We start from the raw sequence: 144,179 nt of genomic DNA, 5'->3' as shown, positions 1-144,179 counted from the left end.
ATGCCACGGCCGTGACACCGCACAGTCTGAAGAAGAGGGAAGGAGGGGAGTGAGAGTCGAGGATATGCACTGTGCATGCCCATGGTTCCAAGGCCCGCAGTGGGATTACGTTAGACGAGACTGCGAGGTGGGATCTGGAGCAGCGTGGACGCACAGGCACTGACAGCCTGACACCAAATTATGTCAGAAGACAGGCAGCGCTAATTGGGCATGGCCAAGGGCTAACAGAACAGCGCAGGCTCCGTGACAGCTTAAAACAACGCTGAGGAAGCAGCGCACGGCACCAAGAGGATAGGAATGACAGCTGTGCTGTTTCCCATTGCGAAGGAAATTCGCACCTCCGGGACGGTTTAACGGTATAAGGGGACACATTTTTAGTGTTTACTTCGGTGTTTGCAAGGAGCATAATTAAAAGAACCACCTTTTCCTTTTGCATCCTTAGTGCTGCACAAGATGGCTCTTTCAGCTACAAACGTCTTGGGGGGGGGTTAAAGATTCCCTTTCAACTTGCTCCAATCAGGCTTCGGCCTACACTCTGTTCCTCTGCTCCTCCTGCTGTCCCTGGGCTCTAACACCGCCAGTTGGTGCCTGGAAGTGCTGTGTGCACAGTCAACAGTCACTCCTCTGTTATTGGGGTTCAGTAACGTCAGCTGATCCCCAGCTGTGTGTGCGGCAATACCTCCAATCTGCTCCTCCTGCTGTCCCTGGGCTCTAACACCGCCAGTTGGTGCCTGGAAGTGCTGTGTGCACAGTCAACAGTCGCTCCTCTGTTATTGGGGTTCAGTAACATCAGCTGATCCCCAGCTGTGTATCCGGCAACGTGTCATGCGACCGCCACGCTGGCACAACTAAAATGTAAGGGGACCTGTCCCCCCCCCCTAGGCGTTTGTTACTGAAAGAGCCACCATGTGCAGCACTAATACTGCACAAGGGAAAGGTCGCTCTTGAAATTATGCTCCTTGCAAACGCTGAACTACGCACTCATGTAATGTGTCCCCTCACACCGTCCAACCGTCCCGGAGGTGGGACTTTCCTTTGTAATGTGACGCAGCACAGCCGTCATTGCTACCCCCTTGGCACCGTGCGCTGCCTCCTTAGCGTTGTTTGATTCCGTCATGGACCCTGCGCTGTTATGTTATCCCTTGGCCATGCACAGTTTGCGCTGCCCGTCCTCTGACATCATTTGTTGTCGTCCTGGCTGCGCCTGTGCGTCCACGCTGCCCGAAATCACACCTCGCAGTGTCGTCTAATGTGATCCCACAGTGGGCTTGGTATCCATGGCCATGCGCAGTGCATATACTAGCCTCTCACTCCCCTTCTTCACGCTTCTTCAGAATAGGCGGCGGCAGCTGATCCCTAATAGCATGCCACGGCCGTGACGCCGCACAGTCTGAAGAAGCAGGAAGGAGGTGAGTGAGAGGCGATGATATGCACTGCGCATGCCCATGGATCCCTGGCCCGCAGTGGGACTACATTAGATGACACTGCAAGGTTGGATCTCGGGCAGCTTGAACGCACAGGCACTGCCAGCCTGACACCTACATGATGTCAGAAGACGGGCACCGCTAACTGTGCATGGCCAAGGGATAACATTACAGCGCGGGCTCTGTGACAGAACCAAACAACGTTGAGGAGGTGGCGCCCGGCACCAAGGGGGTTGGAATGACGGCTGTGCTGTGTCACATTACAAAGGAAAGTCCCACTTCCGGGACGGTTTGACGGTGTGAGGGGACACATTATATGAGTGTGTACTTCAGCGTTTGCAAGGAGCATAATTTTAGGAGCCACCATTTTCCATGTGCAGTATTACTGCTGCACAAGATGGCTCTTTCAGCAACAAATGCCTGGGGGGGGGGGTTAAAGGTTCCCTTTCAACTTGCTCCACTGCAGGCTTCGGCCTACACTCTGCTCCTCTTTGATTCCCTGGGTTTCAACACTGTCAGTTGCCACCTGGAAGTGTTGTCTACACAGAAAAAACACTAGGTGATGTGTCAGTGGGGTTCAGCACCGCCAGCTGTTCCCCTGCTGTGTAGTCGGCAACGTGTCCAGCACAAGCCACGCTGGCACAACAGAACAAAAGCTGCCACCAGTGCAGGCTTCGGCCTAGACTCTGCTCCTCTCCTCCTCCTGCTGACCCTGGGCTCAAACACCGCTAGTTTTTGCCCGGAAGTGCTAGCTGCACAGAGAAAAACACCAGCCAATGTGTTAGTGGGGTTCAGCACCGCCAGCTGTTCCCCTGCTGTGTAGCCGGCAACGTGACCTGCAAACGCCACGCAGGCACATGAACTGAAATTAAAGGGAACCTGGCCCCACCCCCCCAGGTGTTTCTATGTATAACAGCCAACTAGTACAGCAGTACTGCTGCATTTGTACAAGGTGGCTGTTTTTTTATCCTTGCCCACGTAGAATTAAACACGTAAAATATGTGTCTCATTACAGACCATTACAATGTCCCTGAGGTGTGACTTTACTTTTTAATGACACGCACCACCCCCCTTGGTAGCGCTGCCCGTCTTCTGACATCATTGGTTGGCTGCCTGTGCCTGTGCGTCCGCCCTGCCCGACACAACCCCCCTCGTTTCATATATTTTGGCTGCGAGGGTGTGATTGATGGGCATGTGCAGTGCATATGTTCGCCTGTCTTAACTCATCTCCTTCCGCCTTCTTCAGACTGTGCGGCCTCCTGGCCGTGGTAGGCGATAAGGGATCAGCTGAGGCCGCCCAGTCTGAAGCAGGTGTAAGGACATGTGTGAGCGGCAAACATATTTACTGCACAAGGCCACGAATCCCAGCCACGCAGTGTGATTTTTTGAAAACACACTGTGGGCCTGGGATTCATATCCATTGCTAACCGCAACGGCCAACATGAAATGAGGTGAGAAGACAGGCAGCGCTCACAGCGCATGGCCAAGGGATCACAATAGCGCAGACTCCTGTACAGCTAATACAACGCTCAGGAATCTGCGCCCACCATCTAGGTGTAAATTTTGACACCTGTGCTGCGTCTCCTTAAAAAGACAAGTCACGCCTCCACTACTGTTTGACAGTATAATGGGCTAAATAGTGTACGTGTTTTATTCAGCGTGTGCAAGGAGCAAACTAAATAGAGCAACCTTTTACTTGTGCAGCATTAATGCTGCACAAGGTGTGGCTCTTGTACCTTGCAACACCTGAGGGGGGGTTAAAGGTTACCTTTGAAATTGGTTCAACTAGGCTTCGGCCTACACTCTGCTCCTCTCCTCCTCCTGCTGACCCTGGGCTCTAACACCGCCAGTTTTTGCCCGGACATGCGAGCTGCACAGAGAAAAACACCAGTCAATGTGTCAGTGGCGTTTAGCAACGCCAGCTGTTCCCCTGCTGTGTAGCTGGCAACGTGTCCTGCAAACGCCACGCAGGCACATGAACTGAAATTGAAGGAAGCCTGCCCCCCACCCCCAGGTGTTTCTATGTATAACAGCCACCTTGTACAGCAGTACATCTGCATTTGTACAAGGTGGCAGACTTTTTCTCCTTGCCCACGTTTAATTAAACACGTACTAAATGTGTCTCATTGAGACCATTCCACTGTCCCTGAGGTGTGACTTTCCTTTCTAATGATACGCAGCACCACCCTTGTTAGCGCTGCCCGTCTTTTGACATCATTGGTTAGCTGGCTGCGCCTGTGCGTCTGCCCTGCTCGAAACAACGCCCCTCGGTGTCTTATTTTTTTGGACAACGAGGATGTGATTGATGGGCATGTGCAGTGCATATGTTTGCCTGTGTTCACTCATCTCCTTCCGCCTTCTTCAGACTGGGTGGCCTCATGACCGCGGCATGCGATAAGGGATCAGATGAGGCCGCCCAGTCTGAAGCAGGTGTAAGGACATGTGTGAGCGGCAAACATATTTACTGCACAAGGCCACGGATCCCAGCCACGCAGTGTGATTTTTAGAAAACACACTGTGGGTCTGGGATTCATGTCCATCGCTAACCGCAACGGCCGACATGAAATGAGGTCAGAAGACAGGAAGCGCTTACAGCGCATGGCCAAGGGATAACAAGAGCGCAGACTCCTGTACAGCAAATAACAACGCTCAGGAAGCTGCGCCCATGCACCAAGGTGTTATTTTCGACACCTGTGCTGCTTTTCTTTAAAAAGACAAGTCACGCCTCCACTACTGTTCTACAGTAGAATGGGCTAAATAGTGTACGTGTTTTATTCAGCGTGTGCAAGGAGCAAAATTAGGAGAGCAACCTTTTACTTGTGCAGCATTAATGATGCACAAGGTGTGGCTCTTGTACCTTGCAACACCTGAGGGGGGGTTAAAGGTTACCTTTGAAATTGGTTCAACTAGGCTTCGGCCTACACTCTGCTCCTCTCCTCCTCCTGCTGACCCTGGGCTATAACACCGCCAGTTGTAGCCTGGAAGTGCTAGCTGCACAGAGAAAAACACCCGCCAATGTGATAGTGGGGTTCAGCACCGCCAGCTCTTCCCCTGCTGTGTAGCCGGCATCGTGTCCAGCACAAGCCACGCTGGCACAACTGACCAAAAGCTGCCACCAGTGCAGGCTTCGGCCTACACTCTGCTCCTCTCCTCCTCCTGTTGACCCTGGGCTCTAACAACGCTAGTTTTTGCCCGGAATTGCTAGCTGCACAGAGAAAACCACCAGCCAATGTGTTAGTGGGGTTCAGCACCGCCAGCTGTTCCCCTGCTGTGTAGCCGGCAACGTGACCTGCAAACGCCACGCAGGCACATGAACTGAAATTGAAGTGAGCCTGCCCCCCACCCCCAGGTGTTTCTATGTATAACAGCCACCTTGTACAGCAGTACTGCTGCATTTGTACAAGGTGGCTGACTTTTTCTCCTTGCCAAGTGGAACTCAACACGTACAAAATGTGTCTCATTAGAGACCATTACAATGTCCCTGAGGTGTGACTTTCCTTTTTAATGACACACAGCACCCCCATTGTTAGCGCTGCCCGTCTTCAGATATCATTGGTTGGCTGGCTGTGCCTGTGCGTCCGCCCTGCCCGACACAACGCCCCTCGTTGTCTCATATATTTTGACTGCGAGGGTGTGATTGATGGGCACGAGCAGTGCATATGTTCGCCTGTCTTCACTCCCCTCCTTCTGCCTTCTTCAGACTGTGCGGCCTCATGGCCGTGGCAGGCAATAAGGGATCAGCTGAGGCCGCCCAGTCTGAAGCAGATGTAAGGACATGTGTGAGCGGCGAACATATTTACTGCACAAGGCCACGTATCCCAGCACCGCAGTGTGACTTTATGGAAAGGCACTGTGGGTCTGGGATTTATGGCCATCGTTAACCGCACCGGCCAACATGAAATGAGGTCATAAGACGGCCTGCACTAACAGGGTATTGCCAAGGGATAACACAAGAGCGCACTCTCCTGTACTGCAAATAACAACGGTAAGGAGTCTGCGCCCAGCACCTAGGTGTAAATTTTGACACCTGTGCTGCGTCTTCTTCAAAAGAAAAGTGACGCCTCCACTACTGTTTGACAGTATAATGGGCTAAATAGTGTACGTGTTTTATTCAGCGTGTGCAAGGAGCAAAATGAAGAGAGCAACCTTAGACTTGTGCAGCATTAATGCTGTTCAAGGTGTTGCTCTTGTACCTTGAAACACCTGAGGGGGGGGTTAAAGGTTTCCTTTGAAATTGGTTCAACTAGGCTTCGGCCTACACTCTGCTCCTCTCCTCCTCCTGCTGACCCTGGGCTCTAACACCGCTAGTTTTTGCCCGGAAATGCGAGCTTCACAGAGAAAAACAACAGCCAATGTGTTAGTGGGGTTCAGCACCGCCAGCTGTTCCCCTGCTGTGTAGCTGGCAACGTGTCCTGCAAACGCCACGCAGGCACATGAACTGAAATTGAAGGAAGCCTGCCCCCCACCCCCAGGTGTTTCTATGTATAACAGCCACCTTGTACAGCAGTACTGCTGCATTTGTACAAGGTGGCTGACTTTTTCTCCTTGCCCACGTGGAACTCAACACGTACAAAATGTGTCTCATTGAGACCATTCAACTGTCCCTGAGGTGTGACTTTCCTTTCTAATGATACGCAGCACCACCCTTGGTAGCGCTGCCCGTCTTCTGACATCATTGGTTGGCTGCCTGTGCCTGTGCGTCCGCCCTGCCCAACACAACGCCCCTCGTTGTCTCATATATTTTGGCAGCGAGGGTGTTATTGATGGGCATGTGCAGTGCATATGTTCGCCTGTCTTAACTCATCTCCTTCCGCCTTCTTCAGACTGTGCGGCTTCATGGCCGCGGCATGCGATAAGGGATCAGATGAGGCCGCCCAGTCTGAAGTAGGTGTAAGGACATGTGTGAGCGGCAAACATATTAACTGCACAAGGGCACGAATCCCAGCCACGCAGTGTGATTTTTTCCAAACACACTATGGGTCTGGGATTCATGTCCACCGCTAACCGCATCGGCCAACATGAAATGAGGTCAGAAGACAGGAAGCGCTCACAGCGCATGGCCAAGGGATAACAAGAGCGCAGACTCCTGTACAGCAAATAACAACGCTCAGGAAGCTGCGCCCATGCACCAAGGTGTTATTTTCGACACCTGTGCTGCTTTTCTTTAAAAAGACAAGTCACGCCTCCACTACTGTTTTACAGTAGAATGGGCTAAATAGTGTACATGTTTTATTCAGCGTGTGCAAGGAGCAAAATTAATAGAGCAACCTTTTACTTGTGCAGCATTAATGCTGCACGAGGTGTGGCTCTTGTACCTTGCAACACCTGAGGGGGGTTAAAGGTTACCTTTGAAATTGGTTCAACTAGGCTTCGGCCTACACTCTGCTCCTCTCCTCCTCCTGCTGACCCTGGGCTCTAACACCGCCAGTTTTTGCCCGGACGTGCTAGCTGCACAGAGAAAAACACCAGCCAATGTGTTAGTGGGGTTCAGCACCGCCAGCTGTTCCCCAGCTGTGTAGCCGGCATCGTGTCCAGCACAAGCCACGCTGGCACAACTGACCAAAAGCTGCCACGAGTGCAGGCTTCGGCCTACACTCTGCTCCTCTCCTCCTCCTGCTGCCCCTGGGCTCAAACACCGCTAGTTTTTGCCCGGAAATGCGAGCTGCACAGAGAAAAAAAACAGCCAATGTGTTAGTGGGGTTCAGCACCGCCAGCTGTTCCCCTGCTGTGTAGCCGGCATCGTGTCCAGCACAAGCCACGCTGGCACAACCGACCAAAAGCTGCCACCAGTGCAGGCTTCGGCCTACACTTTGCTCCTCTCCTCCTCCTGCTGACCCTGGGCTCTAACACCGCTAGTTTTTGCCCGGAAATGCGAGCTTCACAGAGAAAAACAACAGCCAATGTGTTAGTGGGGTTCAGCACCGCCAGCTGTTCCCCTGCTGTGTAGCTGGCAACGTGTCCTGCAAACGCCTCGCAGGCACATGAACTGAAATTGAAGGAAGCCTGCCCCCCACCCCCAGGTGTTTCTATGTATAACAGCCACCTTGTACAGCAGTACTGCTGCATTTGTACAAGGTGGCTGACTTTGTCTACTTGCCCACGTTTAATTAAACACGGAAAAAATGTGTCTCATTACAGACCATTACAATGTCCCTGAGGTGTGACTTTCCTTTTTAATGACACGCAGCACCCCCCTTGTTAGCGCTGCCCGTCTTCTGACATCTTTGGTTGGCTGGCTGCAGCTGTGCGTCCGCCCTGCCTGAAAACACGCTCCTCGTTGTCTTGCTTATTTTGACTGCGAGGGTGTGATTGATGGGCACGAGCAGTGGATATCTTCGCCTGTCTTTACTCCTCTCCTGTTATGACCCCAATGGCGAGGGTCTCAGAGGAACGTGGAAGTCTGCAAGATACAAAAATCCAGCTCATAGGGCAGTGGTAACTGGGTTGACCATATATCTACTCCTAACGCCAACACTAGAAGTAGCCGGGGGTCATACCTACGTTGATCCTAGATGACTCGCGCCAGCCGGAGAATCTAAATACCCCTAGTAGAGGAAAACAAAGACCTCTCTTGCCTCCAGAGAAAGGGACCCCAAAGCAGGATAGAAGCCCCCCACAAATAATAACGGTGAGGTAAGAGGAAATGACAAACACAGAAATGAACCAGGTTTAGCACAGAGAGGCCCGCTAACTAATAGCAGAATATAGAAAGGTAACTTATATGGTCAACAAAAAACCCTATCAAAAATCCACACTGGAAATTCAAGAACCCCCGAACCGTCTAACGGTCCGGGGGGAGAACACCAGCGCCCTAGAGCTTCCAGCAAAAGTCAGGATACAGATTAGGAACAAGCTGGACAAAAATACAAAACCAAAAACAAATAGCAAAAAGCAAAGTAATTGACTTAGCTGAATAACCGGACCAGGATCAGTAGACAAGAGCACAGCAGATTAGCTCTGATAACTACGTTGCCAGGCATAGAACTGAGTGTCCAGGGAGCTTATAAAGCAACGCCCCTAACTAACGACCCAGGTGCGGATAAAAGGAAAGACAGAAAAACCAGAGTCAAAAAACTAGTAACCACTAGAGGGAGCCAAAAAGCAAATTCACAACAGTACCCCCCCCTTAGTGAGGGGTCACCGAACCCTCACCACGACCACCAGGGCGATCAGGATGAGCGGCATGAAAGGCACGAACTAAATCGGCCGCATGAACATCAGAGGCGACCACCCAGGAATTATCCTCCTGACCATAGCCCTTCCACTTGACCAGGTACTGAAGTCTTCGCCTGGAGAGGCGAGAATCCAAGATCTTCTCCACCACGTACTCCAACTCGCCCTCAACCAACACCGGAGCAGGAGGCTCAGCAGAAGGAACTACAGGCACAACGTACCGCCGCAACAAGGACCTATGAAATACATTGTGAATAGCAAACGACACAGGAAGATCCAGACGAAAAGATACAGGATTAAGGATTTCCAATATCTTGTAAGGACCAATAAAACGAGGTTTAAATTTGGGAGAGGAGACCTTCATAGGAACAAAGCGGGAAGAAAGCCATACCAAATCCCCAACGCGTAGTCGGGGACCCACACCGCGGCGGCGGTTGGCAAAGCGCTGAGCCCTCTCCTGTGACAACTTCAAGTTGTCCACCACATGATTCCAGATCCGCTGCAACCTATCCACCACAGAATCCACCCCAGGACAGTCAGAAGACTCCACATGACCTGAAGAAAAGCGAGGATGGAAACCAGTGTTGCAGAAAAAAGGCGAAACCAAGGTGGCGGAACTAGCCCGATTATTAAGGGCAAACTCAGCCAACGGCAAGAATGTCACCCAATCGTCCTGATCAGCAGAGACAAAACACCTCAAATAAGCCTCCAAAGTCTGATTGGTTCGCTCCGTCTGTCCATTAGTCTGAGGATGGAAAGCAGAGGAAAACGACAAATCAATGCCCATCCTACTACAAAAGGATCGCCAGAACCTGGAAACGAACTGGGATCCTCTATCTGACACAATATTCTCAGGGATGCCGTGCAAACGAACCACGTTCTGGAAAAACACAGGAACCAGATCGGAAGAGGAAGGCAGCTTAGGCAAAGGAACCAAATGGACCATCTTGGAGAAGCGATCACATATCACCCAGATAACAGACATGCCCTGAGATAGCGGAAGATCAGAAATGAAATCCATGGAGATATGTGTCCAAGGTCTCTTCGGGACAGGCAAGGGCAAGAGCAACCCGCTGGCACGAGAACAGCAAGGCTTAGCTCTAGCACAAGTCCCACAGGACTGCACAAATGACCGCACATCCCTTGACAAAGAAGGCCACCAAAAGGACCTGGCCACCAGATCTCTGGTGCCAAAAATTCCCGGGTGACCTGCCAACACCGAGGAATGAACCTCGGAAATGACTCTGCTGGTCCACTTATCCGGAACAAACAGTCTGTCAGGTGGACAAGACTCAGGCCTATCAGCTTGAAATCTCTGCAACACACGTCGCAGATCCGGAGAAATAGCTGATAAGATAACTCCATCCTTAAGAATACCAACAGGATCAGCGACTCCAGGAGCATCAGGCACAAAGCTCCTAGAAAGAGCATCGGCCTTCACATTCTTTGAACCTGGTAAATACGAGACAACAAAATCAAAGCGGGAGAAAAACAATGACCAGCGGGCCTGTCTCGGATTAAGGCGTTTAGCAGACTCGAGATACATCAGATTTTTGTGATCAGTCAAGACCACCACACGATGCTTAGCACCCTCGAGCCAATGACGCCACTCCTCAAATGCCCACTTCATGGCCAACAACTCCCGATTGCCCACATCATAATTTCGCTCGGCAGGCGAAAACTTCCTAGAGAAAAAGGCACAAGGTTTCATAACAGAGCAACCAGGGCCTCTCTGCGACAAAACGGCCCCTGCTCCAATCTCCGAAGCATCCACCTCAACCTGAAAGGGAAGTGAGACATCGGGCTGGCACAAAACAGGCGCCGAAGTAAACCGGCGTTTCAACTCCTGGAAAGCCTCCACGGCAGCAGGAGCCCAGTTAGCTACATCGGAGCCCTTCTTGGTCATATCCGTCAAAGGTTTCACAACGCTAGAAAAATTAGCGATAAAACGACGGTAGAAGTTAGCGAAACCCAAGAACTTCTGAAGACTCTTAACTGACGAGGGCTGAGTCCAATCAAGAATAGCTCGGACCTTGACCGGGTCCATCTCCACAGCAGAAGGGGAAAAAATAAACCCCAAAAAGGGAACCTTCTGTACACCAAAGAGACACTTTGAGCCTTTGACAAACAAAGAATTTTCACGCAAAATTTTAAAGACCAACCTGACCTGCTCCACATGCGAGTCCCAATCATCAGAAAAAACCAAAATATCATCCAGATAAACGATCAAAAATTTATCCAGATACTTCCGGAAAATGTCATGCATAAAGGACTGAAAAACTGAAGGCGCATTGGAGAGCCCAAAAGGCATCACCAAGTACTCAAAATGACCTTCGGGCGTATTGAATGCGGTTTTCCATTCATCACCTTGCTTAATGCGCACAAGGTTGTACGCACCACGAAGGTCTATCTTGGTGAACCACTTGGCACCTTTAATTCGGGCAAACAAGTCAGACAACAGCGGCAGAGGATACTGAAATTTGACAGTGATCTTATTTAAAAGCCGATAATCAATACAAGGCCTCAAAGATCCGTCCTTTTTAGCCACAAAAAAGAATCCTGCACCAAGAGGGGAAGAAGACGGACGAATATGTCCTTTCTCCAAAGACTCCTTGATATACGAACGCATAGCGGTATGTTCAGGTACCGACAGATTAAAGAGTCTTCCCTTAGGAAATTTACTGCCTGGAATCAAATCTATAGCACAGTCACAGTCCCTATGAGGAGGCAATGCACTGGACCTGGACTCGCTAAAGACATCCTGATAATCAGACAAATACTCCGGAACTTCCGAAGGCGTAGAAGAAGCAATAGACACAGGCAGGATATCCCCATGAATACCACGACAGCCCCAACTAGAAACTGACATAGCCTTCCAGTCCAGGACGGGATTATGGGTCTGTAACCATGGCAGCCCTAAAACAACCAAATCATGCATTTTATGTAAAACAAGAAAACGTATCACCTCGCGGTGTTCAGGAGTCATGCACATGGTAACCTGTGTCCAATACTGCGGTTTATTTGCTGCCAATGGCGTAGCATCAATACCCCTAAGAGGAATAGGATTTTCTAATGGTTCAAGAGTAAAACCACAGCGCTTAGCAAATGACAGATCCATAAGACTCAGGGCAGCACCTGAATCTACAAACGCCATGACAGGATAAGACGACAGTGAGCAAATCAAAGTTACAGACAGAATAAATTTAGGTTGCAAATTTCCAGCGGTGACCGGACCAACAACCTTAGCTATACGTTTAGAGCATGCTGAGATAACATGTGTAGAATCACCACAGTAGTAGCACAAGCCATTCCGGCGTCTATGAATTTTCCGCTCATTTCTGGTCAGGATTCTATCACATTGCATTAAATCAGGTGTCTGTTCAGACAACACCATGAGGGAATTTGCGGTTTTTCTATCACATTGCACCGAATTAGGTGTCTGTTCAGACAACACCATGAGGGAATTTGCGGTCTTGCGCTCCCGCAATCGCCGGTCAATTTGAATAGCCAGTGCCATAGCATCATTCAGACCTGTGGGAATGGGAAAACCCACCATAACATCTTTAATGGCATCAGAAAGACCATTTCTAAAATTAGCGGCCAGTGCACAGTCGTTCCAATGTGTCAGCACGGACCATTTCCGAAATTTTTGGCAATACACTTCAGCCTCGTCCTGCCCCTGAGACATAGCCAGCAGGGCCTTTTCTGCCTGAATCTCAAGATTGGGTTCCTCATAAAGTAAACCGAGCGCCAGAAAAAACGCATCAATATCAGCCAATGCCGGATCTCCTGGCGCCAGCGAAAAAGCCCAATCTTGAGGGTCACCCCGTAAGAACGAAATAACAATTTTTACTTGCTGAGCGGAGTCTCCAGATGAACAGGGTCTCAGGGACAAAAACAATTTACAATTATTCTTGAAATTCCTAAACTTAAACCTGTCTCCGGAAAACAGTTCAGGAATCGGTATCTTAGGTTCTGACCCAGGACTTCTGATAACATAATCTTGTATGCCCTGCACACGAGTAGCCAGCTGGTCCACACTTGTAATCAAGGTCTGGACATTCATGTCTGCAGCAAGCATAAGCCACTCTGAGGTAAAGGGGATGAAGAAAAAAAAAAAAAAAATGAGAGAGGAGAAAAAAAAAAAAAAACTCAGAATCTTCTTTCTTATAATCCCTCTTTTGCAATGCATTAAACATTTAATATAGGCCTGGCAAACTGTTATGACCCCAATGGCGAGGGTCTCAGAGGAACGTGGAAGTCTGCAAGATACAAAAATCCAGCTCATAGGGCAGTGGTAACTGGGTTGACCATATATCTACTCCTAACGCCAACACTAGAAGTAGCCGGGGGTCATACCTACGTTGATCCTAGATGACTCGCGCCAGCCGGAGAATCTAAATACCCCTAGTAGAGGAAAACAAAGACCTCTCTTGCCTCCAGAGAAAGGGACCCCAAAGCAGGATAGAAGCCCCCCACAAATAATAACGGTGAGGTAAGAGGAAATGACAAACACAGAAATGAACCAGGTTTAGCACAGAGAGGCCCGCTAACTAATAGCAGAATATAGAAAGGTAACTTATATGGTCAACAAAAAACCCTATCAAAAATCCACACTGGAAATTCAAGAACCCCCGAACCGTCTAACGGTCCGGGGGGAGAACACCAGCGCCCTAGAGCTTCCAGCAAAAGTCAGGATACAGATTAGGAACAAGCTGGACAAAAATACAAAACCAAAAACAAATAGCAAAAAGCAAAGTAATTGACTTAGCTGAATAACCGGACCAGGATCAGTAGACAAGAGCACAGCAGATTAGCTCTGATAACTACGTTGCCAGGCATAGAACTGAGTGTCCAGGGAGCTTATAAAGCAACGCCCCTAACTAACGACCCAGGTGCGGATAAAAGGAAAGACAGAAAAACCAGAGTCAAAAAACTAGTAACCACTAGAGGGAGCCAAAAAGCAAATTCACAACACTCTCCTTCCGCCTTCTTCAGAAAGTGCGGCCTCATGGCCGCGGCATGCGAGAAGGGATCAGATGAGGCCGCCCAGTCTGATGCAGGTGTAAGGACATGAGGGACAGGCGACAAAATTTACTGCGCAAGGTCACGAATCCCAGCTCTGCAGTGTGACTTTATTAAAAGACACTGCGGGTCTGGGTTTCATGGCCATCGCTAACCGCACCGGCCAACATGAAATGAGGTGAGAAGACAGGCATCGCTCACAGCGCATGGCCAAGGGATAACAAGAGCGCAGACTCCTGTACAGCAAATAACTACGCTCAGGAATCTTCGCCCAGCACCTAGTTGTAAATTTGGACACCTGTGCTGCATCTCCTTAAAAAGACAAGTCACGCCTCCACTACTGTTTGACAGTATAATGGGCTAAATAGTGTACGTGTTTTATTCAGCGTGTGCAAGGAGCAAACTAAATAGAGCAACCTTTTACTTGTGCAGCATTAATGCTGCACAAGATGTGGCTCTTGTACCTTGCAACACCTGAGGGGGGGTTAAAGGTTACCTTTGAAATTGGTTCAACTAGGCTTCGGCCTACACTCTGCTCCTCTCCTCCTCCTGCTGACCCTGGGCTCTAACACCGCCAGTTTGTGCCCGGACGTGCTAGCTGCACAGAGAAAAACACCAGCCAATGTGTTAGTGGGGTTCAGCACCGCCAGCTGTTCCCCAGCTGTGTAGCCGGCAACGTGACCTGCAAACGCCACGCAGGCACAACAGAACAAAAGCTGCCACCAGTGCAGGCTTCGGCCTACACTCTGCTCCTCTCCTCCTCCTGCTGACCCTGGGCTCATAACACCGCCAGTTTTAGCCTGGAAGTGCTAGCTGCACAGAGAAAAACACCAGCCAATGTGTCAGTGGGGTTCAGCACCGCCAGCTGTTCCCCAGCTGTGTAGCCGGCAACGTGCCCTGCAAACGCCATGCAGGCACATGAACTGAAATTGAAGGGAGCCTGCCCCCCACCCCCAGGTGTTTCTATGTATAACAGCCACCTTGTTCAGCAGTACTGCTGCATTTGTACAAGGTGGCTGACTTTTTCTCCTTGCCCACGTGGAACTCAACACATACAAAATGTGTCTCATTGAGACCATTCAACTGTCCCTGAGGTGTGACTTTCCTTTGTAATTATACGCAGCAACCCCCTTGGTAGCGCTTCCCATCTTTTGACATCATGGTTAGCTGGCTGCGCCTGTGCATCCGCCCTGCGTGAAACAACGCCCCTCGTTGTCTTATTTATTTTGTCAGCGAGGGTGTGGTTTATGGGCACGAGCAGTGCATATGTTCGCCTGTCGTCACTCATCTCCTTCCGCCTTCTTCAGACTGTGCGGCCTCCTGGCCGCGGCATGCGAAAAGGGATCAGCAGAGGCCGCCCAGTCTGAAGCAGGTGTAAGGACGTGTGTGAGCGTCGAAAATATTTACTGCTCAAGGCCACGAATCCCAGCACCGCAGTGTGACTTTATGAAAAGGCAGTGTGGGTCTGGGATTTATGGCCATCGTTAACCGCAGCGGCCAACATGAAATGAGGTCATAAGACGGGTAGCGCTAACAGGGCATTGCTAAGGGATAACACAGGAGCGCAGACTCCTGTACAGCAAAAAACAACGCTCAGGAAGCAGCACCAAGCACAAAGGCGTTATTTGGGACACCTATGCTGCGTCTCCTTAAAAATACAAGTCACGCCTCAACTACAGTTTGACTGTAGAATGGGCTAAATTGTGTACGTGTTGCATTCAGCGTGTGCAAGTAGACAAATTAATAGAGCAACCTTTTCTTGTGCAGCATTAATGCTGCACAAGGTGTGGCTCTTGTACTTTGTAACACCTGAGGGGGGGATAAAGGTTACCTTTGAAATTGGTTCAACTAGGCTTCGGCCTACACTCTGCTCCTCTCCTCCTCCTGCTGACCCTGGGCTGTAACAACGCTAGTTTTTGCCCGGAAGTGCTAGCTGCACAGAGAAAAACACCAGCCAATGTGTTAGTGGGGTTCAGCACCACCTGCTGTTCCCCCACTGTGTAGCCGGCAAAGTGTCCTGCAAACGCAACGCAGACACAAAGCTGACTCCAGTGCAGGCTTCGGCCTACACTCTGCTCCCCCTGCTTACCCTTTGCTCCAACACCGCTAGTTGGGGCTGTAGGAAGACAATGTTTGATAGGCAAAGCATCCGGGTTCAAGCACCGCCAGCTGGTTCTCGGCAGTGTTTTTGTCACAGGTACTCCCTCGTGCCAAACCTGGTTTCAGCACCGTCAGCTGTTTCCGGGTTGTGTCAAACTCGCTGAGACGCCTATGCTTGCCCCGTCGTGTTGCAGTCGGGTTAGCCAACTCCAGGGTGCCTCCAGTTTAGGAGCTTCCTATGTGGGCTGCATGAATTGGTAGTCAAGGCTGGTTCTGTAGTGCCAGTAGGCCCAGCTCCCCCTATAGGACTGTTGGGGTTCGGTAACTGCGGCTGCCTCGCGGCCTAGCTGTTCTCTCCTCTCCTGTGGGCCTTGGGGTCCACCACCTGGTTCCAGCACAGTCAGCTGGTTCCGGGCCGAGCCTTTGGCTTAGGTGCCTCCTCCTGGGTATCCGAGTTCCGCCAACGCCAGGCGGTCCTTGGTAGTGCTTTTAAGCGCGGGCACCTACAGCTTAGTAACTGGGTTCCAGCACCGCCAGCTGGTCCTCGGTGCCATTGGCTCTTGCACACTGGGGCAACGCATCTGGGTTCCAGCACCGCCAGCTGGTTCTCGGCAGTGTTCTTGTCACAGGTACTCCGTCGTGCCAAGCCTGGTTTCAGCACTGTCAGCTGTTTCCGGGTTGTGTCAAGTTCACTGAGACGCCTATGCTTGCCCCGTCGTGGTGCGGTCGGGTTAGCCAACTCCAGGGTGCCTCCAGTTTAGGAGCTTCCTATGTGGGCTGCGTGAACTGGTAGTCAAGGCTGGTTCTGTAGTGCCAGTAGGCCCAGCTCCCCCTGTAGGACTGTTGGGGTTCGGTAACTGCGGCTGCCTCGCGGCCTAGCTGTTCTCTCCTCTCCTGTGGACCTTCGGGTCCACCACCTGGTTCCAGCACCGTCAGCTGGTTCCGGGCCGAGCCTTTGGCTTAGGTGCCTCCTCCTGGGTATCCGAGTTCCGCCAACGCCAGGCGGTCCTTGGTAGTGCTTTTAAGCGCGGGCACCTACAGCTTAGTAACCGGGTTCCAGCACCGCCAGCTGGTCCTCGGTGCCATTGGCTCTTGCACACTGGGGCAACGCATCCGGGTTCCAGCACCGCCAGCTGGTTCTCGGCAGTGTTCTTGTCACAGGTACTCCCTCGTGCCAAGCCTGGTTTCAGCACCGTCAGCTGTTTCCGGGTTGTGTCAAGCTCACTGAGACGCCTATGCTTGCCCCGTCGTGGTGCTGTCGGGTTAGCCAACTCCAGGGTGCCTCCAGTTTAGGAGCTTCCTATGTGGGCTGCGTGAACTGGTAGTCAAGGCTGGTTCTGTAGTGCCAGTAGGCCCAGCTCCCCCTGTAGGACTGTTGGGGTTCGGTAACTGCGGCTGCCTCGCGGCCTAGCAGTTCTCTCCTCTCCTGTGGGCCTTCAGGTCCACCACCTGGTTCCAGCACCGTCAGCTGGTTCTCGGCAGTGTCTTTTGCTCTTGTACCTTCTGCTCCCCATCCTGGTTCCAGTACCGTCAGCTGGTTCCGGGCAGAGCCTTTGGCTTAGGTGCCTCCTTCTGGGTATCCGAGTTCCGCCAACGTCAGGCGGTCCTTGGTAGTGCTTTTTAGCACGGGTACCTCCTGCTTAGTAACCGGGTTCCAGTAACGTCAGCTGGTCCTCGGTAGTTTCATAGGCTCTTGAACCTTCGGGTAGCCATCCGAGTTCCAGTTCCATCAGCTGGTTCTTGGCATTTTCTCAGCCTTCTTGTACCTTCTGCTACATTTCCAAGTTGAAGACCCTAAAGTCGACGACCCGGAAGACCACCCCGACGACGACAACCCGGAAGACCACCCCGATGACGACGGCGGAGACGACGACATGGAAGACCGAGAAGCAGAAGAACAAGAGGCTGCAGAACAAAGAGCAGAAGAAATTTAAGCATAACACTTAATATCAGAGCAAAAGATATTATCTCAATTATATGCAGAAGAAGACTAAGCAGTGTATGGGGGTGAGTCCGTTCCTCCTCGTGGTGCCCCTGGATAAAGCCTGATGCTGCAGGCCAAACTGAACGCGGACAAATGTAACTTTTGTGACTGGCAGAACGGAAGGTGTAATCTTCCAACTTTTATAGATAACAACTACGGGAATGCCTGTCACAAATGAGAATATGATGAAGAAGTAGAATAGGAGGAATAATACAGTTGAATAAAATGAATATGTAGAATAGGAAGAATAATAATAGTTGAATAAAATGAATATGAAGAATGTAATAAAAAAAAAAAAAAAAAGGTAAAGGATGAAGAAGAAGATGAATAAGGTGAAGAAGAAGTTGATGTCAAAGATGCTGATGATGATAAAGATGAAAGTGTGGGAAAAGTAAAAAAAAAAAAAGAAGGGGAAGGTCGTGGAATAGTGAAACATCAATATCTGACAAAATAAAAAAAATATTTACATAGTCAATATCTTTGTCACTCCGAACGTCTTTAAAAAAAACAAAAAAAAAAAAAACATGCTATTCTATTTGATTGGGATAAACCTCTATGACTTTCATGTCTCCGCCACCTCCCCAAATACATCCGGCATTATTCTTAGTTGTTTTCCTTCATGTAGAATGAACCTACAAGGCAAGAAAGGGTTTATTTTAATTCCGATATTTTGGTCCCATTGACTTGCATTGGGATCGGGTATCGGTATCGGCGATATCCGATATTTTTTGAATATCGGCCGATCCTATCCGATACTTTCCGATATCGGAAAGTATCGCTCAACACTAGCCGCGACCAATCAGCGACGGGCACAGTCCGGAAGAAAATGTCCGCTCCTTACTCCCCGCAGTCAGTGCCTGTCGCCCGCATACTCCCCTCCGGTCACCGCTAACACAGGGTTAATGCTGGTGGTAACGGACCGCGTTATGCCGCGGGTAAGGCACTCCGTTACCGCCGCTATTAACCCTGTGTGTCCCCAACTTTTTACCATTGACGCTGCCTATGCAGCATCAATAGTAAAAAAATGTAATGTTAAAAATAATAAAAAATAAAAAAAAACTGCTATACTCACCCTCCGTAGCAGCTCGCGCTGGCCACCATCTTCCGTTGCAGGTTCCGGTGGCAGAAGGACCTGCCATGACGTCACGGTCATGTGACCGCGACGTCATCACAGGCCCTGCGCGCCTGCATGAGAAGGACCTGCCATGACGTCACGGTCATGTGACCGCGACGTCATCACAGGCCATGCTCTACAAAGACCTGCCATGACGTCCCGGTCATGTGACCGCGACATCATCACAGGTCCTGCGCTCATACCAACCCTGGGATCGGAAGCTGCCGTGGACTACAAGGGCACCCTCGGAAAGGTGAGTATATGTTTTTTTTTTACTTTTTAACCTGTGACAAACCTGGCTGGGCTATATACTACATAGCTGGGCAATATACTACGTGACTGGCCAATATACTAGGTGACTGGCCAATATACTACGTAGCTGGGCAATATACTACGTGGCTCTGTGCTGTATACTACTTCGCTGGGAAATATACTACGTCACTGGGCAATATACTACGTCACTGGGCAATATACTACGTCACTGGGCAATATACTACGTCGCTATACTACGTCACTGGGCAATATACTACGTCACTGGGCAATATACTACGTGGCTGGGCAATATACTACGTGACTGGGCAATATACTACGTGGCTGGGCAATATACTACGTGGCTGGGCAATATACTACGTGGGCTGGGCAATATACTACGTGGGCTGGGCAATATACTACGTGGGCTGGGCAATATACTACGTGGGCTGGGCAATATACTACGTGGGCTGTGCAATATACTACGTGGGCTGTGCAATATACTACGTGGACATGCATATTCTAGAATACCCGATGCGTTAGAATCGGGCCACCATCTAGTATATATATATATATATATATATATATATATATATATATATATATATATATATATATATATATATATATATATATATCTCAATCAGTACTCTGTGGGGCCATCATTACATATGGGGAATACAGTTGTGGGGCCATCATTATATACTTGTGGGGCCATCGTTATATATGGGGATTATATGTGTGGGGCCATCATTTAATAAAGGGGATTATATGTGTGAGACCATTATTATATAAGGGGGATTATATGTGTTGGGCCATCATTATATATTGGGGATTATATGTGTGGGGCCATCATTATATGTGGGGGATTATATGTGTGGGGCCATCATTATATATGGGGAATTTTATGTTTGGGGACATCATGCTATATATGGGGGATTATATGTTTGGGGCTATCATACTATATATGGGGGTTGATAACTATGCACTAACTAAACTACAACTCCGTCCATAACCCTGCCCCATATGACCGAAGCCCTGCCCCACCTCCACCCCGCCCTGCCGGGCCATGGAAGAATGGTCTTGCTTGAAGACGGTCCCTGTTGCAGAAAAGGTTGGGGACCACTGCTTTAGAGTATCAGAAAGGCCACAGTGAAACTGACACCTGAAAGCTGCATCATTCCACAAAACCTCAGAAGACCATTGCCGGAACTCAGAGCTATAGTCCTCTGCGGTACAGCCCCCCTACGTCAGGTTCATGATCTTTGCTTCTGTGACCTGGGCCCCATCAGGTTCATCATAGATCATCCCTAAGGCGTCAAAAAAGGAATCAATAGAAGACCGTTCTGGGGCTAGTGGGGGCAAAGAGAATGCCCAAGTCTGAGGACCCCCTCGCAATAGGGACATGATTATTCTCAACCGCTGTGAGTCATCCCCTGAAGTCCGGAGTCGCAAGGCAAAAAATAGATTGCAGCTCTCCCTAAACACCCTAAACTGATCCTTCTCTCCTGAGAATTTGTCAGGAAAAGCAACTACAGGTTCAAGAGAGACCAACTGCACATCAGAAGATACAGGAGTCATTACTACAGTCGATGGCGGAGAGCTTTGGGAAGCATCCATAGTTCTAGAAAACTGACCCTGCAGCTTGGACTGTGAAGATTCTAGTTTTTGGTGTTCCCTTGCCAGATCCTGAACCACCTGGGTCAGATTCGCCACCTGATCACAGAGTACACAAATAAGATCTATTCGTGAAGAGAGAAAAAAAAAGAGAAAAAAAAGTACTTTAGGGCCAGTAAAATATGACTCTAGTCACAACCCACATCCAAGCCATGAATCTGCGAAGTCAGACGTTCCGTGGTCAGTACCAAAAGAGCATGTAGTAAACCAAGGGAAAAATATGAAGTCGTAAGTGAGGTCACATGCCAGAGTCAGAATACCAGAGAAATAGCGGATAAGCAAAGGAGGAATAACAAACTCGTAGTCTGAACACAGTCCAAAGGTCAGCAGCAAAAGATGAGAACTTACAGCACAGGGTACAGGCGAACACACCAGAGAGCACAAGCTTAGAACAAGCTTTTGACAGGCAGTGATCTGGGCCAGGCAGCTCACCTAAATAGCAGGCCAATTACCAAGAACAGGGAGCACCTGTGGAAATCTCTGCACTTCTCAGTCAGATACACACGTGGTCAAAATTATTGGTACCCCTCGTTTAACCCCTTACCGGCATCGGACGTACTATACCGTCCGATGCCGGCTCCCCTGCTTTGATGCAGGGCTCCGCGGTGAGCCCGCATCAAAGCCGGGACATGTCAGCTGTTTTGAACAGCTGACATGTGCCCGCAATAGGTGCGGGCAGAATCGCGATCTGCCCGCACCTATTAACTAGTTAAATGCCGCTGTCAAACGCAGACAGCGGCATTTAACTACCGCTTCCGGCCAGGCGGCCGGAAATGACGTCATCGCCGACCCCCGTCACATGATCGGGGGTCGGCGATGCTTGTATATTGTAGCCATAGAGGTCCCAGAGACCTCTATGGTTACTGATGAGCGGTGGCTGTGAGCGCCACCCTGTGGTCGGCGCTCACAGCACACCTCCATTTCTGCTACATAGCAGCGATCAGCAGATCGCTGCTATGTAGCAGAGCCGATCGTGCTGTGCCAGCTTCTAGCCTCCCATGGAGGCTATTGAAGCATGGCAAAAGTTAAGAAAAAAAGTTTAAAAAAATGTGAAAAAAATAAAAAAAACATAAAAGTTTAAATCACCCCCCTTTCGCCCCAATCAAAATAAATCAATAAAAAAAATATCAAATCTACGCATATTTGGTATCGCCGCGCTCAGAATCGCCCGATCTATCAATTAAAAAAAAGTATTAACCTGATCGCTAAACAGCATAGCGGGAAAAAAATTCGAAACGCCAGAATTACGTTTTTTTGGTCGCCGCGAAATTGCATTAAAATGCAATAACGGGCGATCAAAAGAACGTATCTGCACCAAAATGCTATCATTAAAAACGTCATCTCGGCACGCAAAAAATAAGCCCTCAACCGACCCCAGATCATGAAAAATGGAGACGCTACGAGTATCGGAAAATGGCGCAATTTTTTTTTTTTTTTTTTTAGCAAAGTTTGGAATTTTTTTTCACCACTTAGATAAAAAATAACCTAGTCATGTTAGGTGTCTATGAACTCGTACTGACCTGGAGAATCATAATGGCAGGTCAGTTTTAGCATTTAGTGAACCTAGCAAAAAAGCCAAACAAAAAACCAATGTGGGATTGCACTTTTTTTGCAATTTCACCGCACTTGGAATTTTTTTCCCGTTTTCTAGTACATGACATGCTAAAACCAATCATGTCGTTCAAAAGTACAACTCGTCCCGCAAAAAATAAGCCCTCACATGGCCAAATTGACGGAAAAATAAAAAAGTTATGGCTCTGGGAAGGAGGGGAGCGAAAAACGAACACAGAAAAACGAAAAATCCCCTGGTCATGAAGGGGTTAATGACAGAAAAACCCACAATGGTCACAGAAATAACTTGAATCTGACAAAAGTAATAATAAATAAAAAATCTATGAAAATGAACAAATGAAAGTCAGACATTACTTTTCAACCATGCTTCCACAGAATTTAAAAAAAAATAAAACTCATGAAATATGACTGGACAGAAATGATGGTACCCTTAACTTAATATTTTGGTACACAACCTTTTCAGGCAATCACTGCAATCAAACAATTCCTGTAACTGTCAATTAGACTTCTGCACCTCTCAACAAGTATTTTGGCCCACTCCTCAAGAGCAAACTGCTCCACTTGTCTTGTGCCTGAAGGTTGCCTTTTCCAGACGGAATGTTTCAGCTCTTTCCAAAGATGCTCGATAGGATTTAGGTCAGGGCTCATAGAAAGCCACATCAGAATAGTCCAATGTTTTCCTCTTAGCCATCCTTGGGTGTTTTTAGCTGTGTGCTTTGGGTCATTATCCTGTTGCAAGACCCATAACATGCAACTGAGACCAAGCTTTCTGACACTGGGCAGCACATTTCTCTCTAGAATCCCTTGATAGTCTTGAGATTTCATTGCACCCTGCACAGATTCTAGACACCCTGTGCCAGATGCAGCAAAGCAGCCCAGAACATAACAGAACTGTTACAGAACCCCCCAGCACCAAGAATGTTATGCAGTAAATGTATGTATAATAGTTTCCATGTGAAATGCATCAGTCAACAGGCTGCGCCCCTGGACAAGATATTCTCTTTCTGACCTCCCCCCACCTTTGTAATTCCCACAGTAAATAGCGGCAGGCTCCGGCCCCCTGCGGCTATTGTAATGTATGTCTGGCCAGCTGTTTTCCTATTGGCCGGTCCTGTGTATCTGTGTTATATATTCTGTGTGCTGAAAATAAAGTGTGTTCTTAGACTGGAAATAAGTGGAGAAGCAGTCAGCTTTTATATGCTCTCACGTAACCAAGGAATTCCAGCCAGCTTCCTTCATTCAGAATCTACATTAAAAGCAGAGTGGACTTCCTGAAACACGGGGTGGTACTGAAAGAGGTACCCCAGCTTGGCAGACCCCGTTACACTGGTGGCAGACAGTGGGATGTGATATCCCTTCTACAGGAGGAAAGGAATGAATGAAAGACAACTACCAGAAGTTAAGGAGGACACTGAATTCCAGAGGGAGGTAAAGAACAGACTGGCGTTCTATGGCCCAAACCCTGCAGTAGAGATCATACGAGAGGTGATGGCTGATGTGCGTACTGATCTGAAGGAAGAGATGGCCGAGCGGACCAGGATAGAGCTAATCGACTAATCCACCTGTCACCCCGCTATTCCCCGGCCTCTCCCCTCTGTCAATCCCTTCACTGGCTCCCCATTACCCAGAGACTCCACTACAAAGCCCTAACCATGACGTACAAAGCCATCCACAACCTGTCTCCTCCATACATCTGTGACCTTGTCTCCCGGTACTTACCTACCCGCAACCTCCGATCCTCACAAGATCTCCTACTCTACTCCCCTCTTATCTCCTCTTCCCACAATCGCATACAAGATTTCTCTCGCGTATCACCCCTACTCTGGAACGCTCTACTACAACACATCAGACTCTCGCCTACCATCGAAACCTTCAAAAAGAACCTGAAGACCCACCTCTTCAGACAAGCCTACAACCTGCAGTAACCACCGATCAACCAAACCGCTGCATGACCATCTCTACCCTCACCTACTGTATTCTCACCCATCCCTTGTAGATTGTGAGCCTTCGCGGGCAGGGTCCTCATTCCTCCTGTACCAGTTATGACTTGTATTGTTTAAGATTATTGTACTTGTTTTTATTATGTATACCCCTCCTCACATGTAAAGCGCCATGGAATAAATGGCGCTATAACAATAAATAATAATAATAATAACCAAGATGGAGATGGCAGAGCGGACCAAAGTGGAGCTGGCCAAGATGGAGATGGCAGAGCGGAGAGAGGAGAGTCAGCGAGCAAAGGGAGCTCTGGCCTCCGCCCAGGTACCTTCAACAGTAAGCCACAAAAAGATCCAGTATAATGCCTTCCGACAGTTGGGGGAGGCAGAGGAAGACATTGATGGCTTTCTGCAGGACTTTGAGCAGCAGTGTGCCCTTCATCAAGTGAAGCCGGAGGAACGGGTTCAGATTCTGGCCAGCAAGCTGACAGGCCGGGCAGCGGACGCCTATCGCACGGTACCCGATGAGGACTGTATGGACTATGAGCAGATCAAAGAAGTGATCTTGGCCCGGTATGCGCTGACACCAGTGGCATACCGCCAAAAGTTCCGCGGACTTATAAAACGAGTAACCGATACCCACGCTGAATGGGCCTGTAAATTACGGCGGTCACTGCTACAGTGGGTACAAGGGAGCCGAGCAACCACTAAGGAGGACGTCCTCCAGCTCTTCTTGTTAGAACAATTCTTTAATGGACTAAACCCCGAGACACAGGAATGGCTTCGGGACAGGCGGCCAAGGACTCTTGAGGAAGCCGCTCGTCTGGCCGATGAACATCATGACGCCAGGAGGCCTCAGTTGTCAGGATGAAAGATGGTCACTAGGGGTCCGCCCATGGACCTGAAGGGCCCCAAACCACCGAAGATTGTAGGGGGACCAGCTAGAAACCAGGCCCACCACAGTTCCCCTGGGGCACGATGCCACACCTGCCATCAGCTGGGCCACCTGCAAAGACAATGTCCCAACCGGACTCAGCATACCCAGTGGCCAAAGGCGGGAACAGCTACCTTCCGCCGGGCCGCTGTACACTGCTACCAAGGCAAAGCTGACCCGGCATTGAGGGTTACAACTAACCAAGGGGTGGAAGACATGGAGGAAGTGCTGCATGAAGTAGACCCCGTGCAGGCAGCCCGGGCAGATAATCGACAACAGCATCGACAGGTCGTGTGGGTTAATGGGAAACGCATGCAGGGACTAAGAGATTCCGGAGCAACTTTGACCCTTGTGAAGCCTCATCTCGTCTGGGACCAAGAGAAGACGGACCGGACAGTGGCAGTCCGTGTAGCAGGGGGAGCCATACATCGACTGCGCACTGCCAGGATTCACCTGAACTGGGGAGTTGGGGATGGCCTTGATGAGGTCGGCTTGATGGAGGATTTGCCTGCAGACGTTTTGCTGGGAAATGACTTGGGGCCCATGTTATCTGCCTTCTCGGTTGCCCCTCTGGCTGAGACATATCCTGTGACCACCCGGAGACAAGCTCTAGCTGCGGAGGCAGAATCACACTCAGAGGAGGCCCAGGTAAGACATCCCAGCCGTACACGTATTCCCATAGCCAGACACATTTCTTGGGCCACCCCAGATGAATTTAAGAGGGAGTTACTTGAGGATCCTTCATTGGAGGGATATCGTGGGAAGGCACAGGAGGGGAGAGGGGTACTGGAAGGGGAACAGTTTATATGGAAGCAGGGACTCCTCTACCGGATCACAGAGCAGCACCACACAGGGACGAGCCCCACTATAAAACGACAGCTGGTAGTTCCCAAGAAGTATAGGCAGGAGTTACTGCGAATCTCTCATGACATACCCTTGGCCGGGCACTTCGGCGTCAGTCGCACCAGGCATCGTCTGACACAAAACTTCTTTTGGCCGGGGGTAACCTATGATGTTCGTCGATACTGCCAGACCTGTGACAGTTGCCAGCGCATTGGCAAGAGGGGAGATCGATGCAAGGCCAATTACGCCCCCTCCCCATTATGGAGGAACCATTTAGCCGAGTAGCGGTCAATCTGATAGGGCCGTTAGCCAAACCCAGTCCGTCAGGGAAAAGGTATATATTGACAGTGGCAGATTATGCCACACGGTATCCAGAGGCGGTTGCGTTACCTAACATACTGGCAGAGACGGTGGCGGCTGCCCTGCTCCAGGTTTTCTCACGGGTTGGATTTCCCCGGGAGATTATCTCCGACCAGGGTACCCAGTTTACAGCAGAGGTGACCAACCAACTGTGGAAGCTGTGCATGTAAAGTCCATTAGAAGCGCCCCGTACCACCCGCAAACCAATGGGTTGTGTGAACGCTTTAACGGGACGTTAAAACAACTCATTGGGACTTTTACCAGGACCTACAGGGACTGGGAGAAATTCTTGCCTCACCTCCTGTTTGCCTATCAAGAGGTGCCCCAAGAATCCACAGGGTTCTCCCCATTCGAACGGGTATACAGGAGACGGGTAAGGGGACCCCTAGACTTAGTGCTAGAACACTGGGAAGGAGAGGGCACCATAGAAGGGGTACCTATTGTACCCTATGTGCTGGAATTCTGGGACCGCCTACAGGAGCTGACCCAGGCTGTACGTGGGAACATGCAGGTGGCCCAGCGGCGCCAGCGCATATGGTACGATCGGAGGGCCAGAGAGCGCACCTTGGAAATAGGGCAGAAGGTCCTGGTGTTAGAGCCCACTAGGCAGAACAAGTTCCAAGCTGCATGGCAGGGGCCCTACCAGGTATTGGGGAAAATAGCCGACACCACCTATAATGTCGCCGATTGTGACGACCCCAGGGTTATCCGCATGTTCCACGTGAATATGCTGAAGCCCTATCGGGAGCGCCCTGAAGAGGTAGTGGCCATCTGTGCACCTGAAGCAGAGGATTTAGCCAGACTTCCCTTGCCTGATGTCTTAGGGGAGAGGACTCAGTCTAAAACATGGGACCAGGTACACTGGGGTGAAGACTCAGGTCCCCGGGAGAGACAGCAGGCGGAGGAGTTGTTGAGGCAGAGACAGAGGATGTTTTCGGGGAAACCGGGTACACTCACCTGGCACAACACAAGATTGAGACCCAGGATCAGACCCCCCTGCGACAACCCCCCTTCCGCGTCCCTGAGTCTGTACGAGAAGGGATGTGACAAGAGATACAAGAGATGTTGCGTTTAGGGGTAATTGAAGAGTCAGATAGTCCCTGGGCACCCCCCGTAGTGTTAGTGCCCAAGAAGGATGGGACTACACGGTTTTGTGTAGACTATCGTAAGCTCAATGAGAAAATAGTGACGGATGCGTATCCCATGCCGCGTGTGGATGACTTGTTAGACCGGCTGGCAGGGGCAAAGTATTTGACCACCATCGATCTATGCAAAGGCTACTGGCAGATTCCCCTTAGTCCTGATGCTATTCCCAAGTCGGCATTTGTCACCCCGTTTGGCTTATTCCAGTTTTGAGTTATGCCATTCGGGATGAAGACTGCCCCGGCGACCTTACAGAGGCTGGCTGACCGGCTTCTGGATGGTCTCCAGGACTATGCGTGTGCCTACCTGGATGACATAGCCATCTACAGCGCGACATGGGAAGAGCATCTAAATCACCTAGAGACAGTATTGGACAGGATCCACAAGGCCGGAATCACCCTGAACCCAAACAAATGTCACGTGGGCAAAGCAGAGGTTCAGTATTTAGGGCATTGGGTGGGAAGTGGTAAACAGAGACCAGAACCAGCCAAGATTGAGGCCATAGCCAAATGGCCCACCCCACGCACTAAAATCCAGGTCATGGCGTTTCTAGGGACAGCGGGGTATTACAGGAAATATGTTCCCAATTACAGCAGCGTAGCCAAGCCCCTCACTGATCTGACCCGTAAGAACCAACCCCACCAGGTAACCTGGACCCCAGAGTGTGAGGAAGCCTTCCGCCAGCTAAAGGATGCCCTCACCAATACCCCTGTATTGGCCGCACCTGATCCAACTAAACGTTTCCTGGTCCACACAGACGCTTCTATGTTTGGATTGGGGGCAGTACTGAGCCAAGTCTCGGGCCAGACGGCCAAGAACACCCGGTAGGTTACCTGAGTCGGAAACTACTGCCCCGTGAAGTGAGCTATGCGGCCATCGAGAAGGAGTGCCTGGCAATAGTATGGGCACTCAAAAAGTTACAACCATATTTGTATAGACAACAGTTTTCCCTCTTAACGGACCATAATCCCCTAGTCTGGCTTAATCGGGTCTCCGGAGACAATGCCAGATTACTGCGGTGGAGTTTAGCCCTACAACCTCTGGACTTCACCATCCACTACAGACCCGGCAGCAGGAGGAGGAGTGGGCCAGAAAGAAGGAGCTCCGACGTCAGGCTGACCGTGAGAAGGACCTGCAGGCCAAAGCAAAGGCTAGGCAGATGTCCGAGGAGGATTGGGGCCCCCAGCATTATGGGATTGTGGTGACCTTCCGTATGCAGGGGGGTTGGGGCTTCATAAAAGAGCGTGGCCTCGCCCTTGAAGTCTTTGTGAATCGGCGCAATGTGGAGTCGCACCTCATTGAAGGGCACCCAGGCCGGGATCTATACCCGGGGGATCGTGTCCGGTACACGCGGCATTGGGGTGATAAGGGGTGGTATGCCCTGCATGTCCGCAAATACCAACCCGAAATAACAGTCTCATCGCCCTACTACTCCACACCCGAACAGGTGACCCCGGTACCGGTCACCATGTGCTCAAAGTGCACGCAGACCTCCATGGCAAGGAGAACTATGAGCACCCAGACCCCAATCCAGAGTGAAGACGCACTCTATGTAGTACCCGGTGGTAGCTGCCAGTATCCAACGGGGCTACCCCCACCGGTGCTACCGCCCGGGGCCGTATTTAGAGTTTATGCTGCCGTAGGCACTTTTCGGCCTGCCTCCCCCATTGGTGAGTATGACACTATCGGCAGTGACTTAGGCTACTTTAACATCAGCGATTTTTGACATTTGTGGCAGTTTTTCCGCATCCGTAACGAATCACTTACAGCAACAGTGCGTTCGGCCTCATTCATTCCCTATGGGACTTGCGGACATGTGCGGCACTTGCGGTTTTGCCGTGATCCGGCAAATGCGGTACTTGCAGCAACAGGAAAAAAAATGCTGCTAGCAGTGTTTTTTTGTCTCGCCTCAAGTGCAAAACCTCAAGTGGCGCACATGTCCGCAAGTCCCATAGGGAATGAATGAGGCTGAACGCAGAGTTGCCGGCCTGTAACTGATACGTTACGTGGCAGATGCGGAAAAACTGCAGTATCTGCCGCGAACTGAGAAAATCGCTGATGTGAAAGTAGCCTTAGCAAACCTTTCCAGTTGTCATGTGAGAATCTGGTGAATCTCATACACATTACATGGTCAGTTGATTCTGCCATGGTTGCAATGTTTGACAGATTTCTAAAGGGAACCCCCTCTTCAGCCTCACCCTGTTGGATGCAGGACGCAGACTTCCCTCAGCAGCCTCTCCTCACTTCCGTAAGCATCCTCCACCTGCCAGATGCAGCCTCCACCTGCCGAATGCAGCCTCCCCTTGCCAGATGCAGCCACCTCAGCAGCCTCTCATCTCACCAGCCTCTCATCTCCTCACCAGCCTCCCATCACCAGCCTCACCTCTCCTCAGCAGCCTCCCCTCTCCTCACCAGCCTCCCCTCACCAGCCTCTCCTCACCAGCCTCTCATCTCCTCTCCTCACCAGCCTCTCATCTCCTCAGCAGCCTCCCCTCTCATCTCCTCTCCTCACCAGCCTCTCCTCACCTCTCCTCAGCAGCCTCCCCTCTCCTCAGCAGCCTCTCATCTCCTCTCCCCAGCAGCCTCCCCTCTCCTCAGCAGCCTCTCATCAGCAGCCTCTCATCTCCTCACCAGCCTCTCCTCTCCTCACCAGCCTCCCATCTTCTCACCAGCCTCTCTTCAGCAGCCTCCCCTCACCAGCCTCCCCTCTCCTCTCCAGCATCCTCTCCCCTCACCAGCCTCTCCTCTCCTCACCAGCCTCTCCTCTCCTCACCAGCCTCTCCTCTCCTCACCAGCCTCCCCTCTCCTCACCAGCAGCCTCTCATCTCCTCTCCTCACCAGCCTCCCCTCTCCTCTCCTCACCAGCCTCTCCTCTCCTCAGCAGCCTCCCCTCTCCTCAGCAGCCTCTCATCTCCTCTCCTCAGCAGCCTCCCCTCACCAGCCTCCCTTCTCCTCACCAGCCTCCCATCTCCTCACCAGCCTCCCATCAGCAGCCTCTCATCTTCTCTCCTCAGCAGCCTCCCCTCTCCTCACCAGCCTCCCCTCTCACCAGCCTCCCCTCTCCTCTCCCTACCAGCTTCCCCTCTCCTCACCAGCCTCTCCTCTCCTTTCCAGCCTCTCATCTCCTCACCAGTCTCCCCTCTCCTCACCAGCCTCCCCTCTCCTCCTCAGCAGCCTCTCATCAGCAGCCTCCCCTCCTCAGCAGCCTCCCCTCTCCTCTCCTCAGCAGCCTCTCCTCTCCTCAGCAGCATCTCCTCACCAGCCTCCCCTCTTCTCACCAGCCTCCCCTCTCCTCACCTCACCAGCCTCTCATCTCCTCAGCAGCCTCCCCTCTCCTCAGCAGCCTCCCATCTCCTCACCAGCCTCCCATCAGCAGCCTCTCATCTTCTCTCCTCAGCAGCCTCCCCTCTCCTCACCAGCCTCCCCTCTCCTCACCAGCCTCCCCTCTCCTCTCCCTACCAGCTTTCCCTCTCCTCACCAGCCTCTCCTCTCCTTTCCAGCCTCTCATCTCCTCACCAGCCTCCCCTCACCAGCCTCTCATCTCCTCAGCAGCCTCCCCTCTCCTCAGCAGCCTCCCCTCTACTCAGCAGCATCTCCTCACCAGCCTCCCCTCTCCTCACCAGCCTCCCCTCTCCTCACCAGCCTCCCCTCCCCTCACCAGCCTCCCCTCTCCTCACCAGCCTCCCCTCTCCTCACAGCAGCCTCTCATCTCCTCTCATCAGCAGCCTCCCCTCTCCTCACCAGCCTCCTCACCAGCCTCCCCTCTCCTCACCAGCCTCCCCTCTCCTCACCAGCCTCTCCTCTCCTCACCAGCCTCTCCTCACCAGCCTCTCATCTCACCAGCCTCTCATCTCCTCTCCTCAGCAGCCTCCCTTCTCCTCAGCAGCCTCCCCTCACCTCTCCAGCCTCCCCTCACCTCTCCAGCCTCCCCTCACCTCTCCAGCCTCCCCTCCTCACCAGCCTCCCCTCTCCTCACCAGCCTCCCCTCTCCTCACCAGCCTCTCATCTCCTCTCCTCACCAGCCTCTCATCTCCTCTCCTCAGCAGCCTCCCCTCACCAGCCTCCCCTCTCCTCACCAGCCTCTCATCTCCTCACCAGCCTCCCATCAGCAGCCTCTCATCTTCTCTCCTCAGCAGCCTCCCCTCTCCTCACCAGCCTCCCCTCTCCTCTCCCTACCAGCTTTCCCTCTCCTCACCAGCCTCTCCTCTCTTTTCCAGCCTCTCATCTCCTCACCAGCCTCCCCTCTCCTCCTCAGCAGCCTCTCATCAGCAGCCTCCCATCTCCTCAGCAGCCTCCCCTCTCCTCTCCTCAGCAGCCTCTCCTCTCCTCAGCAGCCTCTCCTTACCAGCCTCCCCTCTCCTCACCAGCCTCCCCTCTCCTCACCAGCCTCCCCTCTCCTCACCAGCAGCCTCTCATCTCTCCTCACCAGCCTCCCCTCTCCTCACCAGCCTCTCCTCTCCTCAGAAGCCTCCCCTCTCCTCAGCAGCCTCCCCTCACCAGCCTCCCATCTCCTCACCAGCCTCCCATCTCCTCACCAGCCTCCCATCAGCAGCCTCTCATCTTCTCTCCTCAGCAGCCTCCCCTCTCCTCACCAGCCTCCCCTCTCCTCACCAGCCTCCCCTCTCCTCACCAGCCTCCCCACCAGCCTCCCCTCTCCTCAACAGCCTCCCCTCTCCTCACCAGCCTCCCATCTCACCAGCCTCTCATCTCACCAGCCTCTCATCTCCTCTCCTCAGCAGCCTCCCCTCTCCTCAGCAGCCTCCCATCTCCTCACCAGCCTCCCATCAGCAGCCTCTCATCTTCTCTCCTCAGCAGCCTCCCCTCTCCTCACCAGCCTCCCCTCTCCTCACCAGCCTCCCCTCTCCTCTCCCTACCAGCTTCCCCTCTCCTCACCAGCCTCTCCTCTCCTTTCCAGCCTCTCATCTCCTCACCAGCCTCCCCTCACCAGCCTCTCATCTCCTCCTCAGCAGCCTCCCCTCTCCTCAGCAGCCTCCCCTCTACTCAGCAGCATCTCCTCACCAGCCTCCCCTCTCCTCACCAGCCTCCCCTCCCCTCACCAGCCTCCCCTCTCCTCACCAGCCTCCCCTCTCCTCACAGCAGCCTCTCATCTCCTCTCGTCAGCAGCCTCCCCTCTCCTCACCAGCCTCCCATCTCACCAGCCTCTCATCTCACAGCCTCTCATCTCCTCTCCTCAGCAGCCTCCCCTCTCCTCAGCAGCCTCCCCTCTCCAGCCTCCCCTCTCCAGCCTCTCATCTCCTCTCCTCACCAGCCTCTCATCTCCTCAGCAGCATCTCAGCAGCCTCCCCTCTCCTCACCAGCCTCTCCTCTCCTCACCAGCCTCCCCTCTCATCACCAGCTTCCCCTCACCAGCCTCTCATCTCCTCTCCTCACCAGCCTCCCTCCTCAGCAGCCTCCCCTCTCATATCCTCTCCTCAGCAGCCTACCCTCACCAGCCTCTCATCTCCTCTCCTCAGCAGCCTCCCCTGATCTCCTCTCCTCACCAGCCTCTCCACACCAGCCTCTCATCTCCTCTCCTCAGCAGCCTCTCATATCCTCCCCTTAGCAGCCTCCCCTCACCAGCCTCTTCTCTCCCCTTAGCAGCCTCCCCTCTCATCTCCTCTCCAGCCTCTCATATTCTTCCCTTAGCAACCTCCCCTGTCCTCACTCACATCAGCAGACTCCCCTCTCCTCTCTCACCTCACTCCTCTCTGCAGCTTCCTCTCACACTGCCCGCCTCCCCTCCCTGCTCACCGCCGACTTCAGTATCTTCTCCCACAAACATGACATGCTGCTCAGCTCTGCAGTCTGCTCCAGTGCTCCTACATTAAGAAGAGCGCGCAGCATGTCACATGACCGACGTCAGGACCATGATGCACTTGGGCCTGCCTGCTGCTGCTTAAAGGTACAGCACCCATTTCTGGACGCCAGATGCACACTAACAAGTAATGCCCTGATAGCGGGCGGCCCTGCGCCTGAGACCCCCTCCCCCCGCAGCAGCCGGGGCTGAGGTTGGGCGGTGTGACCCCGGACCTAAAAAAAAAATTATTTTTTTTTAAACTTGCTCAGCTGCCGCCCCCTCACATCGCCCCGCCCTAGGCACGTGCCCTCAAGTGCCTAGTGGCAAATACGGCCCTGCTACCACCAGAACTCGAGTAAACCTCGAAAACCTGAAAAACTGTACATAGTTAACTGTTCTTTGCTGCTTTAAACCCTTTCAGGGTTAATTCTTAAAGGGATCCCTTAGTTTACCCGGGATCCCTATTTTGTTCCAGTTTTGCACAAAAGTTCATCATGGTTTTAAAGGAACATTGGAATCATGGATGGTGAATGGTTCCCGAACTGTCCTCTGTAAATAGTTTGCACCTTCTTAAGGGTGCTTTCTACTGGTTTTACAAGCAAGAAGACTTTGCGAAGAAACTGTTCCTGATGACGGCGTGAAAGTTTCTATAGTCTTAAAGTTTATAACTGACTTGTTGATTGTTTGCACTACCTCAGAAAAGACTAGTTTCTCTCTTTAAGGGAATGTTCGGTTGTTGCACCTTAATAATGTTCACGTAGCTGTTAATATGTATCTAGATAGTGATAGAATGTTAATGATGTCCTTTAGATAAAAGTAAGGTTTTAGGAAGAAAAATGCAGTGGACCTGTGGGGGTAGACAGATAGTCCTGCATGTTAGGAAGAAGAATAAAGAAAAGGTTAAAATTGCACATTAAGGGTTAATGATAGTATACTCTTAGAGGGTACTTGCACTTAGTAAGATAGAATACCTGTATGGGTAATTGTATTTCATAGTAAGTTAGTAACTGTTCTCTTTTATAAGTTCTCACTTCCCATAAAGGGAAGCACTGTTAATTTATTTGTTTAAAGCATTTCAAAAATTTTGCATGACTGTTGCTAACCTGTAATTGTTGTGTTCTTTTCCCAGCCCGGGAGTGCTGGATTTAACGGGGGGGGGGCGGCACCCCAGAGTCCTGGTCGTTGCAGTAATGTCGTTCTTTCACCAGGGGGAGCGATGTTACGTCTGATGGCACCAAAGGAGTTCAACCTGCCAGGTATCACAGCCACACACACACTTCACACGCCGGCCACCAGGGGGAGCAAAAGGTTCTATCTATTAGGCCACTCCTCACACTTGGGTAAAACTGGGGGTTGGTTAGGAAGCGAGAGGAGAAGCTGACTGGGGGGAGTAGGAGATAGTCAGGAGGAGAGGAGAGGAGCAGACTGGGCTTGGCCCAGGAAGGGAAAGAAGGACATGGAGCTGCACCTGCAACCCATGCGGCAGACTCCTAAGAAAGGACAAGAAAGGAAGTGTGCTGTAGTGAGTGAGCACAGAAGTCGTAGCAACAGGAGAAAAACACCAGTGGGAGACCAGCTAGGAGCAGGCTGCCTCCCATTGAGCGCAGATCCGGTAGCCGGAACACCGAGGGAGTAATAGACGCTACGCTTTACTTCAGAGATCGGCAGGACAGTCGAGTTGGCTGCCCGACCTAAGAACCTAAGCAGACAAGGTGGCAACGCGGAGGAGGGGCGACGCTAGGGTCCCTATAAAATAGCCTCAGGCCACCACTGGCACACAGGTTTGTCCTATCCATCTGGGGGACAGAGAGAAGAGTAGCAAGAGTGAGGACCCTATGGGAGCTAATGCACGTAGGGACCTACTACGTTACTGTGTGCAAGAGGAAGGCTACTGATTTCCACATGGAGAGGGGGACTCTGGAATTGCCATCAGACCGGCCGGACTCTGCCTGCCCTGTCATCCGGCACCCTGGACTGTGGATGCTGAAGCCTTAAGTAAAGGTAAAGAGACTGCACCCATGGTGCCCTCGTTATTCACCACGCCTTGCACCATCCACCATCACCATCTACACTTCTGGGAAGCCCTGGGGATATACTTCTCCTGTGGGAAGGTATACCATCTAGCTGCCATTCCATCACCCCAGCGGACCCCTAAGCAGCATCGGTCACCCTGACTGAATACCACAGGTGGCGTCACGAACACTACCGTTATCTACAAACTCTACCCTTTTATTGGGTGCCCCTCATAGGGCCACGGTCCGGGTCGGGCCACCGTGACATCCCAGCTGAGGGAACTGAAGGACCCGGTACCGAGTATCCCATTGCCCTTACGCGGGGGCGATCCACAAGAATCTGTCTGGATCCCAGAAACTCACTCAGCTGTTATGCACACACTGATTACAAGCAAACAGGTCACAGGTGAGGATGTTACCTTTAGTAGCCATTCAATCCCATTTGTGCATGTTATCAGGCCAAAATCACCAGGGTATATGAACTTTTGATCAGTGTGATTTGGATGTTTTGGGTTGTCATTATGAGTTTAATAGAGAAAACACAGTAGTTTGACAATAAATGGCTTCATCTAACCACTAACCATGAGTGGAGAAAAGGTTTTCTTTCATATTCTCTGAAAAAAGGTCAAGAAAGCAAATATTCTGCTGGGGTATGTAAACTTTTGAGCACAACAGTAATATGAGTTTCACTTTTTGTATTGAAGACCTGAAATAAATTAACTTTTTTATGATATTCTAACTTAGCGAGAAGCACTTGTATACTTACAATCTGCCAGCTCTTTCAATAAAATTCAAATTTTATTCACATTGATTAAACCATTTATTAAAGCTCCTGAACATCTCCACCAAATACTAATTTACTAGCATCATGACCATTACATCACCACCACATACTAATACACTGGCATCATGACCATTACATCACCACCACATACTAATACACTGGCATCATGACCATTACATCACCACCACATACTAATACACTGGCATCATGACCATTACATCACCACCACATACTAATACACTGGCACAAAGCACTTTATACCACACCACATAGAGCTGCCTTCTGTTCACACTGCGCACATCATGGGATGTGCCACTGGCTTAATGCAGGGGTGTGTACGAGCACATTCTGTATAATATCTCCATCCTTTCCTTTATAACATTATATATCATAGGATACATATTGTGCCCATAGTAATGTTCATCTTTACAATATGGAGTCACTAGAAATAAGGTTTAGCCTGTCTGCATAACATGTGCACCTGTTGTAGCACCCCCGTATGAGTGATGGAAAGCCCCTGCCATTTTCTAATGAAAGCATTGTGGAGGATGGACACAGGATGAGAAGCCGGGGATGTGTGGAAGAGCAGGAGGCATGATGTCGGCTGTGAGGATGCTGTGTGCTGCCGCCTCCTCCTGACACACTGACCGAACCGTCCTGTATACTACACCGCATGGCGACAGTCATTGCAGGAGGGGGACACACGAGCCTTCAGTACGGCAGCACCACCACGGCTGGCAGGCTGCTGCCCCCCTCATTGTAAGCCTGGGCTGGACACAATGAGCACCACCTGCATCCTGCAGCCCTTGGGGGATTGGGTCACTAGTAGTCATATCCTCACCAATCTGTAAGGTAGGTAAAGTGCACACGACCCCAGATATATGGTGTAGGTATGGGATATACAACCCCAGATATATGGTGTAGGTATGGGATATACAACCCCAGATATATGGTGTAGGTATGGGATATACAGCCCCAGATATATGGTGTAGGTATGGGATATACAACCCCAGATATATGGTGTGGTATGGGATATACAACCCCAGATATATGGTGTAGGTACAGGATATAGAAAACCCAGATATATGGTGTAGGTATGGGATATACAACCCCAGATATATGGTGTAGGTATGGGATATACAACCCCAGATATATGGTGTAGGTATGGGATATACAACCCCAGATATATGGTGTAGGTACAGGATATAGAAAACCCAGATATATGGTGTAGGTATGGGGTATACAACCCCAGATATATGGTGTAGGTATGGGATATACAACCCCAGATATATGGTGTAGGTATGGGATATACAACCCGAGATATATGGTGTAGGTATGGGATATACAGCCCCAGATATATGGTGTAGGTACAGGATATAGAAAACCCAGATATATGGTGTAGGTATGGGATATACAACCCCAGATATATGGTGTAGGTATGGGATATACAACCCCAGATATATGGTGTAGGTATGGGATATACAACCCCAGATATATGGTGTAGGTATGGGATATACAACCCCAGATATATGGTGTAGGTACAGGATATAGAAAACCCAGATATATGGTGTAGGTATGGGGTATACAACCCCAGATATATGGTGTAGGTATGGGATATACAACCCCAGATATATGGTGTAGGTATGGGATATACAACCCGAGATATATGGTGTAGGTATGGGATATACAGCCCCAGATATATGGTGTAGGTACAGGATATAGAAAACCCAGATATATGGTGTAGGTATGGGATATACAACCTCAGATATATGGTGTAGGTACAGGATATAGAAAACCCAGATATATGATGTAGGCATGGGATATACAGCCCCAGATATATGGTGTAGATATGGGATATGCAACCCGAGATATATGGTGTAGGTATGGGATATACAACCCCAGATATATGGTGTAGGTATGGGATATACAACCCCAGATATATGGTGTAGGTATGGGATATACAACCCCAGATATATGGTGTAGGTATGGGATATACAACCCCAGATATATGGTGTAGGTATGGGATATACAACCCCAGATATATGGTGTAGGTACAGGATATAGAAAACCCAGATATATGGTGTAGGTATGGGATATACAACCTCAGATATATGGTGTAGGTACAGGATATAGAAAACCCAGATATATGATGTAGGCATGGGATATACAGCCCCAGATATATGGTGTAGATATGGGATATGCAACCCGAGATATATGGTGTAGGTACGGGATATACAAACCCAGATATATGATGTAGGCATGGGATATACAGCCCCAGATATATGGTGTAGGTATGGGATATACAACCTGAGATATGGTGTAGGTACGGGATATACAACCCCAGATATATGATGTAGGTATGGGATATACAACCCCAGATATATGGTGTAGGTATGGGCTATACAGCCCCAGATATATGGTGTAAGCATGGGATATACAAACCCAGATATATGGTGTAGGTACGGGATATACAAACCCAGATATATGATATATATGATGTAGGCATGGGATATACAGCCCCAGATATATGGTGTAGGTATGGGATATACAACCTGAGATATATGATGTAGGTATGGGATATACAACCCCAGATATATGGTGTAGGTATGGGATATACAGCCTCAGATATATGGTGTAGGCATGGGATATACAAACCCAGATATATGATGTAGGCATGGGATATACAGCCCCCTATATATGGTGTAGGCATGGGATATACAAACCCAGATATATGATGTAGGCATGGGATATACAGCCCCAGATACATGATGTAGGTATGGGATATACAACCTGAGATATATGGTGCAGGTATGGGATATACAACCCGAGATATATGGTGTAGGTATGGGATATACAGCCCCAGATATACTGTATGGTGTAAGTATGGGATATACAACCTGAGATATATGGTGCAGGTATGGGATATACAACCCCAGATATATGGTGTAGGCATGGGATATCAAGCCCCAGATATATGGTGTAGGTATGGGATATACAATCCCAGATGTTAGGGGTCGAGTTCACGCTGCTGCACAGGGGGAATCTCGAGCCATGTCTGCTGCGGTCTCCCATTCGGCATCAGCCGCAGTGGAGCCTGCTCAGCGGAGACGTCGGTCCCAGCGTCTCGCTCAGCCTCATACTGTGCAAAGAGTTACTGCTGCCTTTCCAGGCGCTGCTTTTGTAGCCAGCACTGGTCAGCGGTGAGCAGGCTTTTCTGGGACTAAGTCCTGCTTTGCATACACTGAGCATGCCCACAGGAGGACCTCTCATTGTAGGTCGGGGGTGTCACGCTCAGGTCCTGTAGCAGCTCCAATTGGACCACTAGGAAGGTCCTTGTCTGCTACAGCTATATAAGGTTCGCATGGCCGCACGGCCATGCGCTAGTATCAACATATGTTATGAGCTTTGCTACTTGGTGGTCATGTCTGCATGTGATCAGGGTTGGCTGAAATAAGCCTCTAGAATACCGGCACCTCCGGTGAGGAGTTTTGTATGCTAGGATTCAGGGCCCGGCTGAAATAAACCCCTAGAATACCGGCACCTCTGGAGAGGAGTTGTTTGTGTGCTATGCTGTCTGCATGACCACTCTTTGCTCAGGTAGCTGTGATCCTCTGTGAGGTTAACAGGGCACAGCGTTATTATATCTTTGCGATTCTGTGAAGTTAACAGAGTTCGCTTATACCGCCATATAGTGTCGCCAATTACTTTGCAGCAGATATCTCGGCACAGTGGACCCCGGGCTGCGAACACACCTTGTTGTTTCCTTCCTATACTCGGTGCGTTCCGCTAGCCCTAACACCAGATATATGATGTAGTGTTGGGATATACAGCCCCAGATATATGGTGTGTGTATGGGATATACAACCTGAGATATATGGTGTAGGTATGGGATATACAGCCCCAGATATAGGGCGTAGGTATGGTACATACAGCCCCAGATATATGGTGTAGGTATAGAATATACAACTCCAGATACTGTATATGGTGTAGGATGTACGACCACAGATATATGGCTTAGGTATAGGATGTACGACCACAGTTATATGGTGTAGGTATGGGATATACAGCCCCAGATAGCAGCCACATCACCCTCCCACAACATCACAAAGACTTGATACCGTACTCATAATGGACTCAAATGAGAAATACCTGAATACACGGCGGCTATTCCCATGGAAAAGTGTTGTGAATTCTGCTCCTGGGTTCCCTCCAGTGGTGGTAAGTGGGAATGCAGTTGTCTCTGAGTCACAGTCCTGGCCAGGTGTATCTGCTAATTGCTGTTCTGACTGGGATATTTAAGTGTGCAGGATTCATTAGCCCTTGCCAGTAGTCAATGTTTCTTTGGAAGTATTGGATCTCAGCCTGGCCTCACCTGCTTAGCTGCCAATTTCAGCAAAGATAAGTGTTTTTGTTTTTGTATCTGTGGCACACTGTTGTGTGCTTGTTTCAGTTTATTCCTGCTCTGTTTGTAGGATTCACTGGAGTTGCAGATATACGCTCCTACATCTTTAGTTGGATGGGGGAAGTATTTTGTATATTCTGCGGTGGATTTTTTGAAGCGTTTTAATACTGACCGCACAGAACTCTGTCCTATCCTGTCCTATCTAGCTAGAGTGGCCTCCTGTGCTAAATCCTGTTTTTTCTGCCTGTGTATGTTTTTTCCTCTCTGACTCACCGCCAATATTTGTGGGGGGCTGTCTATCCTTTGGGGATTTTCTCTGAGGCAAGATAGTATTCCGATTTCCATCTTTAGGGGAAATTAGTCCTCCGGCTGTGACGAGGTGTCTAGGTGTGTTAGGTACACTCCACGGCTACTTCTAGTTGCGGTCTTAAGTTCAGGTTTGCGGTCAGTATAGTGGCCACTTTCTCCAGTGAAAGTTCTCATGCAGCTCCAAGGTCACCGGATCATAACAGAAAAGGGTCAATAAAATCCGCTGTGCATCTATTGAGCAGGGGACAGTGGTCATCAATAATCCACGGTTTACCAACCCAAGACATATCATTATACACACAGGCACAAACAATCTGCCAGACCAGCACTAGCAGATCTCAGGACAACTGGCCCAACTAGTAACGACGGCAAAACTAAAATTCCCTGAGAGCAAAATCATTCTGTCATCTCTGCTCCCAAGAAAGGATATATCCAGCCACACCATCCAGAACATCAACATAGAACCAAACCTCAAGTATGAAATCTGTGCCAGGAGTGACTCTGGCACAAAACCCCTCCATAAATCAACATCACCTCTATGATAGCAAGCACCTGAACAAACTAGGGTTCAGCCTTCTGGCCAAAGAGCTGAAGGACATTGTACTAAACAGGGACCCTAGGCCTGGATCCAACCCCAACCAGAATCCCATGGAAAGACCCTCAACAATGAAAAGGCAGGAAACCACAACTATATCTAAGGAAGCTGGAAACAAACACCCTCACCCAAAATCGGACCATCACAGGAGGAGACCACCATGAAAGAGACCACCGACCTCACATAGAGAAATACAAAACAGAGGCATCCAGAGCAGAGATATGCAGAGCAGAGATATGGAAGAGATAAAGACTCTGCTCAGCACATTGTGCAGGAAACTAAGGTGACTGGATGGAACCAACATCATTAATAAACCAGTCAGAGATCCGATGTGTCGTACAGAGCCACACTCATTATAAGTTATACACACACAAGTGATATAGAAAAATTACTTCACTTAAAATTAGCAGCTGGAACATCCAAGGCCTGAACGCTTCAGCCTTTGGATGTAAAACAAATGAACCAGATTTTATACAAAGACTGAAAGACATAGACATTCAGTTTCTCCTAGAAACATGGACAAGGGCTGAAAACGAATCCCTGGTGCCCATCGGATACATGTGAAATCTGTGTCTCCACCCTGAAAGATAAAAATGTTAAACCTGCCCGCTGCTCAGGAGGAATTACCTGTGAAGAGAGGAGACAGCCACATAAGGTTTAAAATCAGCATCTCTCAGTCTGATGTCTGCGCCACCTTCATACCACCACCAGAGTCACTCTACTTCAATCCAGAGAGCTTTGAGATCTTACAAAGAGAAGCCACCCATTATCAGGCCATGGATAAAGTTCTCATCTTTGGAGACCTCAATGCAAGAACTGGGAGAGAAAAAGACTTTACCACGGATGGAAACATCTACATATTTGGAGCAGAGACTGACGGCCATGACTCGGTACACATGGAGAGAAACAGCTACTACAGTATAGTCAACAAGAGTGGCAAAAATATCCTGAACCTATGTAGAAGTTTAGGACTTCATATTCTTAATGGCCGTACCAAGGGAGACTCCCTAGGAATATATACATTAAACTCCCATGTAGTAAAGAGTGTAGTAGACTAGGCCATTACAGATATGGACATGGTATAGTACTCAAAACAGCCAAAAGGCAGGTGGAGTGCCTCCCCATCAGTAAGACTAGGAGACTAGGATAGCAAAATTATTCAGAGAGAAACTAGGTGGATTTATTTGTTGAAATCGGTGAGCCGGCTTGGTCTCAATGAGCAGGTGTCCTTTACTAGCTTTATCTAGAACTACTCAATTCCCTGTTAGACATTTATACTGCCGGTTATATTTATAACAGAGTACATTGGTGTCATATTGGCTGACAGTTTTGAAATTATTATGTTTTGATTTATGTTCCTTTTTTGTCTATAATTTATTTTTTGGGGGGTCCAGATAGGGCTACACCTACTCACCTACCTATATTATAGCTATTAGTTTTTTGATATAGCATCGGATGCGATCTTGGTTACCATGGTTCGTAGCTCAGCATTTCTCCCGATATTGAGTAAGATGGTGGAGCACATTTGTGCTCCACGCTAGGTCATTTCCGGCCCTCATATGCTACTTCCTGTATTGGTTGTTGGGACGCATATTGCGTTCCACATGAGTTCGTTTCCGGGGTGGATGCACTCTCCTCGGAGCTCATCTGGCACATGTGCGCCTAAACAGGTCTTCCTTCCGGAACGCGATGCCAGATGGCACGCTTTTGAACATTCCTTCCGGAACGCGATGCTGGATGGCGCGCTTTTGAACATCCACACAGAGGTATTTAAGAACATTGTTAGTGAGGTGTGCTCTAGCCTGAATCTACACTGATGGCCAGCATTCCCTGATGAACCCCCGTTAATCCCATGGGGAAGAAACACGTCGGAGATAGTTTGGGATGTTGTTCTTTATGGAGTCGGATCGGTGACCCAATGTGATGGTGACTTCTATTCACATTACAGCTCGGATAAGTTCATGGCTAACTGTATATGCTATGACTTTTTGCTATGACCCTATTAAGGGCAGTATTTGATTTAGGAGCTGTAAATCTATGATGGTCCTTGGTTATAATAGGGGATACCATGACTTATGGTGTCAGATTGGTGACTCAGTGTGATAGTCTGCTGGGTTCACAATATAGCCGAAGACAGACTGTGACTGCTTTCCGACCCTACTTGGGTGGTGTTTGATTTATGATTTAGTAGCTGTGATTACATGGTGGATCACAGCACTTTTAAGTCTGAGGATTTTCTTTTTTTTTTTAGTCTGACCGGCGACTCAATGAGGACAACAATTTCTCCTTCTACCACTAGGCATCAATGTCCAACCATAATAAAATCTGTATTGATATAGTTTCGGTGGAAGAGAGATGGCAAGAGAGAAAGAAAGAAATATCTGTTTTTTCTCTCCTAAATGCATTTGAACAAATTAGATAAGCAAATAATTCTGTTGCACTCCACCTGCCTTTTGGCTGTTTTGGGTACTATACCATAAAGGGGGATTACTGATCTTCTATTTTTTGGTGAAATTTAGGCCTTCACTGTAAGGATAAAATCTTCCTATTTATTATTTAAGTTTTATCATTTTTTCTATTTTTGTTTTTCATTTTGTTGTGTTTTTTTCATGGGCAATGGGTGTATTGGGACACTTTTTTACCATAGGGACATATAGGGACAGAATGAACGAGTCGCCGCGGAGTGGGGGCGCCTACCGCTGAAAATTAGGGTGCCAACCTCCACTGTCAGGTAGGGTCTTATTTAGTATTTTCGTAGGGCCCATTAGGACATATTTGTGGTATTTACCTGAATCCCTGTGGTAATTTTATATTTATAGTGCTTATTTCCAAATTTGGAATATTTTTAAACTTTATATATTAAAAGTTACTTTTTAGGGGTCTTTTGCTTTGGCGTTGTTTTTTGATAATTTGAGACCTCCAGTGAATTGCTTGTGGTTGTTATAGAGATATGGACATGGCAAATATCGGCAGCTTCACAGTCACCCCATAAACGCACCTGTCAGACCACAGCCAACTTCTCCTGTACATGAAATCTACAAAGAAACCATCGGCACAAAAGCCTCACCAGCGCGACCTCTTCAACCTGCCTCCATCCTGTAAATGGTCCAAGATGTCAACAATAAAATATCAAGAGGCCCCCAGCTGACCCGAAATCCAGGAGATGCTCCACAACTTCTACAACTACGAGTTTTTGTGTCTTCAAGTTCTTTGGTGGTGTGAACAGGTTTCTACAGACTTGTTCACTATGCAATTAGCCCATGTGTTTTTAGTTCTATAATTGTTCTCTTGTTTCTACAAGACTGGGGAGTCCACCACTCCTCTGTGGGTCATTTGCATTGTAGCTGTTCCATCCTGCATGTCCACATGTATATTTTTTTCTCTCTGAACCCTGCTTATACGGGTACTATACAGATGATCAGGTATTTAAATACATCAGATCGGGATTTTATACATTAGATAGGACTGCTCTATTATGGGTATACCTTGGCGATTGGTGGAGCAGCTTAACATACATTTTTTTGCAAAAAAAGTATTAACTAAATACCCTGTATTTTTTTCATTTTTTGACTAGCACTTGCTTATTTACTGTGACTTTTTTACAACAGAGTATTTTTGACCTCTCTGTGCGTTTTTGTGTCTTCAACTACGAGTTCAAGCCTAACCCAGAAGGAGTGAACCAAGCAACAAAAGACCTCAATGATATATTCTACACCATGGCCGAACTGTCCGACCTTAAAAAAGTCAACTATAAAAGGCCAAAGAAAAAACAGACCAATGGTTGGTTTAACAGAGAATGTAAAGCTGTACGAAAGACCCTGAGAACAGCCTCAAACATGAAACACAGAGACCCCAACCATCTGGGTCTGATTGATGCCTATGACAACATACAAAGGCAATACAAAACCATCCTCAAGAGGAAGAAGCAGAGTTACATCTCCACCAAACTTAGCCAACTCCAAGACGCCCTCCAAGACAACCCCTTCTTGGAAATATGGAACCATATGGGTACAAAAAGCAACAAAAACAACATCCATATCCAAAATGGCAATATCTGGCTTCAGTACTTCAGAGACCTCTACAAAGACATCCCGAAGGAAGAACTAAACCAAGAACAGAAAAGCATAACGGAAAAACTAAAGGCAATGGAGGAAAAAGTCAAACATTTCCAAAACCCACTGGATACAACAATCACACTACAGGAAGTTACAGAAATAATCTCTTCCATAAGGTGTAGAAAAGCCAGTGGCCCGGATGGAATCCCACCAGAAATGCTGAAATACAGCCTACTGGAAATACAGGCAGCAATGGTTAAACTGTTCAATATTGTGCTGAGTGCTGGCTACTTCCCTCGTACCTGAAACCAAGGCCTCATCTCACCCATTCACAAGAGTGGGGACAGGTACAACCCTACAGAGGTATATGTGTCAGCAGCAACCTGGGGAAACTGTTCAACAGCATCCTGAACAAAAGGATTCTTAATTTCCTCACTAAGGATAACGTCCTCAGCAAAAGCCAAGCAGGGTTTATGCCAAACCACGCACTACCGAAAACATCTACACACTGCACATCCTCATTCAGTGCCACGTTTACAAAACAAAGCACGGGAAGATGTACTCTTGTTTGTGGATTTTAGAAAGGCTTTTGACTCAGTGTGGCACCAGGGCCTGTTACTGAAACTGCTGGAAAGCGGAATAGGAGGAAAGACCTATGACGTCATCAAAAGCTCCTACACCGAGAACCGCTGCAGCCTGAGTGTGAACGGTAGAAGAATGGCTGATTTCCAGCAGAGCCGCGGAGTCAGACATGGCTGCACCCTAAGCCCAATGCTCTTCAATATTTACAGTGGGTACGGAAAGTATTCAGACCCCTTTAAATTTTTCACTCCTTGTTTGATTGCAGCCGTTTGGTAAATTCATAAAAGTTCATTTTTTTTCTCATTAATGTACACTCTGCACCCCATCTTGACTGGAAAAAACAGAAATGTAGAAATTTTTGCAAATTTATTAAAAAAGAAAAACTGAAATATCACATGGTCATAAATATTTAGACCCTTTGCTCATATTTAAGTCATCTGCTATCCATTTCCTTGTGATCCTCCTTGAGATGGTTTTACTCCTTCATTGGAATCCAGCTGTGTTTAATTAAACTGATAGGACTTGATTTGGAAAGGCACACATCTGTCTATATAAGACCTCACAGTGCATGTCAGACCAAATGAGAATCATGTGGTTAAAGGAACTGGCCAAGGAGCTCAGAGAGAGAAATGTGGCAAGGCACAGATCTGGCCAAGGTGACAAAAGAATTTCTGCAGTACTCAAGGTTCCTAAGAGCACAGTGGCCTCCATAATCCTTAAATGGAAGAAGTTTGGGACCACCAGAAGTCTTCCTAGACCTGGCCGTCCAGCCAAACTGAGCAATCATGGGAGAAGAGCTTTGGTGAGAGAGGTAAAGAAGAACCCCAAGATCACTGTGGCTGAGCTCGAGAGATGTACTAGGGAGATGAGAGAAAGTTCCACAAAGTCAACTATCACTGCAGCCCTCCACCAGTCGGGCCTTTATGGCAGAGTGGCCTGACGGAAGCCTCTCCTTAGTGCAAGACATTTGAAAGCCCACATAGAGTTTCCTAAAAAAACACAGAGATATCCTGGATGAAAACCTCTTCCAGAGTGCTTTGGACCTCAGACTTGGCCAAAGGTTCACCTTCCAACAAGACAATGACCCTAAGCACACAGCTAAAATAACAAAGGATTGGCTTCAGAACAACTCTGTGACCATTCTTGTCTGGCCCAGCCAGAGCCCTGACCTAAACCCAATTGAGCATCTCTGGAGAGACCTGAAAATGTCTGTCCACCAACGTTCTAACCTGACAGAGCTGGAGAGGATCTGCAAGGAAGAATGGCAGAGGATCCCCAAATCAAGGTGTGAAAAACTTGTTGCAAGAAGTCTCATGGCTGTACTAGCTCAAAAGGGTGCTTCTACTCAATACTGAGCAAAGGGTCTGAATACTTTCAAACATGTGATATTTCAGTTTTTCATTTTTAATAAATTTGCAAAAAATTCTACATTTCTGTTTTTTTTCACTCAAGATGAGATGCAGAGTGTACATTAATGAGAAAAAAAAATTAACTTTTTTGAATTTACCAATTGGCTGCAATGAAACAAAGCGTGAAAAATTTAAAGTGGTCTGAATACTTTCCATACCCAGTGTACATCAATGAGCTGGCCACCGCTCTGGAATCTTCCACGGCACCAGGTCTCACACTCCATGATGCCCAGGTGAAATTCCTGCTGTATGCAGATGACCTACTGCTGCTGTCACCAACTGAGAAAGGTCTCCAAGAAAACCTGAAAATCTTGGAGAAATTCAACTCCACATGCGCACTACCAATCAACTCAAAGAAAACCAACATTATGGTGTTCCAGAGGAGAAAACCAAGATCGAACCAGTACCTTCCATTTGTGCTAAACAACTGCGTTCTTACAGAAATTGACAATACACCTACCTGGGCCTGGAAATTCACCAGTCAGGGAGCTTTAAACAAGCCATATAGACCCTGAAGGACAAAGCCTGCAAAACCTTCTTTGCCATCTGAAGGAAACTCTACCATGCCTGTGAGGGTCTGGCTAAAAATCTTCGATGCCATAAGCACCCCAATCCACCTTTACCGCAGTGAAGTCTGGGGCCCTCACACATACCCAGACTGGTCAAAGTGGGATTCCAGTCCAACAGAAATATTCCACCTGGAATTCTTTAAACATCTTCTCCAGGTCCATCGGAGCACCACCAACAGTGCTTGTCGGGCTGAGCTGGGAAGATTCCCTCTGCACCTAGCAGTCCTAAAGAGGGTGCTGTTCTTCCAGGCACACCTACAGAGTAGCAACCCAAGCGCCCATCACCATAAAGCCGTGCTACATATAGGTGGTCCCCAAAAGCCAGGACCCCCGCATCAGCTCACTCAAAACCCAACCTGACCGAACCGTCAACCAAAACAACCTGACAAAAGCCAGAATCAGACGAGGGGCAGGAGAGGTACGTCACTGACTGGAAGAACGAGATCAGCAGCTCACAGAAACTGACCTTGTACCAGGGTCTACAGAGAGACTACAGACTGGCTCCATATCTCTAGAAACTCTCGGACCCCAGAGACCGCCAGATCCTGAGCCGGTGTAGGCCCAGTGTCCACAATCTGGCCATCGAGGTCGGCCAGCACAGACAAAGCTATAAGCCCAGGGAGGACAGACTGTGCCTAGACTGTGACCTGGAGGATAAGACCCACTTCCTGCTACAATGCACCAAATACTCAGCAGTGAGGGACACTCACTTCAGGACACTTTCCGATCTCTTCCCTGATTTCAGCTCCATGAAGGGGGAAGAGAAAACATATCCTGCTGGGGGAAGAAGAGAGCGCGGTGGAGATAGCAGAGCAGTATGTGAGCGTGTGCCATAGGCTGCGAGAAAGACAACCATGATATGCCATGAACTACTTTAGCCCCCACCCTGTACCTCATCCATTGTTCCCACAGTCCCCACTCCCTATTCCCTATTGTACACTTGCTTTGGCAAAACTAACATTTGAATATATGGTGTAGGTATAGGATATACAGTCCCAGATATATGGTGTAGGTATGGGATATACAACCCCAGATATATGGTGTAGGTATGGGATATTCAGTCCCAGATATATGGCGTAGGTATGGGATATACAACCCCAGATATATGGTGTAGGTATGGGATATACAACCCCAGATATATGGTGTAGGTATCGGATATACAACCCCAGATATATGGTGTAGGTACAGGATATAGAACCCCAGATATATGGTGTAGGTATGGGATATACAACCCCAGATATATGGTGTAGGTATGGGATATACAACCCCAGATATATGGTGTAGGTATGGGATATACAGCCCCAGATATATGGTGTAGGATGTACGACCACAGATATATGTTGTAGGTATGAGATCTACAACTCCAGATATATGATGTAGGATGTACGACCACAGATATATGGTGTAGGTGTAGGATGTACGACAACAGTTATATGGCATAGGTATAGGCTGTATGACCATAGATAAAAGGCATAGGTATAGGATGTACCACCACAGATAGATGGGATAGGTATAGCATGTACGACATAAGTATAGAATATGCAACCCCAGATATTTGACATTGGCCAAGATCACACTACATAATGTTTAAACAGGTAAAAAAAATTCAATTTTAAGGAATATTTTAAACCAAGGTGGAGTATAGAACTTGCGGTATTTCAGATTTATAGCATATAGGTATAAAAAATGCTAAGATCTCACAATGCAGGAGACATAACTTTATCTATAACAATGCTTCCAACTATGAATAGAGTTAAAGGGGTTGATAAGAGAAAGTTCCTGCTGATAGGTGACTTGCTTATTACCATAATAAGTGTTAACTGCTGGGACCAGCACCAATTGGCAGAATTTTATCCCTGTTAGGATGGTGCAGTAGGGCGCATGATCAGTCTGCAGTCTACTCTTTCCCTATGGGGCTACCTTTGGCTTTTTCCAGTAGTCGCATAATTTTGTAATGGGGATAAAAGATTCCCTGTTCTGCTGATCGGTGTAGGTCTGCTTCTCCTGTATGTGTAGCTGTCATCCTCAGTGAGATACAGTGTACTAACATATACGTAAACAATGCATCAACACACTGCAATTAACCCCTTAAAGGGAATCTGTCATTAGGATTTTGCCCAGAAAACGACCTGACACTGTCCGTAGATTACTGTGCACAATCCTGCTGACAGGTTCCCTTTGAGGACCAGGGGTTTTTACATTTTAAGTTTTTGCTCCCCTCCTTCCCAGAGCCATAACTTTTTTATTTTTCCATCCATATGGCTATGGGACAAGTTGTACTTTTGAACGACCCGATTGGTTTTACCATATCGTGTACTGGAAAACGGGAAGAAAATTCGAAGTGCAGTAAAATTTTAAATAGTGCAATTCCACAATTTTTTTTTCCACTATGTTCACTAAATGCTAAAATTGACCTGCCATTATGATTCCCCAGGTAATTACGAGATTGTAGATACCAAATATGTATAGGTTCTTTTTTCTTATTTAAATAGTGAAACAAAATCTAAAGATTATTAAAAAAAAAAAAAGTCGCCCTTTTTTGAGACGCGCAGCGTCTCCATTTTTCAGGCTCTGGGTAAGGGCTTATTTTTTTGCACACCAAGCTGACGTGATCACCCGTTATTGCATTTTATTGCAATGTTGCAGTGACCAAGAAAATGTAATTCTGGCATTTTGATTTTTGTTCTCCTTAACACTGTTTACTGATCTGATTAATTCTTGTTATATCTTGATCGATGGGGTGATTCTAAACCCGGTGATACCAAATATGTGTATTTTTTTGTTTTATTTTGAGTGGGGCAAAAGGAGGGTAATTTGAACTTTTACATTTTTTAAATATTTGTAAACACTTTTTTACTTGCTTTAACCCCTTAGTGACAGAGCCAATTTGGTACTTAATGACCAGGCCAATTTTTGCAATTCTGACCACTGTCACTTTATGAGGTTATAACTCTGGAACGCTTCAACGGATCGCACTGATTCTGAGATTGTTTTTTCGTGACATATTGTACTTCATGTTAGTGGTAACATTTCTTCGATATTACTTGCGATTATTTATGAAAAAAACGGAAATATGGCGAAAATTTTTAAAATTTTGCAATTTTCAAACTTTGTATTTTTATGCCCTTAAATCAGAGAGATATGTCACGAAAAATAGTTAATAAATAACATTTCCCACATGTCTACTTTACATCAGCACAATTTTGGAAACAAAATTTTTTTTTGTTAGGGAGTTATAAGGGTTAAAAGTTGACCAGCAATTTCTCATTTTTACAACACCATTTTTTTTTAGGGACCACATCACATTTGAAGTCATTTTGAGGGGTCTATATGATAGAAAATAATGAAGTGTGACACCATTCTAAAAACTACACCCCTCAAGGTTCTCAAAACCACATTCAAGAAGTTTATTAACCCTTTACGTGCTTCACAGGAACTGAAACAATGTGGAAGGAAAAAATGAACATTTAACTTTTTTTTGCAAACATCTTAATTCAGAACCATTTTTTTTATTTTCACAAGTGTAAAAACAGAAATGTAACCATAAATTTTGTTATGCAATTTCTCCTGAATACGCCAATACCCCATATGTGGGGGTAAACCACTGTTAGGGCTCACCGCAGAACTTAGAAGTGAAGGAGCGCCGTTTGACTTTTTCAATGCAGAATTGGCTGGAATTGAGATCGGACGCCATGTCACGTTTAGAGAGCCCCTGATGTGCCTAAACAGTGGAAACTCCCCACAAGTGACACCATTTTGGAAACTAGACCCCTTAAGGAACTTATCTAGATGGTGGCGAGCACTTTGAACCCCCATGTGCTTCACAGAAGTTTATAACGTAGAGCCGTGAAAAAAAAAAATCGCACTTTTTCTACAAAAATGATATTTTTGCCCACAAATTTTTATTTTCACAAGGGTAACAGGAGAAATTAGACCACAAAAGTTGTTGTGCAATTTCTCCTGAGTACGCTGATACCCAATATGTGGGGGTAAACAACTGTTAGGGCGCACCGCAGAGCTTGGAAGAGAAAGAGTGCCGTTTTACTTTTTCAATGTAGAATTGGTTGGGATTGAGATTGGACGCCATGTCGCGTTTGGAGAGCCCCTGATGTGCCTAAACAGTGGAAACCCCCCACAAGTGACACCATTTTGGAAACTAGACCCCTTAAGGAACTTATCTAGATGTGTGGCGAGCACTTTAAACCCCCATGTGCTTCACAGAAGTTTATAACGTAGAGCCGTGAAAAAAAAAATTGCATTTTTTCTACAAAAATGATCTTTTTGCCCACAAATTTTTATTTTCACAAGGGTAACAGGAGAAATTAGACCACTAAAGTTGTTGTGCAATTTCTCCTGAGTACGTCGATACCCAATATGTGGGGGTAAACCACTGTTTGGGCGCACGGCAGAGCTCGGAAGGAAGGAGCGCCGTTTTGGAATGCAGACTTTGATAGAATGGTCTGCGGGTCTTATGTTGCGTTTGCAGAGCCCCTGATGTACCTAACCAGTAGAAACCCTCCACAAGTGACCCCATTTTGGAAACTAGACCACCCAAGGAACTTATCTAGATGTGTGGTGAGAACTTTGAATGCCCAAGTGCTTCACAGAAGTTTAGAATGCAGAGTCGTGAAAATAAAAAATATTTTTTTTTCCACAAAAAAGATATTGTAGCCCCCAAGTTTTTATTTTCACAAGGGTAACAGGAGAAATTGGACTGCAATAGTTGTTGTCCAATTTATCCCGAGTACGCTGATGCGCCATATGTGGGGGTAAACCACTGTATGGGCGCACGGCAGAGCTCGGAAGGGAAGGAGCGCCTTTTTGGAATGCAGACTTTGATAGAATGGTCTGTGGGCATTATGTTGCGATTGCAGAGCCCCTGATGTACCTAAACTGTAGTAACCCCCCACAAGTGACCCCATTTTGGAAACTAGACCCCCCAAGGAACTTATCTAGATGTGTGGTGAGAACTTTGAATGCCCAAGTGCTTCACAGAAGTTTAGAATGCAGAGTCGTGAAAATAAAAAATATTTTTTTTTTCCACAAAAAAGATATTGTAGCCCCCAAGTTTTTATTTTCACAAGGGTAACAGGAGAAATTGGACTGCAATAGTTGTTGTCCAATTTATCCAGAGTACGCTGATGCGCCATATGTGGGGGTAAACCACTGTTTGGGCGCACGGCAGAGCTCGGAAGGGAAGGAGCGCCTTTTTGGAATGCAGACTTTGATAGAATGGTCTGTGGGCATTATGTTGCGATTGCAGAGCCCCTGATGTTCCTAAACTGTAGTAACCCCCCACAAGTGACCCCATTTTGGAAACTAGACCCCCCAAGGAACTTATCTAGATGTGTGGTGAGAACTTTGAATGCCCAAGTGCTTCACAGAAGTTTAGAATGCAGAGTCGTGAAAATAAAAAATATTTTTTTTTTCCACAAAAAAGATATTGTAGCCCCCAAGTTTTTATTTTCACAAGGGTAACAGGAGAAATTGGACTGCAATAGTTGTTGTCCAATTTATCCCGAGTACGCTGATGCGCCATATGTGGGGGTAAACCACTGTTTGGGCGCACGGCAGAGCTCGGAAGGGAAGGAGCGCCTTTTTGGAATGCAGACTTTGATAGAATGGTCTGTGGGCATTATGTTGCGATTGCAGAGCCCCTGATGTACCTAAACTGTAGTAACCCCCCACAAGTGACCCCATTTTGGAAACTAGGCCCCCCAAGGAACTTATCTAGATGTGTGGTGAGAACTTTGAATGCCCAAGTGCTTCACAGAAGTTTAGAATGCAGAGTCGTGAAAATAAAAAATATTTTTTTTTTCACAAAAAAGATTTTGTAGCCCCCAAGTTTTTATTTTCACAAGGGTAACAAGAGAAATTGGACCCCAGAAGTTGTTGTCCAATTTATCCCGAGTACGCTGATGCCCCATATGTGGGGGTAACCCACTGTTTGGGCGCACGGCAGAGCTCAGAAGGGAGGGAGCACCATTTGACTTTTTGAGCGCAAAATTGGCTGTTGTGTTTGGAGACCCCCTGATGTACCTAAACAGTGGAAACACCCCAATTCTAGCTCCAGCCCTAACCCCAACACACCCCTAACCCTAATCCCAACCTGATCCATAATCCTAATCACTAACCCTAACCATAATCACAACCCTTACCCCAAAACAACCCTAATGTCAACCCTAACCATAACCCTAATCAAAACCCTAAATCCAACACACCCCTAATCCTAATCTCAACCCTAACCTCAAACCTAACCCTAATCCCAATACACCCCTAATCACAACCCTAACCTTAACCCTAATCCCAAACCTAACCCTAATCCCAAGCGTAACCCTAATGCCAACCCTAACCCTAATACCAACCCTAATCCAAACCCTAACCCTAATCCCAGCTCTAACCCTAACTTTAGCCCCAACCCTAGCCCTAACTTTAGCCCCAACCCTAACCCTAGCCCTAAGGCTACTTTCACACTTGCGTCGTTTGGCATTCCGTCGCAATCCGTCGTTTTGGACAAGAAACGGATCCTGCAAATGTGCCCGCAGGATGCGTTTTTTGCCCATAGACTTGTATTGCCGACGGATCGTGACGGATGGCCACATGTCGCGTCCGTCGTGCACTGGATCAGTTGTGTTTTGGCGGAGCGTCGGCACAAAAAAACGTTCAATGAAACGTTTTTTTGTACGTCGCATCCGCCATTTCTGACCGCGCATGCGTGGCCGTAACTCCGCCCCCTCCTCCCCTTGACATAGATTGGGCAGCGGATGCGTTGAAAAACTACAGCTGCTGCCCACGTTGTGCACAATTTTCACAACGTGCGTCGGTATGTCGGGCCGACGCATTGCGACGGCCCCGTACCGACGTAAGTGTGAAAGAAGCCTAACCCTAAGTTTAGCCCCAACCCTAACCCTAAATTTAGCCCCAACCCTAACCCTAAATTTAGCCCCAACCCTAGCCCTAACCCTACCCCTAACCCTACCCCTAACCCTACCCCTAACCCTAATTTTAGCCCCAACTGCTGTTCTCCTGCCGGCCGGCAGATGGAGACAGATGGCGGGCGCACTGGGCATGCGTCCGCCATGTTCTTCTGCCGGCGGCCAGGAGGAGCAGCAAGAGGATCCAGGGACCTAGGTGAGTATGCTAGGGTCCCCGAATCCCCCTATTTCTCTGTCCTCTGATGTGCGATCACATCAGAGGACAGAGAATTACACTTTACTTTTTTTTTTTTTTTTTGCGGTCGACGGTAAACAGTTAATTACCGGCGATCGCAAAACAGGGGTCGGTAATACCGACCCCGATCATGCTCTTTGGGGTCTCGGCTACCCCCGGCAGCCGAGACCCCAAAGATTCTCCCGGTGCCGGCCGGCGGGCGCACTGCGCATGCGCCCGCCATTTTGAAGATGGCAGCGCCCACCGGGAGACACGAGGAGCATCGGGGGAGCTAGGTGAGTATTGGGGGGCCACCTGGGACCCCTTTTCTCTGTCCTCCGATGTGCGATCACATCGGAGGACAGAGAAATTAAAAAGAGATCGCTTTTTCTTTTTTTTTTGCGATCGCCGGTAAACGGTTAATTACCGGCGATCGCAAATGCGGGGTGGGTTAAAAACCCCCCGAATCATGTTCTCTGGGGTCTCGGCTACCCTCGGCAGCCGAGACCCCGGAGAAAATCGGCCTCTGGGGGGCGCTATGGACTTTTTCCACAGTGCTGTTAATTAACGGCGCTGTGGTTTAAGTACCCTTAGCGGCCGCCGTTAAAAGGCGTATCGGCAGTCGCTAAGGGGTTAATAGTCTCCATAGGAGACTAGAAGCTGCAATCTTCTGATCGCTTGCACTACACATAGCAGGCTATGTGTAACAAAAATGCTTACTTGCTATGAGCGCTGACAATCGGGCTTCTCACTAAATTAGAACATCATCAAAAAGTTTATTTATTTCAGTTCTTCAATACAAAAAGTGAAATTCAAATATTATATAGAGTCATTACAAACAGAGTGATCTATTTCAAGTGTTTATTTCTGTCAATGTTGATAATTATTGCTTACAGCCAATGAAAGCCCAAAAGTCATTATCTCAGTAACCAGCTTGAAAAATGATTTACAATCTAAAATGTTGTCCTACTGAAACGTATGGGGCTCCTTTTGCATCAATGCGGTGTGGCATGGAAGCAATCAGTCTGTGGCACTGCTGAGGTGTTATGGAAGCCCAGGTTGCTTTGATAGCAGCCTTCAGCTCGTCTGCATTGTTGGGTCTGGTGTCTCATCTTCCTCTTGACAATAACCCATAGATTCTCTATAGAGGTAACATAGTATTTAAAGTTGAAGGAAGACTTTAAGTCCATCTAGTTCAACTCATAGCCTAACATGTTGATCCAGAGAAAAGCAAAAAAAAACAAGCGGCAACACTAAGCTCCATAATGCGACACTGTAGCCCATGTCCTGGATACGTCTGTGTGTGGTGGTTCTTGAAGCAATGACTCCAGCAGCAGTCCACTCCTTGTGAATCTCCCCAAAATTTTTGAATGGCCTTTTCTTAACAATCCTTTCAAGGCTGTGGTTATGCCGGGTGCTTGTGCACCTTTTTCTACCACATTTTCCCTTCCACTCAGCCTTCCATTTAAATACTTGGATACAGCCCTCTCTGAACAGCCTGCTTCTTTAGCAATGTCCTTTTGTGGCTTACCCTCCCTGTGGAGTGTGTCAATGACTGCCTTCTGGACATCTGTCAAGTCAGCAGTCTTCCCCATGATTGTGGAGCCTACTGAAACAGACTAAGGGACCTTTATAAACGCTTAGGAAGCCTTTGCAGGTGTTTTTGTTAATTATTGTAATTTACTGAGATAATGACTTTTGGGTTTTCATTGGCTATAGCCATAATCATCAACATTAACAAAAATACACACTTGAAATTTGTAATGACTATATAATTTGAGTTTCACTTTTTGTATTGAAGAACTGAAATAAATTAACTTTTTGATGATATTCTAATTTAGTGAGAAGCACCTGTAGTAGCTGAAGCCACCTGAAAAATGGTCAGGTCACTTCTTTTAGAGGCTTCATGACTTTCGAAGACTGCAGAGGTTAAAATAAGTGAAAAACGACTAAACATATGCACAGCAAGTTGTTTTTGCATTGCTGTACTTATGTTTATTATTTTTGGCATTTTATTACAGCTTTTTCAGGCAAAATCCAACTGAAAAATGATGCTGTGTGCACATACCCCGAGGCAGAGTTTGAGTGAGTAGTGGTCATGCTCGTGTACTACTCTTATTCAAACTTATAGTAACACAAAAACGGCTGAGGGTAATGAGACCCTTACAACTTTATTGTTCAGTGGCATGTAAAAGTTTGCACACCCCTTGGTCAAAATTACTGTTAATGTGAACAGTTAAGCAAGTTGAAGATGAAATGATCTCTAATAGGCCTAATGTTATAGATAACAAATTTCCTTTATATTTTAGTAAAAAAAAATATATATATATATATTCATCTTTTGGAACGTTGGAACAGTAATTTTATCAAAACTGCAGCAAGCAGTCCATTAAGTGACACAAGCTGGAATCACGGTATCTGCCCCTACATCATGCTGCTTTCAGATATGGTAGCAAGAACCTGATTTCAGATTCCCTTTAAGTCGTAAGTGTAGAGCATATGGAGTAATACACTACGTTTGTTGTGTGAAATCCAGTCTCAATAAAAATAAATGGTTGGCATTAGCATGCATGCCCTGTTGGTTGGATGTGTAGAGGGCATAGAACTTCCAATGTTCTTTCCTGTAGAGGGCAGACTTGCAGATAGCAAAAACCTGATAACAGACTCACTTTAAATAGCCTTATTGTGATTTTTACAAAGGGATTTGAAGTTATTGTAATTATGGAGTGCCTGACTGGCTGGAATAAACTGTTTACTATAGTGGACATTATTCTTTATGTAGAACATGACATACATGGGGACAGTACAGAGAATAGTAATAATGTGATAGAAAAGTAAATGCTATGTATCAGGCTGGAGTCAAACTACAGCGAGATACGGCCGGGTCTCGCTGGTTAAAACCCAGCTCTGGCACCGGCACTCCGGAGCGGAGCGTGCAGCTCCATGTATTACTGTGCGGCCGCACGCTCCGCTCCGGAGTGCCGGTGCCAGAGCTTGGTTTTAACCTGCGAGACTCGGCTGTATCTCGCTGTATGTGATCCCGGCCTCAAGGTGATTATTGTGACATTATTATCTTAAAGAGCTATCCAAGTTTTTTTAAATGCCTGAGCTTTCCATAGGATACTTCTTCACTATTAGATCACTGGGGTCTGTCTCTCAGCATCCTCGCTGATTAGCGGTTCAAAGGGCTGCGGCTCTGTTGATTTGCCACCAGGATTTGATGTGTAATCTGAGAGCACCATGATGTAGGAGCAGAGTCCCTGATTTCAGGGATGTGTCACCTACTGGGCTGTGTTTTGCTGTTACAATACAATTAATGTTTTATCTGCAGTCAGATTACATATCAAAAACCTGCTGACAAATTCCCTTCAAGGATAGTCCATGAATTTCAAAAACCTGGATAACCCCTTTTAGTTTCATAGAAAAAGTATATAGTTTTCCCTTTAGCATAGCCTTTCTCTGCTCCACTTTGAACATTAAACAGTTCCAAAATGAGAAGCCCATACTTTGAATGAAGTCCATGATAAATCGATTGCAGCAGTTTAACGTTTTTTAATGTATTGTTACATCAAAATGGCTAAAGTGTTAGCATATTTTTTAGTGATTAGTGTTTGTTCTGAAGGGACTCAATATCTTCATGAGCGCAACACTACCCAGCCTCCTGACTTCCTGAGGGGCAGTGTGCTCCTTGAATGGTTGACTGTTCAGATCAGGGTTGTTGTTGTGAACATGGCCTGAGCTGTACGTGCCCAATGCTAATTTATAATGCAGCTTTGCCTCTGCATCATCGGAGGAGCCAATGATTGAAAGAAGTGATTGTAAGCATAGTGCTCTGTTATTATCTGGTGGTTTAGGAACAACATGAGACAAGCTCTGAAGGAGGTGGTATCTGTACTGACCACAGACCCTGAACCTAGCAGCGCAACTAGAAATAGCCGTGGGGGTACCTGACGCTCCTTAGACCCCTCGGCACAGCCTAAGATCTAACTTCCCCTAAAGATGGAAACAGGAAACCTATCTTGCCTCAGAGAAAATCCCCAAAGGAAAGATAGCCCCCCACAAATATTGACGGTGAGAGGAGGGGAAAATAACATACGCAGAGATGAAATCAGATTTTAGTATAGGAGGCCAGTCTAGCTTGATAGGACAGGAAAGGATACTGTGCGGTCAGTATAAAAACTACAAAACAATCCACACAGAGTTTACAAAATCTCCACACCTGACTAAAGGTGTGGAGGGTAAATCTGCTTCCCAGAGCTTCCAGCTAACAGAAAAAATCCATAATGACAAGCTGGACAAAAATAGAATGCACAGAACTAGGGTTGAGCGACCTTTACTTTTATAGGATCGGGTCGGGTTTCACGAAACCCGACTTTTTCAAAAGTCGGGTCGAGTGAAATCGGCCGATCCTATAAAAAAGTCGGGGTCGGCCGAAACCCGAAACCCAATGCATTGCATTGGGTTTCCATGGTTCCCAGGGTCTGAAGGAGAGGAAACTCTCCTTCAGGCCCTGCGATCCATATTTTAATGTAAAATAAAGAATTAAAATAAAAAATATCGTTATACTTACCCTCTGACGCGCCCTGGTACTAACCGGGAACCTTCCTCCTTCGAATCCGCGCTTCAAGGACCTTGCGGTGACGTCGCGGTGACGTCGCGGCTTGTGATTGGTCGCGCGGCCGCCCATGTGACCGCTCGCGCGACCAATCAGAAGCCGTGATGTCACTGAAGGTCCTTCAAGCGCTGATTCTTAGGAAGGAAGGCTGTCGGAAAGAAGCAGGGCGCATCCGAGGGTGAGTATATTCCTATTAGGTATATACTTACCCTCGGACGCGTCCTGCTTCTTTCCGACAGCCTTCCTTCCTAAGAATCAGCGCTTGAAGGACCTTCGGTGACATCACGGCTTCTGATTGGTCGCGCGAGCGGTCACATGGGCGGCCGCGCGACCAATCACAAGCCGCGACGTCACCGCAAGGTCCTGGAAGCGCGGATTCGAAGGAGGAAGGTTCCCAGTTAGTACCAGGGCGCGTCAGAGGGTGAGTATAGCGAAATTTTTTATTTTAATTCTTTCTTTTACACTTAAATCTGAATTCCGATACCAATTCCCGATATCTTAAACATATCGGGAATCGGTATCAGAATTCCGATTCCAGATTCAAAAGATCGCCGACTTCATGGCCGACCCCACACTGGGGTCGGGTCGGGTTTCATGAAACCCGACCTTGCCAAAAGTCGGCGACTTTTGAAAATGTTCGACCCGTTTCGCTCAACCCTACACAGAACAATAAGTCCACAACATGTGGACTGAAATGAGCAAAGCCAGAACTTATCTTAGCAGAACTGGTCAGGAAACCAGGAGAATCCAAGCAGAGATGTGAATCCAGCCAGAAAACATTGACAAGTGGCATTGGCTGAAGACTAGAGCCAGGTTAAATAGCAGAGCCAGGAGAGACGATTAGTGAAAGCAGCTGCTAAAGCTAAACACAAGGAGCAGCAGTTCCACTCAAAACCACCAGAGGGAGCCCAAGGGCAGAATTCACAAAAGTGCCATTTACAACCACCGGAGGGAGCCCAAGAACGGAATTCACAACAGTACCCCCCCCTTGAGGAGGGGTCACCGAACCCTCACCAGAGCCCCCAGGCCGATCAGGATGAGCCAAGTGAAAAGCACGAACCAAATCGGTAGCATGGACATCAGAGGCAACAACCCAAGAATTATCCTCCTGGCCATAACCCTTCCACTTGACAAGATACTGGAGCCTCCGCCTCGAAAAACGAGAATCCAAAATCTTCTCAACCTCATATTCCAACTCTCCCTCAACCAACACCGGGGCAGGAGGGTCAACCGAGGGAACAACGGGCACCACATATCTCCGCAACAAAGATCTATAGAAAACATTATGAATGGCAAAAGAGGCTGGAAGAGCCAAACGAAAAGAGACCAGATTAATAATTTCAGAAATTTTATAAGGACCAATAAACCGAGGCTTAAACTTAGCAGAAGAAACCTTCATAGGAACATGACGAGAAGACAACCAAACCAAATCCCCCACACGAAGCCGGGGACCAACATGCCGATGGCGGTTAGCAAAACGTTGAGCCCTTTCCTGAGACAACGTCAAATTGTCCACCACATGAGTCCAAATCTGCCGCAGCCTGTCCACCACAGAATCAACACCAGGACAATCAGAAGGCTCAACCTGCCCAGAAGAAAAACGAGGATGAAAACCAAAATTACAAAAGAAAGGTGAAACCAAAGTAGCCGAACTAGCCCGATTATTAAGGGCAAACTCGGCCAACGGCAAGAAAGACACCCAATCATCCTGATCAGCAGACACAAAGCATCTCAAATAGGTCTCCAAGGTCTGATTAGTGCGCTCAGTTTGGCCATTAGTCTGAGGATGAAACGCCGAAGAAAAAGACAAATCAATGCCCATCCTAGCACAAAAGGCTCGCCAAAATCTCGAGACAAACTGAGAACCTCTGTCAGAGACAATATTCTCCGGAATGCCATGCAAACGAACCACATGCTGAAAAAACAATGGAACCAGATCTGAGGAGGAAGGCAACTTAGGCAAAGGTACCAAATGGACCATTTTAGAGAACCGGTCGCAAACAACCCAGATAACAGACATCTTCTGGGAAACAGGAAGATCCGAAATAAAATCCATGGAAATATGCATCCAGGGCCTCTCAGGGACCGGCAAAGGCAAAAGCAACCCACTAGCGCGGGAACAACAAGGCTTGGCCCGGGCGCAAGTCCCACAGGACTGCACAAAAGCACGCACATCGCGAGACAAGAAAGGCCACCAAAAGGACCTACCAACCAAATCTCTGGTACCAAAAATCCCAGGATGACCAGCCAACACTGAACAATGAACCTCAGAAATTACCTTACTTGTCCATCTATCAGGAACAAACAGCTTCCCCACTGGACAGCGGTCATGCCTATCAGCCTGAAATTCCTGAAGCACCCAGCGCAAATCAGGGGAGATAGCAGAAAGAATCACCCTCCTTAAGAATGCCAACCGGCTCAAGGACTCCAGGAGAATCAGGCGAAAAACTCCTAGAGAGGGCATCAGCCTTAACATTCTTAGATCCCGGAAGATACGAGACCACAAAATCAAAACGGGAGAAAAACAGGGACCATCGAGCCTGTCTAGGATTCAGCCGCTTGGCCGACTCGAGGTAAATCAGATTCTTATGATCGGTCAGGACCACAACACGGTGTTTAGCTCCCTCAAGCCAATGTCGCCACTCCTCAAACGCCCACTTCATAGCCAACAACTCCCGATTGCCGACATCATAATTGCGTTCCGCAGGCGAAAACTTTCTGGAAAAAAAAGCACACGGTTTCATCAAAGAACCATCAGACTCCCTCTGAGACAAGGCGGCCCCTGCCCCAATCTCAGAAGCGTCGACCTCAACCTGAAAAGGAAGAGAAACATCCGGTTGACGCAACACAGGGGCAATAGTAAATCGGCGTTTAAGCTCCTGAAAGGCCTCAACAGCCTTAGAGGACCAATTCGTCACATCAGCGCCTTTCTTCGTCAAATCAGTAAGGGGCTTAAGCACACTGGAAAAGTTGGCAATGAAACGGCGATAGAAATTAGCAAAGCCCAAAAATTTTTGAAGACCCTTCACAGATGTGGGTTGGATCCAGTCATGAATAGCTTGGACCTTAACAGGATCCATTTCTATAGACGAGGGAGAAAAAACAAAACCCAAAAAAGAGACCTTCTGAACTCCGAATAGGCACTTAGACCCCTTCACAAATAAAGCATTATCACGAAGGATCTGGAACACCATCCTGCTTCACATGAGACTCCCAATCATTGGAAAAAATCAAATATACGACCATGAATTTATCAAGATAATTGCAGAAAATATCATGCATGAAAGACTGGAACACAGATGGAGCATTAGAAAGCCCAAATGGCATCACAAGGTATTCAAAATGGCCTTCGGGCGTATTAAATGCAGTTTTCCATTCGTCACCCTGTTTAATACGAACAAGACTATATGCCCCTCGGAGGTCAATCTTAGTAAACCAACTAGCCCCCTTAATCTGAGCAAACAAATCAGTAAGCAAAGGCAAGGGGTATTGGAATTTGACCGTGATCTTATTAAGAAGACGATAATCAATACAGGGTCTCAAGGAGCCATCCTTCTTAGCAACAAAAAAGAAACCCGCTCCCAATGGTGACGAAGAGGGCCGAATATGCCCTTTCTCCAAAGATTTCTTAACATAGCTCCGCATGGCAGCATGCTCTGGCACAGACAGATTGAAAAGTCGGCCCTTAGGGAACTTACAACCAGGAATCAAGTTGATAGCACAATCACAGTCCCTATGTGGAGGAAGGGAACTGGACTTGGGCTCATCAAATACATCCTGGAAATCCGACAAAAACTCAGGGACCTCAGAAGAGGCGGAAGAGGAAATTGACATCAAAGGAACGTCACTATGTACCCCTTGACCACCCCAACTAGTCACAGACATAGTTTTCCAATCCAGCACCGGATTATGTTCCTGTAACCATGGAAATCAAAGCACAACAACATCATGCAGGTTATGCAACACCAGAAAACGGCAATCTTCCTGATGTGCAGGAGCCATGTACATAGTCATCTGTGTCCAGTACTGAGGTTTATCCTTGGCCAAGGGTGTAGCATCAATGCCCCTCAAAGGAATAGGGCTCTGCAAAGGCTGCAAGGAAAAACCACAGCGCCTGGCGAATTCTAAGTCCATTAAGTTCAGGGCAGCGCCTGAATCCACAAATGCCATGACAGAAAAGGACGACAATGAGCAAATCAGGGTCACAGATAAGAGAAATTTAGGCTGTATAGTACTAATGGTAACAGACCTAGCGACTCTCTTAGTATGCTTAGGGCAATCAGAGATAACATGAGCCGAATCACCACAATAAAAACACAGCCTATTCTGACGTCTGAATTCCTGCCGTTCTATTCTAGTCAAAATCCTATCACATTGCATAGGTTCAGGACTATGCTCAGAGGATACTGCCATATGGTGCACAGCTTTGCGCTCGCGCAGACGCCGATCAATCTGAATGGCTAGAGACATAGATTCGTTCAAACCGGCAGGCGTAGGAAAGCCCACCATAACATCTTTAAGGGTTTCAGAAAGACCTTTTCTGAAAATAGCAGCCAGAGCCTCTTCATTCCATTTAGTGAGCACAGACCATTTTCTAAATTTCTGGCAGTATAACTCTGCCGCTTCCTGACCTTGACACAAGGCCAACAGTGTTTTCTCAGCATGCTCTACAGAGTTAGGTTCGTCATATAATAATCCGAGCGCTTGAAAAAATGCGTCTACATTCAATAATGCCGGATCCCCTGTTTCAAGAGAAAAAGCCTAGTCTTGCGGATCACCACGCAGCAAGGATATGATGATTTTCACCTGCTGAATGGGATCACCTGAAGAACGGGGTTTCAAAGCAAAAAACAATTTGCAGTTATTTTTAAAGTTCAAAAACTTGGATCTGTCCCCAAAGAACAAATCCGGAGTAGGAATTCTGGGCTCTAAAGCCGGAGTCTGGACAACATAGTCCTGGATACTCTGTACTCTTGCAGCCAGTTAATCCACACGAGAAAACAAACCCTGAGCATCCATGCCAGAGCATATATCCTGCACCACCCAGATATCAAGAGGATAAAAGAGGCAAACCAGAGCACAGAAAAAAAAATGGTTCAGAACTTTCTTTTCCTTCTTTTGAGATACATTTAATTCATTTTTGGCCACTTGTACTGTTATGATCTGGTGGTTTAGGAACAACATGAGACAAGCTCTGAAGAAGATGGTATCTGTACTGACCGCAGACCCTGAACCTAGCAGCGCAACTAGAAATAGCCGTGGGGGGTACCTGACGCTCCCTAGACCCCTCAGCACAGCCTAAGATCTAACTTCCCCTAAAGATGGAAACAGGAAACCTATCTTGCCTCAGAGAAAATCCCCAAAGGAAAGATAGCCCCCCACAAATATTGACGGTGAGAGGAGGGGAAAATAACATACGCAGAGATGAAATCAGATTTTAGCATAGGAGGCCAGTCTAGCTTGATAGATAGGACAGGAAAGGATACTGTGCGGTCAGTATAAAAACTACAAAACAATCCACACAGAGTTTACAAAATCTCCACACCTGACTAAAGGTGTGGAGGGTAAATCTGCTTCCCAGAGCTTCCAGCTAACAGAAAAAATCCATAATGACAAGCTGGACAAAAATAGAATGCACAGAACAATAAGTCCACAACATGTGGACTGAAATGAGCAAAGCCAGAACTTATCTTAGCAGAACTGGTCAGGAAACCAGGAGAATCCAAGCAAAGATGTGAATCCAGCCAGAAAACATTGACAAGTGGCATAGGCTGAAGACTAGAGCCAGGTTAAATAGCAGAGCCAGGAGAGACGATTAGTGAAAGCAGCTGCTAAAGCTAAACCCAAGGAGCAGCAGTTCCACTCAAAACCACCAGAGGGAGCCCAAGGGCAGAATTCACAAAAGTGCCATTTACAACCACCGGAGGGAGCCCAAGAACGGAATTCACAACAGTGCTCATTGCCTACAGACCGGTTATGGCTGATACACTGCAGCAGTCACCAGTAACATAGGCAATGAGCATTAGGCTGCTGTCACACTAGCAATATTTGGTCAGTATTTTACATCAGTATTTGTAAGCCAAAACCAGGAGTGGAACAAATAGAGGTAAAGTATAATAGAAACATATGCACCACTTCTGCATTTATCACCCACTCCTGGTTTTGGCTTACAAATACTGAGGTAAAATACTGACCAAATACTGCTAGTGTGACGGCAGCCTTACACATAAATTTAATAAACCCTCCGTTCTTGATAATGGAGAGGATTTTTAATAATAAATTGCAAAGTTGTTTGTTTTTCTAAACAGTTTCCGATTGTAACTAATGTAGTGATAATAACAATTTAGCCCTATCATTAAGGGCTCATACTCACCTGCGAGAAACTCGGATGAGTCTCGCACGTCAATACCCGGCACTGCAGCCGGCGCTCAGGAGCGGAGTGTGCGGTGCAAGTATTGCTATGCGGCCGCACGCTCCGATTTGAGTGCCGGGTGCAGCGCCGGGTATTAACATGCGAGACTCATCCGAGTTTCTCGCAGGTGAGTATGAGCCCTTAATCTATAAGTATATCATAGTTTGATTTGTTCTAAAATTTGTCTGTGGTCCAATGACCTCTCTGGATGGGTTTCATCATTACGTAATTCCATAGTCTACTATATATAGTAATACAGAGACGGTAAAAAACAAACGGACCAACATTTTTTACAAAACCCTATTCATCATTTTTTTTTTTGCCAAATATGCATGCATTTCAGTAATGCAGAAAGGCCCCAAAAGAGTCCATATTCTAAGATGCATGCACATCACGGTACTAGTGGGGGCACGGACCTCATGATCCCTGTGGGAAGCAGTTGTGATTGACAGGCCCCGCTTTCGCTTCAACAGTCTAGATTGCAGAAACGTAATTAATGTTAATCGGATCTAAAGAGGGTTAATAAAGGAAAGGAATACTTTGTCACCCTGTCAGCTTTAGCATTGAGATCCGCATAAGTGAAAGTCTAGTACCTAAATGAAGCTATTGCGGTCTTCTGATAATGAACATACCTTAATCGTACTTAGCAATCTTAACAAAATGTAAAACTTAAGAAGATTCTCTGCAAATAGAAGAAAATAAAACTAAAGGAGATGCGATTATAAATAGATTTCTAAATGCCTTTATTCCCAGTTCACTATTGTTTTGTCTGGGGAGGTAATTACTGTAAAACTAAAATGGCTGGTGTCTTTTTATACTGACAGAAATGCAGGGCCAGTAGTAGTGTTAGCAACCTATTCCTACCTCCGCACCCCTGGTATCTACTATATAATTGTCTAAGGGTCACTTCCGTCTTTCTGTCTGTCTGTCCTTCTTTCTGTCACGGATATTCATTGGTCGCGGCCTCTGTCTGTCATGGAATCCAAGTCGCTAATTGGTCTCGCCAGCTGCCTATCATGGCTGCCGCGACCAATCAGCGACGAGCACAGTCCGATTAGTCCCTCCCCTACTCCCCTGCAGTCACAGGGTCCCCGGTGCCCACTCCATACTCCCCATAGTCAGTGTGCCCGGCGCCCGCTCCATACTCCCCATAGTCAGTGTGCCCGGCGCACGCTCCATACTCCCCGTAGTCAGTGTCCCCGGCGCCCGCTCCATACTCCCCGCTCCATACTCCCCGCAGTCAGTGTCCCCAGCGCCCGCTCCATACTCCCCGCAGTCAGTGTCCCCGGCGCCCGCTCCATACTCCCCGCTCCATACTCCCCGCAGTCAGCGCCCGCTCCATACTCCCCTCCGGTCACCGCTCACACAGGGTTAATGCCAGCGGTAACGGACCGCGTTATGCCGCGGGTAACGCACTCCGTAACCGCTGCTATTAACCCTGTGTGACCAAGTTTTTACTATTGATGCTGCTTATGCAGCATCAATAGTAAAAAGATCTAATGTTAAAAATAATCAAAAAGCAAAAAACCTGCTATTCTCACCTTGCGTCGTTGGACGATGCTCTCGCGCCGGCTGCCATCTTCCGTTCCCAGAGATGCATTGCGAACTTACCCAGAAGACTTAGCGATCTCGCGAGACCGCTAAGTCATCTGGGTAATTTCGCAATACATCCTGGGAACGGAAGATGGCGGCTGCATCACACAGCTTTGCTGGATCCCAGGGGTGAGTATATAACTATTTTTTATTTTAATTATTTTTTTTTAACAGAGATAAGGTGCACACACTGCTAAATACTGCGTGGGCAGTGTTATATACCTACGTGACTGGCCAATATACTACGTGACTGGGCAATATACTACGTCGCTGGGCAATATACTACGTCGCTGGGCAATATACTACGTGACTGGGCAATATACTACGTGGCTGGGCAATATACTACGTGGCTGGGCAATATACTACGTGACTGGGTAATATACTAATAATAATAATAATTTTTATTTATATAGTGCCAACAAATTCCGCAGCACTTTACAATAAGCGGGGACATGTACAGACAATAAATTCAGTACAAGTTAAGACAATTTAAACAGTGACATTAGGGGTGAGGTCCCTGCTCGCAAGCTTACAATCTACAAGGAAATGGGGGGACACAATAGGTGAAAAGTGCTTGTTATTTCAGGTCTGGCAATTATAATAAATAGAGATTTTCATATAAAGCTGCATGATCCGGTCATCAGCCCTTGTGTTTAAGTGCAATATTCAAGTACCAAGTGCAGTTATCGTGTGCATGGAGGGTGTGAAGACAGATGAATAGTAGGGTGCAGATTCACATGCAGATAATATTTGGAAGGAGGGAACAGGACAAAGTTAGTTTACTGAGTAGTTGATGTGGTAGGCTTGTTTGAAGAGATGGGTTTTTAAAGCGCACTTGAATAGGTCGGGGCTAGGTATCAGTCTGATCATCTGGGGAAGTGTATTCCAGAGAGCCGGCGCAGCACGAGAGAAGTCTTGGAGACGGAGGTGCGAGGCTCGGATTACGGGGGATGTTAGTCTTTGGTCATTTGTAGAACGGAGGGCACGTGTAGGGCGATAGACGGAGATGAGAGATGAGTTTACACTGGACCCTGTAGCGAATGGGTAGCCAGTGTATTGGCTGGCACAAGATGGAGGCATCGGTGAAGCGGCTGGACAGAAATATGACCCTGGCTGCTGCATTCAAGATGGATTGGAGAGGAGAAAGTTTGGAAAGAGGGAGACCGATCAGAAGAGAGTTGCAGTAGTCCAGACGAGAATGAATAAGAGCGACAGTAAGAGTCTTAGCAGTTTCAAAGGTGAGAACAGGTCGGATTCTGGAGATGTTTTTAAGATGCAGGTGACAGGAGCGAGTGAGTGATCGGATATAGGGAGTAAAGGAAAGTTCGGTGTCGAATATCACCCCAAGACAGCGGGCATGCTGCTTGGAAGTTATAGTTGAACCCTCAAGGGTAATTTCGATGTTGGGTAGAGTGAGGTTAGTAGAAGGGAGAAACACAAGTAGTTCAGTTTTGGAGAGATTTAGTTTCAGATAGAGGGAGGACATGATGTTAGAGACAGCAGACAGACAATCCTTGGTATTTTGAATTAGGGTAGGGGTGATGTCGCGGGAAGAAGTGTATAATTGGGTGTCGTCAGCATAGAGATGGTACTGGAACCCAAATCTGCTGATTGTTTGTCCAATAGGGGCAGTGTATAGAGAGAAGAGGAGGGGGCCCAGGACTGAGCCCTGCGGAACCCCGATAGTAAGGGGACGAGGAGAGGAAGAGGAGCCGGCAAAAGATACAGTGAAGGAGCGGTCAGAGAGGTAGGAGAAGAACCAGGAGAGGGCTGTGTCCTTGAGGCCTATAGAGCGGAGCATGGTGAGAAGGAGCTAGTGATCCACAGTGTCAAATGCGGCAGAGAGATCCAGGAGAATCAGCAGAGAGCAATGAGCTTTGGATTTAGCTGTTATTAGATCATTAGAGACTTTAGTGAGGGCAGTTTCAATGGAGTGTAAAGAGTGGAAACCAGATTGTAAGGAGTCAAGAAGAGAGTTATCCGAGAGATAGCGGATTAGACGGGAGTGGACCAAGCGTTCCAGGAGTTTAGAGATGAAGGAAAGGTTAGAGACAGGTCTGTAGTTAGCCGTGCAGTTCTGGTCCAGGGATGGCTTTTTAAGTAAAGGGGTAATGATGGCATGTTTAAATGAGGAGGGAAAGATGCCTGAGGAAAGAGAGAGGTTAAATATTTTAGTCAGGTGAGTGGTGACCACTGGTGAGAGAGACTGCAGGAGAGGTGAAGGAATGGGGTCACTATTGCAGGTTGTAGGCCGAGCAGAAGCGAGGAGCTTGGAAACCTCTTCTTCTGAAACAGGCTCAAAGATGTCTAGTGAGCTTGAGGTGCAGCAGGGAAGGGGATCCAGGCACTGAGGGGATTGAGCTGAGGTATCCTGATGGATGTGGTTGATTTTGTCTAGGAAATAAATGGCCAGATCCTCACCACTGAGATTGGAGATGGGGGCCTGTACTTTAGGTTTCAGGAGGGAGTTTAAGGTTTCAAAAAGTCGCTTTGGGTTGTTGGATAGTGAGGTGATGAGGGTGGTGAAGTAGGATTGTTTGGCCAGAGAAAGGGCAGAGTTATAGGTTTTGAGCATGAACTTATAGTGGATGAAGTCTTCTGCTAAGAGAGATTTTCTCCACTGCCGCTCTGCACACCTTGAGCAGCGCTGAAGAAAGCGTGTTTGCATAGTGTGCCAGGGCTGCCGTTGTCTTTGTCGGGTCTTTCTGCGTGTAGAAGGTGCTGCTTCATCCAGGGCATTCTTCAGTGTAATATTGAAGTGTGACAATGCTAAGTCTGGACAGGAGAGTGAGGAGATGGGGGCTAAAGATGTGTGGAGGTTGTCCATAAGCTGCTGGGTATTAATGGTACGTGTATTCCGATAAGTGTGGTAAGTGGGGGTGTCCTGGGTGAGGAGACAATTCTTGACAGAGAAGGAAAGAAGGTTGTGGTCCGAGAGCGGGAGTTAGTAAAGTCGTGCAGCGCTCTGGGATGGGAGAAAACCAGGTCCAGAGTATTCCCGTCCTCATGAATAGGAGAATTAGTAAACTGTAAGAGGTTGAATGAAGAAGTTAGAGAAAGAAGATGAGAGGTAGATTGGGAGAGGGGATCATTGATGGGGATGTTAAAGTCTCCCATGATGAGGGCAGGGATGTCACAGGATAGAAAGTGAATAAGCCAGGTGGCAAAGTGGTCTAGAAACAGGTGGGAGGAGCCTGGAGGGCGATAAACAACCGCCACCCGCAAGGGGAAGGGCTTAAAGAGTCTGATGGCGTGGACTTCAAAGGAAGGAAATGTAAGTGAGGGAACCGGGGGGATGACCTGGAAAGCACATTGTGATGAAAGGAGTAAACCAACACCTCCACCCTGTCTGTTCTCAGGTCTGGTGGTATGTGAAAATTTCAGCCCACCAAACGAGAGCGCGGCAGCAGCAGTGGTGTCTGAGTGCTGGATCCAGGTTTCTGTAATAGCCAGAAGGTTAAGGGAGATAGAGCGGAAAAGATCGTGAATGTAAGTTTGTTACACACAGACCGTGCATTCCAGAGAGCACAGTGGAAAGCGATATGAGAAGGCATGCACTGAATGTTAATAAGATTAGCAGGGTTTCTATATGTAGCTGGAGGAGAGTAATGTATGCTGGTGGAGGGAGGTCCAGGGTTTGGGGAGATGTCACCTGCAACTAATAGAAGGAGAAAAAACAGGAGGAGCAGGTGGTGGGATGATTTGTATGAAGATTTTGAGTGCTGCATGGCGGTAGTGGCTGGTTTGGAGTGGGTAAGAAATGTCAGTAGAGCCTCAGAGTTCAACATGGGAGAGGGGAGAAGGGATGGGTGGATATTGAGAGAGTGACCAGAGTGTGTTAAAGGGCGGGCGAGTTGTGAGAAAGCAGAAGTAAAAACAAATAAGAAGCAGATTGATATGATCTATGCATAATGTAGTACGACTGACCAAGAAGCATGATTGTTTGGAAAACTTATGCACCTTACCTGTCTCCTGCCCTGTCCAACTGCCATTGTATAACTGCCACGCACTTTAAACTGTCGCACTTAAAATCTGTTGCGCACGCGTCCTATCCCAGCTACACTAAATATATATGAAATGGAGTTACTGCTAGCATCAGGAGCCAAATGGTCCCAATCAGCAATCAACCAATTAGCAGAAGACCAGAGCAGGCATTACTATGGAGGGTAAACCACCAATGCTGAACAAAGCCATAAAACAGTGGGAAAGAGGAATAAAGAAAAAAAAAAATAGCTTTGAACACTTTGAATCAGAAACCAAAAACAGAGGGGAAAAAAATTAAAAATAAAAATAACACAGGATGGATGGATAAAATACCCTGAGCAAAGCTTGCTAGATATGAATCTGTTCACACTTGCGGTCAGCACACAAATGGATGGATGGACAAAATACCCTGAGCAAAGCTTGCTAGATATGAATCTGTTCACACGTGCGGTCAGCACACAAATGGATGGATGGATAAAATACCCTGAGCAAAGCTTGCTAGATATGAATCTGTTCACACTTGCAGTCAGCACACAAATGGATGGATGGATAAAATACCCTGAGCAAAGCTTGCTCGATATGAATCTGTTCACACATACAGTGGGGCAAAAAAGTATTTAGTCAGTCAGCAATAGTGCAAGTTCCACCACTTAAGAAGATGAGAGGCGTCTGTAATTTACATCATAGGTAGACCTCAACTATGGTAGACAAACTGAGAAAAAAAAATCCAGAAAGTCACATTGTCTGTTTTTTTTCAACATTTTATTTGCATATTATGGTGGAAAATAAGTATTTGGTCAGAAACAAAATTTCATCTCAATACTTTGTAATATATCCTTTGTTGGCAATGACAGAGGTCAATCGTTTTCTGTAAGTCTTCACAAGGTTGCCACACACTGTTGTTGGTATGTTGGCCCATTCCTCCATGCAGATCTCCTCTAGAGCAGTGATGTTTTTGGCTTTTTGCTTGGCAACACGGACTTTCAACTCCCTCCAAAGGTTTTCCATAGGGTTGAGATCTGGAGACTGGCTAGGCCACTCCAGGACCTTGAAATGCTTCTTACGAAGCCACTCCTTCGTTGCCCTGGCGGTGTGCTTTGGATCATTGTCATGTTGAAAGACCCAGCCACGTTTCATCTTCAATGCCCTTGCTGATGGAAGGAGGTTTGCACTCAAAATCTCACGATACATGGCCCCATTCATTCTTTCATGTACCCGGATCAGTCGTCCTGGCCCCTTTGCAGAGAAACAGCCCCAAAGCATGATGTTTCCACCACCATGCTTTACAGTAGGTATGGTGTTTGATGGATGCAACTCAGTATTCTTTTTCCTCCAAACACGACAAGTTGTGTTTCTACCAAACAGTTCCAGTTTGGTTTCATCAGACCATAGGACATTCTCCCAAAACTCGTCTGGATCATCCAAATGCTCTCTAGCAAACTTCAGACGGGCCCGGACATGTACTGGCTTAAGCAGTGGGACACGTCTGGCACTGCAGGATCTGAGTCCATGGTGGCATAGTGTGTTACTTATGGTAGGCCTTGTTACATTGGTCCCAGCTCTCTGCAGTTCATTCACTAGGTCCCCCCGCGTGGTTCTGGGATTTTTGCTCACCGTTCTTGTGATCATTCTGACCCCACGGGGTGGGATTATGCGTGGAGCCCCAGATCGAGGGAGATTATCAGTGGTCTTGTATGTCTTCCATTTTCTAATTATTGCTCCCACTATTGATTTTTTTCACTCCAAGCTGGTTGGCTATTGCAGATTCAGTCTTCCCAGCCTGGTGCAGGGCTACAATTTTGTTTCTGGTGTCCTTTGACAGCTCTTTGGTCTTCACCATAGTGGAGTTTGGAGTCAGACTGTTTGAGGGTGTGCACAGGTGTCTTTTTATACTGATAACAAGTTTAAACAGGTGCCATTACTACAGATAATGAGTGGAGGAAAGAGGAGACTCTTAAAGAAGTTACAGGTCTGTGAGAGCCTGAAATCTTGATTGTTTGTTTCTGACCAAATACTTATTTTCCACCATAATATGCAAATAAAATGTTAAAAAAACAGACAATGTGATTTTCTGGATTTTTTTTTCTCAGTTTGTCTCCCATAGTTGAGGTCTACCTATGATGTAAATTACAGACGCCTCTCATCTTTTTAAGTGGTGGAACTTGCACTATTGCTGACTGACTAAATACTTTTTTGCCCCACTGTATCTACTACATGACTGGGCAATATACTACGTGACTGGGCAATATACTACGTGACTGGGCAATATGCTACGTGACTGGGCAATATACTACGTGGCTGGGCAATATACTACATGGTTGGGCAATATACTACGTGGGCTGGGCAATATACTACATGGTCATGCATATTCTAGAATACCCGATGCGTTAGAATCGGGCCACCATCTAGTATTTAATATTAGACCAGAAAGACACTGGATTCATTTACAAGCTGTATGCCTTACTCAATTTCTTTGTATCACTTTCTATACATTTGTATATACACACTGCTTAAAAAAATAAAGGGAACACTGAAGCAACACAATGTAACTCCAAGTCACTCACACTTCTGTGGAATCAACCTGTCCAGTTATGAAGCAACACTGATTGTGAATCAATTAATCCTGCTGTTGTGCAAATGGAACAGACAACAGGTATGATGGGCAATTGGCAAGACAACATCTATAAAGGAGTGCTTCTGCAGATGGTGACCATAGACCATTTCTTTGTTCTCATCTTTTTTGGCATAGAGGTACAGTAGCATGAGGAAGTGCAGCTCATCCAGGATGGCACATCAATGCTAGCTGTGCCTGTCAGCACAGTGTCTAGAGCATGGAGCAGGTACAGTTCCAGGAGACAGGCCAGTACAGTGAAGAGGGCCGTAGCAGGCCAACAACCCTGCAGGAAGACCGCTACCTCCTCCTTTGTGCAAGGAGGAACAGGAGGAGCCCTGAGTGTCAGAGCCCTGCAAAATGATCTCCAGCAGGCCAATAACATCCATGTGTCTGCTCAAATTGTCAGAAACAGACTCCATGAAGGCCTGACGTCCACAAGTGGATGTTGGCTCCCCAAACCATTACTGATTGTGGAAACTTCACACTAGACCTCAAGAAGCTTGGATTGTGGCCTCTCCACTCTTCCTTCAGACTCTGGGACCTTGATTTCCAAATGAAATGCAAAATTTACTTTCATCTGAAAACATCACCTTGGACCACTGAGCAACAGTCCAGTTTTTTTCTCCTTGGCCCAGGTAAGACACTTCTGGCATTGTCTATTGGTCATGAGTGGCTTGACACAAGGAATGTGACACTTGTAGCCCATGTCATAGATACATCTGTGTTTGGTGGCTCTTGAAGTAATGACTCCAGCAGCAGTCCACTCCATGTGAATCTCCCCTGAATTTTTGAATGGTCTTTTCTTAACAATCCTTTCAAGGCTGTGGTTATCCCGGTTGCTTGTGCACCTTTTTCTACCATACTTTTTCCTTCCACTCATCTTTCCATTAATATGCTTGGACACAGCACTCTGTGAACAGCCAGCTTCTTTAGCAATTACATTTTCTGGCTCATCCTCCTTATGGAGTGTGTCAATGACTGCTTTCTGGACATCTGTCAAGTCAGCAGTCTTCCCCATGATTGTGGAGCCTACTGAAAGAGAATAAGGGGCCTTTTTAAACTCTTAGGAAGCCTTTGAAGGAGTTTTTTGTTCATTATTCTAATTTACTAAGATAATGACTTTTGGGTTTTCATTGGCTGTAAGCCAAATCATCAACATTAACAGAAATAAACACTTGAAATAGATCACTCTGTTTGTAATGATTCTATGTAATATACGAGTTTCACTTTTCGAATTGAAGAACTGAAATAAATTAACTTTTTGATGATATTCTCTTCAGTAACACCCCATCATTATATACATATGTGGGAGTATGATGCTTGAGCCTTATACAAATAAAAAGATTTTTAGTCAAAGGTAGGAAAACCTCTAGAAGAGATCCTTCTTTGTTACTATGAAACCTCTCAAGATGTGGATATTGGTATAGGAATTGATACAACCCAGAAGTGAATGAGTTCTGATCAGGAAAATGCCCGAGATGCATTGATAAGTGAATGAGTTCTGATCAGGAAAATGCCCAAGATGCATTGATAAGACGCCCTTCAGGTTCAGTTAGCAATTAGATACTCCTAAGGAACAGAGGAAGAGATCGAGTGTCAGCAAATCCTTTTAATAGATGCACTCATAAAACGTTCCAGCAGAGAATTTGATCGCTTCTGCTTGCCCTGCTGGCTGTACTAATTGGAGCTTAAATCATCCATATAAATATGTTCCTGATCTATTGATTTTGCATTTGAAAGCAGTCCTGCAACACAAAGCCTTAACTTTGAGTCCCTGCCCGCTGCACTGCTGAGAATGCTGATTAGCTGTGACAATAACTAGAGTCCATTGCCAGGACTTCAAAGTAGATTCTGTCATGTGTTATATACGGATTATTCCTAATCCTAGTACTGAAGAACCACCTTCCTATTCTCCTGTATAGGGTAATTAAATGGGATCTGTCAGCAGTCTCTTATTGTACTTTCCATACACTACACAAAAGAAAAAAGAGACCGGAGCGTACTGCAGCCTGGCAGGCAGAAACTTCTACTGCAGGAGTATGTAATATCAGGGATAAGATGTAAGGGAAATACGCCATTATCATCCACCTAGGCTGGACATGCTGGCCAGCACCTTGTCAGGCCTACAGTTGATTATTTTCTTGATCTGCAGTATGAGCTGTTGTGCCAGGGAGCTTTCAATATACTCAATATATAGTGGCTTGTGAAAGTTTCACCCCCTTGGTATTTTTTGTGTTTTGTTACCTCACAACCTGGAATTTCACCGTTTTTTTAGGTTTTGCATCAATTCATGTAAAGAACATACCTGCAACTGTGAACCTTTGGTGTTTTTTGGTTGTTTTTTTTTTGCAAGCAACAAATAGGACAAAGTAACAGAAAACCTTGGTGTGAATATCTATTCACCACCCTAAAGTCAGTACTTTGTAAAGCCTCATTTTGCAGCAATTACAGCTGCATGTTGCTTTGGATAAGTTTCCATGACCTTTCCACATCTGGCCATTGGGATTTTTGCCCATTCCTCAAGGGGAAAAACTTCTCCAGCTGCTTCAAGTTAGCTGGTTTCCTCTGGTGAACAGCAACCTCCAAGTCTGACTACAGATTCTCAGTTGGATTAAGGTCTTGGCTTTGACTAGGCCACTCCAAAACATTTACATTTTTCCCCTTAAACCCCTCTAGTCTTACACTAAACGACTTACCAACGATCACGACCAGCGATATGACCTGGCCGTGATCGTTGGTAAGTCGTTGTGTGGTCGCTGGGGAGCTGTCACACAGACAGCTCTCTCCAGCGACCAACAATCTGGGGAAAGACTTAGGCATCGTTGAAACTGTCTTCAACGATGCTGAAGTCCCCGGGTAACCAGGGTAAACATTGGGTTACTAAGTGCAAGGCCGCGCTTAGTAACCCGATATTTACCCTAGTTACCATTGTAAAAGTTAAAAAAAAAACACTACATACTTACATTCCGATGTCTGTCATGTCCCCCGCCGTCAGCTTCCCGCACTGACTGTGTCAGCACCGGCCATAAAGCAGAGCACAGCGGTGACGTCACTGCTGTGCTCTGCTTTACGGCCGGCGGCGCTGACAGTCAGTGCAGGGAAGCTGACGGCGGGGGACGTGACAGACATCGGAATGTAAGTATGTAGTGTTTTTTTTTTTTTTTAACTTTTACAATGGTAACCAGGGTAAATATCGGGTTACTAAGCGCAGCCCTGCACTTAGTAACCCGATGTTTACCCTGGTAACAAGTGAACACATTGCTGGATCGGCGTCACACACGCCGATCCAGCGATGACAGCAGGTGATCAGCGACCAAAAAAAGGTCCTGATCATTCCCCACGACCTACGATCTTCCAGCAGGGGCCTGATCGTTGGTCGCTGTCACACATAACGAGATCGTTAGCGAGATAGTTGCTACGTCACAAAAAAGCGTGACATTGCAACGATAACGATATCGTTATGTGTGAAGGTACTTTAGCAGCATGCTTTGGCTCATTGTTGGAAGGTGAACCTCCATCCAAGTCTCAAACCACTTACAGACTGAAACAGGTTTTGCTCAAGAATATCCCTGTATTTCGCACAATCCATCCTCCCCTCAACTTGGATCATTTTTTAAATGCCACAAGCCTTGATCCCTGTCACTTATATAGCTGACAACATGACTTCAGGTATCAATTATTTATATTAGGTACCGGTTGCATGGAGCCCTTTATACTACTACTAGATGGTGGCCCGATTCTAACGCATCGGGTATTCTAGAATATGCATGTCCACGTAGTATATTGCCCAGCCCACGTAGTATATTGCCCAAACACGTAGTATATTGCCCAGTCATGTAGTATATTGCCCAGTCATGTAGTATATTGCCCAGTCACGTAGTATATTGCCCAGTCACGTAGTATATTGCCCCGCCACGTAGTATATTGCCCAGTTACGTAGTATATTGCCCAGCGACGTAGTATTCAGCACAGAGCCATGTAGTATATTGCCCAGTCACGAAGTATATTGTCCAGCGACGTAGTATATTGCCCAGCAACGTAGTATATTGCCCATCCACGTAGTATTCAGCACAGAGCCACGTAGTATATTGCCCAGTCACGTAGTATATTGCCCAGTCACGTAGTACATTGCCCAGTCACGTAGTATATTGCCCAGCGACGTGGTATATTGACAAGTCACGTAGTATATTGCCCAGTCATGTAGTATATTGCCCAGTCATGTAGTATATTGCCCAGTCAAGTAGTATATTGCCCAGCCACGTAGTATATTGCCCAGTCACGTAGTATATTGCCCAGTCTGTGACGACCAGGACCCTGGGGTGCCACCCCACCCCCCCAAACCCCATTTAATCCAGTACTCCCGGACTGGGAAAAGAAGAACAACAATATATTAGCAAAAAGACATACAATTTTTGAAATGCTATAAACTTGGAAAACAAATTAATACGAATTGATGATGGAGCTGGAGCTTCCCTTTATGGGAGATGAGAACACTTGAGCATTGCTAGAACTTATTTATAAGGTACGCCTACTTTTATCAATAGAAAACAGTATAATAACTAACTAACTATGAAATGCTATTACCCGTTATGGGTATACTATCTTAAGGCTTCAAAGTGCAAAACAAACATTATTTTTCTTTTTCCTAAAGTGCAGAACTTTCCTAGCAACAGAGACTACCCCTACGGGTATGCTACAACAAGTCCATCTGATTCAAAAGTGCAACTTCATACATATTCACTACTTCCTGCACACAACACTATCTAACTTCAAGTCTTAATTTTATTTTTATTCAATACTTTAACTTCACTAGCATGCTACTAGCTGGCATTTAAAATACAGTTCTAACTGACTTTAGATATTGGTTCAGCAAAGTGTAACAAATCATTCTCTTTAAGGGTGCCAACAATATTCAAGTCTTTCAATACTGAGGTAGTGCAATTAATACTCAAGTCAATCATTAACTTTATCACAGCAGCAACGAGGCGAAGGAACCCGTCATTAAGCCCCAACGTTGGGCTTGGGCGGGCTACAAGGCGTGCATCCAGACCTGGAATCCTGCTGCACCAAACGGGTTTTCCTTCAGGTCTCTGTAAAACAAAGCAACTTTCACAGTAATGTTAGAAGCAATCTTTTCAAAACTTCTTTGTAAAACCAGTAGGAAGCACCTTTAAGAAGGTGCAAACTATTTACAATGGAAAGTTTGTGAGCCATTCATCGTTCATGACTCAAATGTCTTTGAAGCAAAAATGAAACTCTGTTAACAGAGGATCCCTTTAAGCTAGGGACCCCATTAAGTAGAAACCTGGTCAGGTTTATGAAACTTTTGAACAGTAGCAGTTATTTTAGAAACTTGCAGCAATGGATGAACTTTTAACTATTTACAATCATATGCAAATTTTTACTTTATTTTAACTGTGGCATTGTCCAAGGTAGCTCCTGGTATTGTCCAATGTATAGGCAAGTCACAGGCTGTAACAGAGTTTGAGTGTCTTGAGCATGCATATCTACTGGTACAGCAGCCACGGTTGTTTTGGTGGTGGTGACTATGCACACAATGGTAGTAGCGACGGTTTGAGTGGTTACTGGCTCAGTGACCGGAGAACTAGGGACAGTATCGACTTTGACACTAGGTGGCACTGCTGTGGGTATGCATGTCTTAACGTTCATGGCGTACCAGCCTTTTTCACCCTAGTGACGGGTGTAGGTCACTTGATCCCCTCGGCTCAGGTCCCGGTCAGGATGTCCTTCCCGGAGATGAGATTCCACGTCACGGCTGGTGACATAGTCCTTGTCCAGCAGTCCTGATTCCTTAATGAAACCCCAACCCCTTTTTTGGGGAAAGACCACTACTATTCCTCATTTCGCTGGGCTCTTGTTACATCATTTGGTTTTATGGGCCTGCGCTTTACGCTGGGCCTCGCTCCCTCCTTCCTCCTTCCACTTGAGCACCAGACGCAGGTGATACTCCTCCCAGGTGAGGGCCTCAATAAGGGACCCTTCCAGTTGGGCCTCCCCAGGGGACTCGCTTGGTTCTGCTCTTGGATTGTCCCATTGGAAAACCACCCCCTCGGGGCTCACCTCCAGTGGCGTGCCTATGGGTGTTGGAAGCGGGCCTGTCAGCGTCTTGTCAGTGGTGGTAGTAGTCGCTGGAACAGGGCCTTCAACTGGGGCAGGAGCTGTCACTGGAGCAGGGTCAGTGACTGGAGGAGGAGTGATCGCTGGAGCGGGATTGGTCACTGGGGCAGGGTCGTTTTCTGTACTTGCATCTGATGTGGTTCCATCAATGTGGGTCTGCTTCACTGATGAGGCTGCTGGAGTCGGCTTCTGCTCGGACTGCGACTCCTCCAGCGTGATCTTCCTGCATAGGGCCGACTTTCATTTCTTCACTGCGGTCAGCTCTGTGTTCAAGAGTTGGCGGTTCAGGTCCTCCACCTGCGTTCCCAGGGAGTCCGGATCCTCCGGCAGCGGCAGGTCTGGGTCTTCCTCCGTTGGCCTGGGATAGTCCCGGGTCGCTTCGCCATCTGTTGGGTACCCGCTGGTCGCCATCTCTTCTCCCGGGTCTGTGGCCACACGCGCACACTGCTCCTCTGTCTCCCGGGGGCGGGGCTTCTCCTCCTTGTTCCCGCTATAGCATATCAGGAGGCGTACCTCTTTGGCAGATGGGCACATCCTCATCGTATAGTAACATTCATAGGGGGCGTTCATCACTGTTCGCGCCTCTCTGGTAGTCTCCTCCCATGGTGGCACGCCCTTCTGCTCCGGCGCTCCTCGTGGCGCTCTAATGGCGGTGGTTTTGGTGGCAATTTTTGGCAGCAAATCACAATAAACAGTCTCTCAATAAGGCACAGTTCTGGCACAGTCTTTTAGGTGCACATGATTCAAATTGCTGGGTCAGTCCATCCTGTTTGTGACACCAAGATGAGTCGCCCTGCCAGGGCCGTGGGTTACTCGGTACTGGGTCCACTGTTTCACAGAGGGATGTCACGGTGGCGTTGACCCAGTCTGTGGCCCTGGGTGCTCATGTAAAAGGGAAAGGTCTTTAAAGGAAATAAAGTTTATGTTCGTGATGCCACCTGTGGTATTCGGTCAATGGGGACCGACGCTGCTTTAAGGGGTCCTCTGGGGTGATGTTATGGCAGCTAGATGGTATACCTTCCCACAGGTGAAGTATATCCCCAGGGCTACCGATGTGAAAACGTCGCCACGTCCGTCCCAAAACGTCACCACGCCATGTGGACCTAATAAAGTCCACCTTATTTTGAAACTACTTTTTGTAGTGCTGCCTTCCATTTTTTACTACTATATGTTGGTAGATAGATAATACCAACCCCTATGTTTAGTAATAAACATAATGAAATGGTACATAAAGAGTTAAATAAAGACACACACACACACACACTCAAAATCTGCATTGGCCGGGGTCACACTTGCGAGAAAACTCGCACGAGTCTCACACCTCAATACTCGGCACCGCCACCAGCACTGGGACTGGAGCATTCAGCTGCATAGAAACACATGCAGCCGCACACTCCAGTCCCAAGTACCGGCGGCAGTGCCAGGCATTAAGGTGTGAGACTTGTGCGAGTTTCTCGCAAGTGTGACCCTGGCCTTAAACGCAATATCTGTTTAATTTAAATAAATGGAAAAAATTGCGTGGGCTCCAGCGCAATTTTCAAGTCCAGAGTGGGAAAGCCAGCGACTGGGGGCCGATGTTTACAGCCTGGGAAGGGTTTAATACCCATGGAGCTTCCCAGGTTATGACTATCAGCCCGCAGCTATATATTTAGCCTTTAGTGGCTATTAAAATGGGGGACCTCCCCCCAAAGAATGACGTGGGTCCCCCTATAATTTATAGTCAGAAAGACTATGCAGACAGCTGTGGGCTGATATTCATAGCCTAGACAGGGGCCATGGATGTTGCCCCCTGGCTACAAATACCAGCTCCAAGCCACCCAAGAAATGGCGCATCTGTATGATGCTCCAATTCTGGCACTTAGCCTCTCTCTTCCCACTGCCCTGTAGCAGTGGCATATGGGGTAATAAGGGGTTAATGTCACCTTTGATTGTAAGGTGATATTAAACCCGGTTAGTAATTGAGAGGCGTCAATAAGATACCTATCCATTACTAATCCTATAGTAGTAAAAGAGTTAAAAAAAGACACAGCCAGAAAAAAGTATTTTAATATTCTTAATTTCACCATACTTACAACCACCATCGATCACCTGCAAAAAATAATAAACCAACCGTATATTCCCTGTCCGATGCAGTACAATTAATAACAAGTGTCCCACGACGATCTCCCCTATAGAACAGTAACATTGGGTGATGTCACTGCTCTATAGGCCTCCTGTGATGCACTGACAGGAGATAATGGCTCCTGCAGTGGCATCACTAAAGAGGTTACTTTAGTTCATTCTCTCGCTTTATGGCAATGCTGCATGGGAATTTTCTCACACAGCGTTGCCGGCGAGAGAATGAACTTAAGTATCCTCTCTCCCAACAGTGGCGGAGGGATATACATCGCGGAGGATTACCCCGGCTGTCAGTTCATCGCGGGGCCCCTGTAAAGTGCTGACATCAGCCTATGTCAGGGTTCTACATGGGAGATCGTCGTGGGACACTCGTTAGTAACTGGACTACGGCGGAAAGGTTGGTTTATTATGTTATTTTATTGGAGAATCGAAGGCTTCGGGGACTAGGTGATTGGTAAGTGTGTACTGTATGTTATGTGTTGTATGTTATGTGTATGTACTGTATGTTATATGTTGTATGTTCTGCATGTTTTTTTTTACTACTGAAAACAGCCATTGTCTGATGGGACAACTTTCCCATCATCGGCAATGCTGTCACTGTGAGCATTCATTACCGGATGGGAGCAGTAATCCCATCAGACAATGGCTGCCTACACAGACACGCACACACACAGGGACATACATAGGGACACACAGACCCACGTACACCTGCACACAGACACAGATTCACGCAGACACCGGCACACACATATACACACACATAGCTCTGCCCACACTCTTCCCCCCTCCCGATCTGCTTCGTTTCATCCGCAGCAAAACCGCAGATCTTTTTTACATCTGCGTGTTTCCTGCGGATGTGCCTGACACAATGGAAGTTAATGGGTGCAGAAACGCTGCAGATCCGCAAAGAGAATTGACATGGTCCTTTTTTTAATCTGCTTTTTTATCTGTTTTCCATGCGGATTTTTCCGCACCATTAGCACAGCATTTTTTTTCCCATTGATTTATATTGTACTGCGAAAAAACGCTGCGGATCCGTAGGAAATCTGCAACATGTGCACATAGCCTAAAAGGCCTAAAGTTAACGAGGTGGTCCACTACAATATATAATTCGCCCATCGATATAAACCTTGTATTTTTGTAAATACCTCTTGTTGCCATATGTACCTATGAGCAGCGCTATCGCTGCCAGCTCAATCCGCAGTGACCACCAAAGGGTTCTGTTTTATGATCATTGGTCGATAGGACTTGTTTCCAAAATGCATCAGGCTTGTATAGATGTTCTTTTGCATACTTCTGACTCTGAATTTTATGGTGAGGCGACGTGTTCTGGTGACTCTGTGTAGGTGTCTCTGGAGAGTAGAACAATGTACCACAACCCCAGACTCTGCTAAATCTTTCTGAAGGTCTTTTGCAGTCAAACAGGGGTTCTGAATTGCCTCTCTAGCAATCATATGAGCAGCTCTCACTGAAATTTTGCTTGGTCTTCCAGATCTTATCTTGACCTCCACTATTCCTGTTAACTGCCATTTCTTAATTATATTTCAAACTGAGGAAAGGGCAACTTGAGAACACTTTGCTATCTTCTTATAGCCTTCTCCTGCTTTGTGGGCTTCCACCATTTTCAGAGTGCTAGGTAGCTGCTTAGAAGAACCCATGGCTGCTGTTTTTTGACACAAGGTAAGAGGAGGCTAGGTTTTCACAATGCTGGGAAATTTGCATCACTTGGCCTTTCCTAACAATGATAGTGAACAAGCCATAACCCAAACAGGCTATTTAAGGTCTGAAATATTGGTCAAAGTTATCACACAAATTTCCAAGGGTCCCCTAACTTTCACATCGTCCCATTTCCCTTTTTGTATTTTTTAAAAAGGAAAAGATGAAAAAAATATATATTTTGTTTGCCTAAATTTCATAGGAAATGTGTCGTCTTTAAAGGGCACCTGTCACCCCGAAAATCGCGGGTGAGGTAAGCCCACCGGCATCAGGGGCTTATCTACAGCATTCTGTAATGCTGTAGATAAGCCCCCGATGTTACCTGAAAAAGGAGAAAAAGACGTTATATTATACTTACCCATGGGCGGTCCCGCTGCTGAGTCAGGTCGGATGGGCGTCTCCGGTCCGCTGCGGCGCCTCCTATCTTCTTTCCATGACATCCTCTTATCTTCAGCCACGGCTCCGGCGCAAGCGTACTTTGCTCTGCCCTGTTGAGGGCAGACAAAGTAATGCAGTGCGCAGGCGCCGAGCCTCTGACCTTTCCGGCGCCTGCGCACTGCAGTACTATCCTCTGCCCTCAAGAGGGCAGAGCAAAGTACGCCTGCGCCGGAGCCGTGGCTGAAGATCAGAAGAGGACGTCATGGAAAGAAAATGGGAGGCGCCGCAGCAGACCAGAGACGCCCATCCGACCTGACCAGCAGCGGGACCGCCCCTGGGTAAGTATAATATAACGTCTTTTTCTCCTTTTTCAGGTAACATCGGGGGCTTATCTACAGCATTACAGAATGCTGTAGATAAGCCCCTGATGCCGGTGGGCTTACCTCACCTGCGATTTTCGGGGTGACAGGTGCCCTTTAACTTTAGGCCTTTGAGATCATTTCATCTTCAACTTAACTGTTCACAATAACAGTAATTTTTGACCAGGGGTGCCCAAACTTTTACATGCCACTGTGCATGACACATTTGATATAAATATACCGTAATTGAGAGTTGCCATGGGGATAAGCTCTTCATGTATTCATAGGGTTTGGGAAATAAAATTCTTCAGTATAAAATATCTGTCAGTATAATGTTGGCAGTAGTCCATTTTGCAATTATCTAGTAAATGTGGTAAGACACGTATTACGCTTGCAGCAGGATTTAAAGATGAGTCGGTTTTGTTTAATAGCCAATGTAAAACAGTGTTTTCATGCAAAGTTGTTGTGATCTTTGAGACTCTTTAGCTCAGTAAAAGTGAAATTAAAATTAGGAATATTGTGAGTTATGTTTTCTCATGAGATCAATTCAACACCTGATACATACTTGAACACTAAGTCTAACATTTGCCAAAACAATTTATCTAGTGTCCAAGGTAAGGTGAGGTCATAGCTTGACATGTGTTGTGATAAATTTAGGATAGCATGTGCCTTTAACAAACCTGTGACAGCAGATATCACTCTGTATAAAACCAGGGGACTATTTCTCACCTGAGCAAAGAAAAATCTGAAGACAGATAACCTTGATAAAGGCCAATAGACTGAAATGTGGGCATATTGTCTGTTTCTCACTGGTTGGTCTCATAAAAACAAGCTTTGGAAAATATTTTTTATTTTTTTATTTTTCTGTGCTGAAGTTTTTTTTTTTTTTACATATTATGCTATATACTATTTGACTTATGAGCACTATTTATTCTGGCCGTGTGGTCCCCTTTACATATATACAACATATATCACCACCATCCACTAACTGTGGCCAAAATGACTTCACTTTTTCTATGTGAGGGTCTATGGGGAATAGAGATATGACTCTTTCTATTCATTTGATACTTTTTATTGCCACTTTTTAACCCCTTTCTGACATTAGACGTACTATACCGTCGAGGTGGGGTGGGCCCGTATGACCACCGACGGGATAGTACGTCATAGCGATCGGCCGCGCTCACGGGGGGAGCACGGCCGATCGCAGCCGGGTGTCAGCTGACTATCGCAGCTGTCATCCGGCACTATGTGCCAGGAGTGGTCACGGTCCGCCCCCGGCACACTGCGATCAAACATGATCGCCGTGTTCCGGCGGTATAAGGAAGCATCGGGCAGGGAGGGGGCTCCCTGCGTGCTTCCCTAAGACCCACGGAGCAACGCGATGTGATCGCGTTGCTGCAAGGGTCTCTTACCTCTTCCTCCCTGCAGCAGGCCCGGATCCAAAATGGCCACGGTGCTGCATCTGGGTCCTGCAGGGAGGTGGCTTACCAGCGCCTGCTCAGAGCAGGCGCTGGTAAGCCTGCAGAAGTGCACGTCAGATCGCTGATCTGACACAGTGCACAGCAAAGTGTCAGATCAGCGATCTTGCACTATACCATGATGCCCCCCCTGGGGCAATGTTATAGTGTAAAAAAAAATGTTCACATGTGTAAAAAAAAAAAAAATCCTAAAAAATTCCTAAAAAAAAAAATATATATATTGCTCCTATAAATACATTTCTTTATCTAAATAAAAAAAACAATAAAAGTACACATATTTAGTATCGCCGCATCCATAATGACCCAACCTATAAAACTGTCCCACTAGTTAACCCCTTCAGTGAACACTTTAAAAAAAGAAAAAGAGGCAAAAAACAACACTTTATTATCATACCGCCAAACAAAAAGTGGAATAACACGCGATCAAAAAGATGGATATAAATAAACATGGTACCGCTGAAAACATCATCTTGTCCCGCAAAAAATGAGCCGCCATACAGCGTCATCAAAGAAAAAATAAAAAAGTTATAGTCCTCAGAATAAAGCGATGCACAAATAATTATTAATAGCTGGTTTTTGGTCATTCTGCCTCACAAAAATCGGAATAAAAAGCGATCAAAAAATGTAATGTACCCAAAAATGTTACCAATAAAAATGTCAACTCGTCCCGCAAAAAACAAGACCTCACACGACTCTGTGGACCCAAATATGGAAAAATTATAGCTCTCAAAATGTGGTAATGCAAAAAATATTTTTTGCAATAAAAAGCGTCTTTCAGTGTGCGACGGCTGCCAATCATAAAAATCTGCTAAAAAACGCTATAAAAGTAAATCAAACCCCCCTTCATCACCCCCTTAGTTAGGGAAAAAAAAAATTAAAAGAAATGTATTTATTTCCATTTTCTTGTTAGGGCTAGGGTTAGGGCTAGGTTTAGGGTTAGGGCTAGGGTTAGGGTTGGGGCTACAGTTAGGGTTGGGGCTAAAGTTAGGGTTAGGGTTTGGATTACATTTACGGTTGGGAATAGGGTTTGGATTAGGGTTAGGGGTGTGTCAGGGTTAGGGGTGTGGTTAGGGTTACCATTGGGAATAGGGTTAGGGGTGTGTTTGGATTAGGGTTTCAGTTATAATTGGGGGATTTCCACTGTTTAGGCACATCAGGGGCTCTCCAAACGCGACATGGCGTCCAATCTCAATTCCAGCCAATTCTGCGTTGAAAAAGTAAAACAGTGCTCCTTCCCTTCCGAGCTCTCCCGTGCGCCTAAACAGGAGTTTACCCCAACATATGAGGTATCAGCGTACTCAGGACACATTGGACAACAACTTTTGGAGTCCAATTTCTCCTGTTACCCTTGGGAAAAAAAAGATTTTTTATTTTCACGGCTCTGCGTTATAAACTGTGGTGAAACACTTGGGAGTTCAAAGTTCTCACAACACATCTAGATAAGTTCCTTGGGGGGTTAGTTTCCAATATGGGGTTACTTGTGGGGGTTTCTACTGTTTAAGTACATTAGGGGCTCTGCAACCACAATGTGACGCCTGCAGACCAGTCCATCTAAGTCTGCATTCCAAATGATGCTCCTTCCCTTCTGAGCTCTGCCATGCGCTCAAACGGTGGTTTCCCCCCACATATGGGGTATCAGCGTACTCAGGACAAATTGGACAATAACTTTTGGGGTCTAATTTCTTCTCTTATCCTTGGGAAAATAAAAAATTGGGGGCGAAAAGATCATTTTTGTGAAAAAATATGATTTTTTATTTTTACGGCTCTGCATTATAAACTTCTGTAAAGCCCTTGGTGGGTCAAAGGGCTCACCACATATCTAGATAAGTTCCTTTGGGGGTCTACTTTCCAAAATGGTGTCACTTGTGGGGGGTTTCTATGTTTAGGCACATCAGTGGCTCTCCAAACGCAACATGGCGTTTCATCTCAATTCCTGTCAAATTTGCACTGAAAAGTCAGACGGCGCTCCTTCCCTTCCGAGCTCTCCCATTCGCCCAAACAGTGGTTTACCCCCACATATGGGGTATCGGCGTACTCAGGACAAATTGTGCAACAACTTTTGGGGTCCATTTTTTCCTGTTACCCTTGGTAAAATAAAACAAACTGGAGCTGAAGTAAATTTTTTGTGAAAAAAAGTTAAATGTTCATTTTTATTTAAACATTCCAAAAATTCCTGTGAAATACCTGAAGGGTTAATAAACTTCTTGAATGTGGTTTTGAGCACCTTGATGGGTGCAGTTTTTAGAATGGTGTCACACTTGGTTATTCTCTATCATATAGACCCCTCAAAATGACTTCAAATGAGATTTGGTCCCTATTTTTTGGTGGTGTAAAAATGAGAAATTGCTGGTCAACTTTTAACCCTTATAACTCCCTAACATAAAAAAAATTTTGGTTCCAAAATTGTGCTGATGTAAAGTAGACATGTGGGAAATGTTACTTATTAAGTATTTTGTGTGACATATCTCTGTGATTTAATTGCAAAAAAATTAAAAGTTGGAAAATTGCAAAATTTTCAAAATTTTCACCAGATTTCCATTTTTTTCACAAATAAACGCAGGTAATATCAAAGAAATTTTGGAGAGAAACATATAGGTTGAGCGGGCACCATCAACACTCAAATGTATACAAGAAGGGGGGAGGATCACCTGATGCATGTCTTTATAAATATGTACTTCAAAGAGAAACATAAACAGCATCAAAAAATGGGATCACAACACCAGTATTACAAAAGTATAACAAATTTGTATTAGTTGTAAACAACACCACACAAAAAAATAGGATCTAAAAACAATTAAAAACTCCAAAAAAACCATGGGAGATGAGGGTCAGTCAATAATATGAGTTAAATGCTCAAAAAACATTGCATAATCTCGTACCATATATATGAAAAACATTCTCAGGTTATACCAATATATAGGAGGAGAAAAACAAGTCAAATAGACTAAGCATGCTGTGCCTTCCAACAACCCAGGTCAAATTCAGGGTCCCAATAGTCACATGTGTATATGGCAAGCATTGCACCGATCCAATTCCTATAGAACCAATAGCCTCCTGACCGATTTAACAGTACATGTGGCATATAACCCAAAATACAGATATCCAAGCAAATAAGTGAGAATGTATCAACACACGCAAAGGTATACCAGACCCTGGTGGGTTTCCCTAGGCTAATAACAGCTAGAGATTCTGTGTAATGCCGCCCCACCAGAAGTCAGGGTCACCTCAATAAATAACACGGCAGATTAATGCAATGTGAGACCCACGCGTATCAACGCACACAGCGTCTTCCTCAAGGTCCACATTCAATTGGAGGTGCAGTTACCATTTATATAATACACTTACGATCAATATAACGTACCAGATGTGCAGCGTCATGGCCGCCAGGGTCGGGGGAAGTACACTAATCTGGCGTGTTGAAGACGACTATGCGCAGGCGCCTCAGAGCTATCTGATGCACTGCGCATGCGTCAGCCGGCAATGTAGGGTAGCTATGGCAACCGTGGTGTACGTATACCATCAACATGGGGAAGAGGGGACGGGAAGAAAAACATTAGACTCGAACAAAGACGACCCAGGAAAACATACTCTGAAGGGAGGTAAGAACATTTCTAAAACAATCCACAGTGAGGAGATTGGAACAAAACAAAATCCTCTAAACTGCATGCTCGCAAACGCCAGAAGCCTGACAAACAAGATGGAAGAACTAGAAGCAGAAATATCTACAGGTAACTTTGACATAGTGGGAATAACCGAGACATGGTTAGATGAAAGCTATGACTGGGCAGTCAACTTACAGGGTTACAGTCTGTTTAGAAAGGATCGTAAAAATCGGAGAGGAGGAGGGGTTTGTCTCTATGTAAAGTCTTGTCTAAAGTCCACTTTAAGGGAGGATATTAGCGAAGGGAATGAGGATGTCGAGTCCATATGGGTTGAAATTCATGGAGGGAAAAATGGTAACAAAATTCTCATTGGGGTCTGTTACAAACCCCCAAATATAACAGAAAGCATGGAAAGTCTACTTCTAAAGCAGATAGATGAAGCTGCAACCCATAATGAGGTCCTGGTTATGGGGGACTTTAACTACCCGGATATTAACTGGGAAACAGAAACCTGTGAAACCCATAAAGGCAACAGGTTTCTGCTAATAACCAAGAAAAATTATCTTTCACAATTGGTGCAGAATCCAACCAGAGGAGCAGCACTTTTAGACCTAATACTATCTAATAGACCTGACAGAATAACAAATCTGCAGGTGGTCGGGCATTTAGGAAATAGCGACCACAATATTGTGCAGTTTCACCTGTCTTTCACTAGGGGGACTTGTCAGGGAGTCACAAAAACATTGAACTTTAGGAAGGCAAAGTTTGAACAGCTTAGAGATGCCCTTAATCTGGTAGACTGGGACAATATCCTCAGAAATAAGAATACAGATAATAAATGGGAAATGTTTAAGAACATCCTAAATAGGCAGTGTAAGCGGTTTATACCTTGTGGGAATAAAAGGACTAGAAATAGGAAAAACCCAATGTGGCTAAACAAAGAAGTAAGACAGGCAATTAACAGTAAAAAGAAAGCATTTGCACTACTAAAGCAGGATGGCACCATTGAAGCTCTAAAAAACTATAGGGAGAAAAATACTTTATCTAAAAAACTAATTAAAGCTGCCAAAAAGGAAACAGAGAAGCACATTGCTAAGGAGAGTAAAACTAATCCCAAACTGTTCTTCAACTATATCAATAGTAAAAGAATAAAAACTGAAAATGTAGGCCCCTTAAAAGATAGTGAGGAAAGAATGGTTGTAGATGACGAGGAAAAAGCTAACATATTAAACACCTTCTTCTCCACGGTATTCACGGTGGAAAATGAAATGCTAGGTGAAATCCCAAGAAACAATGAAAACCCTATATTAAGGGTCACCAATCTAACCCAAGAAGAGGTGCGAAACCGGCTAAATAAGATTAAAATAGATAAATCTCCGGGTCCGGATGGCATACACCCACGAGTACTAAGAGAACTAAGTAATGTAATAGATAAACCATTATTTCTTATTTTTAGTGACTCTATAGCGACAGGGTCTGTTCCGCAGGACTGGCGCATAGCAAATGTGGTACCAATATTCAAAAAGGGCTCTAAAAGTGAACCTGGAAATTATAGGCCAGTAAGTCTAACCTCTATTGTTGGTAAAATATTTGAAGGGTTTCTGAGGGATGTTATTCTGGATTATCTCAATGAGAATAACTGTTTAACTCCATATCAGCATGGGTTTATGAGAAATCGCTCCTGTCAAACCAATCTAATCAGTTTTTATGAAGAGGTAAGCTATAGGCTGGACCACGGTGAGTCATTGGACGTGGTATATCTCGATTTTTCCAAAGCGTTTGATACCGTGCCGCACAAGAGGTTGGTACACAAAATGAGAATGCTTGGTCTGGGGGAACATGTGTGTAAATGGGTTAGTAACTGGCTTAGTGATAGAAAGCAGAGGGTGGTTATAAATGGTATAGTCTCTAACTGGGTCGCTGTGACCAGTGGGGTACCACAGGGGTCAGTATTGGGACCTGTTCTCTTCAACATATTCATTAATGATCTGGTAAAAGGTTTACACAGTAAAATATCGATATTTGCAGATGATACAAAACTATGTAAAGCAGTTAATACAAGAGAAGATCGTATTCTGCTACAGATGGATCTGGATAAGTTGGAAACTTGGGCTGAAAGGTGGCAGATGAGGTTTAACAATGATAAATGTAAGGTTATACACATGGGAAGAGGGAATCAATATCACCATTACACACTGAACGGGAAACCACTGGGTAAATCTGACAGGGAGAAGGACTTGGGGATCCTAGTTAATGATAAACTTACCTGGAGCAGCCAGTGCCAGGCAGCAGCTGCCAAGGCAAACAGGATCATGGGGTGCATTAAAAGAGGTCTGGATACACATGATGAGAGCATTATACTGCCTCTGTACAAATCCCTAGTTAGACCGCACATGGAGTACTGTGTCCAGTTTTGGGCACCGGTGCTCAGGAAGGATATAATGGAACTAGAGAGAGTACAAAGGAGGGCAACAAAATTAATAAAGGGGATGGGAGAACTACAATACCCAGATAGATTAGCGAAATTAGGATTATTTAGTCTAGAAAAAAGACGACTGAGGGGCGATCTAATAACCATGTATAAGTATATAAGGGGACAATACAAATATCTCGCTGAGGATCTGTTTATACCAAGGAAGGTGACGGGCACAAGGGGGCATTCTTTGCGTCTGGAGGAGAGAAGGTTTTTCCACCAACATAGAAGAGGATTCTTTACTGTTAGGGCAGTGAGAATCTGGAATTGCTTGCCTGAGGAGGTGGTGATGGCGAACTCAGTCGAGGGGTTCAAGAGAGGCCTGGATGTCTTCCTGGAGCAGAACAATATTGTATCATACAATTATTAGGTTCTGTAGAAGGACGTAGATCTGGGTATTTATTATGATGGAATATAGGCTGAACTGGATGGACAAATGTCTTTTTTCGGCCTTACTAACTATGTTACTATGTTACTATGTTACATTATATTTATAAGTTTTATTATAAATTTTATTTAGTGTTATTTATTGAGGTGACCCTGACTTTTGGTGGGGCGGCATTACACAGAATCTCTAGCTGTTATTAGCCTAGGGAAACCCACCAGGGTCTGGTATACCTTTGCGTGTGTTGATACATTCTCACTTATTTGCTTGGATATCTGTATTTTGGGTTATATGCCACATGTACTGTTAAATCGGTCAGGAGGCTCTTGGTTCCATAGGAATTGGATCGGTGCAATGCTTGCCATATACACATGTGACTATTGGGACCCTGAATTTGACCTGGGTTGTTGGAAGGCACAGCATGCTTAGTCTATTTGACTTGTTTTTCTCCTCCTATATATTGGTATAACCTGAGAATGTTTTTCATATATATGGTATAAGATTATGCAATGTTTTTTGAGCATTTAACTCATATTATTGACTGACCCTCATCTCCCATGGTTTTTTTGGGAGTTTTTAATTGTTTTTAGATCCTAGTTTTTTTGTGTGGTGTTGTTTGCAACTAATAAAAATTTGTTATACTTTTGTAATACTGGTGTTGTGATCCCATTTTTTGATGCTGTTTATGTTTCTCTTTGAAGTACATATTTATCAAAGAAATTTTACCACTATAATGAAGTACAATATCTCACGATATGTGTCAGAATCACCGGGATCCATTGAAGCGTTCCAGAGTTATAACCTCATAAAGGGACAGTGGTCAGAATTGTAAAAATTGGCCCGGTCATTAACGTGCAAACCACCCTTGGGGGTAAAGGGGTTAAAATATGTCCAAGCAATAAGCAATACTCACGTTTCATTACACTTTCAAGCTGAAGTGCATGATTAAATTGGCTCTAAATCCAAGCAAAAATAGTATAAAGGGTACAACTAGATTGGGAAATGTCCTACTGTAAGTGATCAAAATATGAACATGGAGTGGACACACCATTGGTGCAGCCAAAGAGTTAAGAAGGTACACTGGCTTTTGTCACAGACACAAAGATGGACCTATACACTGTTCTTGCACAAGGTTCCTCTTCTGTCATATGGGATCAAGCGATGTTCATAAGTGACACACAAATTAAGTTTCCCACTAAGACCAGTTAAAGTTAAAATAGCTCCTAATTCTTTAGGTTGGTAGCACTGTGCAAATGAGAGCCAATCCCCGAAATCTGCCAAGTCATTGCATTCAGCCATTCAGCCAGCCAATCCTGCTCTATGCTTATAAGGGGCAACTATTCCGAAACAACTGCGTATAGATGGATGTCTGATCTGGATTAGTGTGTTTCCAGGCTTGTTAAAATTTTAGAAGCTGACTTATAGGCAGTCAGAAGGAAAGAAAACTATTTGCATAATGAATGATTCAATGCAAAGAATAAAAGCCCTGAAGAGTCACATGGGAAGCTGCAGGCAGCGTTACATTTGTATATATTTGGTCACACCAGCATAAGTGGTCCTTATTCTAACAGCTCCCCGCTGTAGCTAATAATCCCAGGCCATCTATAAGTTGTAATATAACATGGTGATAGCAATTGTATAGTTTGGACCCCCTTAAGGAAGAACTCCTATTAATATTTTTTTTTTCATTAAATGTGTTAATATGCATGTAATGTAGTGAATTTTTACTCACCCTACAGTTGCTCTGTCTGGAACCCAGCTCCATTCTGCTCCTCTTCTTGGTGACATTACCGCTCATCAGACTCCTCCGGGTCACACTTCGGTCTGCATAACCCAAAAGTGGCTTTTGCAGTGTAAACCTATGGAGCATCAGAAAGATGCTCCATAGACTTACATTGTAAAAGAGACTTGTGGCTAACACATAGAGTATAGAGTGAGCCAGCTAATCGGAATTCCGTACATGTCACTGAACAGAGGCAGAATGACGGAGCACAGAGATAGCGGCGGTAGGTGAGAATATTAATACACTCACACTACACACCATATACATATCCAAACATTTAATGAAAATAATATTAGTGGGAGGAATTCTTTAAAGATTTTATTCCAACCTTAAAAGGTGATGGCATGTTGCCGGGATTTGCCATCACTTTATGATTGGTGGAAACCTGATCTCTTAACCAGCACTGCTACCAATTTATTTTAAGAATGATAGGCGTTCCATGGGTCTGACCCTCATTGATCATGGCATATTCTAGCAATTGATAAGAATGGATAATTTATATTCTAGACATGCATGTTGGCTTTCATGTGCACATACTTACCCCAGTGTTGGTGCACCTTTTTCCTTTTTATGTCATAGTTCATAGGGGCAAGGAATATACAGTACATACAGTAAGGTCCATAAATATTTGGACAGTGACTCAAGTTTTGGCATTTAAGCTGTTTACTAAAACATATTCAAGATACAGTTATGAACTTTAAGTTAAAGGTACCGTCACACTTAGCGACGCTGCAGCGATACCGACAACGATCCGGATCGCTGCAGCGTCGCTGTTTGGTCGCTGGAGAGCTGTCACACAGACAGCTCTCCAGCGACCAACGATCCCGAGGTCCCCGGTAACCAGGGTAAACATCGGGTAACTAAGCGCAGGGCCGCGCTTAGTAACCCGATGTTTACCCTGGTTACCAGCGTAAAAAAAACAAACAGTACATACTTACATTCAGCTGTCTGTCCCTTGCCGTCTGGTTCCTGCACTGACTGCTGGCCGCAAAGTGAAAGTGAAAGCACAGCACAGCGGTGAGTCACACAGCGGTGACTCACCGCTGTGGCTGTGCTCTGCTTTCACTTTATGGCCAGCAGTCAAGGCAGGAACCAGACGGCAAGGGACAGACAGCTGAATGTAAGTATGTACTGTTTGTTTTTTTACGCTGGTAACCAGGGTAAACAGCGGGTTACTAAGCGCGGCCCTGCGCTTAGTTACCCGATGTTTACCCTGGTTACCAGTGAAGACATCGCTGAATCGGTGTCACACACGCCGATTCAGCGATGTCTGCGGGGAGTCCAGCGACGAAATAAAGTTCTGGACTTTCTTCCCCGACCAGCGATCTCCCAGCAGGGGCCTGATCGCTGCTGCCTGTCACACTGGACGATATCGCTAGCGAGGACGCTGCAACGTCATGGATCACTAGCGATATCATCTAGTGTGACAGTACCTTTAGACTCTCAGATTTAGTTTGAGAATATTGACATCCTAATTGGATTAAAGGTTTAGGTATTACAGCTTTTAAATATGTAGCTGCCTTTTTTAAAAGAACCAAAAGTACTTTGACAGATATCTCAAAAGCTCTTAAATGGGTGGCATGGGCTATTCCCTTGTTAATCCATCATGACGCAGGTAAAAAGTCTGGAGGTGATTCTAGGTGTGGCATTGGAAACTGTTGCCGTGAACCCACAACATGCGGTCATAGGAGCTCTCAATGGAAGATAAATATTAGGCTGAAAAAAAAGAAGAGAGAGAGCAGAAATTTTATGAGTGGCCAACTCAACATTCTGTAAGAAAAAATAGTGCACTGGTGAGCTTGGAAATACAAAAAGGCCTGATCTTCTACGGAAGACAACAGTGGTGGATGATCGCAGAATCCTTTTCATGGTGAAGAAAATCCTTAACAACATCCACCCAAGTAAAGAACACTCTCCAGGAAGTAAATATTTCAGTATCTAAGTCTGCCATAAAAAGAAGACTTAATGAGAAATGCATTCTTTGGTCAGATGAAACTAAAATCAACCTGTACCAGAACGATGAGAAGAAAGCATAGAGAAGACTTGGAACAGCTCACGATCCAAAGCACACCCCATCCTCTGTAAAACATGGTGGAGGCAGAGTGATGACATGGGCATGAATGGCTTCCAATGACACTGTGTCACTAGTGTTTATTGATGATGTGACTGAAGACAGAATCAGCTTAAAGAATTCTGAAGTGTACAGGGCTATACTTTCGGCTCAGATTCAATCATATGCAGCAAGGTTGATCGGACGCTCTGCACAATACAGATGGGCAATAACTCAAAACATACTGCAAAAGCAACACATGAGCTTTTTAAAGCAAAGAAGTGGAATATTCTACAATGGCCTAATCAATCGCCAGATCTCAACCCAATCTAGCATGTGTGAAGCACCAGGGTCATGGTTGTCACAGTGAGGGATTTATTTTATCAGGTAATCACAATGCACACAACATTTTCACACTCCAGGCCAGAAGGGGGAGCTGTGATCCTGTTGATGGGTGCCCCCCCCCCCCCCTTATATATATATTCTGGTCTGGAGGGAAAGTTAGTTGGTGAGAGGAGACAGTTAGTGCCAGACATCAGACTGGAGCAGTCTGAGGCAGAGGGACATGTGAGGGGCCGTGCAGCCCGAGGTGCTGCAGCTCCAGGTTTGAGAGAGTACGGAAGGAAGAACAGCATTTAGTGAGCGTGCAGGAGAGCGAAACACTGGCGAGTGACACCAGGGGAGGACAGCTGCGATTGAGCTATCTCCCTGCAAAGAGCAGTAGTAGCCGGAGACCGAGGTTGTGAGGGACTCCCAAGACTTACAGCAGAAACCGACAGGACAGCTGAACTACAACCTGTCCACCCTAATACCCAGGAGACACAATGGCGCATAGACCCTGTAAAAAGGCTCGAGCCACCTGTCATATGGGTTTGTGTCCCACCTTTAAGGAGGACAGAGAGGACTGTGAGGACCTTGCCAGAAGCCAAAGGCAGTAAGGGACTACAATACCACCGCGCTAGTAGGAAGGCTTTTATCTGCACCTGGTAAAGGGGACTCTGAATTTGCTTCCAAGCCGGCCGGACCCTGCCTGTACCTGTGATCTGGTGCCCTGGACTGTGGCTGCCTGAAGTCTTCAGTAAACCAGGTAAAGAGACTGCAAACCTGTGACCTCCATTTCTTACTGCATCGCTCACCATCTACACCTATATACCGGGAGCCCTGGGGACCTACTTCACCTGTGGGAAGGTATACCATCTAGCTGCCATAACATCACCCCAGAGGACCCCTTTAAGCAGCGTCAGTCTCCTCTGACCGAATACCACAGGTGGTGCCACGAACACAAACTTTATTCAGAACCCCTTTAAGGACATTCCCTTTAACATGGGCACCCAGGGCCACGGATCGGGTCGCCGCCACCGTGACCTTTAAGCACCGGACCCGGCACCGAGTACCCCACGGCCCTGGAGGAAACCCAGTGTTTGGTGACGTCCATGGCTTCCAGACTTCAGGCAGTCATTACATGCAAAGGATTCTCTACATAGTATTGAAAATTAACATTTTATTTTATAGTAAAGTTAATTTGTCCAATTACTTTTGAGCCCCTGAAATAAGTCTTTTGTAGAAAAATGGCTGTAACGTTTAACGGGATATTTTTGTTCAACCGCTTTAGTTAAACCTGAAAGTCCAAACCTCAATTGCATTTCCGTTTCATTTCAAATAAAAAATAGTGGCATGTAGAGCCTAAATCACAAAGATTCGGTCATTGTCCAAATATTTCTGGACCTAACTGTAGGTATTGGTGTGTACAGGAAAGGGAAACACAACACGGTAGCAAGAAAGTGAAGAGTGTATATGTGTACTAATACTTCAATGGGACTATTACTAAATACGTTTCTTCATGGCCATATGGCTGATTTTTATGGATATACAAACTCTTCATATTTTTTTAACAGATGCACATAATGGTATTCACAGGCAGCTTTTCTGAGTTTTTTCATTTGTACAGTTATGCTGCTCTATTTTATAAAAGTTTCAGTACAGTCCCTTTTAAATGGTATTAATAATATATCTTCATGCAGTGTACAAGGAGGAAGATGGATGAGTGCTATGTGATCAGCTTTCAGTGTTCTACTGTGTCTCCCACATTGTGTATGGCCTTGTCTTTATTCAGTTTCTCTCCGGTTACTTAAAGATTCAGTGAAATGTAATACCCTAAAGAGAACTGTAGCCTTTTCAGATGAAATCCAAGCCACATAACAGATGTCCTATAGAAGTAAGTTTGAATGACAATACATACAGTGAAGGAAATAAGTATTTGATCCCTTGCTAATTTTGTAAGTTTGCCCACTGACAAAGACAAGAGCAGTCTATAATTTTAAGGGTAGGTTAATTTTATCATTGAGAGATAGAATATCAAAAATAAAATCCAGAATGGGGGGGACCCACTTGGTGTCATCATGGGCCAAATATGCTCACCCTGCTTTGACATATGTGCCCTAGAGGTTGAAAAAACTAGTGAGAAAAAGACCTCTGTGCCTCCACGTTGAATAACGTGTAATAGCTCATGACGTTTTACAATTTAACATGAACAAATGTTCTTGTTCCAACTAAACTACCATACAAAAGTAAGGTTTTGTAAACAGTTTTTCAGGATAAAGGTATGTTCACATCTACATTGGAGGCTCTGAAAGATTTTGATAAAAATACAGGACAGAATAGAGCCGCATTCTGTGCTACTTTTTGCAGTAAAATAGTGGACACCATGATGAAAACCTGATAGACCTCCAATACTCAGTGGGATTCCATCAGATGCAACTGATTTCTGGCATATGAACAGCTTTAGGCTAGGTCCACATTGGGTTAGAGTGATCCGTTTAACGGATCAGTTTCTAAACGGCACTAACACGATGTAACAGATCCGTTAACGCGCCCATAGACTTCAATTAGTGTAACGCATGCTAACGCATGTCAGAAATCGGCATGCGTTAGTGATGGTCCATTACTTTTTGACGCACCTTCGAACGAGGACTACCGCGTTTTCGGATACATTACGGCAAACGCAGAGCGAATGGAAGCGTTCACTGTGCATAGACCTCTATTGCTAACGCAGGCCGACGCAATGCAACCATGCGTTAACGCATGTGTTAGCGCAATCCAAAAAAAAAGACAATCATTAGCGCATCCATTTAACCGATCCGTTAAACGGATTGCCCTAACGCAATGTGAACCTAGCCTAAGTTGAACTAAAATGAATTGGAAAAAAGAGAAAAAATCTATTATTTTAAAACAAATCGCGTTAACCATTGATTCATGTTTTTTCATTTAAGACAAATTAAATGAAGATAATAATACCAAATAATTTATGTTTGCAATCATTTTCAGGAAGAAATGCTGCAAAATTTGTTGGTAGTCTTCAGACTTCATAATGCCATGCACACGGTCAAGCAGTCCAGTGTGTTGTGAATTCTGCTCTCGGGCTCCCTCCGGTGGTTATAAGTGGTAGCGCGGCTGTTTTTGGATCGCAGCAGCCATCAGGTGTGTCCACTTATGGTAATTCTAACTGGGCTATTTAGTCTTGCTTTACCCTTCAGTTAGTGCCAGTTGTCCATTGTTCCTGGAGGATTCACATCCCTGCCTGGTCTCTGCTGCTTGCTGTTCATTTCATCTAAGCTAAGTTCTGGCCTTGATTTTTGCAGTCCACATGCTGTGGGCCTTATTGTTCAGTGCTTCCTTATGTTTTGTGTTTTGTCCAGCTTGGTCTGTATAAGGATTTGTTTATCCAAGCTGGTATCTCTGGAGATGCAGATATACCCTCCATGCCTTTAGTTAGTTGTGGAGATTTTTGTATTTTCTGTGGTGGATATTTTCTAGTGTTTTAATACTGACCGCATAGCACTCTGTCCTGTCCTTTCTATCTAGCTAGAATGGCCTCCTTTGCTAAAACCTGATTTCAGTCTGCGTATGTTATTTTCCTCTTCTCTCACAGTCAATATTTGTGGGGGGCTGTCTATTCTTTGGGGATTTTCTCTGAGGCAAGATAGTTTTCCCTTTTCTATCTCTAGGGTTAATTAGTCCTCCGGCTGTGTCGAGATGTCTAGGGAGCGTTGGGTACATTCCACGGCTACTGCTAGTTGTGGCGTTAAGTTCAGGTCTGCGGTCAGTACAGGTGCCACCTTCTCCAGAGAACGTCTCATGTTGCTCCTAGGCCACCAGTTCACAACAGTATAACTGGCCCACAATGAGTTAATCGCATCTCAAAAGAAGGGAAGGAAAGTGCTGAGCCATATTTTTTTTTTTTTTTCTGTTGTCTGCTGTGTTTTTTTCCCCCTCTTTACCTCTGGGTGGCTCAGGAGTTTGGCGCTGGCATGGATGTTCAGGGATTGGCTTCTCGTGTGGATCAACTTGCTGCTAGAGTACAGGGTATTTCCGATTATATCGTTCAGACTCCGGTTTTAGAGCCTAAAATTCCAACTCCTGATTTGTTTTTTGGGGACAGATCCAAATTTTTGAGCTTTAAAAATGTAAACTGTTTTTTGCTCTTAAACCCCGTTCCTCTGGTGATTCCACCCAGCAAGTTAGGATTGTCATCTCTCTGCTGCGTGGTGATCCTCAGGATTGGGCATTTTCCCTAGAATCTGGGAATCCAGCTTTGCTTAATGTTGACACATTTTTTCAGGCGCTAGGGTTATTGTATGATGAACCTAATTCAGTGGATCATGCTGAGAAGACCTTGTTGGCCCTTTGTCAGGGTCAAGAAGCGGCAGAATCATATTGCCAGAAATTTAGAAAATGGTCTGTGCTGACTAAATGGAATGAGGATGCCTTGGCGGCAATTTTCAGAAAGGGTCTTTCTGAATCCGTTAAAGATGTTATGGTGGGGTTCCCCACGCCGGCTGGTTTGAGTGATTCTATGTCTTTGGCCATTCAGATTGATCGGCGCTTGCGCGAGCACAGAGTTGCGCATACTGTGTCGTCTTCCGAGCAGAGTCCTGAGCCTATGCAGTGTGATAGGATAGTGTCTAGAGCTGAACGACAAGGATTCAGACGTCAGAATAGGTTGTGTTTGTACTGCGGCGATTCTCCTCATGTTATTTCTGATTGCCCTAAGCGTACCAGGAGAATCGCTAGTTCCGTTACCATCAGTACTGTACAACTCAAATTTCTGTTGTCTGTGACCCTGATCTGCTCATTATCGTCTTTTTCTGTCATGGCATTTGTGGATTCAGGAGCCACTTTAAACTTGATGGACTTAGAATTTGCCAGACGTTGTGGTTTTCCCTTGCAGCCTTTGCAGAATCCTATTCCGAGGGGCATTGATGCCACACCTTTGGCTAAGAATAAACCTCAGTTTTGGACACAGCTGACCATGTGCATGGCGCCAGCCCATCAGGAAGATTGTCGTTTTCTGGTGTTGCATAATTTGCATGATGCTGTTGTGCTGGGTTTCCCATGGTTACAGATGCATAATCCGGTATTGGATTGGAAATCTATGTCTGTGACTAGTTGGGGTTGTCAGGGGGTTCATGGTGACGTTCCTTTGACGTCAATTGCCTCCTCCCCCTCTTCTGAAATTCCTGAGTTTTTGTTTGATTTTCAGGATGTATTTGATGAACCCAAGTCCAGTTCCCTCCCACCGCACAGGGACTGTGATTGTGCGATTGACTTGATTCCAGGCTGTAAGTTCCCTAAGGGCCAACTTTTCAATCTGTCTGTGCCAGAACATGCCGCCATGCGGAGCTATGTTAAGGAGTCTTTGGAGAAAGGGCATATTCGGCCATCTTCTTCACCATTGGGAGCAGGTTTTTTTTTTGTTGCCAAGAAGGATGGTTCCTTGAGACCCTGTATTGATTATCGCCTCTTGAATAAGATCACGGTCAAATTCCAATACCCTTTACCTTTGTTTCTGATCTGTTTGCTAGGATTAAGGGGGCTAGTTAGTTTACTAAGATTGACCTTCGAGGGGCATATAATCTTGTTCGTATTAAGCAGGGTGACGAATGGAAAACTGCGTTTAATACGCCCGAAGGCCATTTTGAATACCTTGTGATGCCATTCGGGCTCTCTAATGCTCCATCTGTGTTTCAGTCCTTCATGCATGATATCTTTCGGAATTATCTTGATAAATTCATGATCGTATATTTGGATGATATTTTGATTTTTTCAGATGATTGGGAGTCTCATGTGAAACAAGTCAGGATGGTATTTCAGATCCTTCGTGATAATGCTTTGTTTGTGAAGGGGTCTAAGTGCCTCTTTGGAGTACAGAAGGTTTCTTATTTGGGCTTCATTTTTTCTTCCTCATCTATAGAAATGGATCCGGTTAAGGTCCAGGCCATTCATGATTGGATCCAGCCCACATCCCTGAAAAGCCTTCAGAAATTTTTGGGCTTTGCTAATTGTTATCGCCGTTTCATTGCCAACTTCTCTAGTGTGGTTAAACCCCTGACCAATTTGACCAAGAAAGGCGCTGATGTGACGAATTGGTCCTCTGCGGCTGTTTCTGCCTTTCATGAGCTTAAACGCCGGTTTACTTCTGCCCCTGTGTTGCGTCAGCCTGATGTTTCTCTTCCATTTCAGGTTGAGGTTGACGCTTCTGAGATTGGAGCAGGGGCTGTTTTGTCTCAGAGGAATTCTGATGGTTCCGTGATGAAACCGTGTGCCTTCTTTTCTCGAAAGTTTTCGCCTGCGGAACGCAATTATGATGTCGGCAATCGTGAGTTGTTGGCTATGAAGTGGGCATTTGAGGAGTGGCGACATTGGCTTGAGGGGGCTAAGCACCGTATTGTGGTCTTGACCGATCATAAGAATCTGATTTATCTCGAGTCTGCCAAACGGCTGAATCCTAGACAGGCCCGATGGTCCCTGTTTTTCTCCCGTTTTGATTTTGTGGTCTCGTATCTTCCGGGTTCTAAGAATGTTAAGGCGGATGCCCTCTCTAGGAGCTTTTTGCCTGATTCTCCTGGGGTCCTTGAGCCGTTCAGCATTCTGAAGGAGGGTTGATTCTTTCTGCCATCTCCCCTGATTTGCGACGGGTTCTTCAGGAATTTCAGGCTGATAAACCTGACCACTGTCCAGTGGGGAAACTGTTTGTTCCTGATAGATGGACTAGTAAAGTGATTTCTGAGGTTCATTGTTCTGTGTTGGCTGGTGATCCGGGGATTTTCGGTACCAGAGACTTGGTTGGTAGGTCCTTTTGGTGGCCTTTGTCACGGGATGTGCGTTCTTTTGTGCAGTCCTGTGGGATTTGTGCGCAGGCCAAGCCTTGCTGTTCCCGCGCTAGTGGGTTGCTTTTGCCTTTGCCGGTCCCTGAGAGGCCTTGGACGCATATTTCTATGGATTTTATTTTAGATCTTCCGGTTTCCCAGAAGATGTCTGTTATCTGGGTGGTTTGTGACCGATTTCTAAGATGGTTCATTTGGTACCTTTGCCTAAATTGCCTTCCTCTTCTGATTTGGTGCCATTGTTCTTTCAGCATGTGGTTCGTTTACATGGCATTCCGGAGAATATTGTGTCCGATAGAGGCTCCCAGTTTGTTTCTAGGTTTTGGCGGGCCTTTTGTGCCAAGCTGGGCATCGATTTGTCTTTTTCTTCCTCCTTTCATCCTCAGACAAATGGCCAAACCGAGCGAACTAATCAAACTTTGGAAACTTATTTGAGATGCTTTGTCTCTGCTGATCAAGATGATTGGGTGGCCTTCTTGCCATTGGCAGAGTTTGCCCTTAATAATCGGGCTAGTTCTGCTACCTTGGTTTCACCCTTCTTTTGTAATTCTGGTTTTCATCCTCGTTTTTCTTTGGGACAGGTTGAGCCTTCTGATTGTCCTGGGGTGGACTCTGTGGTGGACAGGTTGCAGCAAATTTGGGCTCATGTTGTTGACAATTTGGTGTTGTCTCAGGAGGAGGCCCAGCGTTTTGCTAACCGTCGCCGGCGTGTTGGTTCCCGGCTTCGGGTTGGGGATTTGGTCTGGCTGTCTTCCCGTCATGTGCCTATGAAGGTTTCTTCCCCTAAGTTTAAGCCTCGGTTTATTGGTCCTTATAGGATTTCTGAGATTATCAATCCAGTGTCTTTTCGTTTGGCCCTTCCAGCCTCTTTTTCCATCCATAATGTTTTTCATAGATCTTTGTTGCGGAAATACGTGGAGCCCGTTGTTCCCTCTGCTGATCCTCCTGCCCCGGTGTTGATTGATGGGGAGTTGGAGTATGTGGTTGAGAAGATTTTGGATTCTCGTTTTTCGAGGTGGAAGCTTCAGTATCTTGTCAAATGGAAGGGTTATGGCCAGGAGGATAATTCTTGGGTTGTTGCCTCCGATGTTCATGCTGACGATTTGGTTCGTGCCTTTCATTTGGCTCGTCCTGATCGGCCTGGGGGCTCTGATGAGGGTTCGGTGACCTCTCCTCAAGGGGGGGGTACTGTTGTGAATTCTGCTCTCGGGCTCCCTCCAGTGGTTATAAGTGGTAGCGCGGCTGTTTTTGGATCGCAGCAGCCATCAGGTGTGTCCACTTATGGTAATTCTAACTGGGCTATTTAGTCTTGCTTTACCCTTCAGTTAGTGCCAGTTGTCCATTGTTCCTGGAGGATTCACATCCCTGCCTGGTGTCTGCTGCTTGCTGTTCATTTCATCTAAGCTAAGTTCTGGCCTTGATTTTTGCAGTCCACATGCTGTGGGCCTTATTGTTCAATGCTTCCTTATGTTATGTGTTTTGTCCAGCTTGGTCTGTATAAGGATTTGTTTATCCAAGCTGGTATCTCTGGAGATGCAGATATACCCTCCATGCCTTTAGTTAGTTGTGGAGATTTTTGTATTTTCTGTGGTGGATATTTTCTAGTGTTTTAATACTGACCGCATAGCACTCTGTCCTGTCCTTTCTATCTAGCTAGAATGGCCTCCTTTGCTAAAACCTGATTTCAGTCTGCGTATGTTATTTTCCTCTTCTCTCACAGTCAATATTTGTGGGGGGCTGTCTATTCTTTGGGGATTTTCTCTGAAGCAAGATTGTTTTCCCTTTTCTATCTCTAGGGTTAATTAGTCCTCCGGCTGTGTCGAGATGTCTAGGGAGCGTTAGGTACATTCCACGGCTACTGCTAGTTGTGGCGTTAAGTTCAGGTCTGCGGTCAGTACAGGTGCCACCTTCTCCAGAGAACGTCTCATGTTGCTCCTAGGCCACCAGTTCACAACACCAGTGCCAGAGGCAGCAAAGCAACCCCAAAACATCAGGGAACCTCCGCCATGTTTGACTGTAGGGACCGTGTTCTTTTATTTGAATGCCTCTTTTTTTCTCCTGTAAACTCTATGTTGATGCCTTTGCCCAAAAAGCTCTACTTTTGTCTCATCTGACCAGAGAACATTCATCCAAAACGTTTTAGGCTTTTTTCAGGTAAGTTTTGGCAAACTCCAGCCTGGCTTTTTTATGTCTCGGGGTAAGAAGTGGGGTCTTCCTGGGTCTCCTACCATACAGTCCCTTTTCATTCAGATGCCGATGGATAGTACGGGTTGACACTGTTGTACCCTCGGACTGCAGGGCAGCTTGAACTTGTTTGGATGTTAGTCGAGGTTGTTTATCCAACATCCGCACAATCTTGCATTGAAATCTCTTGTCAATTTTTCTTTTCCGTCCACATCTAGGGAGGTTAGCCACAGTGCCAATGGGCTTTAAACTTCTTGATGACACTGCGCACGGTAGACACAGGAACATTCAGGTCTTTGGAGATGGACTTGTAGCCTTGAGATTGCTCATGCTTCCTCACAATTTGGTTTCTCAAGTCCTCAGACATTTCTTTGGTCTTTTTTCTTTTCTCCATTCTCAATGTGGTACACACAAGGGCACAGGACAGAGGTTGAGTCAACTTTAATCCATGTCAACTGGCTGCAAGTGTGATTTAGTTATTGCCAACACCTGTTAGGTGCCCCAGGTAAGTTACAGGTGCTGTTAATTACACAAATTACAGAAGCATCACATGATTTTTCGAACAGTGACAATACTTTTGTCCACCCCCTTTTTTATGTTTGGTGTGAAATTATATCCAATTTGGCTTTAGGACAATTCTTTTTGTGTTTTTTCATTTAAGACAAATTAAATGAAGATAATAATACCAAATAATTTGTGTTTGCAATCATTTTCAGGAAGAAACTGAGTATTATCTGACAGAATTGCAGGGTCAATACTTTTGGCCATGACTGTACAGGTATATACTATATACAGGAGATGACATACAGGTATATACTATATACAGGAGATGACACATAGGTATATACAATATACAGGAGGAGATGACATACAGCAGGTATATACTATTTACAGGGGAGATGACACAGGTATATACAGGAGATGACATACAGGTGTATACTATATATAAGGGAGATGACAAACATGTATATACTGAGGTGAAAATGAGAGGTGTGAGGTGAAAATGAAAAGGTGTGAGTGCAAAATGAGAGGAGTGAGGGAAAATAGTGAAGTGATCGGAAAATGACAGATGTGAGGTCGAAATGACAAGTGTTAGGGAGGAATGAGAGGAGTGAGGGAGGAATGAAAGGAGGGGGAAAATAGGAGGAGTGAATGGGAAAATGAGAGGTGTGAGGGAGAAAATGAGAGATGTGAGGGGGAAAATGAGAGGCGTGATGGGAAAATAAGAGAAGTGAGGTGCTATAACTAACCACAGATATTTACTATGCCCAGGCAATGCAGGGCTCTTCAGCTAGTAACTATTAAATTTCGTTCAACTTCACAATTGTGTTCCACTTGTTGATTCTTCACCAAAAATTTGCATTTGGTATCTTTATGTTTGAAGCATGATATGAGGGAAAAGGTTGAAAAGTTCCAGGGAGCCGAATACTTTTGCAAGGCACTGTATGTGCCTCTAATAACATTATGATGTTTATTATACTGTATTTTGGCTGCCTAAATTGTGTTACCACTTATCTTACTATTGCTATTACAGATCTGTCTCCACAAAAGTTGATGGGTTAATATCAACTAGATGTTAAAAGAAGAACATTCTGGCACTATTGATCCGAACACTGTTGTCTGAGATGGCAAGGCTTCGACGGAAAGCATGCATTGCTCTTTTCCTTTTCACTCTTTTCATTTTTGGAACTATGATGGGCTTGCGAACTTTGAAGCCTACAGATGGCTTTTCTGATCTGGCTCCTGGCCTAGAACTTATTCCCTTTGGAGAACAATCAGAGAAACGGTCTGTATCTAGTGATGCTATTTCCCAACCACAAGGTACTGCGAATGCAGCCGAGCAAACAAAAGTGTACTATGATCTTCATGTTTTCTACTACATGTGGTATGGAAATCCAAAGTTTGATAACAACTATATCCACTGGGATCATGTGATGGTGCCTCATTGGGACCCAAAGATATCAGCAAGCTATCCAAAAGGCAGACACAGTCCCCCTGAGGACATCGGATCCAGCTTTTACCCTGAGTTAGGACCCTACAGTTCAAAAGACTCGGAGGTCCTTGAAGAACATATGAGGCAGCTGAGGGCAGCTGCTATAGGTAAGCTGAGGAATTATATTTATTTTAATAAGTCAATAATAGGAAACTAATGTTACCAATAACAACCTAACTACATAATTGTTTTGTCAAAGGAGTATTAGTACTGTCGTGGTACCCGCCTGGTACAGCAGATGAGAATGGAGAAGCAGTGGAAAACCTGGCACCATTGGTTCTGGATGCTGCCCACAGATATGAAATTAAGGTAACAGATGCGCTGTGTTTCTAAACTACTTTTTGCAATGACTATAGCAACAAATTTACCCTTCTGAGAAAATGTTACTTACTCATTTATTAGGATATAGTGGGATGACTTTATGTAGTGTACACTTGATTTTAATAGAAGTTAACAATAAGAAAAAAAAAATCATTAAACCTATCCACGTTTACCAAAAGTGTGCAAAATGAATACATTTAATTTATAGATGCATGAAAAGCAACCCTAAATGTAAACCTGTACCTGGGCAATAAAGCATATTCTGTCTTCACATTTTACAGTCTAAATTGTACACATTATTAAATAGACCTCTTAGACCTGGTAAGGCTGGTGTACTTACATTGCCTTGAAAAAGTATTCATACCTTGTGAACTTTTCCACATTTTTTCGCGTTAACCTAAATGTATTTTATTGGGATTTTATATGATACACCAACACAAAGTAGAAAGTACTTGTGATGTGTAAAGGAAATTATACATGGTTTAGTTAATATTTTAAATATATAAATCTGAAAATTGTTACGTGCATTTCTATGCACCCCCCATGAGTCAGTACTTTGTAGGACCACCTTTCGCTGCAATTAAAGCTGCAAGTCTCTTAGGGTATGTCTCTACCAGCTTTGCACATCCGGAGGCTGAAATTTTTGCCCGTTCTTCTTTGCAAACTAGATCCAGCTCGGTAAGATTGAATGGAGACCGTCCGTGAGTAGCAATTTTCAGATCTCAACTTTGACTGTCATTCAAATACATGAATATGCTTTGTTGTAAACCATTCCATTGTAGCCCTGACAGTATGTTTAGGGTCGATGTCCTGTGTGACATAGTCACTAGTAAGACCTGTGAGGGGTTAACACCTAATTTGTATAATGTGCTGGGTTTTCGTGGACAACCATAGAGCGATTGGGAGGTTGTCCTCCTTATCACCACTCCAGGGTGTGGTCTGGGGCTTAAGTAGCTGGCCTCCAGAGGCAGTAGGTGTTCAGTGTCTGGAGAGGAACACTCCAGAGAAGTGGTTGTGCTGGAACCAACCAGAACCGTGTGTGTTCTGTTAACGGTGAGTGGGAAGAAACCCGCTCTCAGAAGGACTGTGCTTTGTGCTAACATTTTGTTCTGTTTTCCTGTTTTGCCCAGATGGCTTTGTTAGTTTTACTTCATCTTGGTTTATGCTGCCTATAATAAACCAAAGGAAGTTATTAAAGAGACAGTGTTCCCGTGTCTATCTATGTGTACCACTGAGTGATCTACCACATCTGGTGAAAGGTGAACCTACGCCCTAGTATCAAGTCTTCGCCTCTGCTGGGATTTTCTCCAGGATTGCTCTGTATTTGGCTCCATCCATCTTCCCATCAACTCTGACCAGCTTCCCTGTACCTGCTGAAGAAAAGCATACCCACAGCATGATGCTGCCACCACCATGTTTGTTAGTGGGGATGGTGTTTTAAGGGTGATGTGCAGTGTTAGTTTTCCGTCAGACATAGCTTTTGCATTTAGCCCAAAAAGTTCTACTTTAGTCTCATCTGACCAGAGCATCTTTCACATGCTGGTTTTGTCCCCTACATGTCTTTTTGCAAATAGGGCTTCTTATGGCTTTCAAAAATAGCTTTCTTCTTGCCACTTTTCCATAAAGGCCAGAATTATGTAGTACATGACTAACTGTTGTCCTGTGGACAGATTCTCCCACCTGAGCTGTGGATCGCTGCAGATTCTCCATAATTACAATGGGCCTCTTGGCAGTTTTTCTAGTTAGTGCTCTCCTTGCTTGGGATGTCAGTTTAGGTAAACTGCTATGTCTTGTTAGGTTTACAGTTGTCAATACTCCTTTTTTTGGATGATGGATTGAATAGGGCTCTGTGAGATGTTCAGAGCTTGGGCTATTTATTATAACCTAACGCTGCTTTAATCTTTTCCACACCTTTATCCCTTGTCTTGACTTGTCTGGTGTGTTCCTTGGTTCTCGTGGTGCTGTTTGATCCCTAATATTCTCAAACAAATCTCAGAGACCTTCACAGAACAGATATAATTAGGCCGGGTTCACACTTGCGTTTGGCTGGTCTGCGTATGGCTGCATACTTCCTCCCTTAACATGGATTTCGACAGAAAGTAAACCTGTCTTATATTTACTGAGAGATCTTTTTAATAATGTATTATGAAATCTGGTGACAGAAGCGCTGCACATGATGAATGATTTTGTGGTCTCCACCATTATTATCAGTTAATTTTATCTCTGCATGTTTGCTGTAACTCTGGTGCATGACTGATAAAATGAGACATTTTTACAGATACAAAACTGGCATCCATGTGACAGATGTGAGTATTGTAATGTATCCTCAAAATGAATTTGCATTTTCTGTGTATTGCAGGTTGCGTTTCATATCCAGCCATACAAGGGACGTGATGACCACACACTTCATGAAAACATTAAATACATCATTGATAAGTACGTTTTTTGATTACCGTTATTTGTTCTGGAAGCTTGCCAAAGGAACTTTACAGCTGATAAATGGTGCCTGAACTATTTGCTTCATGAAACAGAGACTGACTCCTGCATTCTAAACGTCTATGCTTTACTCTGAAACACTGGAGTAATTCAGAGAGAAAACAGTGAAAGCACCGCTGGGGATGAGATGACTAGTTCAAATAGGCAAGTCCTGTCAGCTTCTCCCCACCTCCTCACCTAGACTGACTGGTCTCTACCCACACACATAAGGCGAGACTTGTCAATTTAGCTGAGCTGGTGGGGAGAACCTGGCAGGAACTGTCTCTTGGACTAGTCACCTTGTCCCCCTCCATGTTTTCAACTATGTGCTTATCTGAAATGATGTAGTATGTCAGTGTAAAATAGATGTTAGCAATGCAGGAGCCCTGGTGGAAGGGGCACCATATACATAAATAGTACCACTATGCAGTACACAGTAATTGCATTGTTATATAGTACATATAAATAGTATCGCTATACTATACACAAAACATGATTTTACAATACACATACAATAAATGCTTATACATTTTATGCAAACATTACACATAGTATGCACACACTCACATACATATTACAAACATATGCACACTCATTTGGGAACACATTACACAATACACAAACATATCTACACAGATATATATATAAAAAAAAAAAGAAACAGATTTTGCATGTATACTTGTCCACTTTGCTGTCCTGCAAGGACCTGTCCCACACCAGCATAGTAGTGTTAAAAGGGACCATGGTGAAGAGAGAATAATGTCGGCTATGCTCTTCCTGATCTGCAGTCTGGACACTTGCTCCCCTTTCCTCTCCTGTTCTACCGGGAGTATTGTCTAAATCAAACTACAGCAGCCAAGCAGAGGCTTCATCTCTTGTAGCCTAACACATTACCGGCATATAGGCTAGTCAGAAGCATCATCTCTTCAGGTCTTACATGTGATGAGAAGACCATAGACCCATATCCTGCTCCTCTTCAGCATTCCTAGTTAAGAGCCCCCACCATCCTCTCCACCGTACTACACTGCTTAGATTTTGGATTGGATTTATGACAAAAGGGATCATGTTTGTCTTCCCCTTCACCTTTCATAACCCTTAGGCCAATTCTTTCCCTCCTTTTTGACTAACAATACAGCTGTAATGAAACATGAGGATATTTAGCATTTCTTATCCCTTGTCAATCACTTTTGGCCATGCCCAACTGAAATAACTGTTTCTGTGTTCATATTCACTTGGTAAGGTCCATATTTTAATTTTCCTGATTGACATGTTTGAGAACCTTCATATCTATTCATGTTGAGGCCGAGGGCCGTGTGGCATATTTACTTGATTGAGCTACTGTGCAATCATCACTACTAGTACAATGTACGTTTTACAATACTATTTGCCGTACTCTTGCATATCTTGTTTATTATGTAATATTCCTTTGTCCTTTTAGCTTTGGATCCCATGCAGCTTTTTACAGATATAAAACAAGTACCGGTAAAAGTCTTCCTTTCTTCTACATTTATGACTCTTATCTAACGCCACCTGAATCATGGGCGAACCTACTGACAGTGACTGGCTCACATTCGATCCGTAACACCCCTTACGATGGAGTCTTTATTGGCCTGCTGGTAGAGGAAGGACACAAGCATGATATCCTTACAGCTGGTTATGATGGTATTTATACATACTTTGCTTCTAACGGTTTCTCTTTTGGCTCCTCGCACCAAAATTGGAAAATTATCAAAAGCTTTTGTGATACCAACAATCTTATGTTTGTACCAAGTGTTGGCCCTGGTTACATAGACACAAGCATCAGACCGTGGAACAATCACAACACCAGAAATCGAGTTAATGGAAAGTATTATGAAACGGCTCTTCAAGCAGCCCTCACTGTCCGACCAGAAATAGTCTCGATTACATCTTTTAATGAATGGCATGAGGGAACCCAGATTGAGAAAGCAGTTCCAAAGAAAACCGCCACCCGTCTCTATTTAGACTATTTGCCACACCAGCCCGATCTTTACCTTGTTCTTACAAGAAAATGGGCAGAACATTTCAACAAGGAGAAAGAACAATGGCTTATGTGAGCTCAAGGAATAGCATTTCATAACTGCAAGATGTACCAGAGTTGTGCCATTCACCATACTCTGATGGAGCATGTATTTGTGGCGGGAGTGTGCTGGGAGACTAATCAGTTAGTAGATTGAACTTAGGGCTTGTATGAAATTGTATGAAAAATAAGATTGCTTTAAATAAACTTGTGAGGAAAATAGAAGGCTCCACAAGACTAAATGTTATCTTAGCCTCGTAGCCTGTGTTCAATTTACAGCACTTCACAATGAGATCTTTAATCAATGAGCTTTCTCTCATCCCTTATAACTGTTCCACTATTTAATAGTCATAGGGATTTTTCATCTATACAAAATTGATGACATTTTTCTATTCAGATTATGCAATCAATACAAGATCAGTAGAGGTCATATTCATATAAATAAGGATAGGCTGCAATATTAGGCACCTCCAATAATCCCAAAAATGGAGCTGTAACTGGTATCTGATTTTTATGGACTATTTTAAGGCAACATCTCTCACAATTAGATAAAAACACAATTATGCCATGTCATCACTTTGTGACTATATTTATTACCTTTTTTGATATTCCCTGCGGAGACAAGGAGAGGGGGGGGGTGTTGTCGGCGTTGCTCCGATCCGCTAGCCAAAACCACAGGGATCGTCCCACTGAACGCCCTCTCTCCTTTCACCATGGGCGTAACGCTACTCAGACAACACAGGGTGAGGGTATAACAGTGTAGCAAAGCAATGCTTTATTGAACCACAAATCCGGCAAATTATGATTTTTGTTATGCTGTAATGTCTATTGTCTGTACAAATCCTCTTTATAATTTGTAAAGCGCTGCGGAATATGTTGGGGCTATATAAATAAAATTATTATTATTATTATAAATAACATGTAAAACAGTCCCAGCACAAAACCCAAAATGGTGCACATTACAGAATCTCATCCTTCTGCTGACTCGCTGGGATAAGAGCACCTGTTACTTCAGAGCTTCTAGGGCTGACTACCCCACCTGTGGCATGCACAGAGAGGAGGTAACGACAAGCTTAGGAAGATGACAGTTTATTCAGGTACAAGGCCAGTTGACCGGAGGGTCACAAAGTGGCTTCTCCGAACATCTCTATGGAACCAGGTGACCAGCAGGTCCCAATCCTGGCTTTTTCCAAACGTATCCAAGGATTTATGATGGTCAATGGAGCAGATCTGCATCCTGTAGAATGACAAATCTGTGTCCCTCGTGATGGAGCCATGATGTCATGGCTGCGGTCCTGTAGAGTCTCTGGATCTTTCGATGTCTTGGCTGAATCTCTGGCTCTCATACAGAGGCATATAACTTTGTATAATTGACAAGTATTCTTCATTCAGTATTTACAGGTAAAAGGGAAGAATGCAATTAAGACCAACTCACATTGTTTGATTATGTAATCTTTTCGCATAATTTTTTGTCCTCTATTTTCAAAGTCAACAAACTGGCTGATAAGAGCACAATGTGTCACAACAAATTGTCAACTTACAAGTCAATATTAATGGCTTTTACACATACGAAAGTCTGTTTTCTTGACAAAACCAAAAAGAAACACAAATTCAAAAGTCAGCATATAGGTAACAGTCTATTCCTCTTGGCTTACTGAAAGTAGACGTCTAGATAATTAAGATACAATGCCGTGTCTCCACATTCCCCATAATGCAAAAACTGGAATATCTTTTTTCACAAACACATGTGGATCTTTTTACCTTAAATTGTTTCTCTGTTTGTCATATGATTAGTTTGTAGGCTGATGGCAAAAAAATAAATGTATGTTTTCAAAGTTAAAAATGTACTTATTTCGAAGCGTAGAATTAAAACTATACAGATCAGCACATGTTCTGCTATAAAACATTTCGCTAACAGTGGTTTGTTCTGCAGTCTACACGGTTATCATTATATTTACATATAGAGATAACTGGACATTTAAAAAGCACATGGCCAGTAAGATTCAAGGGCCATGATTAGGAAATCTGCTCTGAGAGAAACCAATACTGCAGGCTGGTGGTTTTACAAGATTTATAACAGCAGCTTGTCAGGAGCTGAGAGATAAAGAACTGCAGTATAGAAATAAAATGGGCATGGGCTGAAGATATGTGGCTAGTATGTAAAGAATTAATTTCTCTCTTGGTGTCTTAACTACTGTGCACACTCTGCCAGGGTCTGAACAAGCACTAGTGACCAAGCTCCTTGGATACCAACTGTACACTATGAAAGATAAAAGCTCTCATTGCAGGAAAATGGAAGCAGATATAAAAAACAAGTCAGTTGAAAACTTGCTTATTTTCTTGCTGTCTAATTAAATACATTTTGACATATTTATTAATGACCTTGTAGACATAGTCAACACAGAGGATCATTTAATATTGCTTCCTGGTCCTCCTGACTTAATAGCCTGACTTATCGGCAACTGTGTATCATCATCTGCCTCCTTAGACAAAATTTGCCATTCCCCAACGTCATCTTCTTTTGACTATTCCTGCTCTGAGTTTTGTGCATCACTAAACAGCAAGTCACTCTTGGGACATGCACAATGAGAGTCCACAATCAATAAATTATTATGTAAACACCTCCTCAGAGTGTCCTAGTGTGGGATAACAGGTCACCTGGGACTCGACATGGAGGGAGTAAAAAGGATCAGGGTGAGGATAAAGTGATCTTGACTATTGGGTTGTGAGACTAGACCGTGTGGAAGACTGGATGGTGCTGCCTTATCTGCTATCCAACTGACCTCCTGTTCGCACTCATGTGACTTCAGAAGTGGTGTCACTTACCTCTTTGCAAGGTGGGACAAGAAGTTCTCATGGATGGGCGTGTTGCTTGTGCTTAAGCAACAGGTGCAGTCGCACCTGCCCCACGTCCTCACCATCTGTGTGCACCATCATCAGCACTTTCACTTCTTTGTCCCTTACCACACGCCTTATACATTTTCTAATTGCTAGGTCTCTGGAAACCAAGTTTCCTTGATTAATTGAAACTAGATGTTTTTAATAAAAAATAAAATTTGGTCACCTGCAGCAGGCCAAGCGATTTTTAAAAATTTCAAGCCATCATAATTTCACACAGGTTAAACTGAATGGATGACAATTAATTTTTGGTCCCTCAAAAATTTTGTTCACTCTAACTGACCAATCGGTTTTTAAAAATTTTAAATCACCATAATTTTGCACAAAGCACGTTAACTTGTATGGATGAAATTACAGTCAATTTTTTCACCAAAAATTTAAAATGTGGTAACCTACAGCAGCTATATATTTAGCAACAGACTGCAAAGCCCTAAGCCAGTGGTGGGGAACCTATGGCCCGCGTGCGAGAAGGGGCATGCAGAGCTCTCCCGATGGGCACGCGCACCATCTCTTTAATCACTAGCGCCACGCCCATTCTCCTTTGCACACGCGCCCTCCCATGAGGCCATGTGCCCTCAGTCTCCACGCGTGCTGAGGAGGGGGATGGCAGGCAGGCTAAAGAGAGTGGCGGCAGCGCTGGTGATTGGGGAGATGGCTGAGGAGAGTGGTGGCAGCGCTAGTGCTGAAGAGATAGCACGTGTACCCTCAGGTAGGACTGTGATATTTTAAGAGACCAGATTAGCGTTGGAAAGGGCAGAGGTGAGTAGTTGTTATTTGCTTTGTTGTTTTGTTTTTTTAGATGTGGGACCTTTATACAGTATAGCGCAGTATGTGGGCACATTATACAGTATGGAGCACTATGTGAGGCCATTATACAGTATGGAGCACCATGTGGTCAGATTATACAATATGAAGCACTATGTGGGGCCATTAAACATTATGGAGAATCATGTGGGGCTATTATACAGTATAAACGAAAGATTTAACGACAAAATAAAGGATACATAACTTATTAACAAAATGGGGAGAACTCCAAATAAACCATCACTAGCAAGCCTTAAAATGTTACTTTTATTATTAAATTAATAAAAAATGATTTAGGGTAAATAAAACATTGAAACCACAAATAGAGGACTTGAAAATCCTCCAAAAATCTATAAAAAACACCAAGAAAAAGACAGAGATGCTTACCTGCCCAGGCCTCAAAACAAATGCACTAACAGGGTGCAGTGGACCCAATTAATGATGACAGCTACCAGGTGCAGTAATACTGATGAGACAGCCAGCCTACAATCAGGGATTGGCCGTTTGGTGCACCAGTGCACAAAACGATACAGTCTGTATGTGGCAGTGTTCACACACAGGAGATGCAGAGCTTCTGGCTCACAACCTACTAATGATGCCCATACTCTTAGATCAGGCGGGCTGCCGAGTGCTAACTAAAATTCATCCTGTGTGAACAGAGGCCACAGTTTACAGAGCCATCTGGGCCAAACTGCACCTTGAAAAGATATAAAGTGTAAAAAACACATAGCAATATATGTGAGGTATTAGTTGATATTCTAGCCAAAATACAGAAGCTCACAACCCATGTCACGGGTCCTCATGCTTGTGAGTCCTACTCTAACATCAAAACCACAAAAAGAGGACTTGAAAATCCTCCAAAAATCTACAAAAAACACCAAGAAAAAGGCAAAGACGCTTACCTGCCCAGGCCTCAAAACAAATGCACTAACGGCGCAGTGAACCCATTTAAAGATAGCGGCTACACTGGTGCAGTAAAACCAATGAGACAGCCAGCCTACAATCAGGGATTGACAATTTGGTACACCAGTGCACAAAAAGAAACAGTCTGTATGCAGCAATATTCACACACAGGAAATGCAGAGCATCTGGCTCACAACCTATTAATGATGCCCATACTCTTAGATCAATTTTTCTGGTTGTTTTCGACTCTTAAATTGTTTAACTGTAAGAATAAACTTGCACGCCTTACAATGGCCACACAATTACACCCCGTCGTCTTGTTTATAAGCCAATTGCTACTTGGTTCACTCGTTGATGGGAAGTGACTTGGGACTAACCTATTTTTGAAATCGGGTCCTCTTCAAAATGGGATAATAGGAAATTGAGTGATCGTATCACATAGGTCATTATCTTCTATTAGAAGGTACCAATATTTGGTCAGTATCCTCTTGACCTCGGGTGCACCTTGATAATACTTGCCAATACATCGTATGCCGTCACACTTTCACTATTTGGTCAGTATTTTACATCAGTATGTGTAAGCCAAAACCAGGAGTGGAACAATTAGAGCAAAAGTATAATAGAAACATATGCACCACTTCTGTATTTATCACCCACTCCTGGTTTTGGCTTATAAATACTGATGTAAAGTACTGAACAAATACAGCTAGTGTGACGGCTGAGTTGTTCATCTATTCTGAAAAAAAATTTTTTTTACTTTCCAAGAGCTGGTTTCTCGGGGTTTGTATTGCCTGATGATTTTAAGAGGTTTTCTTGGATATCCGATCTCTAAAATATTTATAGAGAGCAGAATACTCCTAATAAAAGTTTTCATCCCATGAGCAATTCCTCTTTGCTCTCAAGTGGGACCCATTACATTTTATGCAGGACTATGTGGGGCCCATTATACTGTATGGAGGACTTTGTGGAGCCATTATATTGTATGCTGTATGTATTCTTTGTTGGGGGAATTGAGGGAGGGGGTACAGTAGGGTCATCATACTGTGCATGTGGAGGTATTCACTGTGGGGGTATCATACTGTATTTGGGAGCACTTTTGTTTTCATCATCCTTTATCTGTTTTATTCAAGATTTGTTATTACTTATTTAAATTAGGCGATTGGGCCATAAGCTTTTTACTTCTCTTACATAGCATATTACATTACTCCGCTATAATTCCAAAAGTTAATGGTTTTATTTGATAAGGAAAAAGTTTCTAAATAGTAGACATTTTAACTTTGGCCCTCTGTATACTTGAGTTTGACATCCCTGGTTTAAAAGGAGGTTATTCTCATCATGATAAAGGGTTACAATTGCAAAGAGGTTGTAAAAACAAACTTTGCAATTTTACTTTTGATTAAAAATCCTTTCCATTCTCAATAACAGGCCTCCACTGCAATCGGTGGCTAGTATCTTAAGCTTGGAGTGCAGCGCTTACAAGCTCCATGCTATTATAGACTCTCCAGCGTCCTTATGTAGGAATTGTTTTTCTAATCTAAAACCTCAGTATTCAGGTTAAATTGCTGTGTTGGCACTTTTGGATTGCAGGTTGGGCACTTGGCCTTTTAATTGTTTGCCATCACTGCTCTAATCCCTGCCTAGAGACTGTATTCAGCCACTTCCCCTGCTCGGGCTGTCCCTAGGCTAAATGCAGAATGTGTCACATAGAAACAGCGAAGCACAAGATTATCCCTAAGAAGGACTTTTAGTATGATGTTTGACTAAAGTTTCACCACTGGGGGACTTTGATTCCTAAAACTGTGCACACAGGAATGGCCAAAAACTCTCTCCCTCCAATAAGAACTGTCCCTGAGCTGTGGAATGGCTTTAGTGTGCCAAGTGTGGCGGCGCCTGTCCTTTCATAACATCTAATGAGGTAATACAGCCAGTGAATCACAGTAATGCCACGACGAAAAAGGCTACTGCATAACAGTGACTGGCAGGCAATCACTGTATGTTTATTGGCTGTGTAACTGGAGCCAAACATGCGGGGCGGTGATTCAAGCATTCATTCCGAGCACTAGCCAATGATCGACGACTGCTGATCATATCCGAGCACCCAGATACTCGAGTGATATCCGAGTATCACCAAGCACATTCGCTCATCACCAATAATGATCCGATTCCTAAGCACACTTCAAAATCCACAATAGATTACCTCAGAAGGCGCAAGCTGGTTTTGCAATGGTCCTCACAGTCCCCTGTTCTAAGCATCATTGAAAATCTGTAGCTAGAGCTCAAAATAGCAGTGCATGCAAGATGACCCAGGAATCTCAGAAATGGAAGAATTTTCCAAGGAAGAATGGATGAAAATCCCTGAAACCAGAATTGAAAGACTCTTGTCTGGCTACAAAAAGGGTTTACAAGCTGTGATATTTTCAAGAGGAGGTGCTACTCGGTACTAACCATGTAGGGTGCCCAAAGTTTTGCATCAACCCATTTTCATTTTTTAAATTTCTAAAATGTAAAATATGAAATTATATATATTTTTTGCCTTAAATATAAAGGAAATGTGTCATCTTTAACTTTAGACCTTTTTCGAGATCATTTAATCTTCAAAATTGCTTAACTATTCACGATAACAGTAATTTTGACTAAGGGTGCCCAAACTTTTATATGCCACTGTAACTAACTTACTGGGGCTAAATGGTTTTCTGAACTTGATCTTAGAAGGTCTTACAATTTCATACGCATCTGGAAGGGGGATGAGTGGAAAACGGAGTTTCTAATATCAGAGGGTCTATTTGAAAATATCATGCCTTTTGGGTTAACCAATTCATCAACAGTATTCAAAACTTTATGAGCAATGTCTTTTCTGATTGCATTGCGAGATTTGTTGTTATTTACTCTCATTCACACTTACATGTTGCACGTACATGTTGTATGTGCTTTTTTATGGATACAACACATACCCATTATAGCGCGGTTCACATGTCCATGTTTTTTAAGGAATGCACCTCTACAAAAAACATGGAAACATGTCCGAATGAAAAAGGGCCAGTACAAGTCCATGGGTCCATGAAAAACATGTACAGCACGCAGGTTGCGTCATGTACTGTTCGTATTTAACATTGCAAAGTATAAGAGTAGTTTTGTAATTCATTTATTTCTATATCCATTTGTGAAAAACACTGATGACTGATGGTAAAAAAAAAAAAGATACATGGACCCTACACTAATGGTAAAAGTGTACACATGGATCAAACACGAGTGATAAAAACAGACACACTGATACTGAACCAATGTCCTCAGTCCATGCTACATTACAGCTGATCCGGGTCCTGCTCATTCAAACCAAGGACTTTAACCCCTTCATGGCCTTGGGATTTTCCGTTTTTCCGTGTTCGTTTTTCACTCCCCTCCTTCCCAGAGCCATAACTTTATTTTTCCGTCAATATGGCCATGTGAGGGCTTATTTTTTGCAAAACAAGTTGTACTTTTGAACGACATCATTAGTTTTAGCATGTCGTGTACTAGAAAACGGGAAAAAAATTCCAAGTGCGGTGAAATTGCAAAAAAAGTGCAATCCCACACTTGTTTTTTGTTTGGCTTTTTTACTAGGTTCACTAAATGCTAAAACTGATGTGCCATTATGATTCTCCAGGTCATTACGAGTTCATAGACACCTAACATGACTAGGTTTTTTTTTTTATCTAAGTGGTGAAAAAAAATTCCAAACTTTGCTAAAAAAATAAATAAATAAAAAAAATTGCGCCATTTTCCGATACCTGTAGCGTTTCCATTTTTCATGATCTGGGGTCGGTTGAGGGCTTATTTATTGCGTGCCGAGCTGGCGTTTTTAATGATACCATTCCGGTGCAGATACGTTCTTTTGATCGCCCGTTATTGCATTTTAATGCAATGTCATGGTGACCAGAAAAACATAATTCTGGCGTTTCGAATTTTTTTCTCGCTACGCTGTTTAGTGATCAGGTTAATGCTTTTTTTTATTGATAGATTGGGCGATTCTGAACGCGGCGATACCAAATATGTGTAGGTTTGATTTTTTTTATTGCTTTATTTTGAATGGGGCGAAAGGGGGGTGATTTAAACTTTTATATATTTTTTTTTTTTTTTACTTTTGCAATGCTTCAATAGCCTCCATAGGAGGCTACAAGCTGGCACAACTCGATCGCCTCTGCTACATAGCAGCGATCATCAGAACGCTGCTATGCAGCAGAAAAGCAGGTGTGCTATGAGCGCCGACCACAGGGTGGCGCTCACAGCTACCAGGGATCAGTAACCATAGCGGTCTCAAGGACCTCTATGGTTACTACACAGAAGCATCGCTGACCCCCGATCATGTGATGGGGATCAGCGATGCGCTCATTTCCGGCCACCGGGCCAGAAGTGCCGGTTAAATGCCGCTGTCAGCGATTGACAGCGGCATTTAACTAGTTAATAGCAGCGGGAGAATCGCGATTTCACCCCCCGCTATTGCGGGCACATGTCAGCTGTTCAAAACCGCCGGAGCCCGCATCAAAGCGGGGGTTCTGACCTCGGACGTACTATCCCGTCCGAGGTCAGAAAGGGGTTAAAAATCCACCTCACTAGGTGAAACATAACACCTATCATTTAAAAAGTAAAAGAAAAATGAATGATGGTTATTCTTCAAAAATATCCTAATTCAGAGAAAAGAACACGTCACACCCAGGTGTTTGCTGTATTTTGGGGGGTAAATTATGCAGTTTTTATCTTCATAAATAGCCCCCAACTAAACAATATGCTAACAAGGCTTCAGTGTTAAAGGACATCTGTCAAGTTCTTGCTGTGTAATCTGAAAGCAGTATGATGCAGGCATACCCTCCAACTTTTGAAGACCAGAAAGAGGGACAGATAATACTGCGTGCATAGCACACAGCGGCAAATTTGGGCCATGCTCATGGCCACACTCAATCCATGCCCATTTACCATTTCTTTCTCCCCTGGCAGGAGGAGATGTCAGAGGGGCACTGGCAGTGAAGGACATTCAGCAGTTGCCCGAGACTGCAAGATGTACAGTGGGGCAAAAAAGTATTTAGTCAGTCAGCAATAGTGCAAGTTCCACCACTTAAAAAGATGAGAGGCGTCTGTAATTTACATCATAGGTAGACCTCAACTATGGGAGACAAACTGACAAAAAAATCCAGAAAATCACATTGTCTGTTTTTTTTATCATTTTATTTGCATATTATGGTGGAAAATAAGTATTTGGTCAGAAACAAACAATCAAGATTTCTGGCTCTCACAGACCTGTAACTTCTTAAGAGTCTCCTCTTTCCTCCACTCATTACCTGTAGTAATGGCACCTGTTTAAACTTGTTATCAGTATAAAAAGACACCTGTGAACACCCTCTAACAGTCTGACTCCACTATGGTGAAGACCAAAGAGCTGTCAAAGGACACCAGAAACAAAATATGACTTTCATCCAGTCATCCACAGGCCACGATTGCTTCTCCTTAGCCCATTGTAACCTTGTTTTTTTCTGTTTAGGTGTTAATGATGGCTTTCGGTTTAGCTTTTCTGTATGTAAATCCCATTTCCTTTAGGCGGTTTCTTACAGTTCGGTCACAGACGTTGACTCCACTTTCCTCCCATTCGTTCCTCATTTGTTTTGTTGTGCATTTCCTGTTTTGGAGACATATTGCTTTAAGTTTCTGGTCTTGACGCTTTGATGTCTTCCATGGTCTACCAGTATATTTGCCTTTAACAACCTTCCCATGTTGTTTGTATTTGGTCCAGATTTTAGACACAGCTGACTGTGAACAACCAACATCTTTTGCAACATTGCGTGATTTTTTTCCTCAGAATTGAGTGTTTCCATAATTTTTCCCCTATGCTTGGTTAAAAAAGTAACCATTACTGACTACCACATTTGTTGTTCTTGATTTCTTTGTGTTTCTTAAAGCCAGAAAGTTGCCATTTGAAATGACTTTAGTTTTGTGCCATGTCTGTGATCTGCTTTTTTTTCTACAAAATTAAAACAACTGAATGAACATCCTCCAAGGACGTCGATTCCATAATTTTTTCCTGAGGTTGCATACAGTGGCGCCCAAAAGTTTAGCATTTTTTTTTTTTAAATTGGGATTACTTCTGTCTGGTTGTTGTGATGCCATTTTCCTGGTAATGAAGTTGCCATCATGCAAGACCTTAATTTTAACCAAAATTATTTAGAATATAGGTATAGCCATTTAACTAAAGAAAACTGACTACCAAAGATTTTGCATATACTATTTATTGATCACAACATAGAGGGCAATTCATTGCTTACAATGCCATAACTTAGTATTTTGTAGCATTACCTCTTGCTTTAATTACTGCACCACACCGATGAGGCATTGAAGCCACAATGGCATTCAAGACATCTTGCTCCATTCCATTTGCAAATCTGCAACCAATTCATCTTTATTGCTATGGATACGGGCCCCAACTCGTCGCTCTAACTCGTCCCAAAGGAGATTGGCTTGGCCGTTGCAACAGGTGAACATTTTTCTTTGAACATCCAAAGAAAAAAAGAAAAGGTGACACTCACCAAGCGAAGTATTAAAAATCCTTCATTCATCCATATATCGGAGTAAGGACATGCCTTTCGGGCAGCAGGTAAAAAGAGAGGGTGCGGGGAGTGAACCGGACGACGGCCGTTTCGCGCGCGATGCGCTTCAATGGGTCCAGGTATGCGATTGGGAAACAAAACCATTCATTTATAGTGAATACAAAAACATCTGTGTGACATCACTAATTAGTTACCACTAGTGTTGAGCGATACCGTCCGATACTTGAAAGTATCGGTATCGGATAGTATCGGCCGATACCCGAAAAATATCGGATATCGCCGATACCGATATCCGATACCAATACAAGTCAATGGGACATCAAGTATCGGAATGTATCCTGATGGTTCCCAGGGTCTGAAGGAGAGGAAACTCTCCTTCAGGCCCTGGGATCCATAGGGATGTGTAAAATAAAGAATTAAAATAAAAAATATTGATATATTCACCTCTCCGGCGGCCCCTGGACATCACTCTGGTAACCGGCAGGCTTCTTTGTTTAAAATGAGCGCGTTTAGGACCTGCGAATGATGTCGCGGCTCATGTGACCGCCACGCGACCAATCACAAGCCGCGACGTCATCGAAGGTCCTTAACGCGCTCATTTTTAAAAATGAGCGCGTTAACTTTCGATGACGTCGCGGCTTGTGATTGGTCGCGTGGCGGTCACATGAGCGGCACGCGACCAATCAGAAGCCGCGACGTCATTCGCAGGTCCTAAACGCGCTCATTTTAAACAAAGAAGCCTGCCGGTTACCAGAGTGATGTCCAGGGGCCGCCGGAGAGGTGAATATATCAATATTTTTTATTTTAATTCTTTATTTTACACATCCCTATGGATCCGATACCGATACCCGATACCACAAAAGTATCGGATCTCGGTATCGGAATTCCGATACCGCAAGTATCGGCCGATACCCGATACTTGCGGTATCGGAATGCTCAACACTACTAATTAGTCTATGCCCAGATAAATATGTGCAATCTTAAAAACAGTCACAATCACATAAATTTGCAGAGTGACAGATAAATCACTTATTACTATAAAAGACCTTATTTCTATAAAAAGACAGACATGTCTAACTTATCATTTAGACCCATTGGACCTTGAGCGTTAGCTCTCAGAATCCATTTTGCTTCCTGTTGTAGGAGAAACTTGTTGTAATTTCCTCTCCTCGAGGAGTGTTTAACTACTTCCAATCCTGCAAAGTTCAGTAATCTGGGATTAGCGTTATGTGGTTAATCAAAAAATGTAAAAGTAAAAATGTGGTATATATTCTTTTCTGTCGTTGCCATTTTTATTACATAGGCAAAACTATCCGTCCAATGTGCACAAGATTTAGGGAACATTTTAGTTCCATTAGTTCAGGGAAAGGTTCCTTGCGGGTGATTAACCACATGCTACTTTGAAGAACCTAGAATATAAGGCGTTAGTGTGTGTCCGCTGACGGAATCCGTCACATGGTGCACGCTATGTAACGGATCTGTTAGCGCACCCATTGAGCGCAATGTATCGAACGCATCGCTAACGTATGCCATTTTTGGCATGCGCTAGCGATGTCCCGTTATTTTCTGACGGACCTCGAATGCTGCTTGCAGCGTTCGAGGTCCGTTTCTCGCTAGCGCAGATCGGGCATCTGCGCTAGCGGGATCGCTAAACGCAATCCCTTTTTGAACATTTCGTTAGCGCATTCCGTTAGCGTATGCGCTAAACAGATTGCACTAACGCAATGTGAACCTAGCCATAGACATATACTTAACAAAAAGTGTGAAACAACTGATATTCTAATTCCACATGTGTTAATTCATAGTTTTGATGCCTTCAGTGTGAATGTATAATTTTCATAGTCATGAAAATACAGAAAAATCTTTAAATGAGAAGACGTGTCCAAACTTTTGGTCTGTACTGTATACACACATATATATCTGGGCGACATTTCGGCTACAAATGAGCCTTTCTCAAGCAGTGGGTGCATCTACATAAAGTGTATTTATAGGTATCTTAACCATCCTTAATTATAGCTGATTATAATATACATTATAACAGTGCATTAAATATTGTTAAAAGTGCATCATTACATATTTGAATCAAAGTGCATAAGTGCAAATGTGCTTAATATCACCTAAAACATATTAGATTACTTATTGCTTATTTCAGATTGTATCCTATGCTACACAACAGATCGCTCAAGCTACATTAACGGGTAAGACCAAAAAAGGACGTTTTCCGTGCTTAAATTATGTAAACTGTGCATATATGAATAAGGGATCTACGTTCCAACACCCTGAATATGAATATATATATATATATATATATATATATATATACACACACATATATACATATACACACATATATTATACATACACATATATTATATATACTGTATATATATATATACACATATATGTATATATGTACATGTATATGTACATATTTATGTATATATATGTGTATATATATATATACACAGATATATATATATATGTATATACACACACATATATTATATTATACATATACATATATATACATATATATACACATATATGTATATATATATATGTGTATATATGTACATGTATATGTACATATTTATGTATATATGTGTGTGTGTATATATGTGTATATATGTATATGTACATATTTATGTATATATGTGTGTGTGTATATATATATATGTATATATACATATATACAGTATATATAATATATGTGTGTATGTATGTATAATATATGTGTTTGTATGTGTATGTATGTATAATCTATAATATGACGCTGGGAGCGTCACTCTGTCCGAAGCCTTTATAGACTGCGTAAGCGCCAGCGCAGTCTGGGCCCCACAGAGTGACGCTCCCAGGAGATCGCGGTATGCGTAAACACTGAACGCACACCGCGATCTCCAACGGAGAGGCAGGGACGCACCAGGAGGGTAAGTATAAACTATATTCACCTGTCTGTCCCTTTCCAGCGCTGCGTGCGGCTCCGTCTCCCGGGTCCTCTGCCTGTGACGTTCACAGTTCAGAGGGCGCGATGATGCGCTTAATGCGCGCCGCCCTCTGACTGAACAGTCACAGCCAGAGGACCCGGAAGAAGCGGCACGCAGCGCTGGATCAGGGCCAGGTGAATATAGCAAATGTCGGGGGCCTGAGCTAGCGGCGACTCCGGCACCTGACCCCCACAGCGTGCCGGTGTCCCCGCCTGCTCAGGCCCCCCAGCACTCGGCGCCCAGCGACGATAGGGGAGTATGGTATTTTTTTTTATATATCGCAGCAGCATACGGGGCATATACTATGGAGCATCTTATGGGGCCATCAACCATAATGGAGCAGTGTACGGGGGCATATACTATGGAGCATCTTATGGGGCCATCAACTATAATGGAGCAGTGTACGGGGGCATATACTATGGAGCATCTTATGGGGCCATCAACCATAATGGAGCAGTGTACGGGGGCATATACTATGGAGCATCTTATGGGGCCATCAACCATAATGGAGTAGTGTACGGGGGCATATACTATGGAGCATCTTATGGGGCCATCAACCATAATGGAGCAGTGTACGGGGGCATATACTATGGAGCATCTTATGGGACCATCAACCATAATGGAGCAGTGTACGGGGGCATATACTATGGAGCATCTTATGGGACCATCAACCTTTATGGAGCAGTGTACGGGGCATATACTATGGAGCATCTTATGGGGCCATCAACCATAATGCAGCAGTGTACGGGGGCATATACTATGGAGCATCTTATGGGGCCATCAACCATAATGGAGCAGTGTACGGGGGCATATACTATGGAGCATCTTATGGGGCCATCAACCATAATGGAGCAGTGTACGGGGGCATATACTATGGAGCATCTTATGGGGCCATCAACCATAATGGAGTAGTGTTCGGGGGCATATACTATGGAGCATCTTATGGGGCCATCAACCATAATGGAGCAGTGAATGGGGGCATATACTATGGAGCATCTTATGGGGCCATCAACCATAATGGAGCAGTGTACGGGGCATATACTATGGAGCATCTTATGGGGGCCATAAACCATAATGGAGCAGTGTACGGGGGCATATACTATGGAGCATCTTATGGGGGCCATACACCTTTATGTAGCAGTGTACGGGGCATATACTATGGAACATCTTATGGGGGCCATCAACCTTTATGGAGCAGTGTACGGGGCATATACTATGGAGCATCTTATGGGGCCATCAACCATAATGGAGCAGTGTATGGGGGCATATACTATGGAGCATCTTATGGGGCCATCAACCATATTTGAGCAGTGTACGGGGGCATATACTATGGAGCATCTTATGGGGCCATCAACCATATTTGAGCAGTGTACGGGGGCATATACTATGGAGCATCTTATGGGGCCATCAATCATAATGGAGCAGTGTACGGGGCATATACTATGGAGCATCTTATGGGGGCCATCAACCATAATGGAGCAGTGTACGGGGGCATATACAATGGAGCATCTTATGGGGGCCATAAACCTTTATGGAGCAGTGTACGGGGCATATACTATGGAACATCTTATGGGGGCCATCAACCTTTATATAGCAGTGTACGGGGCATATATTATGGAGCATCTTATGGGGCCATCAACCATAATGGAGCAGTGTACGGGGGCATATACTATGGAGCATCTTAAGGGGCCATCAACCATAACAGAGCAGTGTACGGGGGCATATACTATGGAGCATCTTATGGGGCCATCAACCATAATGGAGCAGTGTACGGGGGCATATACTATGGAGCATCTTATGGGGGCCATCAACCATAATGGAGCAGTGTACGGGGGCATATACTATGGAGCATCTTATGGGGCCATCAACCTTTATGAAGCAGTGTACGGGGCATATACTATGGAGCATCTTATGGATGGGAGCAGCAAATTACAGAACGGTGGCGCAAGATGGGAGCAGCACATGACAGAAAGGTGGCGCAGGATGGGAGCAGCACATGACAGAACGGGGGCGCAGGATGGGAGCAGCACATGACAGAACGGGGGCGCAGGATGGGAGCAGCACATGTCAGAACGGAGGCGCAGGATGGGTGCAGCACATGTCAGAATGGGGCGCAGGATGGGAGCAGCGCATGTCAGAATGGGGGCGCAGGATGGGTGCAGCACATGACAGGATGGGGACACAGGATGGAGCATCTCATGACAGGATGGGGGCGCAGGATGGAGCAGTTCATGACAGGATGGGGACGCAGGATGGAGCAGCACACTGCAGCGCTAAAACATGTAAACTTGAAAACACGAAATTTGAACTGCATTACTGCACTAGAAATATGAAAAATGAGAGTGTTTAGCGCATAAAAATGGCCAATTTTATGTGTACCTGGTAGCCCCTTTACGGCATCTCTCTTATACCAGGTCCTAAACTTGCCTTACCTCGCTGAGAATAAACATCTCCATCTGAATGGGTACATGTAAAACCTCTTCCTAGACTAAAATTCTCTCTCTCTGTGGAGGGGTATTGGACCTGCTGTAATTAAAACACCTGAAGCTAGGAGGCGGAGTGCACGATCAGAAGGCTAAAGAATACATTTCAAAAACCTGACCGGCACATCCAAACATGCATTACTGCACTAGAAATATGAAAAATGAGAGGTTTCACATGTACCCATCTGAATGGGTACATGTGAAACCTCTTCCTAGACTAAGATTCAAGTTAAGGCAAGTTTTGGACCTGGTATAAGAGAGATGCCGTAAAGGGGCTACCAGGTACACATAAAATTGGCCATTTTTATGCGCTAAACGCTCTCATTTTTCAAGTTTACATGTTTTAGCGCTACAGTGTGCTGCCTTATTTACTTAACTATATACGAGTTGGCGACTCTAGGTTCAGCACCTGTTCACACTTAGTCTATGTTTGGATGTGCCAGTCAGGTTTTTGAAATGCAGGATGGAGCAGCACATGACAGGATGGGGGCGCAAGATGGAGCAGCACATAACAGGATGTAGACCATATACCAATATAAATGCTCGCCACCAGGGCATAGAACGGGTTCAATAGCTAGTATAATATATGTGTGTATGTGTATGTACGTATAATATAATATATGTGTGTGTATGTGTATGTATGTATAATATATGTGTGTATGTGTATGTATGTATGTATAATATAATATATGTGTGTGTATGTGTATGTATGTATAATATAATATATGTGTATGTGTATGTATGTATAATATAATATATCTGTGTGTATGTGTATGTACGTACAGTATAATATAATATGTATGTGTATGTATGTATAGTATAGTATAGTGTGTGTGTGTGTGTGTGTGTGTGTGTGTGTGTGTGTGTGTATGTATGTATATATATATATATATATATATATATATACAGTGGGGCAAAAAAGTATTTAGTCAGTCAGCAATAGTGCAAGTTCCACCACTTAAAAAGATGAGAGGCATCTGTAATTTACATCATAGGTAGACCTCAACTATGGGGGACAAACTGAGAAAAAAAATCCAGAAAATCACATTGTCTGTTTTTTTTAACATTTTATTTGCATATTATGGTGGAAAATAAGTATTTGGTCAGAAACAAAATTTCATCTCAATACTTTGTAATATATCCTTTGTTAGCAATGACAGAGGTCAAACGTTTTCTGTAAGTCTTCACAAGGTTGCCACACACTGTTGTTGGTATGTTGGCCCATTCCTCCATGCAGATCTCCTCTAGAGCAGTGATGTTTTTGGCTTTTCGCTTGGCAACACGGACTTTCAACTCCCTCCAAAGGTTTTCTATAGGGTTGAGATCTGGAGACTGGCTAGGCCACTCCAGGACCTTGAAATGCTTCTTACGAAGCCACTCCTTCGTTGCCCTGGCGGTGTGCTTTGGATCATTGTCATGTTGAAAGACCCAGCCACATTTCATCTTCAATGCCCTTGCTGATGGAAGGAGGTTTGCACTCAAAATCTCATGATACATGTCCCCATTCATTCTTTCATGTACCCGGATCAGTCGTCCTGGCCCCTTTGCAGAGAAACAGCCCCAAAGCATGATGTTTCCACCACCATGCTTTACAGTAGGTATGGTGTTTGATGGATGCAACTCAGTATTCTTTTTCCTCCAAACACGACAAGTTGTGTTTCTACCAAACAGTTCCAGTTTGGTTTCATCAGACCATAGAAAATTCTCCCAAAACTCCTCTGGATCATCCAAATGCTCTCTAGCAAACTTCAGATGGGCCCGGACATGTACTGGCTTAAGCAGTGGGACACATCTGGCACTGCAGGATCTGAGTCCATGGTGGCGTAGTGTGTTACTTATGGTAGGCCTTGTTACATTGGTCCCAGCTCTCTGCAGTTCATTCACTAGGTCCCCCCGCGTGGTTCTGGGATTTTTGCTAACCGTTCTTGTGATCATTCTGACCCCACGGGGTGGGATTTTGCGTGGAGCCCCAGATCGAGGGAGATTATCAGTGGTCTTGTATGTCTTCCATTTTCTAATTATTGCTCCCAGTGTTGATTTCTTCACTCCAAGCTGGTTGGCTATTGCAGATTCAGTCTTCCCAGCCTGGTGCAGGGCTACAATTTTGTTTCTGGTGTCCTTTGACAGCTCTTTGGTCTTCACCATAGTGGAGTTTGGAGTCAGACTGTTTGAGGGTGTGCACAGGTGTCTTTTTATACTGATAACAAGTTTAAACAGGTGCCATTACTACAGGTAATGAGTGGAGGAAAGAGGAGACTCTTAAAGAAGAAGTTACAGGTCTGTGAGAGCCAGAAATCTTGATTGTTTGTTTCTGACCAAATACTTATTTTCCACCATAATATGCAAATAAATTGTTAAAAAAACAGACAATGTGATTTTCTCGATTTTTTTTTCTCAGTTTGTCTCCCATAGTTGAGGTCTACCTATGATGTAAATTACAGACGCCTCTCATCTTTTTAAGTGGTGGAACTTGCACTATTGCTGACTGACTAAATACTTTTTTGCCCCACTGTATATATACTACCTGAAGAGCCCGGCGTTGCCTGGGCATAGTAAATATCTGTGGTTAGTTATAGCACCTCACTTGTCTTATTTTCCCATCATGCCTCTCATTTTCCCAATCACATCTTTCATTTTCCCCCTTACATCTCTCATTTTCTCCCTCACTCCTCTCATTCCCCCCTAACACTTGTCATTTCAACCTCACATCTGTCATTTTCTGATCACTCCACTATTTTTCCTCACTCCTCTCATTTTGCACTCACACCTTTTCATTTTCACCTCACACCTCTCATTTTCCCCTCGTCACCTCAGTATATACATGTTTGTCATCTCCCTTATATATAGTATACATCTGTATGTCATCTTCTGTATATAGTATATATCTGTATGTCATCTCCCCTGTATATAGTATATACCTGCTGTGTCATCTCCCCTATATATAGTATATACCTGAATGTCATCTCCTTCTATATATAGTATATACCTGTATGTCATCTCCTCCTGTATATAGTATATACCTGTAGGTCATCTGCTCCTGTATATAGTATATACCTGTGTGTCATCTCTTCCTGTATATAGTATATACCTGTATGTCATCTCCTGTATATATATGTACCTGTATGTCATCTCCTCCTCTATATAGTATATACCTGTGTGTCATCTCTCCTGTATATAGTATATATCTGTGTGTCATCTCCCCTGTATATAGTATATACCTGTGTGTCATCTCCTCCTGTATTAGACCTCGTTCACATGTTATTTGCTCAGTATTTTTACCTCAGTATTTGTAAGCTAAATTGGCAGCCTGATAAATCCCCAGCCAACAGGAAGCCCTCCCCCTGGCAGTATATATTAGCTCACACATACACATAATAGACAGGTCATGTGACTGACAGCTGCCGTATTTCCTATATGGTACATTTGTTGTAGTTTGTCTCCTTATTAATCAGATTTTTATTTTTGAAGGATAATGCCAGACTTGTGTGTGTTTTAGGGCGAGTTTCGTTTGTCAAGTTGTGTGTGTTGAGTTGCGTGTGGTGACATGCATGTAGCGACTTTTGTGAGATGAGTTTTGTGTGGCAACATGCGTGTAGCAACTTTTTGTGTGTCGAGTTGCATGTGACAGGTTAGTGTAGCAAGTTGTGTGCAGCAAGTTTTGCGCATGGCGAGTTTTGTGCGTGGCGAGTTTTGTGCGTGGTGAGTTTTATGTGTGGTGCCTTTTGAGTATGTGCAAGTTTTGTGTGAGGCAACTTTTGCATGTGTTGCAACTTTTGTGCATGTGGCAATTTTTCCGTGTGTGCAAGTTTTGCGTGTGGCGAGTTTTCCATGAGGTGAGTTTTGCACTTGTGGCGAGTTTTGCAAGAGCCTAGTTTTTGCATGTGGCGAGTTCTGCGCGTGGCAAGTTTTGAGTGGCGACTTTTGTGTTTCGACTTTTATGTGGCGAGGTTGGTGTATTTGTGGTGAAATGTGTGCTGAGGGTGTGGCGCATTTTGTGTGTGTGTTCATATCCCCGTGTGTGGTGAGTATCCCATGTCGGGGCCCCACTTTAGCAACTGTACGGTATATACTCTTTGGCGCCATCGCTCTCATTCTTTAAGTCCCCCTTGTTCACATCTGGCAGCTGTCAATTTGCCTCCAACACTTTTCCTTTCACTTTTTCCCCATTATGTAGATAGGGGCAAAATTGTTTGGTGAATTGGAAAGCACGGGGTTAAAATTTCACCTCACAACATAGCCTATGACGCTCTCAGGGTCCAGACGTGTGACTGTGCAAAATTTTGTGGCTGTAGCTGTGACGCCTCCAACACTTTTCCTTTCACTTTTTCCCCATTATGTAGATAGGGGCAAAATTGTTTGGTGAATTGGAACGCGCGGGGTTAAAATTTCACCTCACAACATAGCCTATGACGCTCTCGGGGTCCAGACGTGTGACTGTGCAAAATTTTGTGGCTGTAGCTGCGACGGTGCAGATGCCAATCCCGGACATACATACACACACACATTCAGCTTTATATATTAGATATATATATATATATATATATATATATACATATATATATATATATATATATATATATATATATATATATACACACATACATACATACATACACACACTAGATGGTGGACCGATTCTAATGTATCGGGTATTCTAGAATAAGCCCAGCCCACGTAGTATATTTCCCAGCCACGTAGTATATTGCACAGCCACGTAGTATATTGCACAGCCACGTAGTATATTGCACAGCCACGTAGTATATTGCCCAGTCACGTAGTATATTGCACAGCGACGTAGTATATTGCACAGCCACGTAGTATATTGCCCAGCCATGTAGTATATTGCCCAGCTATGTAGTATATTGCCAAGTCACGTAGTATACAGCACAGAGCCACGTAGTATATTTCCCAGCTACGTATGTCACAGGTTAAAAAAAAACAAAACAAACATATACTCACCTTCCGAGGGCCAGTTGTAGTTCGATCACATGACCGTGACGTCATGGCAGATCTTTCTCGTGCAGGCCGTGATGTCGTCGTGGTCACATGACCGTGATGGCATGGCAGGTCCTTCTAGCACAGGGCCTGTGATGACGTCGCGGTCACATGACCGTGACGTCATGGCAGGTCCTTCTCCCATACCACCGGAACCTGCCGCTTGTATGGAGCGGTCACAGGAGCGTAGCCAGGAGCGGGAAATGCGGCATAAGGCGAGTATATAATGATTTTTTTTTTTTAAATTATTATTATTTTTAACATTAAATGTTTTTACTATTGACGCTGCATAGGCAACATCAATAGTAAAAAACTTGGTCACACAGGTTTAATAGCGGCGGTAACGGAGTGAGTTACCCACGGCATAACGCGGTCCGTTACCGCTGGCATTAACCCTGTGTGAGCGGTGACTGCGGGGAGTATGGAGCGGGCGCCGACTGCAGGGGAGTAGGGAGGGACTAATCGGACTGTGGCCGTCGTTGATTGGTCGCTGTAGCCATGACAGGCAGCTGGCGAGACCAATCAGTGACTTGGATTCCATGACAGACAGAGGCCGCGACCAATGAATATCCGTGACAGACAGAAGGACAGACAAAAGGACAGACAGATGGAAGTGACCCTTAAACAATTATATAGTAGAGATAATATAAATATAATATATATATATAATATATATAATAGAATATATATATACAGTGGGGCAAAAAAATATTTAGTCAGTCGGCAATAGTGCAAGTTCCACCACTTAAAAAGATGAGAGGCGTCTGTAATTTACATCATAGGTAGACCTCAACTATGGGAGACACACTGAGAAAAAAAAATCCAGAAAATCACATTGTCTGTTTTTTTAACAATTTATTTGCATATTATGGTGGAAAATAAGTATTTGGTCAGAAACAAACAATCAAGATTTCTGGCTCTCACAGACCTGTAACTTCTTCTTTAAGAGTCTCCTCTTTCCTCCACTCATTACCTGTAGTAATGGCACCTGTTTAAACTTGTTATCAGTATAAAAAGACACCTGTGCACACCTTCAAACAGTCTGACTCCAAACTCCACTATGGTGAAGACCAAAGAGCTGTCAAAGGACACCAGAAACAAAATTGTAGCCCTGCACCAGGCTGGGAAGACTGAATCTGCAATAGCCAACCAGCTTGGAGTGAAGAAATCAACAGTGGGAGCAATAATTAGAAAATGGAAGACATACAAGACCACTGATAATCTCCCTCGATCTGGGGCTCCACGCAAAATCCCACCCCGTGAGGTCAGAATGATCACAAGAACGGTGAGCAAAAATCCCAGAACCACGCGGGGGGACCTAGTGAATGAACTGCAGAGAGCTGGGACCAATGTAACAAGGCCTACCATAAGTAACACACTACGCCACCATGGACTCAGATCCTGCAGTGCCAGACGTGTCCCACTGCTTAAGCCAGTACATGTCCGGGCCCGTCTGAAGTTTGCTAGAGAGCATTTGGATGATCCAGAGGAGTTTTGGGAGAATGTCCTATGGTCTGATGAAACCAAACTGGAACTGTTTGGTAGAAACACAACTTGTCGTGTTTGGAGGAAAAAGAATACTGAGTTGCATCCATCAAACACCATACCTACTGTAAAGCATGGTGGCGGAAACATCATGCTTTGGGGCTGTTTCTCTGCAAAGGGGCCAGGACGACTGATCCGGGTACATGAAAGAATGAATGGGGCCATGTATCGTGAGATTTTGAGTGCAAACCTCCTTCCATCAGCAAGGGCATTGAAGATGAAACGTGGCTGGGTCTTTCAACATGACAATGATCCAAAGCACACCGCCAGGGCAATGAAGGAGTGGCTTCGTAAGAAGCATTTCAAGGTCCTGGAGTGGCCTAGCCAGTCTCCAGATCTCAACCCTATAGAAAACCCTTGGAGGGAGTTGAAAGTCCGTGTTGCCAAGCGAAAAGCCAAAAACATCACTGCTCTAGAGGAGATCTGCATGGAGGAATGGGCCAACATACCAACAACAGTTTGAAGACTTACAGAAAACGTTTGACCTCTGTCATTGCCAACAAAGGATATATTACAAAGTATTGAGATGAAATTTTGTTTCTGACCAAATACTTATTTTCCACCATAATATGCAAATAAAATATTAAAAAAACAGACAATGTGATATTCTGGATTTTTTTTTCTCAGTTTGTCTCCCATAGTTGAGGTCTACCTATGATGTAAATTACAGACGCCTCTCATCTTTTTAAGTGGTGGAACTTGCACTATTGCTGACTGACTAAATACTTTTTTGCCCCACTGTATATATATATATCTACTATATAATTGTCTAAGGGTCACTTCCATCTTTCTGTCCTTCTGTCTGTCACGGATATTCATTGGTCGCGGCCTCTGTCATGGAATCCAAGTGGCTGATTGGTATCACCAGCTACCTGTCATGGCTGCCGCGACCAATCAGCGTCGGCCACAATCCGATTAGTCCCTCCCCTACTCCCCTGCAGTCAGTGCCCGCTCCATACTCCCTGTAGTCAGTGTCCCTGGAGCCCGCTCCATACTCCCCGCAGTCAGTGTCCCCGATGCCCGCTCCATACTCCCCGCAATCAGTGTCCCCGACGCCCGCTCCATACTCCCCGCAGTCAGTGTCCCCGGAGCCCGCTCCATACTCCCCGCAGTCAGTGTCCCCGACGCCTGCTCCATACTCCCCGCTCCATACTCCCCGCAGTCAGCGCCCGCTCCATACTCCTGTCCGGTTACCGCTCACACAGGGTTAATGCCGGCGGTAACGGACCGTGTTATGCCGCGGGTAACGCTCTCCGTAACCGCTGTTATTAACCCTTTGTGACCAAGTTTTTACTATTGATGCTATGCAGCGTCAATAGTAAAAAGATCTAATTTTAAAAATAATTAAAAAACCTGCTATTCTCACCTTCCGTTGTCGGACGATGCGCTCGCGCCGGCCGCCATCTTCCGTTCCCAGAGATGCATTGCGAACTTACCCAGAAGACTTAGCGGTCTCGCAAGACCGCTAAATCATCTGGGTAATTTCGCAATGCATCCTGGGAACGGAAGATGGCGGCCGCATCACACAGCTTCGCTGGATCGCAGGGGTGAGTATATAACTATTTTTTATTTTAGTTATTTTTTTTTAACAGGGATATGGTGCACACACTGCTAAATACTGCGTGGGCAGTGTTATATACCTACGTGACTGGGCAATATACTACGTCGCTGGGCAATATACTACGTGACTGGGCAATATACTACGTGGCTCTGTGCTGAATACTACGTCACTGGGCAATATACTACGCGACTGTGCTGTATACTACGCGACTGGGCAATATACTACGTGACTGGGCAATATACTATGTGGCTCTGTGCTGAATACTACGTCACTGGGCAATATACTACGCGACTGTGCTGTATACTACGCGACTGGGCAATATACTACGCAACTGGGCAATATACTACGCGACTGGTCAATATACTATGACTGGGCAATATACTACGCGACTGGGCAATATACTACATGTCTGCTGTATACTACGCGACTGGGCAATATACTACGTGACTGGGCAATATACTACGTGACTGGGCAATATACTACGTGGGCTGGGCAATATACTACGTGGACATGCATATTCTAGAATACCCGATGCGTTAGAATCGGGCCACCATCTAGTATAATATATATATATATATACACATATATACACACACACATATATACTTACACATACATACATATATGTATATATACATACATACATACACACACACATGCATGCATATCCTAAAATGCAATCTTCTCTGGGATATTTACACACCCAGACTACCATGGTGGGAGTAACCATGTTCTATGGCTAGAGAAAAGTACCGTAGGTTTCTTCCCAACACAGAGGGAGATTATCTACTGTGAGGCAGTGGGACTATGGGTTCTCAACTGTAAGAGTCCTGGATATTGTTTCATTTATCTTAGGAGCCGTGACTGCTGTAAGAGCCACGAGAATGGGATTCTCTGCCACATGACATAGTGCTGCTGATTCGCTACAAGGTACAAAAGGCAGTGATGCCATCCCCGGTAAACATAATACGATATACTTATGGGACAAGAATCTGTCACCTGGATATTGGACAAGGCAACTAGTCTTGATTGTGGTGTGGGGAGTTGGGAAGGATTGTTTCCTTCTACCTCATGGGATTTTTCTGCTCCCAGGACAGTAGTATGTCCTTTTATAGAATTTACCAAAAAGACGTGTCACCTTTTAACGCTAATTATGCAAGACTTGCCAGTAGCAGTCAAGGTAGTTCTCCTGAGAGATTTGTTCCAAACGGAAGAAATGCTAATTTACTAAGCCAATTCAAGCATAGCTGTTTGTTTGGCTAAACCCTGTTGTAAAGAATGAAGCAACAGAAGCTGGATCTGGGTCCAAAAACATGAGGACTCTATAACCAGAGTTGAGGCTCAAGACAAAAATGTGAAGAGGTAGGCCGACGATACAATGTGCGGCCACACAACAAGACAAGTCAGATGGTGTAACCCAGAAGTCCACAGCCAGAGGCAAAAAAAGGCACAAAGCCTGAGGAACTATGAAGCAGAGGCACTATGACACACTAATGATACCCCATGAGGCACAGGGCACAGAAGCACTATGATGCACTATGAAGCACTACGAAGCCAATAGGAAATATGAAGCACTATGATGCAATATGATACACAAAGGCACTATGAAGCACTATGATTCAATACAATGCATATAGTAATTATGAAGCACCAAGATGCATAATGATACACAAAGGCACTATGATGCAATAAGATGCACAAAGGCACTATGAAGCACTATGATGCAATATGATGCATATAGAAACTATGAAGCACTATGATGCAATATGATGCACAAAGGCACTATCAAAAAACCGCTGAACAAAAAAACAATGCAATAGTCCATAATGTAGATGAATAGTACAAAATTTATTAATAAATACAAAAAGTCTCTAACAGAAAAAAGAGGCTAAAATTGGCAGAGTGCACACTGAATTGCAAGGAAGTGGGGTGGCACAACAACACAATTAGAAAAATAGTGATTTTTGTGTACTCACCGTAAAATCCTTTTCTCCGAGCCATTCATTGGGGGACACAGACCGTGGGTGTATGCTGCTGCCAATAGGAGGCTGACACTAAGTGATACAAAAAAAAAGTTAGCTCCTCCCCAGCAGTATACACCTTCCTGCTGGCTCTCAGCTAACCAGTTCAGTGCAAAAGCAGTAGGAGATCAACAACAACATATGAGAGTATAGCATGTCAAATTATATATGAGAGTATAACATGTCAATTTACAAAACAAGAAGCTAATAACAGGGTGGGAGCTGTGTCCCCCAATGAATGGCTCGGAGAAAAGGATTTTACGGTGAGTACACAAAAATCCCTATTTCTCCTTCGCCTTATTGGGGGACACAGACTGTGGGATGTCCCAAAGCAGTCCCTGGGCGGGGACAACATCAGATCAGGCCCTGTATAACTGCTATTTACAATAGCGCCACCGCGGCCTGCCTGCCCAGACTCATAACAGTTGAAGTCTGAGAATTATAGTGCTTCATGGCTGCATGCGGACTGGACGAACCCGCAAGCTTGCAGGCGTGCTTTATTGACGCCTGGTGCCTAGAGTCCAAGAAACCTCGATCGACAGAGTGGAGTGGAGTTAGGCTGATGTCTAATCCAGAAGGACTCCTGGATGGTGTAAAGAATCCACCAGGCTAACATGACTGATGAAATGGCTAAACCCTTCCTGTAACCATCAGGAAGCATTCCTCTCTGTCAGGAAGCCCAAATAAGGTGTCCAACCTTCAGAAGGACGCAGAGTTTGATACGTACCCACTCAGAGCACTTACTTCCTCCAGAATATGGAGAACCTATCCCCCTTTTTGTGGACTGTTAACAAGGGGCGGGGATGACCCGAGAACAACCTTGCCTTGACGGTAATATGTAAAAAAAGTCTGAAGAACAGAGCGGCTAGTGTTAAATATGCTTATTTCGCACATTTATTTAATCAGGACTATTCACCAGGTGCTTACGCTTAAAGAAAAATGTCATGGTATTCTCATAAAAAGTATAGTGGTTTATTGAATTGTCCACAGAAAAACCACATTGCAGAAAAACATAAAAATAGATAAAATAGTTACGAACAGATGTCCATGTGAAAATATCAGCGCTTGTTCCTCATCGTTTCTGAGATGGAGAAGTCATCTTACTTTCATAGAGTAGAATCATGGCTATCAGCTGTTCCTTCCTTGTCACTTGTCTGATGTCCATGGTGAATAATGGTGAAGGCAGGAGGCGGCAGCTCCTACGTGACAAAAGACCCCCACCCTCCTAAGAGACGTTATTTATATGTCCCACAGAGCACGTGTTCCTTTTATATATGGTGTTGACTTATGCTCTGAGCTATATATATATATATATATATATATATATATATATATATATATATCTTTTGTAATGTCAGCAAGAAGCAATGTGCTCAGTACAGAATAAGAATATTATAATTAATATTTAACAATTTCCCCTTTTGAGGGTGACGAACATTGATTGGAACCCTCAAATTAAACTTATTAATAAGATCTTCTTTCTTCTTTGGCAAAATAATTTAATAAATAATAATAGCAATAACAATAATATTGTTATACATAATCAATAATATAATGATATGTAAATTCATGTTATGGTAAGCCGTGACTAATATTCATATAAAATATATAATTATATATACTTCCCTATATCTACTTGAAGCATCTCAGGTCTGATGTCATCTGATCTTCATCTTGATGTCTTCTTCTTGGTTCTTTTAAAACAATCTTTATTATAATTCTTTTGAAATAGATGATAGCATGTAGATATGTAGAGACTGTGTGTCATGTGTCAATCAAAGTCCATAAATTCAAATGTTGATAAGAAAACAAAGTTCATAGATGAAATGTAGCTTTAATATCTGTGCAGTGTCACCTTTAGAAACCTGGACTTACATTGGCTCGCCTTGGAAATCATCAGGAATCCTTCCATATCATGCGCATTGGTCTTGGAACAGGTGTGACATCTTTGGTCAGCACAGCAAGGGTTACAATGACTCTTCCTTGCTAAACATAGCACCATAACCAGTCCTTAGTGCACAGGACACATGTCAGGGTTGTAGCGTTCTGACACTTACCTGATTGTTCACCAGCTTTCATGGAAGGCTTATAGGTGATAGGAAACCACTGGAACATGATAAAAACGTAATAACACAGTTCATCTTAGCATAATAAGATCATCGTCCTCCAATTGTGGTTGTCAGTTTAGATACTGTACTCATAGTTGTCAGTGATGGATGCTGTAGTTATGAGTGATGACATGAATTGCAATTGACACAGTCTATCATTATTCAGAAATAATAGCATTGTTACCTTGTGGAACTTCTGGATAATGGCTTTTCTTCTTGCAACTTTTAAGAATTTAATTTAGAAATATGAAAAGACTTTATTAACGTAACTTCAGTATCTTGATTGAAGTCTTCATTCCCTATTCTATACCAAATCTGGTAATTTTCCTAACTTATAATATCACAGTGTACCATAGCAATCAATAATATCCATATAATTATTTTATCAAAATATTAATATGGCTTCTTGTTTGAAAAAATAAAATCAAAATAAATGATAATACATTATTAACTATATTCTTCATGTGACTGGACATTTTTGTTATAGATGTAATTTCTTTTTGAACCCATAGATGTCAGTGTGTCCTTTTATGTAACAAGTATTTTTTTTACACTTTATTAATAAACTATAATTATTAGACCAATAATATGTAAGAATGTGTAGCCATGAACCAAAAAGAGACAGAGCTGATAGATAGATAGATAGATAGATAGATAGATAGATAGATAGATAGAGAGGACAGAGCTGATAGATAGATAGATAGATAGATAGATAGGACAGAGCTGATAGATAGATAGATAGATAGATAGATAGATAGATAGATAGATAGATAGATAGATAGATAGATAGGACAGAGCTGATAGATAGATAGATAGATAGATAGATAGATAGATAGATAGATAGATAGGACAGAGCTGATAGATAGATAGATAGAGAGGACAGAGCTGATAGATAGATAGATAGATAGATAGATAGATAGATAGATAGATAGATAGATAGATAGATAGATAGAGAGGACAGAGCTGATAGATAGATAGATAGATAGATAGATAGATAGATAGATAGATAGATAGGACAGAGCTGATAGATAGATAGATAGATAGATAGATAGATAGGACAGAGCTGATTGATAGATAGATAGAGAGGACAGAGCTGATAGATAGATAGATAGATAGATAGATAGCACCAGGACTCACCCTCCATGACACCCAGGTGAAATTTCTGCTGTATGCAGATGACCTCGTGCTGTTATCACCAACTGAGAAAGGCCTCCAAGATCATCTGAAAATCCTAGAGACCTTCAGCAGCACATGGGCACTGCCAATCAACGAGAAAAAAACTAATATCATGGTGTTCCAGAAAAGAAAGCAGAAACCCACTGGCAATCCTACCTGTTATGTTTGCTAATGACAGGTGTTATGAAGGCAATCCAGAAACACAGTGTGCTTAGCGATCAGAGCGCACACAGTGATCTGACAAATACCCAAAAATACAAGAACGAGCTCTGAGACGTGGAAACTCTGTAGACTGCACACCTGATCCTATCCTAAGCACAACTAAAAGCGGCTGTGGATTGCGCCTAACAACTACCTAGGCAACTCGGCACAGCCTAAGAAACTAGCTAGCCTGAAGATAGAAAAATAGGCCTGACTTGCCCCAGAGAAATTCCCCAAAGGAAAAGGCAGCCCCCCACATATAATGACTGTGAGTAAGATGAAAAGACAAAACGTAGGGATGAAATAGATTCAGCAAAGTGGGGCCCGATATTCTAGGACAGAGCGAGGACAGTAAAGCGAACTTTGCAGTCTACAAAAAACCCTAAAGCAAAACCACGCAAAGGGGGCAAAAAAAAACCACCGTGCCGAACTAACGGCACGGCGGTACACCCTTTGCGTCTCAGAGCTTCCAGCAAAACAAAAGACAAGCTGGACAGAAAAAAGGCAACAAAAAAGCAAAAAGCACTTAGCTATACAGAGCAGCAGGTCACAGGAACAATCAGGAGAAGCTCAGATCCAACACTGAAACATTGACAAGGAGCAAGGATAGCAGCATCAGGCGGAGTTAAGTAATGAAGCAGTTAACGAGCTCACCAGAACACCTGAGGGAGGAAGCTCAGAAGCTGCAGTACCACTTGTGACCACAGGAGTGAATTCAGCCACAGAATTCACAACAGTACCCCCCCCCTTGAGGAGGGGTCACCGAACCCTCACCAGAGCCCCCAGGCCGACCAGGATGAGCCGCATGAAAGGCACGAACAAGATCGGAAGCATGAACATCAGAGGCAAAAACCCAGG

The 144,179-nt window shown here is 45.1% G+C and overlaps 1 protein-coding gene across 1 annotated transcript; it reads left to right on the top strand.

Moving 5' to 3' along the window:
• The first annotated feature begins 36,657 nt into the window (after window positions 1–36,657).
• Window positions 36,658–114,974, top strand: MANEAL (mannosidase endo-alpha like). The gene is made up of 5 exons (XM_069757113.1): window positions 36,658–36,980; window positions 107,778–108,343; window positions 108,436–108,545; window positions 110,917–110,993; window positions 112,471–114,974. The coding sequence occupies exons 2-5, from the start codon at window positions 107,869–107,871 to the stop codon at window positions 113,105–113,107; spliced, it is 1,299 nt and encodes a 432-aa protein (XP_069613214.1). The 5' UTR covers window positions 36,658–36,980; window positions 107,778–107,868; the 3' UTR covers window positions 113,108–114,974.
• The last annotated feature ends 29,205 nt before the right edge of the window (window positions 114,975–144,179 follow it).

This window comes from Ranitomeya imitator, chromosome 3 (genome assembly GCF_032444005.1).
Source record: "Ranitomeya imitator isolate aRanImi1 chromosome 3, aRanImi1.pri, whole genome shotgun sequence".
In the NCBI taxonomy this organism is placed as follows: domain Eukaryota; kingdom Metazoa; phylum Chordata; class Amphibia; order Anura; family Dendrobatidae; genus Ranitomeya; species Ranitomeya imitator.
The sequence above is the reverse complement of the archived record's forward strand: the minus strand, read 5'-3'. Positions and strand labels throughout refer to the sequence as shown.

Bases quoted from the DNA above. Each gene is read 5' to 3' on its own strand.
- MANEAL (XM_069757113.1), top strand. From the start codon at position 107,869: ATGGCAAGGCTTCGACGGAAAGCATGCATTGCTCTTTTCCTTTTCACT. The intron at 108,546-110,916 runs GTAACAGATGCG...TGTGTATTGCAG, and splicing joins CCCACAGATATGAAATTAAG to GTTGCGTTTCATATCCAGCC. The intron at 110,994-112,470 runs GTACGTTTTTTG...TTGTCCTTTTAG, and splicing joins ATTAAATACATCATTGATAA to CTTTGGATCCCATGCAGCTT.